The sequence below is a fragment of the Callospermophilus lateralis genome, chromosome 10, assembly GCF_048772815.1.
Source record: "Callospermophilus lateralis isolate mCalLat2 chromosome 10, mCalLat2.hap1, whole genome shotgun sequence".
Lineage (NCBI taxonomy): Eukaryota > Metazoa > Chordata > Mammalia > Rodentia > Sciuridae > Callospermophilus > Callospermophilus lateralis.
The window spans coordinates 103,578,603-103,680,373 of record NC_135314.1 but is presented as its reverse complement, the minus strand read 5'-3'; the positions used below and the strand labels follow the sequence as shown (position 1 = coordinate 103,680,373).

At 35.4% G+C, this 101,771-nt stretch overlaps 1 protein-coding gene, 1 long non-coding RNA gene and 1 other non-coding gene across 4 annotated transcripts; 1 reads left to right on the top strand and 2 right to left on the bottom strand.

Moving 5' to 3' along the window:
• Positions 1 to 3,008: 3,008 nt before the first annotated feature.
• On the bottom strand, positions 3,009 to 69,997 carry Kpna4 (karyopherin subunit alpha 4). 2 transcript variants are annotated; one of them, XM_076867116.2, is made up of 17 exons: positions 69,638 to 69,997; positions 32,975 to 33,019; positions 32,043 to 32,132; positions 31,911 to 31,940; positions 31,764 to 31,816; positions 28,010 to 28,105; positions 27,407 to 27,492; positions 26,035 to 26,121; positions 20,856 to 21,025; positions 20,724 to 20,768; positions 16,627 to 16,758; positions 16,408 to 16,536; positions 14,792 to 14,896; positions 10,249 to 10,320; positions 8,829 to 8,991; positions 6,435 to 6,529; positions 3,009 to 5,023 (listed from the first exon to the last, which is right to left on the bottom strand). In XM_076867116.2, the coding sequence occupies exons 1-17, from the start codon at positions 69,704 to 69,706 to the stop codon at positions 4,925 to 4,927; spliced, it is 1,566 nt and encodes a 521-aa protein (XP_076723231.1). In that variant the 5' UTR covers positions 69,707 to 69,997; the 3' UTR covers positions 3,009 to 4,924. The 2 variants fall into 2 exon arrangements, with proteins under 2 accessions (XP_076723231.1, XP_076723232.1); XM_076867117.2 differs by lacking the exon at positions 69,638 to 69,997 and adding an exon at positions 65,747 to 65,819.
• LOC143409070 (small Cajal body-specific RNA 7) lies at positions 15,751 to 16,071 on the bottom strand. Its single transcript, XR_013092582.2, has one exon.
• Positions 69,998 to 70,089: 92 nt separating the features above from the next.
• On the top strand, positions 70,090 to 89,303 carry LOC143407975 (uncharacterized). Its single transcript, XR_013092441.2, has 3 exons — positions 70,090 to 70,153; positions 70,405 to 70,619; positions 88,997 to 89,303. It is a non-coding gene; the product is annotated as an uncharacterized LOC143407975 (long non-coding RNA).
• The last annotated feature ends 12,468 nt before the right edge of the window (positions 89,304 to 101,771 follow it).

Below are 101,771 nucleotides of genomic sequence, written 5' to 3'. Positions count from 1 at the left end.
TTTTTATTTTGCCTTGTCCTTGACTATTTTTATTTTTATTTTGTACTGAGGATCAAACCCAGTGCCTCACACATGCTAGGCAAGTGCTCCACCATTGAGCCCCAGACCCGTCCGTGACTATTTAGTAACAAAATGAGTTGCTTCTAATCATACTGATGTTTCACAAATAATTTTTTCCAACTTTATTAACTAAAAAATCAACTTGCATTATGGAGCCAGGTGCAGTGGCGTGTGCCTACAGTTCCAACTACTGGGGAGGCCAAGTAAGGAGAATCACTTGAGCTAAGTTAGAGACCAGCCTGAGCAAGACACTATCTCCGCCCCCCACACACTGCCCCCCAAAGCACTTTGGTCATCAGTTTATGTCTTGATTTGACCTAAATCATCAATTTTTTTTATTACTGTGATTGTTTTTAAAATATACTTTTAGATGTTGATGGACCTTTATTCATTTATTTGTATGCGGTGCTGAGAATCAAACCCAGTACCCTCACACATGCTAGGAAAGTGCTCCACCACTGAGGCACAAGCCCAGCCCTTATTACTGTGATTTTTTTAAAAAAAGTTTTTTTGTATTTCTTTTTTGGTGGTGTTGGGGATCAAACCCAGGGCTTTGTACATGCTTGGCAAGCACTCTATTCCTGAGTTACATCCCTAATCCTAACAAAACAAAACTCAATTAATGTGCTTATCTAAAAAGTTTTAAGTCCTCCTCACCTCCTAAAATGTTCAAAACAATAAACTTGGGAATACTAGATCAGGTGTCTGTCTGGGCAAACTCTTTCCCTTCCCTCATATTAAATTTGATGACATATAATAGATTTTTCCAATGAGTAAATAATCAATAAGTGAAAATTATTTAAGAATACTCAGATAGCTAGACCTTTAAAAAGTCAATAATAATTCTAACTGAAGTTTCATACATAAAAAGGTAAACTCCAGGTAATTGTCTTTGATTAAAGCTAAGTAGACCAGTTTATATACAAAACAAGACAGGAAGATGCAAAAACATTATTTTTTGCCTTTGGTTCACAAACTTAAATAAATTGAGATTAATTGGAAGAATCACTGCATGGTATGGTAACAGAGATCTGGGCCTCAATGGCCCTTAAGAGCTGTATGGTTTTGGCCAATCACCTTTTAATTTCAAACTCAATTATTTGAGGGGAGTGTTGGGACAGATTACTTGTACTCCGTAATTCACAGACTCCTACAATTCTCTAATAAAACTATATGGAAACTGCATGTGTGTGTGCACTTTTGATGTAAGTAGTCCAGTTTTCCTTAGGTTCCCATAGGAGATCTTGACCCCCAAATAGGCTTGCAGTGTTAAGAGAAAAATCACTTCTAATATAAGTTCCAAAAACTTGTATTCCTTCATGATATGTAGAACTCTACAAAGGCTGAGGCTTCCTTGATATGCAAACACTGTGTAACTCCTTGAGTGTGGCAGGTTATGTAAATATAATGGATACAACTAACCCCTGTGATAGAACTAGAATATGGACAAAGGTGAAGGGATTTGGTGGTGTAATTAAGGCTCTAAGTTAACCAAAAGGGACAGGAAAGGGATTTGAGCTAATCAGGTGGGACCTTTGAAAGAAGGCTTGGGTCTTCCTCAAGATCACAGATTTTCTTGCTAGCCGTAAAGAAGCATGCGGCCATGAACTCTAGAAGTGCAAGGAAATGAATTCTGTCCTAAAGGTATAGAAGACGACCCCCAGCTTCAGAAGCTGACTGGTTGACTGTAGCCTTGTGAGGCCCTAAACAGAGAACTGTAGCTAGACTCTTAACCCACAACTGAAATAATAAATACATGTCATGTTTTAAGCCACTAAGTTTGAGGTAATTTGTTATATAGCAATCAGTCTTAAAAGCCAACTTAGCTTAATTTCTGCAACTTTTCCTGAGGGAACTAAAGCAATGGGGTCTTGGAAAAGGCTGTCCCAAGTTAAACTGAGGTTACAACAAACTCAGTCATTTTACAATGCCTTAAACAAACAAACAGCCTCAACCTATGAATTGTAGTCAAGGAAAGCTCAAACTAAACAATACCCTACTCCCCTCCCCCCCCATTCTTCCACACACACTTTTAATGATTAGATTGCTTCAATTATAGAAATGCTCTAGGTTTGGTCCAGAGCAATGAGGAAAGTACTAATACCACTATATCAAACAATTACTAAAATCTTTGAAAACTACCATGGCTTTTCATACACCTTAATATAACATTCTTTTTTAAAATTGTAGCACTGAGAGGGCTCAGTGCTTAGATAAGGCAGTTTAAGAAATGAAAAGTCAAGAACATTTAGGCTTGTGAGGCTTATTATTCCATCCTCCCTAGCCCCCCAGCAGATGTTAGCAGACTGTGTTAAAAAAAAAAAAATCCATTTCCTAGATTGGTGGATTATTTAAAAAAAAAAAAAAAGTTGCGTTTAAATCTGTAACTCTGGTACTCTGATGATCTGTACTGAAACATTTCAGACAGAAAAAACCCACTTAAGAATTTCATTAGAAAATGAATGTCTTAGTTAGAAATATTTAGAACATCAGGAAGACCTTGGAATAATTAAAGATACATATTCTATAAAATAATTTGGCCTATTACCAGCTCATTGGCTTTGAACTATACTTCCTAAAAAACAAGAATTATGCAAAGTATTCTTATGTTCACCTTCTAGTAATAAGTCTTCTATTAAAAAAAAAAAAGCTTTGTATGCAATTTGTAGCCATATTTGAAGTTATGTTAATACTTAAAAATAAAGCTCAAGTTGTCTATTTGTCTGGGAGAGTGAAGAAGGCCAAAAATGGTTTTAATAGGAAGAAAGCATAATTATAGATAGTGTCCAGACTGAAATTACAGAACTTATGAAATTTCTTGTTATGTTGGGTCTAGTTTAAAAAGTTGAGGAAAGACAAGAACTAATAGGAGCCACTGAGTTACACACTTTAACTCAACAGTAATATTTAAAAAAAAAAAAATCCACACATCACGCACACACCCCATGTAAAACATTGCTTTAAGTTTTAATGTTTATTTCCCCAAGACAGCCTAGCCTGCACTCTACTTGGATAAATTTTACAAGCTAGTTTTCTGCTGTTTCTAGTTTTAAACTTTAACCATGTTTCTGATGACAAGGAATGCTGCAAAAATACTCTAGTTCAACAAAGAGTTATGATCACAAAATAATTTTTATCCATTCTACAGTGTTTCAGAATTACCAGTTGATTTTTAAACACAAAGTAGATATAGATGCTAATGGTGGCTAATCTGGTATGTTTCTTATAGCAAACTGTTGTTCATGCAACACTTGTGCTCAAAGGGGAAGGCACAGGATTTCCTACAATGAGCCACCTTATAAAGAGTTCTGTTTGTACAAATTAATTTATGTCACATTTAATTTAGTGTGCATAACCTCAAAACTGAGGCATTATTCCAATTTATAAAAACCACTTGCATAACTTTTATGCAAGTTTTAAAAATACAAAGTTTTCTCCCTAAAGTGGCTCAAAATAGATTGTTCATGGCTGCCTACATCTAAGATAAAAAGATTCTAAAACAATTGAACAGATTAGGCATATTATTAAAGGTGTTCAAACCATTACTTGATTTGTACATCTACTCAAACCTCTTCATCGGTCTTTATTCAGCAGTACATATGCACCAAATTCCATTTTAGAAGTTTCCATATCATTTTCATAGAAAACAAAATTTGAAAACAAGTAACATTTAAACACAGCACGGTATTCTATCACAACTGAAACTTTTTTCTTCTTCTTCTTTACAGGACTCAACAAAATCTAAAAATGAACTATGCTGTAGATTTACCTCATGCAAAGGTCTTTATGTTATCTCTGAAAATGAAAAGAATGGCCTTTTAAGCACATTTTACTGTTTTATACTATTATGGTAACTTGTGTACTGCAACAGTCTATTTTGAGGGAAATTTATGATTTTTTTTTACATGCAAAAATCTACACAAATTAGTTTTGATGATATGGAAAGCTTTTCATAGCATCAAACATTCATCTGGTGCAAATGCACAGGGAAACCTTCCTGAAAAGTTTTCTGACTTGAGAAGCAACTAAAAGAGCCATACTAGGTAAATAAAAATGGGGGGGGGGGGGAGGGAGGGACGACAAAACAAAACAAAACAAAACAAAAAAAAAGGAGTGAGGATTTTGGGGGAGAGGGAAATAGAAAACACAGGCTGCAGAATAAACCAATGTCTGCTGCTAAACCGGTCTTTGTTTTTATGTCCAGTGTACATTAACACTTGTGATCTCACTTTGATGATTTACTATGTTTGTTATCAGCCCCCCGAAGGCGAATCAAGCTTGCATGCGTTCACATACAGCACCACAACCACACTCTCGTACACAGTCACTCCAGGACTAGGAGTCTGCTTCATGAGTGAAGAGCCCTAGATTTGAAAGATGAACCTGGCTCTCTATCACAGAGCCAGACATTCATTCAACATTGTCCATTCACACACTGCTTTATAGCAAGGCCTGGGCTCATTTTCTTTGACTTATATGGGCACTCTATTCTCTTTTATGCTTACAAGGCTTGAAGATGACAGTATTTCACTTTCCCCTCAATTGATATAGAGTAAGTCAATGTTCCTTCTCAGGCACTGAAGATCTGTGACCCGTAGCCCTTTTTACTTTGAACAACCTAAATAAGCATCCACGTAAAGTTTTCATTACATTTTGCCACTCATTCTCACTCGCACCCACTCGCCATCTTGACCTCATTTGGGCATTTCCTGTGATTCCAAATGAAATCTTCACATTTTCTTTCCCGATTTAATGCAGCAGCAGATCCCATGAGCCAAGCTTGATGGATCAAACCTTTTTATATATATGTATATATATATATATATCTGAGTGCTGCATTGTACCTAACTTCCACAATATCTTTCTAAAACTGGAACCCTTCTGTTGGTACATTGGCTGATGAATTGAAACCAAATGTTCCACCTTGAATTGCCTCTGGAACAAGGCTAGGATCTTCATCAATCTAGGGGGGAAAAAAAATTAGTTTTAGTTTTAAATTATACACAAGAAGCATTACAGTAATTGTTTTACTGCCCTTAACAGTGGTATAAGAACTAGGTGATGAGTGCCAACAATGTGCTACCATCCTTTGGAAAGTTGAAACACTTTACAATGTAAAGTGTTTTTCTTTCCTTTCAAAGCCACCACTTTTGGAAAGTAAGTGTATTATTCGGTCAATCCCCCTCCTATCTTTTGGGTACTAGAAATTGAATTCAGGGAATTGTACATGCTAAGCATGTACTCTACCAGTGAGTTTTACTCCTAGCCCCTAGTTAATCTTTTAATACAATTAGGGACATATAGCCTTAAAACGGTAAAACAAGAGCTTGCTAATAGTGGCTAATATTTTATATGCTTTATACTATATTCGTTTTTAAATTCCACAAAATTACAAACCTACGGTGAGGCTTTTATAACCATGTACATCATTTAAATTATTTTTCTCACAATGTAAGAGAGTAAAAAAGATATTAGAAAACATAGGCCTTGTCACCTTTCTGAAATTAGTCACCTAACTACAAATTAGTACATCTAAAATCCCAACTTTAAGATACATAATTAAAGCTACCTGTAAGAGCATGTTTTTCTTGGATTTTATTTCTGATTTAACTGGGCATCATTAATCTAAATAGGCTTTAGTGTGAACATCTCTAAGTAAACAGTCTATAATTTCCTTTTCTACAAATTTTCTACCACATTGTGATTAATGTTCAAATATTAACAAAAGGCTTAGTAGCTTTTTATTTTTTGGGCAGGGGTGGGGATTGAACTCGGGGCCTCCCACATGCTAGGCAAATGCTCTACCACTGAGCTACATCCCCAACCCCTATTGTCCTCTTTTAAAGACTTATTCTTTGAAAAGTTGAAAAATCATCCAAGAAATCCACTGTTGGTTGTATTTAAACACTCTATTTTTTTAAAGGAGAAACTACTTTAATTTTAGATTTACTCTTTCAAAGAGGCAATAAAAATAATTTCTTAACTCCAACTACTATATGGTTACAGTTGAAGAAATTTTTGTATATCATACCTTATACTATATAGTTAGTGCCTTATCTTTTTTGGTGATTTTCATTTGATCTATTATCTTCACATTTGGTTTTAGTCACCAAATAAAAATGACAACATACGCAAATGTGTATTAACTAATTGCTATTATAAAGGATATACTAGTGACTTACTCAGTGTTATTAGAAATTTAAAAATACTGAAATATTTGTTAACAAAGCAAGTGACATCACAGTCACCTACCTATTTTAATTCAATTGCAGAAAGGACATACATGCATATGCCTCTAGCTTACTATATACTATTTTGTTCAAACTTATTATGTTTTAACATAAAACTAAGAAAACTACAAAATTATTAAATACATCATCTGAAGAGAAGAATTGATCAATGATCTCATAGGCCAATTTGTAGATGTCTTCATTTTCATGATTTTGAAGTTGTTCGATTTTCTCCAGTCCTGCAAGAGATTTTATGAAGTGAAACAATGATAATATTAAAAAAAAAAATAGTGACAGGTTACAATAATCTTGAATGTATAACCCAGTTTTTGTATTGGAAAATTTTTGGATTATAATTTTTGGAACGCTATAGGTAAATCTTAAATATAAAAAGACTTAATTCAGAAAGATAAGCATATTTATTTTAAAAAGATTAACAATCTTAGTGTCTAATATCATGTAAATGCATAAGCAAACAATGGGACATCTATTTATAAAGCAAAATAAAAGGTAACCAACGCTTATAAAGAATAATAACATGTAAAATTGCTTTTGTTTGTTAAAAATAAAAAAGCAGAATTCCTGTTTTCTAACATCTGCCAAGTTTTTCTAATGGACTAAAAAGAAACTGAAGATACTGGCAATTAACAAATTTGATCCATAAGACAGCTATTAAGCATACTTAAACATGGAAAAAAAAAGAGAGATCACAATATTTCAGGGGAAAAGGGATTTTCCCTGTAAACATTAATAAATTTACTATATCAGAGGTAGAAACTTGTTGATATGCAAATTGGATCTTGTTTTATTTTATAGGAGCAATAATAGTAAGACCTATGAAATAAAGTGAAATTGCTCCTTTCACTTATGTTCTTCCTCTATCCATTTCTTAAGTGAACGAAATTACCTCGGGCCCCTATTTCACTCTACACACTCTACTTTTGGTGATCCTTTCATTAAAAAATTTGTGGGTGGAGGATTTACAATAATCTGTAGCTTTTGTAGCTTCACTTATTTTCAGAGCTTTACTAGCACAAAATTCAAATGCCTACAAAATTCTACAAGGACATTTAGGCTCCTAAATCTCAAATCTCTAGAACAGTTTTTAACTCTCCTTCCTCATTTAAACTATTCAATCTACAATTCTTACTTGTTGATACTCACTAAATAGCTTGAAATCTGAGATCTAAGATTTCCTTTTCCTCAATCAAATATCAAAACTCTGTTCATCTATTTCTAAATTCTGTCATCTCCCCTTTGTCTCTGTTATTATGGCCTTCATTTACTCTGGCCTGAACAGTATATGCTTTCCTAATTGGTCTGCCTTCTGTCTCCAAAGGCTCCATTCCTCAGTTATTTAAATACCAATCCTCTAGGAAAATCCTCCAATGGCCTATCACACCCTATGGCAAAATCCTTTGGGAAGTTTATAAAACACATATTTCTGTTTCATATCTCCAGTGAGGGAGGCAATATTTGAGAATCAATCAATATCTACATATAAAATACCTGTTGTTCATTTTACTAATTCTTATTCCCTAATTAGTTCCTAACATCATTCTCCATTTTCCTATTCCTAACTGGATGGTTATACATTATTTGTTGTTATTCCAATTGTCACTTTAGTTACTTCAAACATGCTTTATTTCAAGTCTTGATTCCTCCACTTAGTTGATATGGGTTCTCTCATTATTGTTGTTACCTCTCCTTTCATTCACTTTTCAGCTTCTGTCAGAAATACCTTTACTTTTATAATTATTCAAGTTGGAAACATTTATTTTCTGTTCCATAGCCACATTTGGACTCCCGTTTTCTGCCTATATATGAACCCTGAGATTGAAATCTAATGTGTTGTTTACACTCTAGATGACTTTGATGCACAGCCAGATTGGTAACTACTGCCTTCCTGAATAAAGTATCTGCTGTGCTATGAAACTTATAAGAATTCAAAGGAGTATGGTTATTGGCTATTTCTCCAGCTTCATCTCTTGGCAGTTTCTACCCCATACTTTGTGATTCAGCAACACTGAACTGCTTATAATTTGCTGAATGCTATATCTCACCTCAGACTTTGCTCATGGTGTTATCTCTGCCTGGAACACCTTTCATCCCTTTTTACTTTATTAATCCTTATTCATCTCTCAAAATCCAGCTCAGATGTCACTTCCTGCTTCTTCCAGGATGGATTAGGTATCCCATTTTGCTGTACATTTCTATTAGGGTAATTAGCACATTAAATCAGTTCATATTTATCTTCAAAACTAGACTACATGCCTGAGGGCAAGGACTGTGTTTTGTTTACCACTGTCTTTCCAATACTTTTAGCACAGGGCCTGTTCAATATAAGGCAACAATTCAGTTACCTAAACACATGCAAGAGGCTGAGCAGGACTATATATAGAATATAGTATTTTATTAATTTATTCTGTTACTTGATTAATCTAAGACAGAAAACTACAGAAGTGGTATATTAGTCAGAATATAAAGATAGTTACAAAAAAAATTAGAATGTAGAATAACAGCTCATAAAGAACTTACCTCCACATTCTTCTATAAGATTGGCTATGGTTTCTGCTTCATCTTCAGCCATTTTTAATATATTACTTAATCCATCGAGTACTACTTGCACAACCTGTGCATCTTTTACAGTCAGTAAGTTGCAAAAAGGTGGGATAACATTTTGTTGAATAAGGTAGGCCACCTAAACAATAAAAAAAAAAAACATCAAAAAAAATAAAATGTAGGCAAAATCTGTATATCAAGATGTTTTAACAGAATGCTTTTCACTTTGAAATTCTGAGTACGGACACCTGACTTCATCTCTAGGACATAGTTAAAACTTCATTATTAACTTGATTTTCCTAAGTTTGTTTTTCTTGAATTTAAGGGGGGAAAAAAACTGAAGTGAAAATGAAGGAATCACTCAACTTATTATTAAACATTTCTTTGCTTTAAGGAGTACTTTCTTTGAAAATCATTTCCTCTTTAAAAGTAAGAAAGTAAGCTGGGCATGGCAATGTATAACTATATTCCCAGCAACATGGGAAGCTGAGATAGGAGGATCACAAGTTCGAGATCAGCCTCAGCAACCTAGTGAGGCCCTCAGTAACTTAGTAACCCTGTCTCAAAAAATAGAAAGGGCAGACAATGTGTCTCAGTGATAATGTAGCCCTGGAATCCCCAGCTTTTAAGTTTTAAACCCTATGCACCTCACGTTTCTCACCGTAGTTCCTAGTCCCAGCCATCTAGTAAAGTTTAATTTCTAACTGCTGAGGAATTTGTTGTTGCTGATGATTTTTAAAATTTTTGCTCCTGTTGTTCATTTGTTAGGAGAATCTGTGAGACAATTTCTTTCTGCCATATTCACCACCCCCAAAATCTGTTCTTAGTACTGTTAAAAAAACAACACAACCCTAATTTTAGGCCCCTTGATTTTATTATAGGTTAGAAATTCTTTCAAAATTCCTGGGGATTTGGAACAGTGGTAGAGAATTTACTGGCCTACAAAAGGCTCTAGGTTCAATCCCTAGCTCCTGGACAGGTAGGAAAAAAAAAATCACCTCTCTTTTTTTGATTAAAAAAGGTTAAAGAGTGGGGGCTAGGGTTGTGGCTCAGCGGTAAAGTGCTTGCCTAGAATTCATAAGGCACTGGGTTCGATCCTCAGCACCACATAAAAATGAAATAAATATACTGCGTCCACCTACAAAAAAATCATAGAAAAGTGGCTGGAAGTATACAGCTCAGCAGTAGAGCAAATTCTTAGCATGTATAAATTCCTGGGTTCAATCCCCAGTAATATCCCCACACACCCCTCCTACCCCCTGTCCCCCAACATCACATAATATTTATCTTGCTATTATTTTAAATTATGGTTTACTTATAGCTAAATCATATAATCTGTTTGTACTGTTATTTTTTTTAACACCACTTTTAAGAAATAAATAAAAGTTAAACTTACTTGATCTTTCCTTCCACTAATTGTTAAGTTACTTATGGCCCAAGCAGCTTCTTTCTGAGTGCCAAAATCCCCCTAAAAAAATAAAAACAAAGCAAAAGGCTACCGTTGGCAATAGAAGGATAACTAAAGAGAATGTTTTCTGCAATGATTTTTCAAGTGCTTATTTTTCCAGGTTTCCTTCTAGCTTTTCTACATACATATATAATTTTTACTTACTAAGATAAGATTTGTAACACCCAATCTACCCTGAACAAAGGAATTTTCTTTTTGGAAACTCTCCTGGAAACAATTTGACTTAATGTTACTATTCAATGCTATCACATTAAATAAAGATGACAATAAGGATGAAATAAAATCAGTAAAGAAAATTTTGGAAAAATCTGTAACTTCATTACAAAAATACAAATTGAAAAAATATTTTAAAATAACTTAAAAAGATGTGTATATATATTTGTTTATATAAATAACTTAAAAAAGATACACATGCGAATGCAAATATTTCTGAATATGTATACATATATGTGCTTTTTGGAGCTATTTATATAATGAGATCTATATCTTTATAATCTCATCTTTTAGAATTTACCAAGAAAACATCGGAATTGCACTGCCAAAAAGTAAAAATCAACTGAAATCTTTATAATAGGAATATAACTAATTACAGATACCTACTAACTGAGCAGTACTAAATGAGGTTAAGAAAATCCAAGTATTTGTCAGTGAAGTTGGTGGGAGTACAAAAAGGCACAATCCTCAAAGATGCGGGAATTGACACTATATAACAAAATTTACATATGTTTTTGTATATTTCCAGTAATCCTAAATACAACCTGGGAAAAGGGTAAAAACAAAACAAAACAAAACAAAACAAACCCCTTACAAGCTATATGTGAAAGCACCACTATTTTCAACAGCAAAACACTAGAAATATCTCAAATGTCATGCATAATTGATTATGTTACACTGCATCCATATAATGTACTATGAATAGTACTATATAATAAAAAGAAGAATAAGGGAAATACAAACAGGGAATAAAGCAGCTCTCTTTATAATGTCATGAAAGCGATCTCCAGTGTATGCATGAGTATATCTGCATGTGTATACATGGATACACACACACACACACACACACACACACACACACACATTTATATATCCTGGTGGCACGCTCTATAATCCCAGAGACTTGGAAGGCTGAGACAAGAAGATATATATGGATAACTAGAGAAAATGTTTTCTGGAAAGATTTTTCAAGTGCTTATACACACACACCCACACACACAGACACACATTTATCTATGTACATACACACAAACATACAAGTATCCCGAGGATATACAGTATATTATTTTCTGTATAAGGGTGGAAATAACCACATACATATCCATTTGCTTCTATTTTAGAAAGAAATAATGAAAGGATAAACCAAAAGTGGGTAAAATGATTATCTAAAGGAAGAAAATAGGGAGGGAAGGGCGGAAATGAAAATCAGACCTCTGAATATGTGCCCTGAAAACAAAAGTATATTTTTAACAAGAAATGAAAAACCAAGGTAACATGCTTATCAAAAATAAAAAACAGGGAATGGGGCTGTAGATCAGTGGCAGAGCACTTGCCTAGCATGTGTGAGGCACTGGGTTCCATCCTCAGCACCACATAAAAATAAACAAAATAAAGGCATTCTGTCCATCTACAACTATAAAAACAAACAATCTGTATGTCAAGTTGGTGGCTTAACCACACTCAGAGGTACACATTAAGAATTTCGCTAATGAAATACATCTTTTAGAAATACATCTTTTAAAAGTACATTCAAGGGGTTGGGGTTATGGCTCAGTGGTAGAGTGCTTGCCTACCATGTATGAGGACTGGGTTCAATTCTCAGCACCACATATAATTAAATGAATAAAATAAAGATCAATCAACATCTTTAAAAAATTAAAAAAAAAAAAAGTACATTCAAAGCCAGGCGCGGTAGCACTTGCCTATAATCCCAGTAGCTCGGGAGGCTGAGGCAGAAGGATCACAAATACAAAGCCAGTCCAGCAAAAGCAAGGCACTAAGCAACTCAGTGAGATCCTGTCCCCCACATACACCCCCACCTCCCCCCCCAAAAAAACAACAAAATAGGGCTGGGGATATGGTGCAGTGGTCAAGTATCCCTGAGTTCAATCCCCTATATCCCCTGACCCAAAAGTATATTCAGTAGTCAACCCTCAGTAGTCATGTTGTTTATAGCAATGTGACTTGTTATTTTGATACTATAAATATATTTTACATATATTTACATCTCCTCCTTAGGCTGAAAACAATTTTTTATCCATAAGATATATGCCATCAATGGTATGCCTCAAAAAATGTATAACTGTACTGTATATAAAAGATAACCCTATAATATTTCATAGCTTCTTTTCATGATTCATTTCTTCAGAATTCTTATATTTGGGAGAATTAACAAGACCCTAAACAACTTATTAAGACCCTGTCTCAAAATAAAAAAATAAAAAAGACTGGGAATGGGACTCAATGGTAAAGCACACCTGGGTTCAATCCTCTGTCCCTTGTCCCACCTCAAAAATGAATTCTTATAATGGAAGGGAGAGGGAGGGAAACCAGTTGAGTAGAGAAAGTGGACCAGGGAGAAGGAGATGGTAAGGGAAAGGGGAAGAACTGGGAAATGAAACTGACCAAATTATATCATATGCATGTAGGAATAAATCACAATGAATCCCATTAGTATGTGTAATTATAATATACCAATAAATCAATGAATAAATAACTTGCTAAAAAAGCTCTCACATCATCAACTCATGGTCAAAAATATTACCTATTGCTCACTCCAAAATATAGTCTGTATGGGAAAAGCACGGATAAATCCTTAATGCTTAATTCTTTTTTCCTATCAGTCATTTTTTACACTTTATAACATGAATACAAAAATACCTGTCACTTATTTTATTTACTGAAGCCGACAAAAAATTACACCCTTGCCAGGCTCAGTGGCACATGCCTGTAATCCCAATGGCTAGGGAGGCTGAGACAGGAGGATAGTGAGTTCATAGTTAGCCTCAGCTAAAGTGAGGTGTTAAGCAACTCAGTGAGACCCCATCTCTAAATAAAATACAAAAAAGGTTAGGGATGTGGCTCAGTGATTGAGTGCCCCTGAGTTCAATCCCCGGTACGCCCCCCCCCCCCCCCAAAAGACATCCTTGTAAAAACACTCATCTTTATGTCAGAAGAATCAAGGCATCCTGGAGGAATAGTTTATTCTAGATCCAGATCAGAAAATGCAAAAGATAATCCTAGGAATCATGTCATATCTAAAAGGTAGAGTATTTAAGACACAGGTACTAACTTTAAGATAAAGTTCCAAATGGCCAGGGATAACTTGGGTGTCAAAAGGAATAACATTTAAAATGAACTAAAACTTATAAAATAAGAACTCAATTTCCTAATGATCGTAAAACTTTCACTCTGGTCTCCTTTTGAGGTTTTAAGGAACCATGTGATAAAGTATAAAAAATGACTGATAGGAAAAAAGAATTAAGCATTAAACATTTATCGTGCTTTTCCCATACAGACTATATTTTGGAGTGAGCAATAGGTAATAAAAGCTCTTCACTACTGAAGAATCATGGCTAATATATTCTTTGACAAAATTAGAAAGCCACCATTTTGCAACTCCTAGTAAAATAGAGGATTCCAGGCAATGATGATCAATAACTACTTAAAAATCATTAGGAGAAAGACTCATGAATAATGTCACAATCATCACCTAGAGTAAACTGATTATACCAGGTCATATACTAGACAGATGTATCTTCATTTTAATTATAGAATTAACACTTTGTTTAATTAGTGATCAGAAAAAAACTCTCATGCTGTGATTCTATAATTCTGTTTTCCCCAAATATTAATATGAACATGAGATGATAACAATATCACACTTAATTGCTATTTAATTCCGGGCATTTTATACCACAGGTCCTTCATCTATTAGGGTGAATTGGGAGGAAAAAATATAGAAGGGCCAGAGGTTTCCAAGAAGAAACGAATCATTAAAAACTGCTGGGTTCAAAAGCTTCAATACAAACACTATTTTACCTGGAATATTAGCATCACTATAGGATCTAATCAAATAAACAAAGAAAAAAAGTATATATTTAGGACTGGGGGTATGTCTTAGTGGTGGAGCACCTGCCTAATGTGTGAGGCTCTTATTTGATTCTCAGCATCATAAAACAAACAAGTTTTAAAAAAAAGGAAGATTGCCTCTAGATAGGGAATAGGGGTGGGAGGGAAAGGAAGAGAGAAGGGGATGGGGGAAGGAGACCCTCATCATTATACATAATACATGTATGAAGATGTGAATTTGGTGTTAACATACCTTACATACAATCAGAGATATGATAAATTGTGGTATAAAGATGTATTAAGAATCGCAATGCAAAAATAAATAAAAAATAAAGCAGACTATATATATTATATAGATGTAAAATCCTTTCCCCTTATTTAGATACGTACAATATGATCTTCTTACCTTATCCAAAAGGTGTATTATCATTGGTACAAGATTGGCATCAATAACTGCCTGTACCTGCTGTTGATTTCCTGCAGTGATGTTAGAGAGGAACCACACTGCTTCCTGTAGAAGAAGATCCTTTCAATATTTCTCATTAAAATATAAATTCTGTATCTGAACTAAGAAAAAAAGCATTTGTACTGTGTCCAAATGATTTTACTACTGAGTAAACTCCATAATAAAAATCTTGGGAATTTCAATTCTTCCCCCTTTCCATATATTCTTTGAACAAATAGCTAATGGCCCCTAATCCAAATCACAATGAACTAACCCCTCTAAAGAATTCTCAATGACAATGCTCCCAAAGAGTATGACTCCAAAGAAGCTTGCTTGGTTGGATAAATACCCCCAAAATAATAAGCTGTAAAAGAAATTCAAATTCAAAACTAAAACTTTTATAAATGACATTCAATAGCCTTCTCTCCTGTAATAAGCTTTATTGTCTATTCTACCCTTAGACTCCTAACCAAAGTAGGTACATATCAACTATTCATAACAATGGAGACATCAGAAATAAAACAGTGGGCTGTTTTAGTTTATTTTATAATACTCATTCATTTGCACCATTTCTCTGAAAAGCTGAAGTGGACCCAGATGCTTGACTACTTTATTGGTCTACTTAATGATCTTGTAATGTTATCTTTTATATTACAATGGTGCTATACTTTTGTAAAGGTGATGGTCATCCCAAAGTGTTTTAAAGTTTCAAAGATAATAAACGCAATTACTAAAGCCACAGTTGGCATGAAATAAAATATCTACCTATATGCTATGTAGGATATTATCAGAATTTTCCTAACTTAAATTTATTAAACTTACCTATTTTTTAAAGGGAAACATTTTCTCTATTCCTACAAATGTTAAAACATGTTTTGTTCTAAAAAATATTAGCACTGACTACTATACAATAGGCTCTTTTGGATCAGATCACAGGACCATGTTTAATGAACCTGTTAGAGATTTTAGGGTGCTGGGCTAGTTAGGTGAGCTGCTTTGGGGTTATAATCATTGGCAATGTTGTAAATCAATACCCCTATTATTTCTACAACAGCCTCAGATGCACTCCAATATCAGCATCACCATTCAGTGCCCCCTTTCCATAGCCAAACACACACACACACACACACACACACACACACACAATTAACTACCATAAAATACGAATCTAGAATTAATATATTAAAAATTTTCAGTCATACAACATTCAACACCCAAGTATCTCCATTTCATCATTTCCAAAAGAGCCAAAAAAACTCCACACTGTAAATGTGGGTGTAGCTCAGAGGTGAAGCACATGCTTATGAGCAGATCATGTGAGGCTCAGGGTTTAACCCTCAGCACCAAAGAAGAAAAAGAGAACAAAAAAAAAAAAAAAGAAAGAAAAAAGAAAAGAAAAACACTTTGCAACTTGTTTTATATATGTAAAAATTATATACCAATTTGTGTTTCTAAAGAGTGATATACTTTCTCTTGATACAAACATGACAGTTTAAATTAATAACATTACAGATACTTCTGGGACCCAAATTATATAAATGAAAACTACCAGTTTAATACTATTTTAAGATACTTACTTTATTAATTTTCTCTTTGGGATGTGTCAGGAGTGCTGGAAAGTGTGAGAGGGCATCACAGTTCAAAACTACTTGTGTTTGTTCATCAGTTCCAGTAACAATGTTGCCCACTGCTCTAAGTGCAGCTGTCTGAAATGTAAAAAGATATGTCTATCTTTGAATGCCATATTTAAAGTAACTAATGGTAAGAAAACATAATTTTATCAAGAACAAATTTACCTGAACTTTAACTTCCTGGTGGCTGAGTAGAGGAACCAAGTGAGGAACTATTCCAGAGTCTATTACCATCTGTATCTGTTCATTGCCAGCATCAGTAAGATAAGAGAGGGCCCATACCGTATCTACCAATATCTAATAAATAAAATAAAAGTTCCAACAGTTTTTGAATATTTTCTCATTGCAGTGATTTTTACCCATACTCCTAAGATTGTTCTACTATTTTCTTCTCTTACCATAATTCATTAGAATCTTTTTTTTAAAATTTTCAACATTTTATTGCTAATCCATAAAAACATGTACAATTTTTGTGTTTTTTTTTTTATTGGTTGTTCAAAACCTTACAAAGCTCTTGACATATCATATTTCATACATTAGCTTCAAGTGAGTTATGAACTCCCATTTTTACCCCAAATACAGATTGCAGAATCATATCGGTTACACACCCACATTTTTACATAATGCCATACTAGTAACTGTTGTATTCTGATACCTTTCCTATCCTCTATTATCCCCCCTCCCCTCCCCTCCCATCTTCTCTCTCTATCCCATCTACTGTAATTCATTTCTCATCTTGTTTATTTTCCCATTCCCCTCACAACCTCTTATATGTAATTTAATATAACAATTAGAATCTTTATTGTGCATCATTTAGCCAAATTCAGAAATGTAGGTTAATTCCGGTCCCAAATCCATGCCAATATCTATTTTTAATTCACCAACCTATATATGTACTACATAGCACATGAAATAGGAAAAAAAATAATTTTCTTTCTCAAATGCTCAGGCTAAGGGATAACAGGCCCCAAATATTGTAGCTTATGTAAATAGTTAGAAAGACTATAGGTATACAACATGCACAATGGTTTAAACATCTATACTATATGGATATACCATACAGGTATACTTAAAGACAATATTAATATTAGTTTATAGTGGTATTAGTTTTATAGCAGTTTAATTTTCTCCAACTAGTTTGCATTGCCTTATAAAACTGGAGGCAACTTCCTAAATACAAGAAAGACCCCAAAGCTACAGATCAAAACATTAAAACAACAAGCAAGCAAGCAAAAAAACAAAAAACAAAACAAACAAAAAAAAACTTTACACCAGCTGCTACTTAAAAAAAAAAAAAAAATGGCCTACAAATTTTTAGTGAGTATATTCTCAAGTGCAGCAGGTCATGTTTGATCTTTCTTTGGATGTTAAGTACCAATTAGAAATTATGGCCAAAGAGTAGTATCACAACTATTTAACTGCTGCATATAAATGCAATTATTGACCAAAAAAGTAAAAGAAAAAGAAAGAACCCACAGGAAAGATAACTGTGCCTGGAACTTTACTTCCAAAATCTTTCTTGAATGTGAACACTGTATCAAAGGATAAGCCAGAAGTTTAAAACTTTTTTTAAGATTACAAACAAATGTTATACTTTAAGACAATCAGGGAGCCCCTAAAAGGAGACAACAGCATTTTGTCATTATTCTTTCAGAAACTCAAGAAAATGCTTAAGGATGTGTTTCAATGTAAAAGAAGACATTCATGTAAATAACTCAAATATACTAGTATCAATATATGTGAAACAACTATTTCAATTTTCAAATGGAACTATTTCTTTTCCTGTAGCGTTAAAAGAATCTGTTAATACAGGCCAAAAATTTCAAGTTACTTGCTCATGACTGCACATAAAAACCTGGCATTCTTCCCTTTTAAAAAAAGTCTAATGCTAAACATGTCATTGATATGCTCAGATCCAACTTACAACCCAATTCAAACTAGATCTCTAACATATTTTTAAAATTTTAATAAAAATAGTTATACATGGACACAATATTTTGTTTGTGGTGCTAAGGATCGAACCCAGAACCTCACACATGCAAGGCAAGCGCTCTGCCACTGAGCCACAACCCCTGCCCTCTAGCATATTTTTTTGTATCAAAGTTTACATTCTACTATAAGTTTTCTAACTGTAACTACAGCGTAATGTCAGTGTAATGGCACTGTTCGTGAAAGCAGTTTTTATAACATCTTTGATGGCATAATTTAAGAATTTACTGTTAGAGCTTATCTAAGATTTTATTTTTAGTTAAACAATATTTAGTACACTACATTATAAGAAGAACAATGCAAACGAATTCCTCCAAGATACATCAAAAATAAGAAAAATGGAATTATAACCTCATCTAGATTGGAGTGAATAGGCAGAAAGAACAAAATATACTGCTAAGTCAAGTCAAGTAAAATGCCTGGTTTTCCAAAAAAGATATAAACTTGGAGATTAATCTTCCCTGTGAATCTTTCAAAAACAAAATACTGAAATTTGTAATTTAATCAAAATCTTCGCTATAAGGAGCCAAAACCAAAAATTGCTTGTATATATATATATATATATATATATATATATATATATATATATATATATATATATATATTTAAGTCCTAGACTATCTGGAGCTTAAAAAAACATTTTTTTAGAGCAGAGATCATGTTTACCTATGAATTTTGTAAATTATGTCATTGCTTGACACAGTATATTCTATCTTTAATTTGCCTTATGTGCTTTAGAGAAATATATCCCTAGAAACTGGGCAGCAGCTTAAAACTGGTCACCATATCAAATGTTTATCTTTTTCTTTTTTTTTGAAAGAGAGGGTCTTGCTATGTTGCCCAGGTAGGCCTCAAATTCCTAGAGTCTATTATCCTCATACCTCAGTTTTCCTAGTGACTGAAAACTATAAGTTTGCACCACTAAACTCAGCTGCTGAACTTTTTTTTTGGTGATAATATTCGAGATTGAGCCTAGGGGCACTTACTTTACCACTGAATTACACCTTCAGTTCTTTGTATTTCTTTCTTTCCTTCTTTTTTTGAGACAGAGTCTTGCTAAGTTGCTAAGGCTATTCTCAAACTTGTGATCCTCCTGCCTCAGCTTCCCATGTCACTGGGATTATAGACATGCAACTTTGTGCCAACTATTTTTAAAGAATTCCTGATTGTCACTATATATTCATGTGTTTTTCCTTACCTATTATATTGCTTGTATGGGTGTATGGGTATGTGTGTGTGTGTGTTTTCTTTTTTTTCTGCTGGGCATTGAACCTACCACAGAGTTATACCCCTAGCACACATTCTTAGTTTAATACACCAAAGGCTAGTCTGGCTGGTCTGGCTTTTATAAGCAGTCACGGCAGTTTTCCACTTTATTTATATTCCCTGCATTGTTTTTTCCTTTGTTATTTGTGTTAGTAAGAATAAGCAAGATATCTTTGTAATGTTTTTAACATTACAAAGATTTTATCTTGCCTGTACTGCCTTTTCTCTCCTTGTTAGTTGGACAACCAACAGTTCTCCCTATACTAACTGAAGCTAAAAGTCACTATAACTGGAGAAACAAAGTAAAAACAGAATTAAGAGCAACTGATTTTCATAGTTTGGTGTGTACATATGGATACAAACTCATGCATATAAGCCAGGCACAATGGCATACTCCTATAATCTTAATGACTTAGGAGACTGAGGCAGGAGGACACTAAGTTTAAAGCCAGTCTCAGCGACTTAGGGAGGCCATAAGCATTTAGCAAAACCACCCCCCGCAAAAAAAAGTGTGTGGGGGGTTTGGGGCCGGCGGCACCTGCTAGGGATATGGCTCAGTGGTTGAACACCCCTGGATTCTATCCCTGGTACCAAAAAATAAAAAAAAATTCAAGCATGTGAGCACCAATATTTCTCTTTATCTTTCAAAAACAAAAACAAAAAAACCACCATATGCATTCAATAGCCAGACTGCCAAAATGAGATTCCATAAAAAGTGCATAAATATAAAACATGATCTTAGTGAGAGTGATTACTAAGTGCCAACTTTATAATAGGCTCTATTTCTTCACTGAAATTTGTATTTTGTGACACAGAAAAAATAGAGTAAATATAAAGATACCAGATATGCATTGTAGGTTTTGGAACAGTAAAATCTGACAGAGAATACACTATCATGATCTTGATATATTTTTACTTTACGTCACATGGGGAGCCCTACATATACAACATGCACATACACACATACATGCATGTAAAAAAATATATGATGAGGAACATTTACTCACATTTACATCTGTGTGATGTATTAAAACACAAAGGGCTGGAAGAATCTGAGGAGAGAATACACAGATTTAAAAACAAATAAAAACACACATAACAGTATCTAATTTACTTATTGATTTTTAAAATTTGTTCACCTCTTGAATGGTTTCCATTGGTGGTGGTGGGTCTTTGTGACGACATAAGTTGACCATAACCCAAGTAACATTTCTTAAGAATGTTATAGGAATAGATGGACTTATGAATGAAAGTAAAGGTTTCACAACTCCAAGACTTATGACATAATCTCTACACTGTGGCCCGTCACCTGTAGAAATGATTAATTTAATAAAATATATTAACAATAAGCATTTTTAGAAAACATAAAGCACCAGGTACAAAATGCTCCTTTAAGTATTTTAGCCAGAGTACAATTCAGTTTTATGCAAAGGTTTTAGCAATAAGACAACTAATTTCATTCTAGGTCTTTTACCTAGAGTGCTAAGGTATTCTTTTGCACATTATTTACAACTTCAGCCTTATAAGCTGTCAGTTATAAAATATATTTATCCAGTTGAACTCTGGAAGCCTAAGTCTTTAAAAATAACTCTGTGAACCAAGAACCATTCCTTTTATTTTTCCAAAAATCAATAGAATGCTTAGTGTAACACATTTTCATCTAATGAAAAAGATATATCAACAGTTGTGCATGGTGGCACATGCCTACTACCCCAGCTACCCAGGAGGCTGAGGCAGGATTAAAATTCCAGGGGAGGATGGGCCACCTAGCAACATCCTGTCTCAAAATAAAAATAAAAAGGGTTGGAGATGTACTTCAGTGGCAGAGTGCTTGCCTAGCATATGCATGGCCTGAGTTCAATCCCCAGTAATACCCTTCTCCTGCCCCATATGTAAAATGCCATTAAAAAGAAAATATATGTAAAGTTCATACTTATCCACAATCAGAAAACCAAGAGTAGGGACTATAACTTATAGCTTTAGAAAACTATGTCAGAAAAAAAAAAAAAGAAGAGAACTAAATAATAGTACAGTAGTGATTTCTGAGCTAAAGCCCAGAAATAATAATTAAGCAGAAACTGTGGGTACAGGATTCTGTATTTTAACAAGCTCTCCATGTGATTCTGACAACACACTAAAGTTTAAGAACCAGTACTGTAGATAGCAGTCAAATTTAATTTCTGTATCTATAGAGTGTCACTATAATTTCTAATATGAAGCAGTGATGAAGTATTCCCATTAAAAAAAACACCTTTCCTTACACTACTATATCTGGAGATAAGAAAGCAAAGGAGTAAGGATCCCTTGCATATACAAATAATGTAATTCCTATAGCAATAGTCCCTATGCTGGGAACATTTTACAGAGAAATCCTCCCATTAAAAAAACAATCATAACCATGCCATTTTCCATGCTGTTCCTTTCAGAGGACTATAAAGAGGTACATCACATCATGAAGGCTATATTCCACAATCCAAAGCCAACATCATACTGAATGGAGAAAAGCTAAAGGTATTTCCTCTAAAAACAGGAACAAAACAAGAATGCCCACTCTAAACATTCCTATTCAACATAGTTCTTGAAACTCTAGCCAGAGCAATCAAGCAAGAGAAGGAAATTAAAGAAATATAAATATGAAAAAGAAGTCAATTATCTGTTTGCTGATGACACCATTCTATACTTCAAAGATCCAAAAAACTCCAGAAGACTTTTGGAGCTGATAAACAAATTATTCTGGATAATACAAGATCAACATACAAAATGAATAGCATTTACATACCACACTAATGAATCTGCTGAGAAAGATATCAGAAGAACAATTCCATTCACAACAGTTTCAAAAATAAAAAAACAAATAAAAGGAAAAAACTCAGAACTCCCAAAATCTTGGAAATAAATATAACCAAAGAGATACAAGACCTCTACAATGAAAATTATGTAACACTGAAGAAACAAATTGAAGATGACCTTGGAAGATGAAAAGATGTCCCATGTTCTTGGCTAGGTAGAATCAATATGGAAAAATTAGTCACATTACCCAAAGTGATCTACAGATTGGATGCAATCCCCATTAAATACCAATGATTTTCTTCACAGATGTAGAAAATACAGTACTAAAATTCACATGAAAGAAAAAAAGACCCAGAACAGTCAAATTATACTATGATGCCAATAGCATAACACTGGCTGATCTCAAATTATACTACAGAGCTATAGTAACAAACCAGCACGGTATTGTCATAAAAACAGACGTGAAGATCAATGGAATAAAACTTAGAAACAAGCTAACATAAATACAGTCATCTGATCCTCAACAAAGGGGCCAAAACCCTATGTTAGAGGAAAAATAGCTGCCCTTCTACTTTTGGTACAGAGGATTGAACCCAAGGGCACTTAACCATTGAGCCATATCCTCAGCCCTTTTTTAAAAAAAATTTTAAGGGTCCCTCTAAGTTGCTGGGTCTGGTTTTAAACTTGTGATCCTCCTGAGTAGCTGGGATTACAGGCATTTGCTACTACACCTGGTTGAAAAGATAGCCTTTAAAAAAAAACAGCGTTTTTCTTGGTGGTGGTGGGGGGCAGGGATTGAATTCAGGGACACTTGATTGAGCTATATCCCCTATTTTGTCTTTTATCTAGAGACAGGGTCTCACTGAGATGCTCAGTACCTCACTTTTGCTGGGGCTGGCTATTTGAGCTTGTGATCCTCCTGCCTCAGCCTTTTAAGTCGCCGGGATTACAGGTGGGTGCCACCACACCTGGCAATAAATAGCTTTTAAAAAAAATGATATTGGGAAAACTAGAAAACCACATGAAGAGGAATAAAACTGGATCCTTACCCCTCACCCTGTACAAAAATCAACTTCAAGTGGATAAAGATCTACACAAAACACAGGATCATTCCAACATATAGGCATGGGCACCAATTTCCTTAATAAGACTTCTCAAGCTCAAGAAATAAAGAACCAATATATGGGATGGCTTCAAATTAAAAAGCTTTTTTACAGCAAAGGAAACAAGAACATAAAGAGTCTACAGAATGGGAGAAAACCTTTGCCAGCTAGTATTCCAATAGAGGATTAATATACATGATATATAAAGAACTCAACCTCCCCCAATAACCCAACTGATAAATGTGCAAAATGATCTCAACAGACATTTCTCAAAAGAAGAGAAAATGGCCAATATATGAAAAAATGTTCAACATTTTCAGCAATTAAGGAAGCGCACATCAAAATCACACTGAGACTTCATCTCACTCCAGTCAAAATGACAATCATCAAAAATACTAATAAGAATAACTTTTGCATGGAAATGGAAGGAGACCCTCATTGTTATACAAAATTACATATAAGAGGAAGTGAGGGGAAAGGGAAAAAAAAACAAGGGAGAGAAATGAATTGCAGTAGATGGGGTAGAGAGAGAAGATGGGAGGGGAGGGAGGGGAGGGGAGGGGGGATAGTAGAGGATGGGAAAGGCAACAGAATACAACAGACACTAGTATGGCAATATGTAAAAACGTGGATGTGTAACTGATGTGATTCTGCAATCTGTATACGGGGTAAAAATGTGAGTTCATATCCCACTTGAATCAAATGTATGAAATATGCTATGTCAAGAACTATGTAATGTTTTGAACAATAATAATAAAAAAAAGAATAACTTCTGGCAAGGATGTCGGGGGGCAGGAAATACACTAATATACTGTTGGTGAGATGCCAAATATTACAACCACTTTGGAAAGCAGTACAGAGATTCTTTGAAAGTCTAAGAAGGGAACCACCATATGATCCAGCTTATTTCACTCCTTGGTAAATACTCAAACAAACTAAAATCAGCATACTATAGTGATACACGTTTAGAGCAGCACAATTCACAATAGCCAAGTTATAAAACCAGTCTAGTTCCTGTCAACAATCAAAAATAGAAAGAAAATGTGGTTTATATACACAATGGAGTTTTAGTCAGTCATAAAGAAGAATAAAATTATGCCATGTGCTGGTAAATGGATGGAACTGGAAAGCATCTGTGAAGTTAAATAAGTCAAGAGTGGAATATCTCTTCTCATATGTGGAAGAGAGACTAGGGAGGAAAGAGAACAAAAAAAGTGTGTGTGTGTGTGTGGGGGGGGCTACGTGGGAGATCCTTATGAAAATAGAAGGAACACCAATAAAGTAGAGAAAAGTCAGGGAGTGCGGGGAAGTACTGGAAAATAAAATCTATGAAATTACGCTATGTAAGTATGAATATATCATGATAATTCCTGCTTTTATATATAATTATAATGTATAATTAAAATAATAATAGTAGAAGGGAAATCAGTAGAGTAGAGCAAGTGGATCAGGAGGAGGGAGGAGGGAAAGAAAAGGGAAGGTACTAGGGAATGAGATGGATCAAGTTATGTGTATGTACAAATATGGCATAATGAATCCCATTGTTAAGTATAATTATATACATTAATAAAAAATTTAAACAAAAAAAGGCACATCAAAACAATATTAGTTACTTCCATGCAAGAACAACAATATATCTGTGGCAAGAATAACTCAGAAACCTCACTTACTGAAATAAACACACCTATAAGAAAGGTGCTCTATCTCAATAGCTAGGTCTCTCACCTACATCAGGGACACAGAATAATTCAGACCCTAGATTTTTTCCCATTCTCTACTGAACAGAATTCCTTGATTTTTTGAGTTTGGATGATCTTAGTTCCTAATTCTTGAAATATTAAAATTATCTTTAATTATTCTTTACAGAATTATTTATCAGAGGACACCTAATAGGTATAGTAATTGTGGTTGTGTTGTGCAACATTTAATAAGCTAGCAGATACTTCCTACTGATTCATGGTAGGAGATACCACTGTACTTTATAAATTACTAAATTTGAATGTGATAAAGTCTGTAAAAGATTTTAAAAAAGTCATTTTAAACTCAAAACTGCCATTAAAGAGGAAAATTACTGGTTTAAGTTTTGCCACCATCCCCCTGTTTTTTTTTTTTTTTTATATTGTCTTTGATGGAGAAAGGTGAGAAATAGAATGGATTCCAAGATAAAAAAGGATAAGATCTAAATCATATTTTATAATTCTTCAAGTAATTTTAAAGTTGACTATATATAAACAGTATTTTAAGCAACAAAAATGTTCCTTCTGTTTTCAAAGGCTTTATACTTACATACAAAATTTCTAGAAGCTATCTCACAAAAACAAGTACTGAAGACAAATTGTTTTTCATTTTCATCTATTAGTAGTAATTTTTATTACCTAGCATATGGCAATAATTGTTGGATTAGCATTATAAGTTTTATACAAACCTATGATATTTCCCAATGCCCACACTGCCTGCTCACAGACATTCTGATGAGGTGAATGAAGAAGCCTCAGGAAAAGTGGCACAGCATCTGAAGCAGGAAAACATGTTCACACTTAAGGCTGAAGACCATACTATAAAACAAAAATTAATCTTGATTTTCTGCTGAGATCTCAAAAAATATATATGTATGCATATGTACATGTATGTGTGTATGGAAATCTATTAAAAATATATCCTGGCTGATCTCTTTTTAAAGTTAGAATTGTGTTACTGTAAGAATTTTTGACTAGCAGTTTACTTATTCAGTATCAAAAAGAATTTTAAAATATAGACAATTGTCAAATTCAACCTGAACTTAATATAATGGTGGGGGGTTGGGGAATCAAATTCAGCCTTAACCACGATCTTAATTCCAAAATAAAGATTCCTTAAAAAGTAAATATCACCTACAAATAAAACAAAGATTAAACTTTTAAGAAACTATTTAAGAAATTCTGAATATACTAATTTAGTATGATTGTGGGTCCTTAGGCCTGTGATTCCTGGGCCACATGAGACCTGAATCAGCTGGTTAATAAAGATGGGAACAACAGTCAGATCTGTAAATGAACAGAATAATAAAACACTAAACAAATGATATCTCCTTCCTTCTTTCAGATACCACTTTGAAGAAAACTATGTAGGTGTATGTAAATCAATCATATTAACTTACAATAAAACATTCACTTATCTATTTCTGGTATATTAAGACAGACTAGCAGTGATAAATTCTAAGCCTCTTTCTAATCTTTAAGGATGGCATAAAACAGGAAAGAGCAGAGGTATGAATAAGATATTATGAAATCCTAAGTTTACCTGATAGCCAACTATATATATATATATATTAAAAAAAAAAAAAAAAGCCAAAACACAAAACAAAATATATTTGAACCCAAAACTAAACAAATTTTAGTTAGAGTATAAAATGTTTGCATGGCTGACATCTGCTCCTCATACCTTCAAAACCATTAAGAAATTAGTGCTTATAATTTGAACTAGTTTATACATGGCTTACGTTTAACAATCCTTAAAATATCTTTTTAAAAAATGATTACTCTTTGGTAGAAGAATGAAATAGTATTCATGAAAAAAATTCACCTAAGTTACTATATCTCATAGTAATTTTCCACTTAAAACTCTTGAAATACTCAGTTTTAGAAAGTAATCTAAGAGAAAAATGTCAGTCACCTGAACAAGTTGATTAAAGTAACATATTTAAATTAGCTATTTCAACAGCCCTAAACGCTAATGGGTAGCTATTATTTTATAATGTAAATAGTTATATACTTTACTGACTTAAAAATCACAATTTTGTTTGTTAATAAACAACTTACTGGACTGAACCACTGCTTGAGTTTGTTCAGAGGTTCCAGATGCAATATTTGTCAAAGCCCATGCAGCTTCAAACTGTAAAGAAGGACTATAAAACAACAAAATTATTTAAACAGATGATTTTTACACTGACCCAAATATCTACCAATCATTTCCTACCTCTAGCTTTTAATATGTTTAAAATGCATCATCTATCCATCCAGCATTTAAAAACAAAACAAAAAACTCAAAAAACCCCAATCACTGTTTAAAACATTTTACTTCTATATAAAGGTATATATATATAACCTCTTCCTATATCTTTATTTTTTGTAATGTATCTTTATTAAGATACTTGTATATTACTCCCCTAGTTTTGTCTTCTGTCCATTTTCAAGCCTTACAAGTTAAATTGATAACTTGATAATGATAAATTTATCAAGTTAAACTCCTACTTGGCCTTTGCCTGCGTCATCTGACATTAACTTATTTTGCATTGCTTTTCACTTGACTTTAATTCTATCCCACAACCTTCTTTTCTTTAAAGATCAAACTTAAATACTAGAAAATCTTGTATTCAAAGTCTCCAAAGGATATATTCTAAATTTATTAAATAATGTACTTACTTGTCATCTCTTTCAAGACAATGGACTAAAATAGGCAATATTCCAGATTTTATTAAGTCATCAATTGGTGGATTTCGATCACTGGACAAAAGCTTCCTGTAAGATACATAACCTCTTTGTAACTTAATGACATACACAATTATATATCTGGTAAATATATTATCAGATCTTAAATATATGGCATAAGTACCTTCTTTGAAAGTTAATTTTTAAAATTTATATAATGCAATAGTTTCTCTAATTATAAAAGACTAATTTGTAAATTAAATTTAGAGATGATCAATAATTAGGAAAATACGATGGACATTTTATCACTTTTATTAATATATTATTATATTCCCTCAGTGAAGTTCTGAATATGGCTTATAACTAAATGTTTTAATATGCTTTACCTTTGGTTTTAATTAAATTTTGGGCTCAGAGAAAATAGTTGGCAAACTTTGACCTAGCATTTACTCTGCTAAGAAAGAAATAAAGGTCATTGAAACACCCAAATGATTCATATTAAGTCACAAAAGAGTCAAGGGCAAGAACAAGTAGGCTGCTGATTTATGTTTACAGCTGACACTAGTATTCAATTTTTTATTCTATTCTGTACACTAAATTGAGTGTACAGAACACTCTCATCTCACCAGCTAAAAATGAATGGAATAATGACAGCAATACACAGGAAAATATCCAAAGAGATGCTGGAGACTGAGACAGATTAGATACATTCCTGCTCTCATGGAGCTTATAAGATAAAAACAAACAAAACCCAGCACATGTGGGAGACTGCAGTTAGCAGATTAAACCCTAAATGTGACCTGACACAAATCTTTACATTGGAATCCCCTGCATTATTAGTATATAAAGAAAAGGCTTAATGGGACTAGGTTTGTAGCTCAGTGGTTGAGTGCTTGCCTCGGACAAGTGAGGCCCTGGGTTCGATCCTCAGCACCACATATAAATAAAATAAAGGTATTTTGTCCATCTACAACTAAAAACAACATTTAAAAAAAGAAAAGAAAAGGCTTAAGAACCAACACACCTGAGGCAGGAGTGTTGCAAGGTCAAAGCCTCAGCAATTTAGTGAAACCCTATCTCAAAACACAAAAATAAAATAAAAAGGGTTGGAAATATGGCTCAGTGGTAAGCTTCCCTGGGTTCAATTCCTAGTACCAAGACAAACAAACAAAATGAATAAATAAAAGGAACCAGCCTGGTGGCATACACCTTAGGAAGCTGAGGCAGGGGGATTTCAAGTTCAAAACCAGCTTCAGTTTAGCCAGGCTTACCTAAACAACTTATCAAGATCCTGTCTCAAAATAAAAAATTAAAAAGGCTGGAGATGTAGCTTAGTTGTAGGATACCCCTGAGTTTAGTTTAGTTAATTCCCAGAACCAAAAACAAAACAAAAAACCCTTAAGCAGCTCATCTCCCCCATGTAAACTGACAGTTGCTTATTTACTACCCTATGAATATACAACTCCTTGACCTAGCTTTAAACTGCTCTACAAATTGGCTCTACTTTACCTAATTAATCTTACTCTTTGTAATTCAAAAACTCAACAACAGCTCAGTTGTCACACCACCACAATCTCATTTTTTGTTTGCTTTTTGCTATTGTGGATTGAACCCAGGAGTACTTTACTACTGAACTATACCATCCTGCCTCAGCCAACTGAAGTGCTGGGATTCCAGGTGCACACACACCTGACTTCTATCTCATTTCTAGGTCCTTTCTTATATCCTACTCCCCTCTCTGTTAATGCCTTAGCACCTCTCTATTCAAATGCTATCTCTTCCAAGTCCATCTCAAGTTCTATGTTTTACACAATACCATCTATCTATTCTGAGCATTTACAGAGCACAGTCCTAATTTGCTACTAAGTATCATTACTTTCTATGTAGTTCTGCATTTCCAATTAGATTCTAAACTTAAGAGAAAAATTAGATCACATGGTGTTTTCCAAAACATAAGGCACAGTAATTAGCACAAGTAGAAATAAAAAAAAATTATAAAAATCGTAACACCAAATTTTTCTCATTCAAGGTTGTAGGAAATCAAAGGTAATGATTTTTTTAAAGAAATATTTTTTAAATATTTTTTTTAGTTGTAGTTGGACACAATACCTTTATTTTCTTTATGTATTTTTATGTGGTGCTGAGAATCAAACCCAATGCCTCGCATATGCTAGGCAAGCACTCTACCACAACCCCAACCCCAAAGGGTAAATATTTAATAAAAATATTTTACTGCTTCACCAAGGACAGAAATGGCTTTTATTCTTTTGATAATAAAGAACACAATTAGATGGGCACAGTGGCACACGACTGTAATCCCAGTGGCTCGGGAGGTGGAGGCAGGAGGATCTTGAATTCAAAGCCAGCCTCAGCAATTTAGTGAGGCACTAATAAGCAACTCAGTGAGACCCTGTCTCTAATAAAATATAAAACAGGGCTGGGGATGTGGCTCAGTGGTCAAGTGCCCCTCAGTTCAATCCCCAGTAAGCTCCCTCCCAAAAAAGAATACAGTATATACAACATAATATAAAACCACTTTGGTGCCCATCTTGATTTGTGTTAAGGTTCCAGCAGTTTTACCCATAGTTCCTTTTGCAACATCAATGTAAAGGTTACTAACATGATGAAAAAAGGCAAAAAAAAAAAAAAAAAAAAAAAGTCTTAAAATTAGTTTGTTTTTTATGCCTGAAATTGTCTCAGATCTTTAGGAATGCACAGACCATGCTTTGAGAACCTCTTAAGATGCACTGGGCTTTAATTTTCTTGCAGAGCTCATACACTCACAGAAACAGTTAACAAACAACACTAACAATTTCTTAATTATTAGCCTTTCTGAGATGTGAATAGTTTTGTAGTTTTTCTTCCTACATGCCTTAGTATTCTCTAAAAAGTTTTTAATGTAATTCTATATTTCCCTATTTGTTCTAAGTTATTTAAGGTGAATACACAAAAGTAGAAAGTAGAACAAAATACAAAAAGGATTCATGCATTGGATAAGATAATGGATGAACCTGTGAAATTTTTTTTCCAGTTTGAAATTCTATTAATTAATTCTATTAATTCTATTAATCAATTTATTGTGTGTCTCTTTCCCACTAATAATCATATCAGATGGTGGTGTTATTATATTCATAAATATACAAAGCAACTACCATTTGCATAATGGTACGACCTGACTTCCCCCAATTTATTTGTTCATACAGATGCCTTTGTAGTAATTTTTTTTCTTCTGGTTTTTCCCTTATATATGAGAGCACAGGATTCAGAACAAAATGTACAAAATAACTTGGTATTTCTGGCCTGGAAAGACACCAAGAGCATATGCAGCTATATATCTTGAAGTCTGTTACACACTGATATAGTATGCTTATAGGTATCAGAAAAATTAGCTGACTGTTAAGGGTCTGAATAAATATGACTTTTATAAAATAAAGCCTATAAATTAGTAACAGCTAAAGCTTTGTAAATAATGCTTTTCTATTATTCTAAGCAGTAATCCGTTAAATCAACTTTTCCCTAGAATTTCTATGTATTATGTACATGAAAGATTCACTGTATTTATTTAAGCTCATGAGGATTTAAAAATTGCCATCAATGTTAGTACTCTAAATCAGAGAACAATTTTGTGGAATAAATTTAGTTTTTCTATTACTGTTTACTGTTTGTCAAAGTTAAATTTGACTGTAACCCTAAACAGTACCCCTATGTAACACATAAAATTTAAATCTGTCTTCAAAACTTAACTTACCTAGCAGCTTGTACTGCACTTAATTGAATTCCTTGGTTATCACTTGAAGCATTCTATAAAAAAAAAATAAGATAATTTATGATGGAGAGACATAATAATTAATTGTTGAGTCCAGGAAATACAAAGGGGTGGGAAGAAGCTACTTACCTGAACAATAGCTTCTAGAGAGGTATTTTGCTGGGGAAAAAGTTAAAGAGAACAAATAAAGTTAAAAAGTCACCTTAGAAAGCTATATTTATGTGAAATCTTTCACAAGTTACCAGAATAATAGTAACTTACCACTCTATAATCACCATCTATATCAGAGTCTTCACAGATATCTTCATGTGGTACATTTCTTCTCTTTAAGAGATGTTCATCTCTTTTATTCTTTAAAAAATAAAAATAAAAAAAGAAAGTCAAACAAAGAATTTCTGTTAAAGAAAAAAAGCCAAACACTTCCAAAGGTTAGATTTGCAGGATTCCGCCTACAGAAACATGAAGTGTCTTTTAAAACTCAAATGCAAAAAAATTAAACAACAGTGTGAACCAAACACTTAACTGATACTAATTTAAGTCCCAAATCACAAATATGTATAGTTTTAAGCCAGAACCAAACATATATATTTTTACTTAAAAGTACTAAACCATTTTACACATCATCTGGGAGCTTCTTTTTATCACCTAAAAGCAAAGTCAAAGCAAAAACTGGACAATTCAAAATTAGACAAAATCAATAATGCTTTACAAAAATCAAGGGCCACTTGAATTTCACTAAAAATGTTTGAGGCAAATTTACAAATATATCCCCTCAACTACACAATCTACTTTTAATACTTGAAAATTTGATAAAATTTATAAGTAACAAGTTTTCTCAAGGCCTATCACCTATTAATTATGAGAATTATTTATATATCTCTATAACTTACACTTTACATAAATTAATAAAAATTACAAAAAATCTGGTAAGTTGTTATATCTAGTTTGCACAGTGGACAAGTTCTATCTTGCCAATTTCAATAGCTTTTCAAAACTAGTCAAAACTTCCTTTTGTAAAAGAAAAAGAAATGTTGAACATCTAAGATTGAAAAAAAAGCTTAACTATATTCAATTAAAAAAATTAGTACACAATAGGAAATATATTTGCATAAAAATATATACTTAACGACTTCTATATATTCTATATTGCTGTTAGAATTATGCCTGGAAGTTCCAATATTTATCAGACTCACCTTCCTTAATTCAACTACAACTTCATTTCGCTGTCTTCTCATAGTCTACAAAAAAATAAAATAAAAAAATTTAAAATCACCTCAAATTCCATTACCCAGAGAAAACCACTATTAACATTTTAATGCACAACCTAATCTTTTCTTCTAGTTAAATATGCAAATAGTCATATTACTCATCTCATTATCATACTATATAGGTGATTTTCCATCTTTAGTTCACATTTATATTTCCTTTAAAATTACTAGTATTATTATTATAATACTGGCTATATTATAATTTTAAAAACTGTTACATAAAATTTATTAAAAAAAAAAAAGATTGTCATTCTTTCTAATTTAACCATTCCATCACATCCAGTTACCACTCTTACTTTGTAACAAGTTTTTTTTTTTTTTTACAATTTTTTAAGTTAACTAATACATGGATACATATTCATTTCATTCTTTCTGATAACGCAAATGTTAAGATACATTAAGTGAAAATACCAAATCACAAAGTGATATTTACACGTCTAACAAATATCTCAAACTTATACCCCAAACTGAATTTTTTGAAACAGTCTCTACCACCTCAGCAAATAGCAAGTCCATCCTTCTTTCCACAGATCCTAATCCTTGGAGCCATCCTAAGATTGTTTTTCTTCTCATTGTATACATTTACTCATCCAAAATTGCACCACATATCACTACCTCCTCCTCCACTAATCTGGTCCAACTAACCATTACCCCTCACCAAGATTACTGCAAAAGTCATCTAACATGTATCCCTCCTTTTCTTACCCTCCATTTTTCTTCCTCCCCAATCTACTCTTATCATAGCAGCCATAGTAATCTTTACACAATCTTTTATGCGCTATGGACTCCTTTGGCAGCCTGGTGAAATCAACTGAACATCGTTCAGTGTTTTTAAGTACACAAAAAATTACATGGGATTACTAAGAAAACCAATTATATTGATATAGAGTTATTAAAATATATATTAAAGACAATTTGCTTCTTAATTAGTGCATTAAGTGGGATCTAGCAGTGGGTCTAAGAATTTATAATTTCAAAGTAATGATGACCTTAAATGCTACTTCAAGATATCTGCAACAATGCAATATGTACTGGCCATGACAAAGTCACAGGTAACTTCAGTACTACTCTGGTTTGTTAACTACATTATGTGAAAAAACCACTGTTTCAATCAGAAGTTTAGTGAAAATACTCCTAAATGCCCAGGCTATCCTGAATTCTACCCATAAATTCCATGGGGAAAAGGATCCAAGGACTCTTATCAAGAACTACTTGAGGGGCTGGGATTGTGGCTCAGAGGTAGAGCACTCGCCTCACATGCATGAGGCACTGGGTTCGATCCTCAGCACCACATAAAAATAAACATATTGTGTCCACCTATAACTAAAAAATAAATATTAAAAAAGAGAGAAATACTGGAAAGTCAGACAAATCCTGTCACTCTCCTTTTCAAAACCATTCAATGGCCCTCCACTTTAGAGTAAAAGCTCAATCTTTACAATGGCTGAAGTTGTTGAATCTTCGCATCTCATTCACTTTCCAATTACCACCACTTAGACTTTAGTTTCTACCATTCTCCATTCATTTTTCTGTACCCACACCAATTTTGCTATTACTCAAACACACTGAAAACTCTTGCCTCATGACTAATATACTTTGTAGCAATTCCTAAGAAAATGGAATTTTCTGCAAGGATTCAATGTCTTAAACATCCTATTTACTAGCTCTCTGCATTTGGGTTTCCTTGTCTATAAAATGGGAGCGGTAAAAATATCTACTTCATAGGCTTACTGTAAGGCTTAAATAAATAAATATTTGTTAAGTATACAGTTCCTGGCACACAGCAGTATATGTGTTAATTATTATACTATTACTTCCTCAGTCTGAAATGGTATTCCCCACTATTTGAGTACTGAGTCCCTCACCACTGTTTTGAGGTCTTCCCCTTTCTGATCATCCACAAACTTCCATCTGGGTACTCTCTCTCTCCCTTCTCTGTCTCATTTTTCTTCATACCACTTACTACCTTTTAATATAAAATTCTACTATATACTTTCATTTATACTGATACCTCTGCCACTATACTACATTTTAAGTTCTATATATATAAGGAATAACAAGAACAATTATTATCTTAAATGTTATGACTAATCTTACATGTACATAAATTTTTGCCTCAATTTTCTTTTCTTGGGGGGGGGTATACGGGATTAAACTCAGGGGCACTTGACCACTGAGTCATATCTCCAGCCATATTTTGTATTTTTTTAGAGACAGGGTCTCACTGAATTGCTTAGTGCCTCCTTTTGGTGAGGCTGGCTTTGAACTCACAATCCTCCTGCTTTAGCCTCCCGAGCCATTGGGATTTCAGGCGTGTGCCACTACACCTGGCTCAATTTTTGACCAGACCATTTTATTCTAACTTTGCTTAAGTGAAGTTCTGGAGATCTTCTGAGCTTTGGTACAGATATAGATTTTAAAAACAATGATTCAATTATAAAAATACTAATGAATGAATAATGAAACATGAATAAAAATAATTAGCTAAGCACTACTATAACAGTCCTTAACAGAATTCAAGATGGCAGATTATAGAAAGGCTGCATTTCCAGTTGCTCCATGGGTTGGTATTCAAACTGAAGAAGTACTGCTTCTCAACAAGGTGGGTAAAAAAGGGAATTCACTGAAATTCAAGATCAAACAGAGACTCTTAAGAGACCCAGAAACTTAGATATGTTAACTAAAGGACAAGAAAGAGCAAAATGAAGCCAAGCTGGTGGTGGCAGCGCCAGTGTCATCAGTTTGCTACACAGGGGAACACAGGTGAAGGATAACACAAACTAAGAAATACGATGAAGAAATGTGGCATGGGAAAATCTGTAGAACAGAGAAGCAGTTTCAATTTAGCTGAATGAGTTTCTCAGTGACCTGGTGTCTGAAAATTGCTTGGTGTTTCTCAATTGGCAAGCAGAGAACTGAGGTGGAAAGGACTTCTAGAGGAGGCAAAAGTTGCAGCTTGCTGCTATGGCAGCACAGGAGATCAGAGCAAACACTGCCATACTGTCCTGGCAAGTGACTGCTGTGTGGCCTAGAGTGTGCCTAGAAGAATGAGATTGAAACAGGCACAGAGAAGATTATACCTAGTGGGGAGACTCAAGTCAGAGATATGGAGGGGAATGTAATTCATTTTTCCTTTGAGTCTCGCACCTCATGTGACCAGCTGAATAGGGTAGGGAAACTAAACAGGTGGACATGATTATACTCAATGATTACACTCTGGGACTGAGTCAGGGAAGGCAACATTTGTGGATGGTGGATTACGAGAGATTTGTGGAGGGTTAACTTCCCCACCCCATGGAAAGAATTCTCGAGAGGCACCTGAGACCCAGACACTCTGTATAGATCTGTACCTGGTTGGCCAAGGGGTGTATGCTGATCTAATCTCTCCAGAACCAATACCATCTGACCAAGTCCCAAAGGTCTGATTAGAGTTAAAATCCAGCCAGAGAATTTCCCACTTAGAACTGTGCAGCAGCTCCCCGTTGGGAGTGCATCAATTTGGTCTATCCAAACAAAACGCCCATTGACAGCACTTTCCATTCACTCTACCATATACTCGTGAGAAGGGAAGCTGAGAGCTATTTCAACCAGCTTCAGTTGCAGAATTCTCCACCTGGCAACCTGGTGAGTAACAAAAAAAGAGGAAGGGTTTAACAACCCCCTAGTCCTTGCTCTAAGGAGTACTCAGCTTAAGAAGCAACAGAAAGCAGGGCTCTCTGGCACAGGAAGAGAACATACATACATTCCTGTTGAAAGTTTTGACTATATCTGTGGAGACAACTTTTTCATTTTTCATTAAGAGTTTTCTCCTCCCCACACCCTTTGGTGTTCCTACTGTACTGATTCTAGCATGGATATATATACACATATAGCTATGTGCATTTTTTCGTACTTTTAGCATTGTCTTATGTTCTTTATTTTTCTTTGTTTTGTCTTTTGAGGATTGGGGTTTTCTGTTTATTTTGGGTTTCTCATTTATTTCCTTCCTTTCTTCACCACCTAAATTTATTTTTTCTCCTACTACTTTAAAGCCATCACTTGCTACATTTCATCTGCTTTCTCTCTGTTCACATTTTGAACATTCCAAACTCTCTTCTACCTTCCTATCACGTCTTTTCTCTTAAAGAAGTGTATTTTTACCATCTTGAGGAACTATTTGATTTATATAATTTCTGCCTTCACCATTCATGTAGCTGAGGTTATTAGTACTTGTGGATGACATAGTTGACAACTGTTGTTTAATGCCAAATCCAGTTCATGACTATTTATTATTGTTGCTGCTGGCAACTGCTTACCATTCCATTCCTGTTTTTGTGGTAACTAGTATTATAGATGTTGCAGGAGGCATCAGGTATTTGTTCATTACTGTTGTATGTTTACCCCTTTTCTGTGAAGTGCTGGTAATCTACTGGAAAACTTCAAGTTCACGAGTAGAGATTTGCTACTGAGCTATATCCAAAACCCAGCAGAGACAGCATATCTTGCTCTACACACAAACCAACCATGCTCAGACTTCAATAATACTTTAATACGAAAAATACGGGAGATGAAAACCCCAAATTAATTACCAGGGCCCAAATAGGAACAGTAAGGAGATGGGGAATAAGCCCCCAAGTCTGATTTGTGGGTCCAGGTCTGACCCACTCCTATAGCAAAAACAGAATTAACACCAAGACTGTGGACACAACACCCTTGAGGAGTGTCAATCTAAGTTGCTCCCATACTCCTTTAGAATACAGAGTGTAAGTGAAGAAGAGCAATCAGAGAGGGTCTATCTCACGTCCCTGCTGCATAAACACAATCACCCCATCTTCAAGGACACCACTCTTGTGAGAACTCCAGAGAAAGTAGAATTCTCAAACTTTAACCCTATACACACTGTATCAAAATACACTAATCACCACCAAAGAACTATCAAAGAAACTACTACAAAATCCACTGGGAAATATATTGAAAAATACAGAACAATCTGACATTCCAGAACACTTTGCTAAGGGAAGGATGTGCCCTAAAAAGGTCCACACGATAGAAGTGAAAGAAAAATCCATTCCAATAGGTACACAAAACTCAATACTATGAATATGAAAAACAAAAACAAGGTAATAACACCTTCTAAGGTTCATAATTCACCAGCAACTGACTCCAAAAATATTAAAGTGGATAAAATATCAGAAAAAAAATTCAAAAGGATGATTATAAAAAATCAATAAATTTGAAGCAAACAGAAAAAAATAACTGAATTAATTAAGAAAGTACAGGATGTGAATCAGGAAATTTAATAAGAAGATAAAGATATTGAAAAAGAACCAAATAGAAATCTTGGAAATGAAAGGAACAACACACTAAAAAGTTCAGTTGAAAGTCTCGCCATTAGAACAGGCTATGCACAAGACAAAATATCAGACCTGGAAAACCAAGTGGCTATCCTTGAACATTCAGAGTATTAAAGAAAGTAAGTAACCATGACCAGAATATAAAAGAACTCTAGACAAACATTAAGAGACCAAATTTAAGAATCACTGGAATTGAAGAGGGTTGTAAGAAGCAGGCAAAAGGCATAGATAATCTCTTCAGCTAAAATACAGAAAACTTTCCAAACCTTGGAAATGAAATTGATATCCAGATATAGGAATCATTCAGAACCTCAAACAGACAAGATCAAAAAAGAATTTCTCTACAACACATTATAATTAAAGTGCATAACAAACAAGGATAAGTTTTTTTGTTTTGTTTTACAGTGCTGAGGATTAAATCCAGGGCTTTGTACACGTTAGGCAAGTGCTTTTCCACTATGCTATATCCACAGCCCCCAAGATAGAATTTTAGAAGCTTCAAGGGCCAAATATCAGGTCACATAAAGAGGCAAGTCATTAGAACTACTCTTCTATTGTCATGCATAACTAATTAGAACAAAAAAAAGTAATATTAAAAAAAAACTATTCTTGATTTCTAAGTACAAACTCTAAAATCCAGGAGGGATTGGAATGAAGCATTCCCAAGTCCTGAAAGATAGTAACTGTCAAACAAGATGGCTATATCCAGCAAAGCTATCCTTTAGAATTGAGGAGGAAATAAAAACCTTCCAACAGAAGCAGAAACTAAAAGAATTACTATAAACAACTATATAAGTACTACCGAAAATACCTAAAGAAATACTATATAAGAGAAATCAACAAATCCCAGAGCTTGCAAATGGACAAATCTCATTTGAAGAGTGCCTAAGCAAATAAGTTGCAGGACCAACTAAATTAGGCCAGCCAACTAAATTAAAAACAAGACCAAACTATATGTTGTTTGCAAGAGACTCATAGAAAAGATATCCACTGGCTGAAAGTGAGACGATGGAAATTGACATACCATGCAAATGAAGCCAAACAAGCAAATGAGTAGTTACTCTCATATCTGACAAAACATACTTCAAGCCAAAATTAATCAGAAGAGACCAGAAAAGGTCACTTCATAATGGTAAAGGGAAAATCCAACAAGACATGATAGTAAATAATTATGCCCCAAATACCAGTGACCTAATAACATAAAATTGAGACTCCTTGACTTGAAGACTCAGACTCCAGGACAATAATACTAGGTAATTTCAACATACCTCTCTCACTGATAGGTCATCCAGACATCATCTCAGTAAGACTTTAGACCAAAACATTGTAAGTCAAATGGGCTTAACAAATATAAAACATTTCATCTAACAACAAATTTCACTTTCTTCTCAACTGCTCATGAAAACTTCTCCAAAAAAGACTGTATTTTAGGGTATAAAGTAACTCTTAGCAAATACAGAAAAGTTTATATATATTCCTTGCATCTTATCTTCTGATCATAATGGATTAAAGTTACTAATCAACATGCAAAAAAAAAAAAACCCACAGAAACTATGTGTACATACTGAGATTAAGCAACACACTTTTAAATGATGAATGGATGACAGTAGAAATCAGAAGAGAAAGTAAAAACATTCTTTAAAGCCAACAAGAACAGTGATACAACATACCAGAACCTCTGGAACATTATGAAGGTGGTTCTAAGAGGAAAGCATATAGCTATGAGTGCCTACATAAGAAAAATCAGAAAGATCCCAAATAAATAACCTCATGATGTATTTCAAGACATTTAGAAAACAAGAACAAATTCTAAAACCAGTAGAGAAATAATTAAGATCAAAGCCAAATTAATGAAACAGAGAATTAAAAAATAAAAAGAAAATCAATGAAACAGTTGGTTCTTTGAAAAGATAAACAAGAATGAGAAACCCTCATCCAAACTAACCAAAAGTCTTCCAAAAAAGAAAAGTCCAGGAACAGATATATTCTCAGCTGAACTCTATCAGACCTTTAAAGAACTTATTACAAAGCTCCTCAAATTATTCCATGAAATAGAAAGGGGTGGAACACTTCCAAATTCATTCTATGAAGCCAGTATCACACTCATACCAAAACCAAAGGACACATCAAGGAAAAAAACCACAGACCAATATCCCTGATGAACTTGGATGCAAGAATACTCTATATTAGCAAGTCATATTTATAACATATTAAAAAGATTGTACAACATGACTAAGTTGATTTCATTCCAGGATTATAAGAATGGCTAAACATATCAAATCAATAAAGTAATTCATCACATAAATAGAATCGAGAACAAAAATCACATGATCATCTCAACAGATTGAGAGAAGGCCTTCAACAAAATTCACCCATTTTAGTCAGTCAGCTTTTTCGCTGCTGTGAACAAAAGACCAACAAAAACAATTAGAGGAGAAAAAAGTTTGTTTTGGGGCTCCTGGTTTCAGATGTCTCAGTCCATTAATGACCAATTTAATTCCTCAGGGACCAAGATGAGGCAGAACATCATGAAGAAGTGTGTGGTAGAGGAAAGCAGCTGGGGACATGACACCAGAAAGCAGGGAGAGTTCCTCACAAGAGACAAAATACATATCCCAAAGGCGTATTCCCAATGACCCACCTCCTCCAGCCACACTGTAATCTGCCTACAGTTACTACTCAGTTAATCCCTATCAGGAGACTAATTAGATTAAAGCTCTTATAACCCAATCAATTTACCTCTCAACTTTCTTGCACTGTCTCACACATGAGCTTTTGGGGGATAACTAATACCAAAACCATAACATTCTGCCCCTGGCCTCCAAAAGCTCATGCCCACTTCACAATGAAAAATACATTTAGTCCATTTCCAAAAGTCCCCATAATTTTAATAATTGTTCAAACACTGCCCAAAAGTATAAGTCCAAAGTCTCCTTGAGACTCAAGGCAAACTCAGTGTAAGCTCCTGTAAAAATCAAACACAAGTTACATGTATCTAACATATAAAGATAAATATTTCCAGGGCTGGGGTTATGGCTCAGCAGTAGAGTGCTCACTTCACATGTACAAAGCCTTGGGTTTGATCCTCAGCACCACATAAAAACAAACAAACAAATAAATTATTGTGTACAACTACAAAATAAATTATTGTATACAACTACAAAAAAAATATTTAAAAAAAGATAAATATTTCCACTCCATAAGGGAGCAAAAAGGGCATAAAAAGAAGGGATGGGGGGCTGGGATTGTGGCTCAGCGGCAGAGCGCTCGCCTAGCACATGCAGGGCCCTGGGTTCAATCCTCAGCACCACATAAAAATACATAAGTAAAATAAAGTTATTGTGTCCAATTACAATTAAAATAAATAAATAAATATTTAAAAAAAAAATAAGGGATAGGACCAAAGCAGGACTGAAATCCAGCTGGGCAAACAAGTGCTGTAGCTCCATTTCCAGCATTTGAAGCACTTGGCATTATGACACTCTCTTCCAAAACTCTGCCCCTATGACTTTGCTAGTTTCAGTCCATGTGGCCTCTTTGTTGGTTAGTCTCTGCTTAATTCCTGAAACTTTTCTTCAGCAGATGTTCCATGGTACTGGCCTTTCTTAAAATTGGGGGTTTCCACTGCAGCATAGGGTTCCTCCTCACATCACCACATATTGCTCTATTAAGGGCAGCTTGCAGGGACTCCAACCCTGCTGCACTTTGCTTGGTCTCCCAGGTCTTCCTTTGAAATCTCGGTGTAAGCCTCAATGACCCCTGAACTCTGGCATCATTCATTCCTACAGAACCAGCACCACATGATTTACACCAAAGTCTGTCACCACCTTGAGTAGTAGGCCAAGAATTTCATGGCTACAGCAGGTTCATTGCCGGGGCAGCAGAGCACAGTGAAACAACTTCCTAGGCCCTCTTAAGCAGAGTGCCCCACTAATCTCTTCTCAAAAAATTTTACTTGTCCGCCCTTAAGTCTGAAATGCCCCCAAGTCATCTTTCCTATAGTCTCTTGAGCAAAGTCTCTCATTCCATAGCTCCAGTTTTACTCACATTTTCTGGTCAAACTCCAAGTTTTTCAAATCTTTTTTTTTTAATATTTATTTTTTAGTTGTAGTTGGACACAATATTTTTATTCACATGTGGTGCTGAGAATCGAACCCAGGGCCTTGCACGTGCTTGGCGAGTGCTCTACCACTGAGCCACAACCCCAGCCCCCAATTTTTCAACTCTTTCTGCTTTGCTTTCTACTCTTGATCTTCACAATAAACTTGGCTAAAAGCCACTAGCAATATCCATGCCATTGCCTGAATGCTATGCTGCCTAGACATATTTCCTACATTGAGATTTCATCTCACTGCAATTAGAATGGCAGCCATCAAGAATACAAATATTAAAAATGCTTAGAGAGGATGTGGAGAAAAGCGGAACACTCAACATGGTTGGTGAGATTAGTACAACCACTATGGAAATCAGCATGGAGGTTTCTGAAAAAAAATCGAGGAATGCCACTACCATATGACCCAGCTATATAACACTCGTTGGTATATACCCTCAAGAATTAAAGTCAGCATACTATATTGTCATACCTATATTTATAGCTGCACAATTCATAATATCCAAGTTATGGAACAAGTATAGCTGTCTGTTAACAAACAAATGGATAAAGAAAATGTGTATAATGTTGTCATAAAGAAGAATGGAATTATGTCAACTGAAGAAAACTAGATTAAACTTGAGAGCATTATGTTAAGTGAAATAAGCTAAATTCAGTATATTTTCTCTCATTTGTGGAAGTTAAAGAGAAGAAAAAGGAAAAGAAATGCATTAGGGGAATCTCATGAAAATCTAAGGGATACTAGTTAAGATAAGGAAAGGCATTGGGGAGAGGAAGGAAGGAAAAGGGGATATATGGAGAGTGATATTGACCAAATTAAATTGTTATATCATCTGCATGTATGAATATGTAACAATGAACCCCATTATCTATAAATGTAATTCATCAATAAAAGAACGGAAAAAGAGTTTTAACATCCACTATCTTAATCATTATAACCTTAAGAGTTAAGAAGAAACCTTATTTTTTTTTCAAACAAATAAGCAAACTGAGGTTTAGAGAAATTAAAGTACTTGTCCAATGACTGCCAGGATTAGAACCCAAAGCCAACAAAGCCATCCATTAAGCCACAGTCTCCCATACATATGAAAGACAGAATAAGCCAATTTGAGAACACAAGTTGTGCATCACTAATCTGAAAATCTGAAATGTTGCAAATATCAGAATTTTTTTTTTTTTTTTGGGTACTGAGGATTGAACCCAAGGGTGCTTAACCACTGAGTGACACCCCTGTCATTTTGTAAAAAAATATTTTGTTTTTAGTTGTAGTTCGATAGTTCGACACAATACTTTTTTATGTGGTACTAAGGATCGAAACCAACAACCTGTATGTGCTAGGCGAAAGCTCTACTGCTGAGTCACAACTCCAGCCCACCCCTACCATTTTTTTGAAAAATTATTTTTATTTTGAGAGAGAGTCTCACCAAGTTGCTGAGGGTGACTTTGAATTTGGGATCCTCCTGCCTCAGCCTCGTGAGTTGCTGGGATTACAGGCGTGCTCAGGAAAAAAAGCTGAACATTTCTGAGTGTTAACATATGCCCAAAGTGAAAAATTTCACACCATAAAACTGTTTCATACTAAAATTATTAAAAGTAGTACATAAAATTACCTTCAGAGTATGTGTATAAGATGTATATGAAATATACATGAATTTTGTGTTCAGCCTTGGGTCGCATCCTCAGGATATCTCATTAAGTATACGCAAATAGTGGAAAATCTGAAAACACTTTTGGTCCCAAATACTTTGGCTGAGACAGGAGGATCGTGAGTTCAAAGCGAGCCTCAGCAGATTAGTGAGGCCCTAACCAACTTAGAGACATTACCTCTTCAGATAAGGAATACTCAATTTGTATTTCCAGGACAAAGGGACTTTGCATATAACAGAAAAGCAGTAAACTCTAATATTAATTTTTTAAAAAACTATGTCCTACATCTCACACAAAAGATGTATTACTTAAAAAAACTGCTTTCAATAAAGTTAGTAAAGCAGACTTCTAAGGTCCAGAGTTATTTCTAATTTCTAAAAAGTTTTAAACTGGGATTGTGGCTCAAGCCAGCCTCAGCAGATTAGTGAGGTCCTAAGCAACTTAGGGTTCAATCCTCAGCACCACATAAAAACAAATAAAGATACTGTGTCCAACTACAACTAAAGAAAAAAAAATTTTTTATGTTTTTATGGGGCTGGGGTTGTGGCTCAGTGGTAGAGTGCTTGCTTAGCATGTGTGAGGCAATTAGTTTGAGCCTCGGCACCATATAAAAATAAAAGGTTTAAAACAATTAAACCTTAAAAAAAAAGAAGTTTTTATTAGTAACCCCTCCATCTAATATAGCAGGATTGGGGTATAATGAGCTCTAACTTCTTTTCATTAAAGCAAACTATTAAATAAGTCCTTCCATTATAGTACATTTTATTAAATTTAGAGATTGATAATTTAGAACTATTAAAGAATTTATAAATCAACTTAACATTAGCAAGAACATAAGATTAAGGCTATTACAACTCATAGAAACTCTTTGCAAAGTAAGAGTGCTAACAATCTTTGCTATAGGGCAAGAAAAGATTATAAACAAACTGATAGAAAATATCCTATGCACTTGGCCTGGCAAAATTACCCACGCTTTTCACTCCAAAAATCCAATCCCTTAGAAGTGGTATTAGAAATTCAGACACTCAAAGTCACAACCCATTATAAAATCAAGGACTTTCATTTCTGAGGGCCTGCGTAAGAGTACGTAAGGTTTCTTTTTCTAAGCTTCCCCTTATCTTAGATATGTTTTGCATATTCCATGAAAATCAGTTTATGTATTCACGATTTACATTGATCCAGTAAGCAGTGCTGTCAATTAGAACCCCCCCAAACTACCAAACTGGTCAAAAGCTTATTCATTAGCTGAAGAGCTATGCAAAGGACAAAGTCTATAAAGGGAGAAGGAGAAAAAGATAGGAAGCAGAGGATGGTAAGACGGGAAGTTGGGAGGTTGAGAGGTCTACAGTTTAGGCAGTATAGTTTCTATAAGAATCATAAAAAAAGTCAGTTCAAAATCGCAATGTAAAGCTACTTTGTGACTCTGGTATAGTTGCTCAGTGTTTTCCTATTTTACACTTTTCTCACCTTAAATTGTAATGTAATACCAAAAGGATATAGAAATCATTGAGCTTTCAATAGTTAGTTTTGGTAGTAGAGATAATTATTGAACAAGAAACATGTCTGTGTGTGTGTGTGTGTGAAAGTCAACAAATGGAGCTGGGCATGGTGGTGCATGCTTAAGCAGCTCAGGAGGCTGAGACAGGAGGATCATGAGTTCAAAGTGAGCCTCAGCAGATTAGTGAGGCCCTAACCAACTTAGAGACACTGTCTCTAAATAAAATATAAAAATGGGCTGGGGATATGGCTCAGGTGTGCCCGTGGATTCAATACGTGATACCAAAAACAAACAACACCAACAAAAAAACTCAACAAATGGAAAAAAATATTAGGAAACATTACTGAGGAAGGGCTGGGGATGTACTTCAGTGGTAAAAAGTGCTTGCTTACTATGTGTGAAGCGCTGGTTTGCTGGATTCCCAGAAAAGACAGACAGACTAAGAAACAATAGGAGATGAAGTGAAATACAATTAAATAAAGTCAATACAAATCAAGCTTTAACATGATTGCTGAAGGAATCTAATTTCTCTGCTGATGTGGTATATTCCCAGATGAGAAAAATATTTTTTTTCCAGTTTATAAAACAATGTTAAAAGGAAGTTTAAAAATCAAGAGAGACTAAGGAACATTTACTTCCCTTCTATTTTATAAGAACATAATACATTTAAATTCATGTTTTTCTTATGGAAACATTTAAACAAAGAGCATTACAGGATTCTGCTGCTAGGAAGAACAGAAATCATTTAAACTACTTAATTTTATTTATAGAGAAAGAAACTAAGTCCCAGTGACTACCACAAGAATACCAAGGTTCAGATATTCTGGACCCAGTCCAAGTGTTCTTTCTACCACACCACATATTATTTTTTCATTGAAGGTGTCTACATGTTGCATACCTCTTCAAATAAACTACTTTTCTGTTCCCCCTTGGTGTTCAATAATATTCATATTTTGCTGGGTGTGGGTGGCACACACCTGTAATCCCAGCAACTCAGGAGGTTGAGGCAACAGGATCACTAGTTCAAAGCCAGCTTCAGCAGAATAGTGAGGCACTTAGCAACTCAGCAAGACCCTGTCTCTAAATAAAATATAAAAAAAGGGCTGGGGATGTGGCTAAGTAGTTAATCACCGCTGGGTTCAATCCCTGGTACCCCCCGGCCACCACCACAATTAACCAATTAATTTTTCTTTGTGAGTTCAGAGTCAAAGTTTTCAAATTTAACAGGAAAATCTTCATAAAAAAAGATTTTTTTTAAAGGAACGTTTATTGCTTTGTTAGCAAAAGAGAAACAAAGGGGAATCCTTGTCCCAGAGGCTGTGATTCTGCCCATCAGCAGAATCACAGCTGATTCTGTGATTATTTTTACTTGTAGATGAACATAATATCTTTATTTTGTTTGTTTATTTATTTGTTGTTTTTTTTTTAAATGTGGTGCTGGGGATTAAACCCAATGCCTCATGCGTGCTAGGCAAGTGCTCTCCCACTGAGCCACAACCCCAGCCTATAAAAAGGAAAATTAATGAATTATTTTGCTAAAGCAGTATAATGGAATTGCCATTACTAAGATAGGGCAGACTGATTAGCAGGTTTGGTGAGTAATACCACTTTCCAACATGCTAAGTTCAAGATGCTTATTATAATATATCAAAATGGAATGGTAAGGAGTCAAATGAGCCTGCAGTTCAAGAAAGGCTGGGTCTAAAATTATCAATTCAGAAAGCTATCAATTTAGAAATAATATTTAATAGAATGAGCACAACCCTAGGCATCACAAAATAAGAAACAATGAACCATCATTGACATTGAAAATCATCAGGAATCTATGGAAATCTGGAACTAAGTAAAAAAGTTACTTTCCAAGGGAATATAATTAATTATATCAAGTGCTAGTGATGAACCATATGTCAACTGAGGACCACTGAATTACTAAATATATATACATAAAGTAATTTGACACAGTTAATTATCATCATAGAATCAGATTCTAATACTCCCTTTCCCACATCCAATATAAATCCTGATCTGTTTCTATTATTATTTATTCCCCTATCTGGGCATTTCAACAAGCTTAACCATATTACTCAAGATCTAATGCTTCTAACCTACATCTCACTTACTTGCTACAGTATTTCACCTGAGTAAGTTACAGAACTAAAACTAAGTGCTGGTATAAACAAAACATTAAAATTTCTCTAAAACAAAACCAAACCCACAGTTCCATTTCAGATGAAGTCATGGCATTATTAGGACAATCCTTTGACTAAATTTGTGTAAACTGTCCTTTAGCTAATGTAGCCAGTGCATAGATTACATTTTAATATAAACATTCTCAAGGTAACTACGTCTCTAAGATGGACTTAAATTTCAACCATGAAATATGTCAAATATACAAAAAGGAAAAATTCACGACACTGGTGTTTTTTTGTGGTTTTTTTTTTTTAAATGTGTGTATTGCCAGGGATCAAACCTAGGGCTTTACCCATGCTGGCAACCACTTACCCACTGAGATCCAAATGCAGCCCAACACTCATGCTTTAATACATGTCACTATTATTTGTTATTTTTAAGAGAAATTTACATTTTAAAGTGTTATAAGGACTGCTAAAATCTCACTTCACTGACAACCCTGTTCATGCCTTTTTTCCTCCCCGGAAACAACTGAATTTGATTAATTTTCATGGTTGTTTTAGCTGTATATCACCATGTCTACAATAGTTTTATAATTTCAATTTTTTACAAGTATGGTATCATACCATACATACTCTTTAAAAAATTTTCAGGGAAGTTCTGGGTTCAGAGGAAAGCTAGAGTGGAAGGTATAGATTATTTACATATATTCTCCACACCCACTCCCAAAGCCTCCTATCAACTTTGTTACTAGAACGATATATTTGTTACAATTGATGAACCTACATTTACATATCATTACCACCCAAAGTAACAGCATACATTAAGAAATCACTTCTGGTATACATTCTCTGTTTTTTAAAATATTTTTTTAGTTGTTGATGGACCTTTATTTTATTCATTTATTTATATGTGGTGCTGAGAATTGAACCCAGTGCCTCACACATGCCAGGCAAGCGCTCTACCACTGAGCTGCAACCCCAGGCCATTCTGTTGTTTTTTATATATGTGTAATGATACAACTACTATTATAGTGTCAAGAGTACTTTCACTGTCCTAAGAATCCCATGTGTTCTGCCCCAGTGCAGACCCTTCATAACCAATGACTGTAAATTTTAACGGTCTCCACAGTTTTTCCTTTTCCAGATCATCATATAGCTGGAATTGTGTAGCATGTAGCCTTTTTGGATTGACTTCTTTTATTTAGTGACATACAGTGAAGGTTCCTCCATGTCTTTAACATGGCTCAGTAGCTCATTTCTTCCTAATGCTGGATAATATTACATTGTCTGGATGTATCATACTTTACTTATCCATTCTCCTACTGAAGGACACATCTTGGGAGCTTCCAAGTTTTGTTGATTTTAAACAAAGTTATCATGTGAAAACATAAGTTTTCAACTTGTCTGGGTTACTACCAAGGTGTACAACTGCTGGATTATATGGTAAGAGTACACTCAGTTTTGTAAGAAAACTACCACAGTGTCTTCTCAAGTGGGCCCTTTTCATTTTGTCTAAGATACCAGCAATGATTGAGAATTCCTAATTTTCACCAGCATTTGAAGTTATCAGGGTTTTGTTAACTGTAAAATAAAACGTAACATAAAATGTATTATCTTTCCATTTTAAAAAATTGTAGTAAAAAACATAAAACATAAAACTTTACTATCTTAATAATTTTCAAGTATATAGTTCAGTAGTATTAAGTTCACATTATTGTGCATCCAATCTCCAAAACACTTTTCATTTGGAAAAACTGAAACCATATACCTAAGCAACTACTCCCTACTTCTCCATTTCCCCAACCCCTGGCAACCATGATTCTATTCTTTGTTTCTATGCATTTGGCTATTCTAAATATCTAAGGGGAATCATAATATTATCTTTTTAAAAATTACATAACGACACACACACAGAGTTGTATCCATTTACCCTTTAAAGGACACTTGGATTGCTTCCATCTTTTGAATGTTGTGAATAATGCTGTTGTTATAAACACAGGGTACAAATATCTCTGAGTTCCTGCTTTCAATTCATTTGGGTAGATACCTGGAAGTGAAATTGCTGGAACATATAATCCTATTTTTAGTTTCTTTTGGAAGTATAAACACAGGGCCTTGCCCATGCTAAGCAAGTGCTTTACCACTGAACTACACTTCCAACCCTTCTTAAAATTCAGAGACAGGTTCCTGCTAACTGACCCAGGCTGGCTTCAAACTTGCAATCCTCCTTCCTCAGCATCCCAAATATCTGGGATTACCTATATGTGCAACCACACCCAGTTCTGCTTGTAATTTTCTGAGTGACTGTTTTCTATAGTAGATACACCATTTACTTTAGCACTTATAATGTACAAACGTTTCCAATATCTTTTTTTTTTTTTTAAGTTGTAAGTGGACACAATGCTTTTATTTTTATTTATTTATTTATTTTTACGTGGTGCTGAGGATCATACTCAGTGTCTCACCTGCACTGGGTGAGCACTCTACCACTAAGCACAACCCCAGGTTCAATTTCTCTATCTTCACCAACACCATTTTCTGTTCTTTTTTTTTTTTTTTTTTTAAACAGTGGTTTTCTAATGGGCCAGAGGTCATACCTCACTGAATCTCCCAAATGATGTCAAACATCTTTTTCATGTGCTTATTGGTTATTTGTATATCTTCTTTGAAGAAATATCTACAAATCCTTTGCCTATTTTAAAATAAAGCTGTTTGAGTTTTACTGTTATTGCGTTTAAGCAGTTCTTTACATATTTTGGATAATAACCCCTGATCAGATAGATATATCATTTGCCTATGTTTTCTCCCATACCACAGGACGCCTTTTCATTCTCTTGATTGTTTGCCTTTTATTTTGATGTAGTACCACTTGTCTATTCCTATTTTAAGAGCTTTTTGTTTCTGAGATGTGGCCTATGTTGCCCAGACTGTTTTATTATTTGTAGGTGCCAAATGATCCTCCCACCCTAGCCTTCTAAGCAACAGACTATAAGCACATACCATTGTATCCAGCTAATAGTTTTGTTTTGCTATAAAATGTTGGCTTTTTCAGAGTCCCATGAATTAGATGAGGGCCTGGTAAGAGAACTCGGCAAACTCCCTGGCCTTCTACCCGGTGAGCAAACAATGAGAATAAAATCATCCATGATTTAGGAAGAGGGCCTTCACCAGAAACTCAACCTGTGCCTTTATTTTGGACTTTCCAGCCTCCAGATCTGTGAGAAATACATTTCTGTTATATATAAGAACCCTGCTAAGGGGAAAAAAATGTTTGTTATGGCATATCCAAGAAATCGTTGCCAAGACCAATGAAAACTCTCCCTATGTTTTCTAGTTTCAGATCTTACATCTAAGAGTAAATTTCTGTATCTGATGTAAGGGTCCAAGTTTATTCTTTTGCATTCAAATTTTCTTCATAACCTTTGTTGAAAAGACGAACGTATAGTCCAAAGTGTACTTTTCCACAATATGTAGTCTTACATCTTGGTCAAAGATCATCTATGTGAAAGGTTTATTTCTAGGTTCTCTATTCTGTTTCACAGGTTTATACGTATGTCTTTGTGTAAATACCATACTATTTTGATTACTGTAGCTTTGTAATATTTTGTAGTTCAGATGTATGACACCTCTAGCTTTGTTCTTATTTCTCAAGGCTGTTTTGCCTATGTGGAGTCCTTTGTGGTACTTTATGAATTTTAGGATCACATTTCTATTTCCGTTAAAAAAGAGTAAATGTCAGTATGCTTCAAAAGGAATAGTACTGAATCTGTAGGTTGCTTTGGGAAATATGAGCATTTTAATAATATTAAGTCTTCCAATAAATGAGCACTGTCATTTTTTCTTTCTTTCTGCAATGTTTTAGTTTTCAGTGTATAAATCGTTTTTACCTTTTTGGTTAAGTTTATTCCTAAATATTTTATTCTTTTTGATGCTACTATAAAGGTGATTGTTTTAAATTTTCTTTTTAGATTGAATTTTATTAGCAACAAAAATACAACTTCCATTTTTACTGATGCATTATTAATTACACAAAATTGCATTCATATACCATATTTGCACACATAACAATCTGATTAATCTCATTTTCCTCTACCATCCCTTTCATTTCCTCCTTCCTCCCCTACAACTAGCTTTTGTATGCTGTTTTGTGTACTGAAACTTTGCTGATTTTTTATTAATACTAATAGGTTTTATTGTGTGTATGGAATCTTTAGGATTTTCTAATATCATGTCACCTGTGAACAAAGGTAAATTTTATTTCTATTTTTTTCTCGTTTAATTCTCTAGCTAGGACTTCCAATACTATGTTGATAAAAATAGTGAGAGTGGGCTGGGGATGTGGCTCAAGCGGTAGCGTGCAGCCCGGGTTCGATCCTCAGCACCACATACAAACAAAGATGTTGTGTCTGCCGTAAAACTAAATAAATAAATAAATAAATATTTAAAAAAAGAAGTAGTGAGAGTGGGCATTCTTCCCTTGTTTCTGATCAAGGAAGCTATCAGCAGGGCATGGTGATGCAACCTTGATCTCAAGTAGCAACTTAGCTAGGCCCTAAGCAACTGAGCAAGACCCTGTCTCAAAATAAAAAAATAAAAGGGCTGAAGATATTACTCAGTTGTTAAGCACTCTGGGTTCAATTCCCAGTACCAAAAAAAAAAAGCTGTCAGTTTTCCATCACTGAATTATGATGGCCTATTTTTCACATATGTCCTTTATTATGTTGAGGAAATTCTTTTACCAATTTGTTGAATGTTTTTATCATGAAAGGGTTCTGAATTGCCTAAAGCTCTTTTTACATCAAGGGATATCATCATGTACATCTTGTCTTTCATTCTGTGTGTACTACATTGATTTTCATCTGTTAAATAATCCTTGAACACTAGAGATAAATCCTACTTGGTCAGAGTGGATGATCCTTCTAAAGGGCTGTGCAAGGCAGTGTGTTAGTGTTTTCTTGAGGAGTTCTATATGTATATTCATCATGGATAGTGGTCTGTGATTTTCTTATAGTGTCTTTTTCTGGCTTTGGTGGTCTCATAATATAACTTTGGAATAGTCTCTTCTCTTCAAATTTTTGGAAGTTTGAGTAAGACTGGTATCAGTTTTTCAAGAATTCTCAAATATTTGATAGAATTTACCAGTGATACTATCTAGTCCTAAGTTGTCTTCATTGGGAGATTTTTAAACTACTGACACATTCTTCCTACTAGTTAAAAATCTATTCAATTTTTTTAAAAAAAATTTTTAGTTGTAGATGAACACAATATCTTTGTTTTAGTTATTTTTTTATGTGGTGCTGAGGATTGAACCCAGTGCCTCATGCATGTGAGGCAAGCGCTCAACCACTGAGCTATAACCTCAGCCAATTTTTATTTCTTTATGATCTAGGGGATGGGGATATGGCTTAGTTGGTAGAGTGCTTGCCTCGCATGCACAAGGCCCTGGGTTCAATCTCCAGTAACTAACACACACACACACACACACACACACACACACACACACGAAGATTCTTCAACATGATTTAATCTAAACAAATTGTGTATTTTAGGAATTTATCCACTTCATCTAATTTATCTACTTTGTCGGCATACAAACCATACATATCCTATTAAAATACACTTTCTTTCTTAAAATACAAAAACAAAACCTGACAAGTAAAATCACTATTTACATGAAAAAATACCAAAATATGAATACATAAAATAATTACTCTAAGAATTCAATAAAGGAGTGATCAATATGAATTGTTATGATCAGTACAAATTTAACCAAGGCCCAGAGCCTTAACTTCAACCAGAAAGCATAAATAAGTAATGGAAAGGAAAAGGGAAAAATAGAAGGTATTTCTAGTAGAGACCCAACAAAAGTTAAGATAAAATTAAAGCAAAATCAAACGTTAAATGTGAGATGGGTTCACTTGCCTAAAGTGGAAGGAGGGTCAGAGATAAAGTTACATGGCTCAAGAGAGTTATAAATGAAAAATATTTAATTTAGTGTTCATAATTTTACATATCATATATTTAAATATCTCCTAAATTGAACTGAGAATTTGAAATTCCTAGTCTATAAAGAAAATCTGACAGCCACTTAAGAGACAACCAGTGGGCTGGGGATGTGGCTCAAGTGGTAGCGCGCTCACCTGGCATGCGTGCAGCCCGGGTTCGATTCTCAGCACCACGTACAAACAAAGATGTTGTGTCCGCCGATAACTAAAAAATAAATATTAAAAAATTCTCTCTCTCTCTCTCTCTCTCTCTCTCTCTCTCTCTCTCCCTCCCCCCACCCCACACTCTCTCTTTAAAAAAAAAAAAAAAAAAGAGAGAGACAACCAGTGAAGGTACCTCGGGTGAAAATGAAAATAGCAATGGTGTTTTGGGAAGTTTACTTAAGTATCTACATTTTAGTGGTCCTCATCTAAGGTGATTTTGCCATGTGGAGGACATATGGCAAGTTTTGGAGACCATTTTTTTTTTTTTTAAAAGAAAGAGTGAGAGAGAGTGAGAAAGAGGGAGAGAGAGAGAGAATTTTAATATTTATTTTTTAGTATTTGGCGGACACAACATCTTTGTCTGTATGTGGTGCTGAGGATCGAACCCGCGCCGCACGCATGCCAGGCGAGCGTGCTATCACTTGAGCCACATCTCCAGCCCTTGGAGACCATTTTGTTTGTTGTAACAGAGAGGGGAAGTATGTGCTACTGGCCTCTAGTACGTAAAAGGCCATGAACACTGTCAAACATCCTACAAAGTACAACCCAGCCCCTCCACCAACAAATTATCATTGCTGTGCTCTAATGATAATTATTTATTTATTCTCACGAGAACCCAATTTAGTTCAACTATTTGTGGGAAAAATACATACAAGAAGCAGAAACATTCCAAACGATTAATAATAGTGAGAATATTATTTTTTCACTTTTCTAAAAAAATTTAAATTATCATACATTACTAAAAATAAAGAGAAAAATGAACTTGACTTAAAAATTCTCATTTAACTACCAATTCTGAGCAGAATACTCATATTCTTCATCCTCTCTTTTAAAAACAAATTTATTTAATTTCCTCAAATATTTACTTAAATGCCAACTATATGCCAGGCATGGTGATGTGCACCTATAGTACTAAGTACTTGGGAAGCTGAAGCGGAATTGCTTAAGCCCAGGAGTTTGAGGCTAGCCTGGGCAACATAAATAACATAGTAAGACCTCCATCTCGAAAAGAAGTAGTGTACAAAACAGAAAAGGTCCACAGTCTTCAGGAAGCTTATAGTCTGATGGGAGAAACATTAAACAAGTGTGTCGTTTTTGTTCCCCCCTATAGTACTGGGAATTGAAGGATTGAACCAAAGGTGCTTTACCACTGAACTACACCTCCAATCCTTTTCATTATTTCTTTTGAGAAAGTATCTCACACCAAGTTGCCAAGGCTGGCCTTTGAACTCAGACCCCTGAGTTGCTGGGATTACAGGTATGTACCACAGCACCCTGTACATAAATTATCCTTACTGGAAAAGCCAGGTGGGCTTAACTTTCAGTTAGCTTGTTTAGGGACAGCATCTATGAGTAAATGACACTGAAGCAGTGATCCAGGGGATGAGAAATAATCATGCATGCGAACAAAAGGGAATAGGGATGACCAGAATTCTGGCAGAATATATGAATGGCCTGAAGGAGCGAGCCATTGATTCGTAATAGTTAAGAAGAAATGTAAGATAACAGTATAGTAATTAAGGAAGACCGTAAAGTCAAAGACAGGGAGAAGTAGACAAGGACCAAATTTGGCAAGACCTTGGAGGTTTAAGGAGTTTAGAAGCTAATGTGCTGGGAAGCTACAGAAGCAGAGGAGGGGCAAGATTTTACTTCTGTTTTGTTTTTGATGGTGCTGGGAATTGAAATCAGGGCCTTGCACATGATAAGCAAGTGCTCTACCACTGAGCTACATCCCCAACCCTGATTTACTTTATTTTTAGAAGAACCACACTGGTTATTTATGAGTTAGAAAACAGCAATAGCAGAAACAGGCAACCATTTTGGCTATGAGACAAGGATTTGCTCCAGATTATAGCTATGAGAAGAAAGTTAACAGAAAAGAACTAATGAAAATGACATTAACTAAATAATGTCATACTTAAAAGCTTGTCTAAAACAAACAAAAAACAAAACAAAACAACAACAAAAAAAAACCCTGCTCTTTCTAGGGGATGCTCTGAAGAAGCAAAGCATATTGCCTACTATGTTGACACCCTTCTCCACACCACAGCTGACTGGTGCTGGAACACAGGAAAGCACCTGACCTGAAAAATAAAACTTCATAGCTGACTTGGTGTCCACAGGCAATATAGTGGGGGAAAAATTCCATATGTTCTCACAAAGCCAATCCTATCAGAAATATTTAGTATAATTTAAGAAGTGGCCCCTTAACTTTCCTAACAACCTATACTACCTTGAACAAGTCTGAATAAAGGTACGTTTCTTGTATTACTAAAAGACTAATTCACCTACTAATGAAAATAATGGGCAAAGCCTTCTGTTGTTACCTTTTCACTCATAAACACGTAAAAAGTTTACTGGAGAAAAATCCTTTGCATGTAAAATGTAGTAAATTAATTTTCCTGGTCACATTTAATGACATGACAGGACTCACACTGTGGAATAACTTTTTTTCTTTTTGTACTGGGGATTTAGCCCTGGGGATGCTCTACCACTGAGCCATATCTTTAGTCCTTTTTTTAGAAAATTTTTATTTGTTGATGCACCTTCCTTCCTTCCTTCCTTCATTCATTAATGTGGTGCTGAGGATCAAACCTAGTGCCTCACACATGCTGGGCAAGTGCTCTGCCACTGAGCCACAACCCCATCCCCACTCCAGTCCTTCTTATTTTTTATTTTCAGACAGGGACTTGCTGAGTTGCTTAGGGCCTTACTAAGTTGTTGAAGTTGTTCTCAAACTTGTGATCCTTCAGCCTCAGCCTCCTGAGTTGCTGGGATTACAGATATATACTACTATGTCCAACTGAATAACTCTTTTAAAATGTAAAAAAAAAAAACAAAAAACAAGGCAAATAACTGTTTTCCCCTGAATGTGTGATGTTTCATTTTTCTTCTCATATGTGAAAGTACTTATGGAGAGAAACCCTTTGAATGTTGAAACATGTGGGAAGTCTTACAGTATTCCCAGTTCCTTCTAAGGACTGGGAAGATTCATGCTATTAAAAAAAAAAAAAAAAACCCACCTATGCAAGTAAATGTAAAGGCTTCAGATGGTCAAGTTTTGTACAGTGGTATGAAAGGACTCATACAGTAGAAAAAACCCTGTGAAGCAATGTGGGGAAGTATTCACCTTTCACAGTTTCCTTTAAAGACACAAAAAGATTCACATTAGGGAAAAAACCCTTTTGCCCTTTAAGAAAGGTGGTAACACTTTCAACTTTCTAGTTCTCTTTAAATAGCATGAAGAACTCACAATGGAGAAGACCCTTGTCTACGGAAATGTGGTGATGCCTTCAGTTGTTCAGATCCATTAAGACTTATCAGGGATTAAACCCAAAGGTGCTTAACCACTGATCTATATCCCATCCCTTTTTCAATTTTTAAAAAATTTGAGACACAGTCTCACTGAATTACTTAGGGCCTAAAGTTGCTGAGGCTGGCTTTGAACTTGTCCCATGCCTCACCCTTCTGAGCCACTGGAATTTCAGTCGCACACTTCCTTCAGCTAGTGACCTCTTTCTTGACAAAAGCACCCGAGGTGTCTAAGAAGGGTCATAAAAATGTACTCTGGGTTGGGCACGAGCATTACATCAGCGTGAAGATATGAAAGCAACATGCTTTTCTGGTAAATCTCTCTGTATATATCGTTAGATTCAAGTTTTTTGCATCTATATAATGTTGTACATGTTGTGCATGTATGCGTGTGTAAAATCTAGTATATAGTATAAGTTTGTACATATAAGTATATATTACATAGAATATAATATTTGTAGTTAAAACTTATTAACATTTTTTGCAACATTTTCTTTTAATTCTTTTAGAGTTTCCATCTCTCTACTTCCCTTAAATACATTTTCTTAAATGTTGTCCATTTTTCCACTAAAGGCCTTAGCAAATACATCATATAAAAAACAAAAAAGACTAATTCAAAACAAATATCTGCTAAGATAGAATTTTAATTTTATAGATGCAGAAAATGAAACTGAAAAGAATATTAAACTTTCCTCATGGCATATAGCTAATGAGATACAAGTCTAGGTCATCCAATTCTTAGGAAAAAAAAAAAAAATCAAGCTTTTCCACAAATCTCAAGGTAAGCGTTATCAGACACGAAATATTTAGGATTTCCTTTCTCTTCAAACTTAAAGAATATAATTTAAGTTAAGGAATAAAAAGATAAGTGATCTACTACAACCTATGGTCCCCATAGGATCTTCAGGCCAGGGATTTGAGAGATTTTGACCTGCTAGAATAGGAACTTAACCTGTGTTATTCACTGCTTTGTCCTCATTGCTTACAACAGAACTTTGAACACAATGCTGAACAATTATTTGTTGAACAAATGATTTCAAAACAGGGAAGAGAATAAGGGGAAGTCAGTGAAAAAGAGCTACTTAGATAAGTTCAGATATGACTCTCAGGTAGTAGAAAGCTGCCAAAGCCCCAACTCATTTATCTTAATTAAGCTGTTAATTATCACAACAGCATTATTAAAATATCACTCATCATATAGTTCAAAGAGTACAACACCATAGTTTTTAGTATATTCACAAATTTGTGCACTGTTCACCACTAACTCCAGATGACTCTGATAATCAGAAACACAATTCTATCTCCTTAGCAGTCATTCTTCAATTTCCCTTTGTTCTAACCCTTGGCAACTAATTCATTATCTGTCTTTATGGAATTATCTATCCCAGGCATTTAATATTATAATTTGATGGAATATATATTTGATCCTATGACTCATGCTGCTTCTAAAATCCTTTAGAATCTACTTTTCTTTCTTTTGTTTCTTTTTTAATTTTTTTTTTTTTAGTACCAGCAATTGTACCCAGGGGTGTTTAACTTAACCACTGAACCACATCCCCAGCCCTTTTTGTTTTTTACTTTGTGACAGGGTCCAAGTTGCTTAGGGTCTCTACTAATTTGCTGAGGTTGGCTTTGAACTTGCAATCCTCCTGCCTCAGTCTCCTGAGTCAATGGATTATAGGTGTGCACCACCACATCTGGGATCTCTTGGAATTTCTGAAGGCACAAAAATGTTTTTAGTATGCTACTGAAATGACTAGTTAGGCTGGAGGACCCCAGAATGGGCTGATCACCTAAAATACCAAAATATGATGAGACAGCAGGGACTTTTTCATCCTTAACTCCCAACCTCTGGGGAAGAGAGGAGAAGGTTAACTGATAACCAATGGTTAATGATTAGTAAATCATGTCTATGTACTGAAGCTTCATAAAATGTGTCCCCTCACCACTACCCCCAACCAAAGGTGGCGGGGGGGGGGACTTGTTTGGCATGCTTCCAGCTAGCTGAACATATGGTGGTGCCTAAAGGGTGGAATACTAGGAAAGGACATGGAAGCTCTGTGACACTTTTCACATACCTTACTCATCTGGCTGTTGATCTACATCCTTTGTTAAGTCTTTAAGTAAACTGTGTCCCTGAGCTCTGTGAGCTGCTCTTGCAAATTAACTGAACCAGGAGGGGGTCATGAAAATACTAATTTATGGCCATTTGATAAGAAGAAAAGGCCACAACAACCTGTGCTTCCAACTGGCATCTAAAAGTGAGGGGCAGTCTTGAGGAAATGAGCCCTCAACCTGTAATCTGATGCTACCTTTGGGTAAATAGTGTCAGATGTCAGAAATGAATTGGAGGACACCCAACTAGTGCCTTACTAAAGAACTAAATGCTTGCCTCACACGTGAAAAACCTCCCTAAATATTGGGTGTCAGAAGTACTGTTCAGTGACAGCAGAGTAGAAAAAACAGTTTTGGGGAGTTGGTGAGAGGAAGTTTTCTCCTCTTTTCACATGCACACAGAATTACAGAATACGTGATCTTTTGTGACTGGCTTCTTACAAGCAGCATGTTTTCAAGGTACATCCATACTGCTTCATGTATCAATACTTCATTTCTTTTTATACCAGAATAATACTCCATTGTATGGCTATACCACATTTTAGTTGTCCATTCATCAGTCGATAGATATTTGGGTTGCTTCTTTATCTTGAATAGTACTGCTATGAACATTCACATATGAGTTTTTGTTGCAGAAAAATGTTTTCAATTATCCTTGCTATCTAGAAGTGGAACTGCTGGGTCACAAGTTAACAGTTCAACTTCCTGAAGAACTGCCAAACTACATTTCAAAGAAGCTGTAGCTTCATTTAATTTTATTTATGGTGCTAGGGATCAAATTCAGGGTCTAGTGCATGCCAGGTAAGCAGTCTACTACTGATCTATACCCCCGACCATGGCCACACAATTGTGTATTTCCATAACCAGGTGTGAGGCTACACTTTCTCCAGATCCTCAACACTTACTGTTTTCTTTTGGGGCACTGTCATCTAGTGGGCATGAAATGGTATCTCATGGTTTTGATCTGTATTTCCCTAATTACTAATGATGTTGATTATGTATGTTTCTTATTTATTGGTCTTAATTAAGCTTTTTATCATTTATTTTTTTAAATATTTTGTTTACTTAGTTGTAGTTAGACACTATATCTTTATTTTATTTTTATGTGGTGCTGAGGATCAAACCCAGGGCCTCCCACATGCTAGGCGAGCCCTCTACTGCTGAGTCACAACCCCAGCCCAAGCTTTTTCATCATTTAAAGATAATACTGTTCCTGTTTTAAAGCTGGGGACCAAAAGGGAATTAAGAAAAAGTATTTAAGACATTAAGAAGAAAATTGTGAATAAATACTTTAAGATGCCTAATAACTTATCAATAATGAACCCAATTCCATGGATATTCTTCTGATATAGTGAGTATCTCCATACAATATACAAAGACAAAATAAGGAACCAAGCACCTACATCTATACTGGACAGTGGTACTTTATAATATTGTCTTCAATAGGTTGTTTTCTACCTTTTTTTCTTACCCAACAAACCCCTCCTTCCGTGGCAAATCTGTGGTTTGAGTTAAGGTACCAATAGCCCTCCTCATCTCCAACATAGACAATTAGACATATGGCACAAGACCCTGCACTGGCCAATCGAAGAAATATATTCCACTGTCCAATGATTAGTTTAGGTATAAGTATTCAATCAAGGCCAAACAAAGCCCATCCTAGATGTTGATTAGTACTATTAATTAATTAATTAATTAATGTGAGTTGTGACCTTTCATTCACATGGTTACGAGAGCATGACTCTCTCATTATGCTTACACTAATCTGAGCTAGGTTTCTATTCCCTAAAACAACTACATAATACAAAAATCACTCTGCATGTTCTACATTGCTAGGCAGTGCTGAGAATTTCAATGACTTAGAGACATTGAAATTTCAATGACTTAGAGACATTAAGTTAACCTTCATAACTTTTAAATGGAGGAACCAGGGTTCAAACCCAAGTCTAAGTGACTCCATAGGGTTTTTTTAACCCCTATCCTATATAAAGTCTTTTAAGAGCCTGCATTAATTAAAGTGAAAGTCATCTGTGATAGAAGCAATCATGATAAACTAAAACATTGGTTCTCAAAGTATGGTCCAGTGTCCTAATAGGGGGTTCCAGATACCTTCTCACAGAGTTCACAAAGTCAAATTTATTCTCTCCATAAAATTGTTATGAGTGAGAGTATACAATGTTAACAGCTGTATTAATGCAAAGAAGGAAAAACTGCTATCACTTTAGTATAAATTAAGGCAACACAAAACACAAAGCTGTAATAGTGTCTTTACATTTCAGATAAAAAAAAATTTTAGAAATCAGCTCACTTAAGAATGTCCTTGATGAGCCAGTAAAAAATAATGACTTTTACTAAACATTGGTCTTTTCTTTCCAATTGTATGATAAACAGGGATTATACATAAATCTCTTCTGCAACATAACTTCTACAGTTGGATGACTGTCTCAAGGAAAAAAAGTACTTATGTGATTGAGTTGTAAAGTAAACTAGCCACTTTTTTCAGGGAACACTACTTATATTTGAAAGAAAGATAAATCATGGTCATTTAGACTTCGGTATCTGGCAGATATTTTTACAAAAATGACAAAGCCAGCCTATGGTTTAAAAGGAAATCCATTTCTAGTATCAGTATTTTCTACTAATGATAAAATTTGAGCTTTCAAGTGAAAATCTGAATTTTAAAAAATTTGTGCCTACCATTGCAGGTTTGACAGATTTGTAATACTCAAGACTTTCCTGAACTGTGTGGTTACAATAACTGTGAATTATTTCACTGTATAATAAAATGTGTTAGCATTTGGAAGATTTATATAACCAGTTTTTTTTTCCTTTGTCAATGACATGATGATTTCCAAATAGCCCAAAATATATAACAAAATCAGGCAGCCAAAAGATTCATTGAAATGCAAGTTACACCAATATCTGTGGACCAATAGATTTTAATGTAACAGTGTAAGAAAAGTTTTTAACTATCATTTGTGTACAATCAAAAAATAATCTCCATAAATATCCTGAAAAGGTGATTAGTTTTTTCAAATGCCTATTTGTATGAAGGTGAATATTCTTTATACTTCAACCAAGGGTGTAGCACAAAACATTGAATTCAGAAATAGGTATGAGAGCCAGACACAGTGGTGCACACCTGTAACCTCAGCAGCCTGGAAGGCTGAGGTATGAGGAACACAGTTCTAGACCAGCCTTAGCAATTTTGCAAGACCCTAAGCAACCTAGTGAGAGCCTGCCTCAATAAAAATTTTTTAAGAGCTGGGGATGTGGCTCAAGCGGTAGCGCACTCTGGCATGCGTGCGGCCCGGGTTTGATCCTCAGCACCACATACAAACAAAGATGTTGTGTCCGCCAAAATCTAAAATATATTAAAATTCTCTCTCAAAAAAAAAAATAGTTTAAAAAAAAAAAAAAAAAAAAAACCAATAGATATGAGAATCCTGCTGTTTTTCTCTTAAGCCAAATATTAAAAGAGACTTGGAAAAAACAAAGTTAAACACGGCCATTCTTCTCATTTAATATTTTTGGTTTTGAAAATCAAATAATTTTTCTATTAAAAATTTTATGTTTATGTAAAATTCATTTATTATTTTTATGTTTAAACACTTAAAATAAAGGTATAAAAAAATAATGTTTATTTACTTTTATGTGGTGCTGAGGATGGAACCCAGGGGCTCGCACATGCTAAGTGAGTGCTCTACCACAGAGCCACAACCCCAGCCCCTAAATATTTTTATATATTCTTTCTTAGTTATATATAACACCAGGACACACCCTGACATGATCACAAAAACATGGAATACAACCTGCTCCAATTCAGTCCCCAGTACTACCTGGCTTTCCCCGTCCAATCCATCCATCAATCAATCAATCTATTTACTTATTATTAGTGTCTTGTGGATACACCTGATACAAGGACCCCCCGTGCCCCCATACATGCATATACACGCATGTATGATGCATCCCACTATTCTTCCCTTTTCCCAATCCCTTCTTCCTCCTCCTTAATACCCTTTACCTACTCTACTGATTCTTTCTCTATTTTGATGAAATTCCCTTAACACTTAAGTATGTTTAAAGACATTCTTAATTTTGATTTTTAAAATGTAAAATATCAATACAAATCCATCTTTCTTGAGCCCAAAACCTTTGAAAACTTCTGAATAAAGTCCATTACAATAACATATATATTGTTTTTGTTTGTGCCAATCAAAAAGATTGTTCTCATATAACTGTAGAAAAGAGAGCTTCCTCCAAGCCTGTCTTTTACCAAATCTAAATAGAAAGCATAGAAAACAGATTGTGTTCTCTAATGTTTAAAGTTCACAAATGATACACAATTTTACAAAAATCTCTAGAGGGGAAAAAAAAAACTTACATGTTGTAATGGTATTACACTTCTACAAACTATGCTAGGTGCTTTCACTTAATAAAATTTGAGATCTGCATTAAAGCTGAGAAAAGTTAAAGTAGTATGATACAGTATAAAAAGTATAGACTTTGGCATACCTGAATTAAAATTTTCCTTTAACTGTTATGTTGTCAAAGACAAATGCACAGTTTCTTCTTTAGCATGCACTTAATAAAGGCAGCAGCTACTCAGGGGGCTGAGGCAGAAGGCCAGCAAGTTTAAGGCCAGCCTCAGCAATTTAGCAAGACCCTCAGCAACTTAGTTGAGACCTTCTCTCAAAAAAAGGATGCCGGACATCCTGGCTCAGCCTGTAGTCCCAGCAGCTCGAGAGGCTGAGTCAGGAGGATTGCAAGTTCAAAGCCAGCCTCAGAAACTTAAGGAAGCCCTAAGCAACTCAGTGAGATCCTGTCTCTAAATAAAATACAAACTAGGGTTGGGGATGTGGCTCAGTGGTTCAGTGCCCCTGAGTTCAATTCCCAGTACCATAAATAAATAAATAAATATGATTAAGTGCCCCCGGGTTTAATCCAGCTACCAAAAAAAAAAAAAAAAAAAGAAAGAAAGAAAGAAAAAATAAATAAATAAAAGAACTGGGAACTCACTCAATGGTGAAAGCACCCCTGGGTTCAATCCCCAGTACCAAACAACAAAATAACTCAATAATTCCTACTTCTAAGACTGAAAGACATGAGAATACAATTAAAGGTATATGAAGAAGGTGCTCAAAAACTCCCTTTCAATCATACTCTTCCCTCTGTTCTAAAACTAAACCAGAGAACAAGAAAATCAGCAAATAAGGTTAAAATTTGATGACATACTCTCATTTCATCTTTATAGGATTCAAGTAGATGCTACTCCAGATAACATCCAAAATTATTTTAAGGACTCAAAACTATTTTAAGAATCCTATCAGTGATTAGGGTTCAATGTTTAAGAACTACCAATGCTAAGATGCATGAAGATCTGGGTTCAATCCCCAGCACCACAAAACAAAACAAAACAAAACAAAAAACCCTTCTTTCAAACCTAAATCACTCCTACACTTCTTCTTAATTTTGAATATTCACTTGACACACTAGTGATAAGAAAAACAATGACATCTTGATATCACTAAGAAAATTATCAATGAAACAATTCTGAAATTGGTCATTTTAAAAATCAGGAAAGCTGGCAGGAAGCACAAAAATAATTGTTTTTAACTATATTTCCATCAGATATATCATCACATGGTTGAACTATTATATTGAAAATTAGGCAATAGTTATTTTAAGTACAGTAAATATGTTCCAAGATTTGTGATGAGATAGATCAGTCTCTAAAAGTTAACAAGACTTAATAGCTTAACAATGCTTTTCACTCTACACTTCAACAAATCACTAAGGCTATTTCCAAAAAAACAAAATAGCTGATTAATTTTATTAAACTCTTGTCAACCAAACACTTTTTTAAAAAAAATTTCAAGCAGACTTCATAGTTTGTGTGGAAAATCAAATTATGTAGCATTTTAATTTATTTTTACAAATAAGATCTAATTATTTTTCTAACATGTTATACTCTCAGAACTTTTATAGAAACTATGCAGGTTTACGCTACAAAAGAAGTCCTCTCTAAAAAGTAAGCTGAATAAACTTAATTTTATCCTGATTAATTTCTTATTGAAAGTTTGGTTACTAACCATTTTGTGTTGTACTGTTTACCCTCTCTTAAGGCTGGGGATGCATGCAAATCAGTGATAAAGCACTCGTCTAGCAATTCGCCAGGCCCTGGGTTCAATCCCAAGCTCAACAACAAACTGTTCACCTTCTCTATAGTTACTATTCCAAAGCTAGTAACTGTGATCCTTTACTACACTACAAGGAAGAAGACAAGCACTGGTGGATATCATCTGACAATTCCTGAAAATTATTTCAAATGGATACTCACATATATTTCCTTTGATGCTTTTGTGTTCCAAGAAAGTTAGCATGACCATATTTTGGAGGAGCCAGAATGGTATACTGAAAGGGAGCAATGAATATCAGATTGAAAGCTATGAATCAGTTTCAACTTTTAACACTCAGAAATTATGATTGTAGAAGGGTCACTAATTCCCTGTTGCCCACATTATTCAGTGAGCAATCACATGTCCCTGTATTAAAAAGCATTCCCCAATAACTCTTTAATGTAACAAAGTTTAGTGTAACTTAAGCTATATATACACAGAGAGAGAAAAAACAGAGCCAACTGCAAATAAGGGACAGAATCAATTACATTTAATCCTATTAAGTCCTCAAAACCCCAAAAAGAAAAGCTAAAGATGATAAAATGCTTAAGAGAATTGCCAGACCATCTCCCTAACATTAACCTATAAATCTTCAAAACACTCATGAAGCAGATGTCAAGCACCTCTAGTTTTACAGAGGAAAGAACCCTAAGACTAAGTGACTTCCTCCATTATCACATAAAAAGTTAAAGATCAGATTAAAATAAACTCTAGGACTCTGTACTCTTCCATTAGTCAAGAAAACTGTTAGCTCAAACCCCAAAATGCTACAATTACCTCACTCTATATGTATCCCCCCTCTTTCTCTCTCTATATATACATATATAATGTTGTCCAATAAGGAACCCACTAGCCATGAAATGCAACTACTCCAAAAGAGAGTGTCAAATACAAATTAGATTCTGAAAACTTAGTATTAGGATAATATAAAATTTTGACTTTCTTTATCTTCTTTTTTTTTTTTTTTTTTAAACACAGATCACATGTTGTAATGGTATTTTGGACATACAGAATTAAAATTCATTGTACAGCACTGGTTCATACTTCTTTCCAAACACCTCCCAATGAAAACAGATGTCATTTTAATATTTAAACCAAAATGCAATTATTTTCAAAACTGTTACATCCTTATATATATTATGTATGTAACATATTTGGAGGAGGAGAAAATGGGCATAATATATCCATGTTGAGAGATATAAGAACATATACAATTAAACACAAAATAGGTGATCTTAGTAGTCACAAATTTTTTTTTTAAATGTTTCTATCTATCTCATTACAAGTATATGGAATTTTATGGTTTTTGTTGTTGTTGTTTTGTGTGTGTGTGGTTGAGGATCAACCTCAAGGACTCACCCATGCTAAGCAAGTCCTCTACAATCCAACCAGTAGAAATGATTTTGAACAAGTCACAGTAAGGAGAAAGTATGACTCTCCATTAGAGTAATATATCATTTTCTCAGATGGAAAATAAAAAATATTCCTAATGTACATGTAGAGATATCAATCATCACAGGTTACCCATGATGAACCTCAAAATATCTGCCTAACATGTACCCACAGTAGGGCTTTTTTTTTTTTTTTTTTTTTAAGGTGGACCTGGTATGTTGCCCAGGCTAAAGCATGGGCTAAAGCAATCCTTCCATCTTAATCTCCCAAGTAAGTGGACTAAAGGCCTGAACTACCACATCTGGGTTATAGTTATTTAACTACATATAATATTCTAATACATATTCAGCATTTGATCTCATTTTGACTAAAAAAGCAAGAAATATATAGTTAACAGGAAAGATCAGTTTTAAAACCCAGGACAACTTTAGAAAATAGTCTGACAATCTCATAAAAGGTTAAATATCAAGTTTCCATATAACCAGAAAACTCCACTCCCAGGTTTTATGACCAAGATAAATTAAAACAGGTCCAAACAAAAAATGTGTACATGAATGTTCTTAGCAGCACTATGTATAATAGCTAAAAAGTGTGAACAATGCAAATGTCCATTGACTGATGAAAACACACAATGTGGTATATATTCATATGCCAGAGTTTTCCCTTAAAAGAAATGAAATACTGATACACTGTTATAACATTAATGAACCTTGAAAACATACTACCTTGAAAGATGGCTGTCATAAAAGATGACACATTGTATAATTGCATTTATATGAAATGTCCAGAATAGGCAAATCTATAAAGACAGAAAGTATTTGCTTGGGGTTGGGGTAATTAGGAAACTGATAATCACTGCTAATGAAGAATGGTTTCTTTCTAGGGTGGTGAAAATGTTCTAAGATTGATTTTGATGATTGTTGTATAACTATGTGAATGCACCAAAAGCCACTTTAAATGGGTGACTTGGATGGTATGTGAATTACATCTCAGTGAACCTGTCAGAAATACAAAGCAGAGGGAAAAAAAGGATTACAGGGATTCATCAAACACCTAATAGCTACTTTTCTGGATTTTGTTAACTGTGATATTTATCAGTTTTTAAGGTTGAGATTTTTTTCTCATTCTAAATATTCATATTAGTAAAAAAAAAAAAAATTTCCATCACATTCTTGCACAACCAAATTATTTAAAGTCATAAACTGTACTGACTTTTATGGCACGTTAATTATTTCAATAAAGAGTTCTTTTCATTAGAAGGATAACAGGGCAATCATTCTCATGTTAACCTTAACACAATCAGAGAATAGCCACACCTCCAGACATGTACTCCCTCAAAATATGAAAACCACTAAAGGAACACAAACTACCTTAAAGGCTGAATAGTTTTGTGAAAGCTCAAAAAAAGTTACTATCTTAACCAATTAAATAATCAAGATTAGACAAACATCATAGGAATTTGAAGATCACAGTATTAAAATATGCAGAGGGACAACATAAAATATACTACTTTACCACTTTTTCTTAAAAGCTAAACTCCTGACTCAGAATGGATTAAAAAATTAGGAACCTAAATTCTTAAAGCTGAAGTGAAGTATTTTATCAAAAATCTCGGCGGTGAGTGCGTGCATTTAACACATAACACCTTATGTAGACTGACAATTTCGGAAGAAGCTGAATCTAAGACAATGAAGCTTTTTTTTTCTTTTCCTTTTTCTTTTCAAAATCATAAAACGTGATGGTGCCATTCCACAACCCACCCCATCCCCCATTACGACCACCAGCAGGTGGAGGGAAAGGATACTGTAGACTAGAGGATGACAGCTTTGTATAACCCTTTGGACTTTAAATGTAAGAATGCAGCTGGTGGTCTCTCAGGAGGGGCTAAAGAGATTTGTGAATAAGCTGAAATAAGGGGTATCCTTTGCCTGGAAGTGGGCACACCGTGAGCCACATCTTGAATCAGCTATATCCAGAGTAAAACATAGGCCGCTGGAAGGCACTGTTAGCATCACCAGGATGGCCTCTCACGCCGGGGGTGTTGTGTTTTTTTCAACGGAGAAGTTGACTCCTGTAGTTTGGACATTGAGGGGAGGCAGGGGTAAAGCGGGAGTCGGGAAGACCAGAAAAAATGCCTTTAAGTGGAGACGCCTTGGGTCTCGCTGAGGAAGTTCCGAGCCCCACTCGGTCGCACACGCTTGCCTCCCCCAACTCCCTTCTACCCGCGGCGCCAGACGGCGGTGCCCGAGCGAGAGCAGGAATCTCCGCCACTGCCGGGGAGCTGGCCGCGGCAGGGGGGCAGCGCGGGCCACACACACACACACACACACACACACACACACACACACGCCTACTCCGCACTCGCTGCGCCCGGCCTCCCCGCCGCGCGGCCCAGCCCCTCGCACCCGCAGCTGGCCGGCTCCACGGGGCAGGCCTAGGCCGCGCCAGCCGTGCCCCAGCACCTCGTTCCCGGGCGGAGGCGGAGCAGGCCCTACACAAACTTCCCGGCGCGTTAGCAGAGGCGTCACCGACGGGCCGGCCCCCAGCGCCATTCCCTCGCGGCCCGGCGGCGGCGCCCGCCCCTACCCCCTGCACTCGGAGTCCCGGCGGAGACCGGCCCAAGGCCCACGGCCCCCACCCGCCGGCGCCCCGGAATTTACCTCCAAGTCACGGCCTTTGTTCTTGAAATTCTTGAGCCGTTGGTTGTCTAATTTCTCGTTGTCCGCCATGGCCGGGCCGGTGACTCCTTCCCCCGCCCGGGCCCCGCGGGATCCGCCCCAACCACCGCGCCGCACCGACACTCCCAGGAACCCGGCCGCCGCCTGAGCTGCTATGCCCTCCGGGCGGCCGCTTCCTTCCTCCTCTCACTTGCCTCCGCCGCGGCCTTCTCCTGCTTTCCCCGCCCGCCCCCCCTCCCTAACCCCAGAACGACAGCAGCTCCGGTGAAGACAACTGCGGGGCCGGGCGGCGGCAACGGCGGCGGAATGTGCGGCCGGCTGAGAGGGGGAGGCAGCCTCGATATGGGAGCCCCGGCGCCGCGGCCACGCCCATCGCCACCAGTCCAGCTCGCCGATTGGCCAACCAGGCTCCGGTGCGCTCCGCCAATCAGAAGGGACGATGGAGAGCGAACAGAAAGGGGAAGAAAGCGACGCTGGGAGGAAACGGCCCCGGGCTGGGTGAGTGGGTGGGGAGGGGAGGGGAAAGGAGGGGTGCGGTGAGGGTAACGCTGGGAGGGACCTAGTGTCTCCGGAGAGAGGGTGAGGAAGTGAGAGAAAGTAGGTTTCCGAGGAGAGAGGGTGAAGAAGGAGAAGCCGGGAGATCGAGTGGGGACAAGCTGGTTTGCTGCGGTTGTTAGGGCAGCCCCAAACGTCTGGGGTCCAGGGTCAAAGTAACGTTCTTTTCTCCTCTGGTGCGCCCTCTCTTCCAGGGCATTTCTTGAGCGCTCCGCTCGCTTTTCGAGGAGAGAGAGCTGCGCCTTGGCTCCACGCCGGATAGGGCCAAACCTCCAAGGGCCAGGTCTGGAGCTGAGGACTGGCAGGGGCTATAAGCGTTCCGGAGGCGCTGAGCAAAGTGAGAGGGTGGTGATGGAAAAGAAAAGCGGTCCGTTAGATGAATTGGATTTATCCTGAGTACCCGCAACAGGTAGGAAACTAGGTAGAGTTGATGAGCCTGTGTTGATACCGCTTCCTAGGTGTTTCCTCATAGAAACTTGAAGAAGTTACTTGGCCACAAAATGCAAACTTCTATAGGGCGGGGATCGTGGCACATAGCCAGGTAACATTGTAACACTTGAGAAAAGAAATGAATTCCAAGGGTAGCAGGGGTAAAAATAACGCAAACACAAAAGAATGTTCTCAGATTTTTCAAAAAAGAAGATGCAGTATCCCAAAGATACAGTGTTACGTGAAATAACAATTAGGGTGCGAGCGGGGAACCAAGATATTGAATGTATTTCTATGTGGCAAGGTAGGAGGAAGAGACCCTAACACAAACCCTTTCTGGAACTTTTTAAACTTTTGGTCCTGTCTGGTATACTTTGTTATGGTGGAGCAAAATACAGAAATAAACGTTTAAAGTGGAAGCATTTCTTAAACACTTTTAAGGCAAAGGAGGGTTTTCGTTTGTTTTGATATATATATATTTATGTTTATATGTATATATATATATATATATATATATATATATATATATATATGCTTTTTTTTTTTTTGAAGAAAGTCAGTGGGTTTATAGAACTCAGAGCACTGGAATACTATTGAAGTCGATTGAAGGTGTTACAATGAAGGAAAGGTAAAAATAAACTTAGAAAATAAACTTAGCAAACAAACTGTGCCTAGAAATAATTCACACCGAAGATTAACTTGATTGTAAATTAAATGCAGACCTTAAAATAAAACTGGTAAGATTGTAAATTTTTATTTCCCGGAGACTTGTTTAATTAACATAGAATTATATTTGAATGCTAGAGTACTGATGTATTTAAAAGTTTAGGATAAGAAAATTAAGTTGTAAAGCATGTGTGCTTTTCACCATCATGGATTTGTTCATAAGTAGGATTCAAGGAAAAAATGCATTGATGAATTCTATTCTGCTATTAGAAGTTATCCTGTCAACGTGCATGTATAGATGAATACTTTGTACTTCTGGAAATAAATTTTATGATAGTTTTTGTGATGAAGTTCATGGAATTGTCTACTGTTGTGTAGGTCTTCATGTCTCCCATCTATAACTGGTTATATCTGATAATAAAACAGCCCAAAATTCTCTTTTGCAGAATACTCCTTAAATGGGTTTGATGACTGTTACCAACTGGGAGAGATGTAATCCAAATAATAATTAAACACATCTTATAATTTTATTTGTCTAATGTCTGGCTGAGGTCTGCCTTCCTCTCCAGACAGTAAGCTCTTTGAAATCAAGGATCATATTTATTTTGTACACGATGTATATATAGAATGCAGTAGTACTCAGCACATTGTATGTTCTTGCCAATTAGGTGGCCAATCTGCATTTAGAACTATTACCAACTCCCTGAAAAACTTCCTTGATAAATTATTTATCTTCTATATCAGAAGAACTGTAAGTACAGACACCAAACATGTAAACTTGTTGGCAAAAAACTAGTAACAACTTCAAGTGAAAAACTTAAGCCAGCAAACAGATTACCTATGAATTATAATTAAAGAAAACTGTCTTAACAAAGTGTGTCCAACTGCTTTTAAATGTGGGGGCAGGGCATGTCTTGCCCTGAATCATGTCTGACTTATTCCTTAAATTTTAATCCTGAAATTAGTATGGATATCAAATCAAATTTTAGATGAAACAGTGTAAATTAGAAGCAATAACAACTCAATGTACATTTATATCAAGAAGTGTTAACTTGGGCTGGGGATGTGGCTCAAGCAGTAGCGCGCTCGCCTGGTGTGCGTGCGGCCCGGGTTCGATCCTCAGCACCACATACAAAGATGTTGTGTCCGCCGAAAACTAGAAAATAAATATTGAAAAATTCTCTCTCTCTCTCTCTGTCCCACTCTCTCTTTAAAAAAAAAAAAAAAAAAGAAGTGTTAACTTGTTTTTCAACTAAGTCTGGTTAGGAGGTTTGGGAAATTTAATTTGTTGAACTAAGGAAGTAGTAAACTGCAGAACTATTAATACCATTTTGACATTATTTTAGTTGGGTTGCTATAATAAGTTAAACATATACTTGGTGTATTAAAAAACAGTTTGAAGGACTTGAAGTCCAATATTAAGGTGCTGGCAGATCTAGTAACTGGTGAGGGCTTTCTTCCTGGCTTGTAGATGGCTTATCTTCTCTTTGTATTATTGTGTGGTAGAGAGCCGCCAGAGAGAATAAACTATCTCATGATTTCATTACCTTTAGTGTCACTTCTTAATACTGTCATATAGGGGATTAGAATTGTAACATGAATTTTGGGAGAGACACAAAAATTCAAGTCCATAAAAAATATGGACTAATTTAATAAAGAGGCTTTTGGAGTGTATGAGATATAGTTATTATAACCAAGCACTATAAAACCTACTCTACATTTAAGACCTGTTTCCAATAGCCTATTCAATATTAGGTAACTTAATACCCCCAACTTATTATTTTTGGTATAGGGAAAGTCTAAAATATTATAGAGCTATTTGCTTTCAGTGTATCATGAAGTTCTCTTAAAGTCTTGAATAAAGAAGTTTTCTGTTCTGCAACAGATTTGTGAGGGGATTGTGAAACTTCACACAAGGTTTCAGTTGGTAGATGGTCATCTCAAAAGGAATTGTAATTTTTAATTATTTCAGCAGTTTGGACTATTCATGTATACATTAAGTTGAGGATTATAGAATCTCTAATATGGATTTTATGGTCTCTATATTTGGGGATACCTTCAATTATGTATGATTTCTTGAGCAATATTTTGGGTAGTACTGGCTGAAAAAAAGAAGGAAATATACATGTTGCTAGGACAGTTGGGTTAGATCTTATTTTAGAGAAAAATATTGAACCTTTGGTAATTTCTATAGTTTAGATGTAGTTTGTTTCCCAAATATTCATGTATTGGCAGCTTGGTCACTTGTGTGGTAATGTTGAGAGGTTGTGGGACCTTTAAGAAGTGGGACTTAGGGACTGGGTTTGTGGCTCAGTGGTAGAGTGCTTGCCCAGCAAGTGTGAGGCACTGGGTTCAATTCTCAGCACCACATATAAATAAATAAATAAATAAACAAATAAATAAATAAATAAATAAGAATGAATGAATGAGTGAATAAATAAATAAATAAATAACATGAAGGTCAATTGACAACTAAAAAAAATACTGAGGGGGTGGGGAGAAGAAGTGGGACCTAGTAGGAGTTGATTAGATGTTATGGGTAATTGCCCTGGGAAGGGATTAAGGTAGTTCTCATGTGACCCTGAGTTAGTTCTCAAGATTAGGTTGTTGTAAAAAATGCAAACCTGGCCTCTCTCCTCCCTTTGACTATCTGTCACACCTTGTGATCTTTCCCTCTCACAGTCACTTTGTCCCTGATGCCATCTGTCTTGATGTGATAAAGCTGGGGAGTCCTCACCAGAGCCATTACTATGCTGTTTGAACTTTGAACCTCCTCACTGTGAGCTATGTAAACCTCTTTTCTAAAATTTCTTTATTTTTATTTATTTATTTATTTTTTTAAAGTTAAGGACAAAGGGAGGATTTTCATTTTAGGTTTATTTTAATTCAAAACTTCACATACACACAATTTAAAGACCTAAGTAATTGAGAGAGAGAATTTTTAATATTTTACTTTTTAGTTATCGGCAGACACAACTCCTTGTTTGTATGTGGTGTTGAGGATCGAACCTGGGCCGCACGCATGCCAGGCAAGCATGCTACCGCTTGAGCCACATCCCCAGCCCTCTAAAATTTCTTTAGAACGTACCCAGCCTCAAGTACCCAGCCTCAGGTGTTTCTTTAATAGAATATAAAATGGGCTAATACAGGAATGTCCCTTTATTTTCTCTGGAAAGTAAAATCTACCAGGTATTAGAGGACTTTGCTCCTTTCTCTCCATTGCCAGACTTTTCTGACTTATAACTTGGGGAGACTGGAGAAGATGACTTCTTTACTTTGACTAAAGTTCTGAATGAAAAGATGAAGATGAGTTAAAAATTAATATTAAAATGAGAGAGGTGAATCACCTAGTATTTATTTAGCTTATTTCTTTAAAAACTTAGTTTTGAGTCAGGCATGGTGGTACACACCTGTAAGTCCAGTGACTTAGGAAGCTGGTACAAGAGGATCGAAAGTTCAAGGCCAGCCTCAGCAACGTAGCAAGACCCTGTCTCAAAATTTAAAAAAAAAAAAAAAAAAGGATTGGGGTATTGCTCAGTGGTAAAGCACCTCTGAGTTCAATCCCTGTTACCAAATATAAACAAACAAACTTAGTTTTGACAATTTAATTGGAGAAAAACTGAGTTTTTTTCCCCCAATGTCCACCTGATTACTTACTACAGACATTTGTAACCCTATTTTTAAAAATTTTTATTTTAAAATAATCACAAGAATTGAAAAAAAAAAAGTACAAGAAGGTCCCATCTACCCTTTACTGTCTCCCCCAATCATTGCATATTACCTAACTATAGTATACTATCAAGAAAAGGCAATTAATATTGGTATTATTATTATTGAAGTTATTCAGAGGAGAGGGAAGACATTAGAATATAAATAATATGTGAAGGTATCAGGGGTCCCCATATACTAGAAACTCTACAATCCTACACTTTATGGGAAAGAATTCTATAGTTACAGTAATAATTACTGTTACCAAATATTGAATATCTACTATATTCGAGTCAAGGTGTTTTATTTGCATGAGGTATTGATTATTGTTGTATTTGTATTTCTTTTATTATAGAGAGATAACAGTTATTGAGCACTTATGGGGCAGGCATTCTCTAAGCAATTCTATAAATTTATAAATACACTATAAAAGTCACACATATATATATATACAAATAAACACATTGAATCCTCAAACCCCGTGAAGTAAGAGTAATCACTTTACTAATGAGAAAATTGAAGCACAGAGGTGTAGTCATTTGCCCAAGATCACGCAGTGATAGAGCTGACATTTTGAACTAGGCCTGACATTACAGCCAACACTCCTGATTATCACAGAGATACATAAACTTCAGTATTCATAGTAACCTTTCAAAGTGGGTATTATTGTTTCTATTTTCTTTATGAGGAAGTTAAGTGACTTGCTTAAGATCCTACACAACTAGAGGGTGCTGGAGTTCTAGTTTGATTCTAGGTCTGCCTTGTTGGAAAACCTCACTGTTTCTAGTTGACCCTTCTGCCTCCCTAGCCTCTCACACAGATCTCAGCTGGATCTCTATAAAGAGCTAGTTCTGAAGACAGACAGTGTTTCTCAAACTTGAGTATATCAGAATCACCTGAGAGGCTTAAAACCCAAATTGAGAGATTCTGTCCCTAGGACTTCTGTTTTAGTAGGCCTGCATAGCCTTTGAAGAGCTGAATTTCTAGCAGAAGCTCAGGTGATGCTAATGATGTTTTACGTCCTTGAACATCCTTTGAGAACTGCCCTAACAGAGCTTATTATAAGGTGGCAGCCTTAAGATAAGGGCAAAGTTAAAATAAGAGTAATTGTGCATCACTTTAATAGATCATATGTCATACAACTATAATGCATAGGTAAGTCATGGTTATATATCTCTTATTCAAAAATGTACCAAATAATGTTTTAAGAACAGAATTTTCTAGGCCATAACATCCAATTGCATATTTTAATAGACTTATGCAATGTTTTCCCTGTGTCCAATTTTTCTCTTGAGTTTTCTCAAATAACAGTTTATGGCATTTTTCACAGTAAGTGGCTCCGCTGGGCCTGTTAAGTCTATTTTGAGTTTCTTGGTGTTACTTAAATCTTATATACTCTGCCATTGCCCTTCTAGCTCCTTAAAGGCTCAGACTTGTCCCAGTTCTTGAGTCAATTCCCAAAGAGGCAAAGTGTGACTCCATTAACTGTTCTTCCTTCTGAATTCCACTCTATTTGCCAGGCATGCTAGTTTACTTCTACTAGTCTCTTTCTCAGGCCCTGCCCCTGCAGGCACAGAGGAATGGGGTTTCCTGCCACATCTGACCGACCTCTTGGAATCATCTTTGATACCAATAAACAAAACAGAAATGCAGATTTAGCATCTTTATTTTTAGTTGTCCTGTTCAGAGATTCCTTCACAATCATAACAATGGGGAAAAAAATCCATTAATACCCAGTCACTTCTACTAATTGTGCTACTCAGTTTCTTGAGTTGAAATGTTAGGTATCTTTGATTCTTCATTCTTTTCTCCTGCATCCCATGTTGAGTAAGTACAAAATTGTAATAAATAAATAGAACATCTTCATGAATTTGCCTCCATGAATTTGCCTTCTTTCCATTCCAATCCTCTGTCATCCCTGTATAATGTCTATAAGAATTGTTTCATGTTCCTGATGTCTTGGAATTATATTGTCATAGCCCATTTAGTCTTCATAGGACACTGTTAAGTGCTTCTTGATGAACATTTATATATGTAACAATCATTTAAAACAAAAAAAAATTCATCATAAGACAAAGATAAAAGCAGATAAATATCTATGGAGATAACCAAAGGTAAATCAATAAATAGAGTTTTATTTTCGTTTGTGAAAATGATAGATTCCTACCTTTAGTAATATATCGTATTTGGAAATTTGAGAATAGTAGTACTAAACAGATTGGTGAAAATTCTTGTTAATATGACTGGCTTTAATAACTTTAGTGAAGACAAACTGATGCTCTAAAACAGATGACTGCTTTGGATAATCACATATAAGTAGAATTCTCTGGTGCATTTATTAGGTTTTTTTTGTCTCTGTTACTGAGCATACATTATATGTGACATATGGTACCATGTATACACATGTAATTCTGGAATGAGAATTTAAAAATAGTACAAAATTGAACACTTTCAAGGCACATAAATTAATCTTGAAATACACACCTCATAGGATTCATCAACTTTCTATTTATAGTTTGTCACCATGTTATACAAAACCCTGAAGTGTCTTGGAGAACTTCTCAAATAAGAGTTTTGACAGATTCTCTAGATACTTACAAAGTCAAATGTTTATAGCTTTTGATGTGTCATGTAGATTTAGTTGTCACTGATTGCTTTATGATGAACTTCAGAACAATCTTTAACAACAAATATTTTAATGTTTTTCTCACTCCAGCACACTATTAAATCCTAGAAACCTTTGTCATTTCACCTGTATGCTTATTCCAATTCTTATTAGGACCTGTTGAAGGTTGCTGATTATATGACTAGTGAGAATGAGAACCTGGTAAGTGTTAGGCCATCTTATATTTATAAGTCATTAGATATTAGAATGTCTTGTACTCTTGCCTTTTGGCTACAACCCTAAGATCTGCCTAATCAAACCTTGATGTTCTACATGGCAGAACATAAGCTACCATACTGTTCCCAAATTAGACTTCCCAGGTTTTTTGTTCTGCTTATAAATAGAAGCATCAAAAGAAACATTTAACTTGTGGGAAGATCAAGTCAACTAATGACTAATAATACTACTATTTTGTTAATTCGTGGCTATCATGGGACCCTTTAGAGCAGTAGAAAGATATCAATACCCAGGTGACCTGGTGGAGCTATTAAATACCTTAGAAAAATTATTTCTAAGGACTGAAAATTCTTAAGTTTTATATTTTTATTCTTATTTTTCTTATACTTCTATTTTGCATGTGAAAGGAGGAAAAAAATCACCTTGCATTTATCTATTCTAATAATCATTAGTATGTGAAACTCTTTTTTTTTTAAAGTAATTCAAGTTAGCCATAGATATCTTTTAAGAGCCACACATCTCTGTCTACCGGTTGGATTTCTGTCAGTCTTCTTGGAGGCACTCTGGTGGCATTGAGTTGATCTATAGGATACACTGGCAAACTGGCTAATTTCAGTGCCCTCCCCAGTAATAATTTAAACACACTATGTTGCTTATATCACAAACTGTATTGACCTTAAAAAAAAACAGGAAAGGGAGGAAAAGATAAACTACCTTATATATTTCTACCCACCTATCCATATACAACAACTTACTATGGTGTGTATCTTAGCCTATGTTTTATGATGTAATATATAATACAATTTAGTGTATATCTAAGTGTATAGTCAAGTACTGCTTTATGAACATGTGACCCAAACAATCACATAGAGTCCCATACTTGGCTTAATGCTCTGTTGTCACTATGTTGAAATTCTTAGGTTTGAAACATGGAGCTCCACATTTTCATTCTGCACTAGTCCCTGCAAGTTATGTTGTCTGCTGGTATAGTATAGAGTACATTCTTATAACTAGTTACAATTCTTTTTTTTTCAACCTTTTCAAAAAATGCTTGTATAATATTTCTATTTTAAATGTAAATAAGCACTTTAAATGTAAATAGGATCACACTATATACCACTCTAAACCTGCTTTTTCATTTAATAGACATTAATTTATCATACTTTTTGGTGGCTGAAGAGTAGTCTTTTATATGGGTAAATCTTAATTTATTTAATCAATCACTTACTGATGGACACATGTTGCCTTCTATGTTGTGATAGAGTAAACATATTTGAATACACATATTTGTGTACCTGCCCCACTATTTCCCTAGGATAAATTTCTGAAGTGAAATTGCTGAGAGCATTTTAAAATGTGATACATACCACCTGGTTGCTCCTCAGAAAGATCATACTAGATTATATCAATCTAAATCCCATCAAGAGTGTACAAACATTGTCATTGCCCCACAAGCTAACTGAGCATAGTAACTCAATTTCATCTCTGCCAATCTGATAGTGCCTATCTAATGGTCTTAGCTTACATTATTATCTCACTAGGATACCATTGATTCTACTAATATGAAATGGCTATCAAAGTGAGTACCATTAGGTGGTGATTCTGTTTTGGCCTACTAGCTAAATATATGAGGTATATAAAAGTCCTCAACTTTTCTTTAAAAATAATAAGATTCTTGCTTGCCACATGTAACATTCACAGATACTGTATATGCTCAAAGAGACTAAGGACATTTACTGTCCTTCTGCTCTTAACCCCTCAACTATTAAAAACATAATTTTGACATAATTTCAGTGTTGTAAGAAAATACAAGGTTGTAAGAAAATAGTACAAAGAATTCCTTCACAAAGATTCTCTAAATGTTAGTATTTTACCACATTGACTTTCACATTCTCTCTTTTTGTCTGACCTCTGATAGTAAATTGCAGGCATGATGTTTTTATTCTCCAAATGCTTCCATTCCATTTTCTTTCATAATTGCAGAATAATTACCTAAATGAGAAAAACTGATACAAAATTATTTTATATATATCCAACATTTACATTTTCCCAGTAATACTCTAATTTATAGAAAAGGAAGGGAAAAAATTCTTGTCCAGAATTCAAACCAGGAATATATATTATTTTCAGTCTTCATGAGTCTTTCCTCCACTTTTTTTGAGTCAGATTTTCCAAGACAAATCCTATAATGGTATAAGGAATTACTTTTTGGAAACCTGAATTCCAAAAATCTGGTTGGTTAGCTTTTTTTGTTTGTTTGTATGTTTAAAACAGAAACGTTGCTTAAAAAGGAAAAAAAAAAAAAAATCAGATCCATTAGGTTAAAGAAGTAGCATACTTGACTATAGATAACAGGAATTTGCTGTTTATGATTTGCTTAAACTCAAAAAATGAAAATTCCACAGGGCATGGTGACTCATGCCTGTAATCCCAGCAAGCAGGGAGGTTGAGACAAGAGGATTGTAAGTTTGAGGCCTACCTGGGCAATCTTGTGAGACCAAAATAAAAAGAACTGGGGATGTAGCTCAGTGGTAAAGCGCTCCTAGGTTCAATTCCCAGTATCCGCCCCCCCATTTTTTTTATTTATTTATTTTTTAGTCTTTTGAAAATGCTCTGAACTTTTAAGTTTCCCAGAGCCTTTCTAAAAAGATTGCTTACCACCTTGACTAAAGGTACCAGGTGTTGAAAAAACTCCTATATGATTATATGCAAATACAGTTACCTCCACATCCCTAAAGAATCAAGGGAAAGGAAAAATGAAACTTATAACAAGAAATACCATTTCCTAAATCAGCAGTAGAAACAAAGGGCATTTATGTTTTTATTAGGATGACACTTAGCGGCTTTCTGTTCTTGGAATATTATTAAAAAGCAAACTAGTGTAAACTATGTTGATAGGTTAAATTGAATCTTTATCTGTGGTTAGCATAGGAATGGCCTTCCGAAGCACTGGGGTGGGGAATTGCCATCAGCTAACCTGAAAGCATGTAGAACTTCTAGGTGAGTTCATAAATAAGAAGCAGATGGATATTTTACTTAACATTCAAAAAGTACTCAGTGTTAAGCAAGGTTTTAAGCACTTTGAATGAAAACTCATTATCCTATTATTTTTTCCCTCCTATTTACTCTTCTATTTTACCCATGAGGAAGGGGAAGCACAGAAAAAATGAGCAATTTGTCCAAAATCACATAGCTAGTATGGCAGAAGTAGAAGACTATGAGAATCTCTAGGAGAGGCCTGTAGGGGACTGAATATTTTTTGTTGTTGTTGTTGTTGTTGTTTGTTTGTTTGTTTGTTTTTAATATCTTTATTTATTTATTTTTTAATGTGGTGCTGAGACCCAGGGCCTCACACGCGCTAGGCAAGCTGTTTGTTTTTTTAATGTTTTTTTAATTGTAGATGGACGCAATATCTTTTTTTTTTTAATTAATTAGTTTATTTGTTTATATGGTGCTTAGGATCGAACCCAGGGCTTCACACTTGCCAGGCAAGCACTCTACTACTGAGCCACAACCTTAGCCCCTGAATAGTTTAGTTTAATGGACTTTTGAAATTGATCCACAAGTTTTATTTCCAGGTTGGGACCTCACATTGGAGAGAAATGACTAGAAATGCAGTCAAAATGCAGTCAAACGGGGATAATGGAGAAGGAAAGAGAGACCCAAACTAAAATGGGATAAGGGAACAGAGTCAGAAACTACTGAAAGCAAGCTCCCATGATTTTTTTTTAAATTTTTACTTATTTTTTAGTTGTAGTTGGACACAATACCTTTGTTTTATTTATTTATTTTATGTGATGCTGAGAATCAAACTCAGGACCTCACATTTGCTAGGCAAGTGCACTACGCTGAGCCACAACCCAAGCTCAAGCTACCATGTTTTTGTTGTTGTTGTTTTGTTTTTGTTTTTTTATATTTATTTTTTAGTTTTCAGCAGCCCAACATCTTTCTTTGTATGTGGTGCTGAGGATCGAACCCGGGCTGCACGCATGCCAGGCGAGCGGGCTACCGCTTGAGCCACATCCCCAGCCCAAGCTCCCATGTTTTTAAAAACCAAGTTGTTAAGGTTATCTGAATAATGCTTTATTCTTAAAGTCCAGGAAAACTAAATTCATGTAAAATGAGCAACAGGAAAATATCCAGGTTAGATGTCATACAAAGTTGTAATAAAGAAATAAAATAAGGAGTAAAACAACATCCATGCAGATAAGAGTATGCCAGGAAAATGTACTCACAAATCAGTACCAATACACTGCATTATTTCACAGTGAGGTAAAAAAAAAAAAAATTCAGGAAATTAAGAAATAAAAGAATAAGAATTCAAAAACAAAATGAAAGAAGTCAGAAAAGAACTAAAAATCTTGGTAGCAGGATTTGGATTCCCACTCTATGATTTGACTATAGGATTCATGCGCTGAGAGCCCTAATGGCAGTGGTGTTCAAGGTTGTTAATGAAAGAACGGAATTTGTTTTGTTTTGTTTTAACCAGGGATTGAACCTAGGGGCACTTAACCACTAAGCCACATCCCCAACCCATTGATTTTTTTATTGTGACAGGGTCTCACTAAATTGCTGAGGCTGGCTTTGAATTTCTGATCCTCCTGCCTCAGCCATCCTGAGCCTCTGGGATTACAAGCATGTGCCACATGGCCTTGCTGAATTTCTTTACTTTTGAAAATGGGTTTAAAATGTTTTTAAACAAAGGGTTAGGGTTATAGCTCAGTGGTAGAGTCCTTGCCTACTATGTGAGAGGCACTGGGTTCGATCCTCAGCACAATATATAAAAAAATAAAGGTCTTGCTTCCACCTACAACTAAAAATATTTTTTAAATTTTTAAGCAATAAATGTTGTTGAGCTATTTTAGTAAAGGTGATTGCTTTAAATATAAGAATGTTGTGGCTGTTTCAGTAGATAATTAAAATTTAAATCTCAAGATGTATACTTTCAGTCCAAAGACTAACACCTTACTATATTAACTATAATTTTGTGAATAGTGAATAAATTTTTTGGAAACCAAAATCATAAAAATGAATTTAATACATAGTAGCAAATGTCACAATATATTATGGAAACACTAAAATTATATAGACACTCATTCCAACTTTATTATAACAATCTTTTTAACGTCACATATGCATTATTATAAGGTTGAAATTTTGCCATTATAAAGGTATGAGGAATATGTCTAAGAAAAGTGTGCTGTTAGAGGAAGAATTGATGGTAAACTTAGAGCAATCATTCTTAAGGTAGGAGAGTGTGTGTAGTTTAAAAAAGCTTATTCAGTATGACTATTGTTTTCCTAACACAAACCAAGAAAATTAAGCTTGATAAAATCTGTTCAATTGATGGATATGTTCTACTGTGAGAAGGCACTATAATGGGATAAGATAAAATCTGAAATATAGTGACATAGACTGAGTATGTGTACGTGTGTGTGAATGTGTACTTTGGAAGTGAATAGGTACACACTCAATGAATTCACAAAACTATGGCAGATTTTCCAAATTATAGTACACAGTTCAAACCCATATGAATTGAAAACCACATATATGTACTATTATGGGCAATTTGAGAGATATTTGAACTATGTACAGAGATTGTTACATTCTGGTATAGATCATCTTGGAAAATTTTCCTAACCCTAAATTTTTTTGCACGAAAATATTTTATTCAAAAGTCTTAAAGGAAAAAGAATGGCTTTGTCAGCAAGTTGTTTTAAAATTAGAACTTATTCCATTTCTTGAATCAACATAGTTAAAAGTGAGAAAAAAATTTCAAACCAGATTTTTATGACAACGTAAGTTCTATATTCTGATGTGGACTTCAAAGCAATTTTTCATCTGGATTTTGGAGCCCTAAGTAGACATGCCTTGCCAAAAAAGGAAATGTGGGTGACCTAGGTCTCTTTGCCCACTCTTTTTTTGTTCTTGATCTGTTAGATTTTTTTTTTGTGTGTGTGTGCTGGGGATTGAACCCAGGGCCTTGTGCATGTGAGGCAAGCACTCTACCAGCTGAGCTATCTTTCCAGCCCTTGCCCACTCTTATTAATAAGTTAATTTACTAGTACAGCTGATCCACAGATGAACCTGAACCAAAATAGCATTAGTGAATTTATCTGAGGCTCTTTTCTAGGTGAATTGGGACCCTGGATCTGAGGTAGTTAAGTTCTGCCTGCTTTATTTCCTAGCATCTTAACTTCTGTGCTGCATACAGACAATTCTTTCTTACTCAGTGACTTAATCTCTTCAAAATTCACCCAGATTCTCTGATTAATTTTAATGCATTTTTTACTACTCATGATGCATTCATTGGAGCTCAAAACTTATGAAAAAGTAGAGAATTTAATTCAATTTAGCCTATAGTATTCTTTATTAGCTTTAACAAAAAGTCATGGAATAGAATAAAAACTTTTGAATAAAAATATCTTCATTTTAAAGAGTTCAGTTTCTTTTTGGTATCATAATCCTGGGAACATAGAGAATTAACTTGTTCCTCTTGCATATACAGAGAATTTAATAGTATGACTATCACTAAGTTCTTTGAAACTTTGGGAAAAGCACTATCTCCAAGATAGATGCAGAAAACTAATTATGTGGTTTTGTTTCATCATGTGACTAACTTTGTTATTGTTTTAAAATTGTGATTTGTGATTATTATAGGGCTATACATGCATGTGGAAAGAGTATATATATTAAGAAAATAAAACATTAGGAGGTTAGCCAGTTAACCTGCTCCTGAGTCTGCCAATTTCCCTCTGAAGAGACTACCAATTTCTGTTACTGAGGTAAATGAGCAACCCTTCTTGCAGTACAGTCTTTAAAGTCTTAAAAAAAAAACATGTTAGGCTATGTACCTTGGCACTGTTGGAAAGGGCCATACAGCATTGGTTTCCTGAGTCATCATTGGTGTTGCTTACACATAAAATGTAAATGATCCAAAATTTATAAATGATTGCATAATAAAAATTAGAATGCTCTGTTGTGGATCATTCAGTAGGCACCACTGAGGTTATAGTTTAACCATGCTTTTAAAAAATTATGGAAACAAATGATAATAAGTCAAACATGCTGAGAGACTTTAAACAATTGCATAATTTATGGAATATTTCCTTTCTCTTAATGGCATAGAATTTGAATAACTGTTTAATTATTGTCTTTAACTGAATAGATTTTTCAAAAAGCTGTACGCATTGCCAGAAAAATCCATTTTGTATTTTAATAAACCTAATTGTGAATGTTTATATTTACTGCTCTCTGTTTGTTTGTAGCATAAGAAATTACTTGTGTACATATGTGGGAACTTGGAGCAAACTCTCCTCTCAGGGAATGGCTCCTCATACCTTATCAGATCCCCCATATTAGTTACTGATTTTAACCACTGGACTTCAAAACTCAACAGTTTGATAGACACTTTGAGATCTTAGACCCTATCAGGGCTGCACTCTTAACTTTGGCAGGCATTGGAGCTTTGGAGCTTCCCCATCAACACCCAACCTGCCCTCTTGCATCAGGTAGACCTCTGATGTGGTGGTCAAGCCAGTTTCTCCTGAGAACCACTTGTATAAATGCATACCTCAAACTTTAATGAGACATTACTTTTCAGAGACTGGGTTCCATCTTAGTTGAGCAATTGAACTTCAACAATTTTGGAACTCACTCAACTATGTTTTCAGTGTCCCTGTCTATTGAGTATATCCTCTGTGACCTTTTTTCATATTATTCACCCTTGGCCCCATTTTTTGCAGTTGCGGGGGTACCTGGGATTGAACTTAGGGGTACTCGATCAATGAGCCACACCCCCAGCCACATTTTGTGTTTTATTTAGAGACAGGGTCTCATTGAGTTGCTTAGTACTTGAGGTCACTGAGGCTAGCTTTGAACTCACAATCCTCCTGCCTCAGCCTCCAGAACTGCTAAGATTACAGGCCTGCACCACCATGCCCAGCCCCACCCTTGGCCCTTTTTAAGCACTGTAAACCTAAGGAGTTCTTTTTGCATGGCAACAAATAGTGATTTGTGAACTCCTTTAAAGAAAAAAAATAAATTACTTGTGTTGTCATAGTCAACAACAGCTTGTATTTGAACTCTATTTACTACATTTCTAAAATCATGGTAAATATAGTCTCCCTTTATTGGTCATTGAATTAAGCAACTATCTTGGAACACAAAGTAGTTATTTTCTATAAACAAGTTATTTTGTTACACTGTGATAATTCAGAACCTAGTGTTTCATTAGTATGGTCTGAATTATCTTCCAATTTATTTATCTGGATATTTACCTACATTGAAGTCACTATCATATTTCTGCATCTTTTTCTTAGAACTATAATCCACAAAATAGTCATTTCTTTATACAGAAAACACTCATTGAATATACATTACAGGTGAAAGGTGTATAAGACATAGTGCTATTTCTAGCAGCCTCACAATGTTTGTCCTGACAGTCCAATCAGCATGGAAAAGCAAAACACTTGGACAAATCAATTTTATATAATCTGAATACAGAAGATAAATTCATAATCTGAACACTTCCATGATGGTGAAATAGTGCTGTAATAATGTTGGTAGATAAAGCTTTATTCTTGGAGCTGGGCTGTGGCTCACTTGCCTAGCATGCGTGAGGCACTGAGTTTGATCCCTGGTACCACATACATTAAACAAATAAAACAAAGGTATTGTGTCCATCTACAACTACAAAAATATTTTTTTTTAAAAAAATAAGCTTTATTCTTGCTTAGAAAAACAATTGCCTGCTGTCCTCAGGTAATAGAACAAGAATTTAGAAATTCTCTTAATCCCTAAAAGAAATGTTGGGTCATTCATGACTTTAATTTTGTTTAGTTTGGTCCTGACAAAAAGATTTTACTTTTTGATAGTTACTATATTGATGGAGGTAAGATTGATCAAGCTTGGTTTGCTTAGTACTGACTTGCTAGAGTTGATTATGGGGGAACTTTGCCAAAATAAGGTTGCTGCACTGAGAAGTAAATTATAGGAAAAGTCCAAAAAGATTGCTCTGTAGCATCTTGGTTGCTTCTCTAGCAGCTATATTTATTTCCTAAAGCACAGTGCATTAAATGTACTAAAAAGCAAGAGTTGTATGGTTCAATCATTACCTAATTCTACATTCTTTTATTATCATTGTTTTACCATAGACAAGAGAAGGAAGCATCTCTCATCTCCTAACTAAAGCCTCTTGAACCCCCCAAATCTAATTGCACTTAGTTTTTCCTTTTAATAGTGAGTAGTAACTTTGTCCTCCAAAATGGCTCTGCCAGAAATCTGGTTGTCATCCTTGAAAATTCCATATCTCTACTAAGGGTTGATATCTCTGGATGACTATGAAAACCTCACTGGCTATTCTATGTCTAAACTTGCCCCTTCAGTCAAATTTCCAATAGTTATAAGAGTGTCAACTTATAAGGGACATGATATTATGTCATTTCTCTGCTTAAAATTTTCTACTGGCTTTGCATTTTTTTTTAAATATTTATTATTTGGGGGTTGACAACTTTTTTTTAAGAGAGAGAGAGAGAGAGAGAGAGAGAGAGAGAGAGAGAGAGAGAGAATATTTTAACATTTATTTTTTTAGTTTTCGACGGACATAACATCTTTGTTTGTATGTGGTGCTGAGGATTGAACCCGGGCCACACGCATGCCAGGCAAACGCACTACCGATTAAGATACATCCCCAGCTGGGGCTTTACATTTTTCTTAAAATAAAATTAAAAATCTTTGACTTGGCTTACCATGCCCTACATGATTGCTTCTGTAATTTTAAGCTGCCACCATGCTGGAGCCATGTTAGCTTCCCAGCTCCTCCAGTCCAACTTAAATTCCTTTTCCCCTTAGGACCTTATGTGTTATTTCCTCTGTTGGCAAGTACTTTCTCTAACTTTTGGTAGAACCCCTACCTTCACTACCTCTGCAATCCTGATCCTGCAGTCTCAATTGAATTCCTCTATTATATTTTTTTCAAAACCCTCTATCCTTGTCTTTTATAGCACTCACCATTAATAATTACATGATTATTTGCATAATTATTTATTCCCGCACTTTCCCTACTACTTACAAGCTCTTTGAGAGTTGAAACCTCACCTGTTTTTTGCTCATACTCTATTCCAAGCACCTACTGCATTCCCTAAAACAATAACTGCTAAAAAATATTTATCAAAAGCAAATGAGGGGTTGGGATTGTAGCTCAGTGGTAGGCACTTGCCTATCACGCATGAGTCCCTGGGTTCGATCCTTAGCACCACATGCTATAGTGCTTTTGGTAGTATGGTCATTTTGACAATATTAATTCTGCCTTTCCAAGAACAAGGGACATCTTTCCATCTTCTAAAGTCTTGTTTAATTTCTTTCTTTAGTGTTCTGTAGTTTTCATTATAGAGGTCTTTTACCTCTTTCATTAAGTTGATTCCTAAGTATTTTATTTATTTATTTATCTATTTATTTATTTTGAGGCTATTGTAAATCTCTGTTAGAAGAGAAACTTCACCATGTACTCATTTTTTTTTTCCCCCTCTGGGGCAGTGAGCAAATTTTCCTCTGCTATTGTTAAATCCTCTGGCTAGCACTACCTGAATATCCCCAGTTTCTGAAATTCCTGAAGAAAGTCAATCACCTTATCTTCCCATTGATTTCACCAGGACTTTTATGTAGTTCCAATTTTTGCTTCTGTATCTTATTTCTCAGATATTATAAGTCCATATACTGCTTGCCAGTGATATTGCTACTGTTGCTGCTTATTATTTGCATTGACTAGTCTTTGCTTCTTATTGCCATAATATTTAACTATTTAGAAAAGTATTTCTTTCAGAAAACTGGGAGATTTTGTTATTTTCCCTCTCTTCCAGGTCATTTAAAAGCATTAATTAAAATGGTCTTCTCAAAGATAGTTTGGGCATCACTGTGACATCTTTCCCTAAGTTTTAGCCCTAAGCCAGTTTTCTGTTGTGTAGGACTTAACCCCTTTCAAACCCCTTCCTTTCCCTCAAGAGTGTGTGGGCCATGCAATTTGCTTTTAACTTTGTGTTATACTGATAATATAACAAAGATGATAGAATATAAGCGGTTACATTTATTTGATTATCTTAACTAATTATAACATTTGTCTTTTTTCCTTGCTGGTTTTGAAGAAGTAAACTACTGTGTTGTCAGCTTCCCTGTGGAGAGGACTGTGCGGTAAGGATCTGAGGGAAGCCTCTAAACAACAGTTAAACAAGAAATAGGATCACAGTCTGTCATACTGAAGAGAGCTAAATGCTGCACATGAACATAAAAGTAGATCCTTTCCAGTCGAACTCAGTCCTGGCTAATACCACTATTTCAGTCTTACAGAGGACCCAGCTCAGCAGTACCTGAACATTTAACTCACAAAAATGAGTTGAAGCCATTAAGTTTACAGTAATATAATTTATGGATGGGAAAACTTTCCACGTGGAACTTGGTCAAATCTTTTTTGAAAAAATAAATATACATCTTCCTTCCTCATTTGTAATTATTTACCTACAAAAATCATCTACTTAAGTATGACTTTTGCCTTAAAAATATTTATGATTATTCCTTCTGGCCCCAGGGATTATTTATATGTACATTGCTTTAGTCAGCTTTTTTACTGCTGTGAGGAAAAGACCAGACCAGAACAATTGTGGAGGAGGAAAAGTTTATTTGAGGACTCAGGGATTCAGAGGTCTTAATCCATAGAAGGCCTGCTCCGTTCCTCAGGGCTCAAGGTGAGAGTGTGGCAGAGGGAAATGGCTCACATGATGATCCAGAAGTAGAGAGATACTCCACTTACAAAGATAGACCCCACAGCCACGCCCCGCTCCAGCCACTCCCTACCTCTCCAATTACCACTCAGTCCCTCTCAGGGAATTAATTCACTGATTGTGTTAAGACTCACAACCCAGTCATTTCTCCTCTGAACCTTCTTGTGTTGTCTCACACGTGAGCTTCTGGGGACACCTCACATCCAAACCATAACATACATATGCAGAAGTAATGCCTATTACAATTAATTTCACTGGTTCCTATCTAAGGAAATAGGGTTGAGACTACTCTGTCCTTCACAGAACCATAGTGTAATAAAATACAATGTCATTTATTTGATTGATTTTTATACTGGGGATTGAAACCAGAGTTGCTTAACCACTGAGTCACATCCCCAGCCCTTTTTTACTTTTTATTTTGAGACAAGGTCTTACTAAATTGCTTAGAGCCTTGCTAAATTACTGAGGCTGTCCTCAAACTTGCAGTCTTCCTGCCTCAAGCTCCTTAGTTCCTGGAAGTACAGATGTGTGCCACCATGCTCAGCTACAATGTCATTTAAAAATATATATATTCTAAATATATTTTTCTTAAAAAATGTCTGAGTGTTCATTTCTATTATGTATATCATAGCAATAAGTATGAATTAGAGTATACTTGATCCCAAAAGTGGCTGGATATGTAGGTTAAGCTTTAGGTTAATACTTACCAGTAGAAATATAATACCAGTTACATATTAAATTTTAAATTTTATAGAAGCTACCAGGTGTGGTGTAAATCCAAGTGCACAGGCTTATGACCCAGGAACTCTGATGTCCCAGGAGCAGGAAAAAACGAATTCTTAGCTTAAGAAGAGACAGTGAAGCTGGGTATGATGGTGTGCTGGTGCCCCTTCGGTTATGGCTCTCAATATGGCCAAGAACATGCTACAATTGTGAACAAACAGGACATTTTAAAAGGAATTGCCCCATAGGAGGAGGGTTTAACAAAACTAGGTATCAAAGGAGTAGAATACCGGGTATTTGCCCACGATGCCGTAGAGGGAGACATTGGGCTAATGAATGCCGTTCTCAAACCACCATAGAGGGTACTCCATTATCAAACAACGAACAAGGACCAAGTGTTTATCCACGATATCATGGAGAAAGGCATGGGGCTCTGTTGCCAAAAAATGGACAGGGGGGCCCAAAGCTCCAGGGCCCAAAACCACAAATATACGGAGCACTGGAGGAACCCAGCAACCCCATCAGGGTAGTGCCCAGGACACATTGTCCATCAGATCCCTCATCAGACAAACCAGAGGGAGCGCAGGTTTGGACATCTGCGCCTCCGCCAGATCAGTACTAACTCCAGAGATGGGAGTTCAAATCATTTCCACAGGGGTGAAAGGACCTCTTCCCAAAGGAACAGTAGGCTTATTATTGGGATGCAGCTCTTCTACTCTAAAAGGACTTATGATAAGTCCTGGGGTAATTGATCCCAATTATGAAGGTGAAATAAAAATTATAGCCAGTTCTCCAAAGGGTATATCAGTAATTTCACCAGGAGATAGAATAGCACAGTTACTAATAATACCAAGCCTACATGATAAATTTTCTAGTCGTGATGTAGAAAGAGGTTCCAAGGGATTAGGCTCCACAGGTGTAGATTGGGCTATGCTATCTTTAAATTTAGATTCTCGCCCCATGCTAAAACTAAATATTCAAGGACATGAATTTAATGGGCTACTGGATACAGGTGTAGACCTTAGCATCATCTCTCGTCAAGAATGGCCAAAACATTGGCCATTACAACAAGCCACTCAAACGCTTCGAGGCCTAGGAGTGTCGACTAATCCCCATAGAAGTGCAATGGTATTAGATTGGAAGGATCCTGAAGGATGTGAAGGAACTATACAACCATATGTATTGGATCATCTTCCTATAAATTTATGGGGACGAGATGTCCTAGATCAATTAGGTTTGACATTAACAAATAACATCAACCAAAATGCACCCACTATTATGACTAGACAAGGTTTTAGAAAAGGAAAAAGATTAGAAAAAAAAAAAGGTATAGCAGCACCAATACAAATAGATCAAGGAACAGACAGACATGGGTTGGATTTTCAGAAAGGGCCACTGAGACAATAAAAATTACTTGGAAATCAGAAAGACCAGTATGGGTTCCTCAGTGGCCCCTGACTAAAGAAAAGATACAAGCAGCCCATGATCTGTTCAAACAACAATTAGCGGAAGGACATATACAACCTTCTGTATCTCCCCATAATACTCCCATTTTTGTCATCAAAAAGAAATCTGGTAAATGGAGATTATTGCAAGATTTAAGAGCCATTAATAATGAGATGGTTATTATGGGACCTGCTCAATCAGGGATTCCTCAATTGTCTGCTTTTCCAAAAACTTGGTATGTTTTAGTTATAGATAATAAAGATTGTTTTTTTTTTTTCAATTCCAATTCATCCTAAGGATAGTCCATGTTTTGCATTTACTATCCCTGCACTGAATCATGAAGGTCCTGATCAGAGATATGAATGGAAAGTACTCCCTCAAGGGATGGCTAACAGCCCAACTATGTGTCAAATTTATGTTAACAAAGCAATCCAGCCACTTAGAAATCAAAATTCTGAACTACAAATATTTCACTATATGGATGATGTATTATTAGCACACAAAGCTAAAAACACATTGCTAGAATGTTATGCCACACTTACAAACTTATTAAAAATTATAATCTAGAGATAGCAATAGATAAAGTACAATTAAATTTTCCAATTAATTATTTAGGTGTTCTATTATCCTCAACCATGGTCCGTCCACCAAAAATTCAAATACGAGTAGATCAACTCAAATCACTTAATGACTTTCAAAAGTTATTAGGAGACATAAATTGGATAAGGCCTTATCTAGGTATACCAATAGGAGAGTTGGGACCTTTATTTGATATCCTAAAAGGTCCATCAGATCCAAATTCACCCCGCATGTTAACACCTGAAGCAAGAAAGGCATTAAAAATCATTGAAACATATATGGAAAATATGCATTTGGATAGAATTGATATAAGTTTGCCGTTATTATTTATTGTACTACCAACAAAAAATATTCCTACAGGAGTATTTTGGCAAGAAGGTCCATTTTTATGGATACATTTATCTTATTCTCCTAACACTATTCTTACTAGGTATCCTGAGGCTGTAGGACAATTAATACTCAAAGGAATAAAAGCAGCAAAGGGAGTGTTTGGAATTTCTCCCAATAAAATTATTACTCCATATACTATGAATCAAATTGATGAGTTAGCTAATGAGTTAAATACTTGGGCAATAATCATGTGCAAATCTAATGTTTCATTTGATAACCACTTACCATCTAATCCTTTATTGTCTTTTTGGTCATCGCATCCTGTAATTTTTCCAAAAATAACAAGAAAAACACCTATCGGGAATGCTCCAAATATATTCACTGATGGATCAAATAATGGTACAGCAGCAATAGTTACACCTGATCAAACTTTTACATTTTTAGTACCCAAACAATCAGCTCAAAAGGTAGAGCTTAATGCAGTATTACAAGCTTTTGTGATGTTTAAAGATTCTGTATTTAATTTATTTTCCGATAGTCAGTATATAGTTAATGCTATAGTATCCCTTGAAGATGCTGGTAGGATTTCCCCTTCCTCTACTGTTTTCTCTTTGCTTTCCACTATACAAAGTCTAATCTGGGACAGAAAAGATCCATTCTTTATAGGACATATCAGGGCACATACAGGATTGCCTGGAGCCCTTAGTTTGGGCAATGATTTAGCAGATAAAACTACACATGACATACATATTTTCTCTACACTAGAAGAAGCTACAAATTTTCATAAAAAGTTTCATGTCAATGCTAATACTTTACAAAAGCGTTTTAAAATAACTAAGGAACAAGCTAGACAAATAATAAAACAATGTCAAAATTGTGTGACCTTTTTACCACAAGTTAATCTTGGAGTCAATCCTAGAGGACTGATACCTAACCATATTTGGCAGATGGAAGTCACACACTTGCCAGAATTTGGAAAATTGAAATATTTGCATGTTACAGTTGATACTTCTGGATTTTTGATGGGCTCCCTTCATGCCGGAGAAAAAACTAAAGATGTTATAGCTCATTGCTTACAAAATTTTGCCACTGTGGGCGTTCCAAAACAGTTAAAAACAGATAATGCCCCTGGTTATACTTCAACCTCTTTTAAACAATTTTGCTCATCATTTGGCATTACTCATATAACAGGAATTCCATACAATCCACAGGGACAAGGCATAGTTGAAAGAGCTCATCAAACTATTAAAATGTACTTATTAGAGCAAAAAGAAGGAATTGGGAAGGGGTATATATTCCCCAAAGATAAACTTAAAATAACCCTTTTACTCTAAACTTTTTAAATTTGGATTCATCAGGGCTTAGTGCTGTGGAAAGGCATATGTGTCCAAAAAATATACATAAGCCCAAGGTACTTTGGAAGGATATTCTAACAGGACAATGGAAAGGTCCTGACCCAGTAATTGTCTGGAGTCGGGGGTCTGTTTGTGTGTTTCCACAGGGAGAACAGCAGCTGATTTGGATTCCAGACAGATTAACTAAAGCGATTTCTACAGACCAAAAAGAAGATGTGATATCCAGAACTCCAGTTTGGTTATTCTTACATCTGCGACAGAACCAGAATGCTTTTTTCAATATCTATTTTATTATTGCCCTTTCCCATATCATGAAGTTCTATTTTGTTTTTTTGAGCTCATACAGACCTAGGTTAATGTTTTGCTGATCAGTTCTATTTTTTGACTATAGAGTTTTTAAACATTGCAATGGAGATTTCACCTGTAAAAAGTTATAAGGCCTTTACTATTATGTTATGTGTCGTATGTATTATGTGTGCACACTTGTGTTTTGTGTTATATGTTTGAATATATGTATGTCCATATGTCATATATGATGAGCGCTCATGAAAAAATGGATCCAAATAATGTTTTTTATTCACGTGATTTAAATGGATAATTTAAATTAGGTAAACAACTGTTAAGGATTGTTTTAATATGTAAACAAAAAAGGAGGTTAACAGATCTGTTTGTTTACTTTCACCCTTCCTTTTCATTATATTTAATAATTCTCTTAAAGACAATGTAGATTATTAAGAAAATTGTTTTATTTTAGTGCCTTCTGGAATGTTACATAATTTTTTCTTTAGCCATTATTGCCAGAATTCCTATCTTCAGTGAAGACAATGTAAATTGTTAAGAAAATTGTTTTCTTTTAGTGCCTTCTGGAATGTTATATAATTTTTTCTTTAGCCATAATTGCCAGAATTCCTATCTTCATCCCAGTGCATGAAGACAAAGATAAAACCAATCTACAGCTTCTGCAATAGCCATCACTGAACTGCTTGCAGAACTTGCCTGGACTATGTATCACTTGTATGCATTGTGAACTCACTTGTATGCATTGTGAACTATCTGTTGGTGCAGCGACTTCTGGTAGTGTTGGGGTATTTGTGCTGATGGTGTCATCAGTGGTACAATTTTTCCAAAAGGAGCCATCAATTGGCTTGGTGTATCTTCCTCCCTTCTGCTTGTCATGATCGTTCAGCTAAAATTTGGGGGCCAACAGAGGTGAGGCAAAGAACTTCACCCCCCCCCCCCCGCTGGTACAAAGACCTCTGCACAGGTGTGGCTGTATACTGGACTGGTAGTCAGTGACGGGTAAGATCCAATTACAATGGTACCAACCTAAGACAGGAGGCTGACGCCTTGAGGTCAGCTCATCCGATAACGGGTAAGGACCATATGTACTATTGGACAACCTAAGGCAGACACGGTCCCTAAGCCACATGCTTGTTGTTTAAACAGAGAGGGGGAGATGTTGAGAGCCACAGCCGAAGGGGCCCCAGCAAACTTTCAGACTGCCAGCTGATGATTGGCTCACAGAGGCCCCAGCAACATCTAGCTGATTGGCTCCTCTGTGGTGAAGCATATTGGGCTGTTTCCCTGCCCTTTCAGGCCACGGAGCTGCTCATTGGGGGACTTTTTGGCTCCGCCCATGCGACCCAGCCAATCGGCCCTCAAGAGGAAGAGGATTGTGGGAGGTGTGGAGGCTGGTGGTTGGGGAGTGTGGCTTGTGGGAAGCCGGTGGTGGCAGTTGGGCTCTGAGGGGTTTTTCCTGAGGAGCTGTTTTGTTTGGCGTGTGTGGTTCTAAAAATAAAGTTAGTTTCTTTTGACAAGTGGCTCCTGAATTGTGCCCAGCCAGACTGCGGCAATGGTGCACACCTTAATCCCAGCTACTCAGGGAGGTTGAGGCAAAAGGACTCCAGGTTCAAAACCAGCCTGGTCAACTTGGTGAGACCCTATCTCAACATAACATTTTTTTTAATAAAGGGAGGCCTGGGAATATAGCTCAGTATAGAGCACTTGTCTAGCATGTGTGAGGCCTGTGTTTAACCACCAGCACCACCCACCCACACACACAAATACACACACCAAAACAAAACAAAACAAAAATTTAAAAAAAGGAAGAAAAAGCAAATTTGTTCTATCTCTGCCTTTGTGCTCTTTTCAGACCCTTAATGGATTAGGTGATGTCTACCAACATTGATGAGGGTGAATCTTTTTTTTTTTAATATTGATTTTTTAGTTTTTTAGATGGACACAATATCTTTATTTTATTTTATGTGGTGTTGAGGATCGAACCCAGCGTGCTGTGCTGCGCATGCCAGGCAAGCGGGCTACCGCTTGAGCCATATCCCCAGCCTGAGGGTGAATCCTTTACTTAGCCTACTAATTTAAAAGCTAATCTCTTCCATAAGGACCTTCACAGACACACCAGAAGTAATTTCTCACCAGCTCTCTGGACATCTCTTAGAATAGTCATGTTGATAACTGTCATAGGAGCCATTGTAGGTAGGTACTATGATTATATATATATATATATATAAAATGGATCCTTAGCAAAAGCCAGTTTTACATCTGTACTACTACTTGGCCAACAGTGATTCTAAATGATCTTGAAGTATATATTTTTTAAACATGCCACAGTATGAATTTGAAGTGGCTTGACTAAAGGAGCAGCCCCTTGTCTGATGGGTGTGTGTGACCTCCATTTGTTTCTTTACTTAACTCATAGTGATAATGTTCACTAAAAGCCTGAATGAATCACTTGAAGTATTTTCATTTATATTTGTGTCATTTTATGGAAGACAGCACATGCTTAGTAGAATATACAGTCTGAAAGTCATGCCCATACTGAAACTGAATCCTTAACCAATGTCAGATTTTGATGGAGGTACTAGGGGCTTGTAAGGTTAGACTAGATTTTCCCATCTGATCCCATTTAAGCAAAGACTGTAGAGTTCCCATGATGTTTTATGACCAACTTATTGAGTTTTTATCATAGCATCCTATAATTTTTCTTTCTTTTTGAGATATTATGCTATCTTAATGATATTCATTAATATCATTGTTTAATGAAACAAATAGAAATTTCTTACCCTTAATTTAATAAATTATTCCTTTCAGAAGTTTTTTTAATTCTGTGAAAGAGAAAGACCTTTCTTAACCTGAAGATATTTAGCTACTTTTCTTTAAATACAACAAACATTCTAGAGGGCTAGAATGTTTCTCAAGAATTATGCAGACTAATAGCTCCACTTCTTTTTCCTTCCTTTGGAAGAGGTTGTGATTTTTGTGTTATGGTAAGTATGTAGATGTCTGTTTTACTATGTTTTAAGTACATAGTTTTAAGTACATATGTTTTAAATATTTTATAATTTTAAAAATTAGTTTTGTTTTCTGATATCTTTTCACTAATAATTCCCTTTATCAATGGAGAGAGAACTACTGACCTATTGGCACAGATAACTCTTTGTTTTTAGGATTCCTGGCCTCTTATCTACCAGATGCCATGATCTTATGTTTGTTTATTCATTCCTGTTCCAATAGTCATTAGTTAATATTTTGAACCCTCATCACCTCTCACTTGACTCCATATTAGTCTTTGAACTAGGCTATCCAATCTTTTTCCTTGTTAATATATTATCCTCCAGGTTAGCATAAGAATAATGCTTGTAATTTATTAGCATTTACTATGTACCATGCAAGTGTGTTGAGTACTTTCATTTGTCTAATCTACTTTGACTTGATGAAATTGAGAAGCAGGGAAGTTAAGTAATTTGCCCCAAAGGACACTGTGAATACAAGAGAAGATCCAAATGAAGGTCTGCTTAACTTCAAAGTCTGTGTTCTATATGTCATCAGAGAGCCTAAAACATATTATGTTCCTAACATGTGAACAGAAATTGTTACTTCCTTTTCACAAACTTCAGTGGCTCCCCAGTGCATGTCTCAGGGTACTCTTCAAGGCAGTGTGACTCATGCATTCCTTTCTGGCATTTTCTCCCACTAAATATTTCCTTGCACATTTTATTCTTATTTCGCTGGACGGTGTTTATGTGTGTGTGTACCTATGTGTGTGCTGCTGAGATAAAACTACGGGCTTCACTCATGCTAGGCAATCAGTCCACTGCTAAGCTATGTTCCTAGCCCTAACTGGATTATATTCTTATCTCTAGACTTGCTTCAATAGGCTGAATGTTATGTCTCCTCAAAATTCATATGTTGACATCCTAACCCTTTAGGTGATAGTATCAGGAGATTGGGCCTTTGGAAGGTGATTAGGTCATTAGGGCAAAGCCCTCATCATTGAAATTAGTGATCTTAGTAAAGAGACTCCAGAAAACTAGCAAACCTCTTCTACCATGTAAGAATATATGAATGAATGAATACATGACAATAGAAAATTTGAAAAATACTGGTGAAAAATAATTCATAATCTTACTACAGATATTTTGGGAAATATCTTTCTGATTAACTGATGTTGAGCATATGGCTTGAAAAATCACCAGTAGTAGGTATCATTTGGTATAGGGTGGACCACAGAAGGCCCACATTTTCCAGATCCCTGTCTTCTTACCACCATGCAGAGGAGTGCACTTGTGGATAAATGTTTATATAGATATTTTTATGTATAGGCATAAAATTCAAAAGTTACAAAAGGGTACATAATGAAAAATAAATGTCTTTCCCCTCTCATGTTTGGGCCACCCAGTTCTCCTCACTAGAGGCAATCATTGTTACTGATAGATTTTACCAATTTTATGAGCTGATTGTTATGGCCTGAATGTGTCTCCTAGAATTCTAGGTTTGTATTAGTAAAGGTTCTCTAGAGGAAGAGAATCAACAGGAAGTATAATTATAAAAGGGGGATTTATTATGTTGGCTTATGTAACCAGAAGCTGGATAATCCACAGTGACTGTCTGCAGGCTGAAGCACTGGAAGAACCAGTAGCTGTGCAATCCAAGAGGCTGAAGCCTCAGAACAAGAGGGATCAACAGTGCTACCCTAGTCTGAGATCGAAGGCTACTGGAGAATCACTGGCAGAATCTGCTTTGGAAGAGTGAAGAAGCAAGAGTCCAGTGTCCTCAGACAATAGCAGCAGCAATCAAGAACCTGTTCAAGAAGCATTGAGCTTGCATCTGCTGCTGCTTCCTTGTTCTTCCAACTTTTATTCCATCCAAGCCATCATTATTGGACAGGGCTGCCCATGCTTAGGGAGGGTCTCCATTTCAGTTGACTATCCCACATGCAATCATTCTTAGACACACCCTCACCAACACACCCATAAGGCTCTTAATTGTCAGCACCTCTTAATCCGATCACGTTGACATTCAAATTGACTCTTGAAACTTTCAAAATATGATAATATTCAGAAATGAAATCTTCAAAGAGAGAAAGATTTGTTTTCTTCTGCTCTTTCACTGAGCAGATGAGGATACCTGAAGGTGTCTTCTACAAAAACAAACTTTCACAAGACACCAGCCCTACCAGTGCTTTGATCTTAGACCTCTCAGCCTCTAGAACTGAAAAATTAATAGTTGCTCTTATCCAAACTCAAGCATTTTGATAAAATAACACAAATGGACTAAGACAATAATTATTCCAAATATTTTTTATATTATTCTTAAGTCTTAGACAAAAGTTGCTATTAAAAATCTGATACCTGAGAGGGAAGGGAAAAAAAAAAGAGAGAAATGTGTTACAGTAGATGGGGTAGAGAGAGGTGATGGGAAGGGAAGGGAGGGGAGGGGAGGGGAGTGGGGGATAGGAAGGGGATAGGAAGGGCAGCAGAATACAACAGACACTAGTATGGCAGTATGTATAACCTCGGGTGTATAATCAATGTGATCCTGCAATCTGTACACATGGGAAAAATAAGAATCCATACCCCATTTGAATCAAATGTATGATATATGATATGTCAAGATCATTGTAATGTTTTGAGCAACTAAAAAAAATCTAATACCTAAATTGGGCATGATTGTGCATGTCTATAATCCCAGTGAATCAGGAGGCTGAGGCAGGAGGATCACAAGTTTAAGAACAGCCTCAGAAAAAAAATTTAAAAAGACTGGAGATGCCCCTGGGTTCAATTCCCACTACAATTAATCAGTCAGCCAACCAATCTAATATCTAAAGAATAACATTGATTTAGCTTGAATTACCAATAAATTCACTTTTGAACTAGTGATTATTTTTAACACAAACAAATTATAGTCTTAAGATATATTTGTCCATTATGGTGTTTTGGTGTCTTCAGTGGGTTATAGTAGGCTTCTGGTTGGGTGTGGGGGGAAGGATTATATAATTTGGCATCTGCAAACTGACCCAAATTCTATCTTTGTTTTACAAATCACATATCTCTTATGAGTAGCTAATTCAAACCCTTATTCTTCACATCTTTGACCCTTCCTTACTTTTAGCTGATGACCTTGCCTCCTCTTTATTGGAGAAAAACATTATAATCAAGATTTTCTCTCCAGATGTAGTATTACATACCTATAATCCCAGCAATTTAGGAGGCTGATACAAGACCAGTCTCAACAACTTAGCGAGGCCCTAAGCAATTTAGAAAGACTGTGTCTCTAAATAAATAAATAAATAAATAAATAAATAAATAAATAAATAGGGCTGGGAATGTGACTCCGTGTTTAAGTGCCTCTAGGTTAAGTCTTCAGTAACCCCCCCCCCCCCTGCAAAGGCGATATTTTCTCATAATAACATGCTCCTTCCAAGCAGATGCATGTGTACTTTTTCAATTAGAGATTTATAATTACATATAGTGGTTGGGTTCATTCTGACAAAACTCATACTTTCATGGAATTTGTTTTTAGTTCATTCAATTTCAGTTCATTCGATTTCAGATCCCCACCCTGTTCCCTCCAGCCCTCCCTCCCCTTCCTCATTCTCCTTATTCTACTCTTCTAAACTTACTTTCACTGGTCTATTTATATTTGATTGGTTCTTTTTACTTATACATAAAGGTAAAATTCTCAGTAGTATATTTATATATGCACATAACATGATTTTTGAGTATTTCATTATGTATTGCCTCCCCTTTCCTATCCCTCCACTCTGGCTCTCAGTTGTCTTCTATGTTACTGATCTTTATGATATCCTATCCTTTCCTCCCCCTTTTCTTTATTTTACTTTAGTTTCTGCCTAAGAGAGAAAACATTAAGCCTTTCATTTTCTGAGTTTTGCTAATTTCACTTAGCATGATATTCTCCATTTCCACCTATTTACTGGCAAATACCAGAATTTCATTCTTCTTAATGACTGAGTAGAACTTCCTTGTGTTTATATATCACAATTTCTTAATCCATCTATTGACAGGCACCTGGGTTGATTCCATAACTCCCCTATTGTGAATTGTGCTGCAGAAAACATTGAGGTGTTTGTATTGCTATAGTACGCTAACTTTAGATCTTTTGGGAAAATATCAGGGAGTAGGATACTTAGATCATATGGTGGTTCCATCCCTAGTTTTTTGAGGAATCTCCACACAGATTTTATTAGTGGTCAAACTAATCTGCAGTCCCACTAATGATGTATAAATGTACTTCTTTCCCTGTAGCCTTGCCAGAATTTACCATTGTTTGTATTCTTAATCATTGCCATTCTGATTGGAGTAAGCTTAGTTTTCATTTGCATTTCTCTGATTGCTAGAGATGCTGAACTGTTTTTCATATATTTGTTAGTTATTTGTGTTTCTTTCTTTCTT

Coding starts and splice junctions, on each gene's coding strand:
- Kpna4 (XM_076867116.2), bottom strand. CDS start 69,706: ATGGCGGACAACGAGAAATTAGACAACCAACGGCTCAAGAATTTCAAG. Junction 10,321..14,791: donor TAATACACCTTTTGGATAAG/GTAAGAAGATCA, acceptor TTATTTTTTTAG/GGGGATTTTGGCACTCAGAA. Junction 8,992..10,248: donor TTAGTGGAAGGAAAGATCAA/GTAAGTTTAACT, acceptor TTTATTGTTTAG/GTGGCCTACCTTATTCAACA.